Source organism: Harpia harpyja, chromosome Z (assembly GCF_026419915.1).
Source record: "Harpia harpyja isolate bHarHar1 chromosome Z, bHarHar1 primary haplotype, whole genome shotgun sequence".
Classification (NCBI taxonomy): domain Eukaryota; kingdom Metazoa; phylum Chordata; class Aves; order Accipitriformes; family Accipitridae; genus Harpia; species Harpia harpyja.
Window position 1 is genome coordinate 55055511 of NC_068969.1, and position 144179 is coordinate 55199689.

At 40.4% G+C, this 144179-nt stretch overlaps 2 protein-coding genes across 5 annotated transcripts; both read left to right on the forward strand.

Moving 5' to 3' along the window:
- The first annotated feature begins 42901 nt into the window (after positions 1–42901).
- NUDT12 (nudix hydrolase 12) lies at positions 42902–55057 on the forward strand. Of its 4 annotated transcripts, none has more exons than XM_052776809.1 (7): positions 42902–43238; positions 44175–44388; positions 47035–47630; positions 48531–48698; positions 50482–50595; positions 52107–52306; positions 53612–55057. In XM_052776809.1, exons 2-7 carry the CDS (start codon positions 44183–44185, stop codon positions 53720–53722), a joined length of 1395 nt encoding a protein of 464 aa, XP_052632769.1. In that variant the 5' UTR covers positions 42902–43238; positions 44175–44182; the 3' UTR covers positions 53723–55057. The 4 variants fall into 4 exon arrangements, with proteins under 4 accessions (XP_052632769.1, XP_052632770.1, XP_052632773.1 ...); XM_052776810.1 differs by lacking the exon at positions 42902–43238 and adding an exon at positions 43281–43523; XM_052776813.1 differs by lacking the exon at positions 42902–43238 and adding an exon at positions 43490–43516.
- A 2228-nt stretch (positions 55058–57285) lies between these two features.
- LOC128136656 (uncharacterized) lies at positions 57286–102312 on the forward strand. The gene is made up of 14 exons (XM_052776577.1): positions 57286–57577; positions 58545–58627; positions 65931–66022; positions 67043–69502; positions 72032–72214; positions 76281–76448; positions 78193–78294; positions 81962–82072; positions 83728–83906; positions 94782–94939; positions 96202–96244; positions 99028–99214; positions 101156–101291; positions 102032–102312. Exons 3-14 carry the CDS (start codon positions 65965–65967, stop codon positions 102129–102131), a joined length of 3885 nt encoding a protein of 1294 aa, XP_052632537.1. The 5' UTR covers positions 57286–57577; positions 58545–58627; positions 65931–65964; the 3' UTR covers positions 102132–102312.
- Positions 102313–144179: the final 41867 nt, after the last annotated feature.

Below are 144179 nucleotides of genomic sequence, written 5' to 3' on the forward strand. Positions count from 1 at the left end.
AGGCTATGAAGACTCTATGCCTGAAAAAGGCAGGCTCCTTCCAAAAAGCATGATAGAGTAGGCATGAGGAAAAATTGGCTCTATTCCAGGTTCTATTTCTAACACAGAACTCATTTAACTCATTTATAATAGTATAACATTAAATTGTCCTGTAACAAGGTTGCAGCGGGTATTTTAATGCAAAAGCAGATTTAGTGAAGGGAAGTATAAGTCAAAAATACTCATCTGCCTCTCCTCATTAATCATAACGCAGTTTAGATACTCTGACCATATGCATTCTTAATAAAAACAATATTAGCAATAACAGGAATGATCCGGTTTCAATAAATTTTGTACTATTTACTTTTTCAAATAAAATGGATAACAGGTGTGTTCAGCAAAAAGGGATGCTTTTTTTTCCTATGTAAACTTTTAAACTGTGTTGTCATGTCAAGGACCTACAATACCCCATCTTGATACCAATCATCACAATCTTAAGTTATTAATTATTAAATATTAAATTAATTATTAAAGAAAAATATTTTTTAATTCCTTTACATTAATCATGATTTTATGGAATTGCTACATAATGATTCACCATAATCTTTTATTCATTTACTATGACCAAAATTTCTTACAAGCACAAAGTAATTATTTTACTTCTACATCACCTTACCTAAAGACCTCAAAAAGTTAGAAATTGACAGCTAATTCATTCTAACAATATTCCCATAATTTGGCAAAGGTTATATAAGTATCACTTCAGCCACCAGCAAAATGCCTTACCCTCTGATGTGAAATGCAATAGCTGACTGAAAGGTCTCAGAAGAATATTTTGGGTCTTTCTGTACCACATGCTCAGCAGTCTCTATTATCTAGTTGTAGATTGCTTGGGATCTTACAAAGTCAGACATTAAATGACTTCAGAGAACACATACGTTTATTTAGAAGGGGTCAAGAAACACATGTGGTTCTCTACAGAAGGCATAGACTTAAAAAAGCAAAAATTTGGAATTAATATAGACTATGCATGTTTGGCCAGATATCCTTTTCATGTTAGCAAAATGACTTAGCCATAGTGTTTGTTACTTTTACATTCTGGGACCCCTTAGTGCAATTATCGCACTAGTAATGTAATTGTTACACCACCAACTTGCAAATGCTAGCTTAAATTACTAGCACATGGCAATATCTATAGGTTTATAAAAGACAAGATAAGTCACATGCTTCTGGCAAGCACTTCAAAAAAACAGGTTCACTAAGCATACATTTGGCGCAGCTAATTATAGTATCAACTACACAAAACACAGGAGCGCAACAGATGACATTCTTGAACCATTCTGATTTTCACTGGGTAAAAACCCCAACATATCTCAAGAAATATGGTCAAAAAGCCATCCTGTTTCTGTAAAAAAAAAAAAAATTAAAGCACTAGGGAAAGAACTGTCTGCAAAACTATTCCCAATGTATCAAAAATATGAGGTTTCTTATAAATCTAGAAGCACAGGTTATAATTCTCAGTGATCCTGCAGACACTTTGCAGCACCACTGTAGTCACAAAGCAGTCACTAGCCATTTTAAATGATAGGCTGTCCTGCAGGCTTCAGGTCTAGTTTACAACTACCTTCAATTTTGTTCCATGCCTAGACTTGGCACGAAACTCCTGAAACATCCAATCTTTTCTTACAAAGAAAAAAAAAGCACAAATTTTTCATTTGGGATAAGCTGAATCCTTTGTGCTAAACTATGTGCTATGCTTTCTGAAGGGCATAGTATGCTTTCTGACAGGCAAAGCACACAGAAAAAAGTTTATGATGCCTTTGCTCAAGCTGCATTTCGAATTGCTCTAATATAAAACAGTTTCTCAATGGTGTTGACAGACCGCACAACATTGCAAAGCCACACAGACCTCTACTTTCATTCTGTCTTCAGTCTTCTTTTTCTTGACTATCTGATTTGGAAGTGTATGGAGAAACCGCATAGAATATTTGTATGGCCTACTATTTTTAATTTAGCTATAGTAGTTACTATGGCTTTTCAGATTTTGAGATTTGTATGCCATTTAGACCTCATACTATTTAGGAATGCCAGACCACGGCCCCCTTAGAAAGATAGTCGAGAGGTTACTAAAGCTTAATCAGTTCCATAATCACAGCGCCGTTCATTCCCTGAAAGAACTCTCCCCTGTACCCTTTCAGCTCAAACAGCCACACAACACAAAGATGAGAACAATGAACTCTCTAGTTCACAGGTCTGACTCCGCTCCTGGGCCAGTGTTCTAAAGCGCTGTCAGTGTGTGAGCCACTTACTAAGATCCTCAAAAACAGTGTACAGGGTGATCATGAATCATCATGGCAGAACTAAGCAAAAGACAGTGTGAAGCAGGTGCGAGCAGAAGAAAGATAGAAGGAAAAAAAAAGAAAAAGAGTACAAGTATATAGGTGAAAAGGGTATTGCTGCATTTGTTTCCCCCTCTCCTTTTTCCTAAATTATTATTTTTGGCAGCTATTTTCTGTTTTTCTGCTACTTTTGCCTCCTAAAACACTTTAATGCAAATCTTGACATTAAGAAAAATATAGAAAATCTGCAAAAGGACAACCTCTGCCTCTTTTCAGAAAGGACCAGGAAATATTTTTTCCCTCCACCCTCAAAACCGGGAGAGAAGCATAGCAGTAAAGAATTTTCTTGAATCTTCTTCAATCATTTTTCTAACATGCTGAAAATGTGCCTCCAGCTTTCATCTTCCCTGTCTCTACTCCTTCCCAATGTTAGCTTTGTTCTCATGATAAAATGGTGCATATCATTAACAGTCTTTAATGGACTTACTATTGTTTTGATTTTTTTTTTTCTTTCAGCACTGTAGTTTGTACCTGCAGCTGCTTACGAAGTATTTCAAACAACCTAAAACAAATGGCCTGGATGATTCAAGATTATTGGTAAGGGCACACAGAGACTTTCAACTCCATAAGACAAATTAAAATACATCATAAGATAGGAGTGATGAAAGCCATACGCAATTATGTCCTGAAGTTTTATATGAAACCAATGTGGTGTGCTCAGTGATCTATTCCACATCGAGAAACCCACTACATGTGGCACTGGTTAATAGGAGTTGGCAGTCTCCAAAGAATGGTTGCAGAACCACTGCTTTATGAAATGAATTGCTCTTTTAGCCCTGGAAGAGGTGCTTTAGCTCAGAATTTACACACTGCATAAAGATGTATTAGGTATGGCAAGACTTTATGCAGCGTGGTAAGGATGTGGACCAATTCCATGACTGCTTAACTCTTTGCCTCTCAGAGATCTCTGTGAAGTTTAACAGTAGGAATATTAATAGTACCAGGTGGTCTGGAATTTAACTACACAGAGGATGGAGTGGCAGGGAAGGGAATAACCTTTACCTTCACTGAAATAATCAAACTATATAATACAGTTTAGTTAGAGAATTCTTTTTTTTTTTTTTCTAATTTTGCTTCCTTCTTTTTACAAAAGGCACTGCCAGAAGGCAGCCCTGATAGCTGGCTCCAGGAAAACAAAGGTGCCAAGACACAGGGAGAAAGGGGACCTGTTCTTGGACTGAGCCAGCAGAGGGGAAGATACAAATACAACTTGTGTGTGCTCAACCCATCTGCCCATCTGGCCACAGGTCCCTCACAATTATCCTTCCTGACAATGTTGTAAAAGAGAATGCACAGAGATTATCTCAGTCCCTGGCTGGTTATTGCTACCAGCCCTCATACTAGTGTTCTGATATATGAGATCCTTTACAGCTGATATCCCCAGACCAAGGATATTGGCCTCTGAAGAATACCTTATGAAATGAGCACTCCATGTAGCCATACGTTTCACATATCCTCCAACTGTTTCTGGGCATATGCCTTGCTTCCACCAGAGACCCTTTCATTAGTTGAAAGACAGAAAATTAAGTATTAAAGGGTGCCCCGAATGCCTCACATCAACAAGTGTAAAGCCCCCCAAAATCTGTTAAAATTTTAGACAACTCCACTCCTAATTTCTTATTTCATGTGTTTCTGGAACCCAAAATTAAATTCAGAAAAGCAACACTATTCAGAGGACACCACCACATAACATGTACTTGGACACAAAGCAGAAATGAGGATCAAACCCCATAGATAAGAATAATCACACTTAATAATTCAAATTACTCAGTAATTTTAAAAAGGTAGAGTATTTTATGGTCCATAATCCTATGCAACACCTGCTATTACACTTCCATTTTTCATTCTACCAAATGTTGCCTGCAGATATGCACCACCTGCACTCCAATACCTAGTAAAAGTGAGATTCTTATATAAGCTTTATTGGTAAACTCTAATCATTCAGTCATTAGTCATATTTCATGCAAAGTGCCTACAAAGTTCAGAGCACAAAAGGGAATAATGCCTAAAACTATCATAGTAAATTAAATTCTTCTTTGCTTCCAGTACTCTTAAAGAGCTTTAAGCATATTTTAGGTTTGCAAGAATAAACAGTGACAATTTGTTTTTCAGAGGATTTGGGTGAAGACAGCTATCGTTAAGTCCACCCTGATTACAGTCAGCGGCAGTCTCAGACACTTAGAGAAATGCTCTAGGAACCTTTGAATCCTCCTTGAAATGTTAAACATACAAGGTTCCTCAGACATGTTTTCCCAGGCTCTTGCGGAGCATGCAAGTAGCAAAGGATTTTGTTCCCATTTTTGCTATTCCTGTGCATCGTCCACCCTCTAGTGGCAAAACCCCATATGTTTAAGTATTCAAACCCTTTCTTGGCTTTACTGTCAATGCAAGAAAGACCTTTTATTAAATGTATTTTTACCTATTTTCTCAGGTATTTCAGCTCTCTCTTACTTCGTGCCACACAACAGCTGAACACATTTATATGAATTTTTAATTAAGGTATTAACACCTTAAGTAGATTGTCACAGTGCTATCATCATGCAGGGAATATGTAGTTTCATGAGAATTCTGTTGCAATCAAGGTCACTCATGCCATCTCTACATTAACATGATACTTACTTACCCATAATCAATAAACGACTCTCTTAGGCACTTGAAATCTCAAATCCCAGTCCATCTGCTGCGGACATACTGCAATATCCCTTAGCTTAGCACAATTTTAAAGTAGTTTGCACAATACTGAATATGATTTTTCCTGCATTTTCTAATGTAATTAGAACACAAAGTAATAATAACCACGAAGTCCAAAAGTTACAGAAAAGAAGCAAAACAGAATCTAAACTCACCAGGCAAGAACTCATCCTAACCATACAAGGCAAAAAAACCCATGAGTATACTTTAAAAAGTAGTTATAAGCGAATTCAAGATTCTGGATGAGATAGAAGCAATGAAAGCACAATTCAAATTACTGCTCCCAATTAGATGGAGGTCTTCAGAGCAAATACATCCTTACCCTAAGCCAGAGGGAATGTTAGATGTCTTACAGAGGATTAAGGGATGCCTACATTGGATATGCACAGAAAAGCTTGCAGCTGGTCTGCAGTGTGCCTGTGTCAGACAGATGTACTCTGAGATGCTAGAATTCTTGTAATTTCTACAAACTATCACACCAAAACAAACAGAAGATTATATCCGATTAACTTGTACTAAAGATTGTAACTAGTCATGTGTTTTGCTGTTAATTTATACTAACAGGACATAAAGGCCTAGTTTTAGAGATTTATGTACTCAGAATGAGTTGACAGATACACACACACTTGGCACCTCCCCAGGGAAAAAAGAATTTGCTGGCTTTGACAAAACAAGGGTGTCTTTTTTATGCTATTACCAGTTTTTCAGACAAACAGTACCATGAATTGCATGCATTGTTTTCATAAATGTATTTCATTCAGCAGCATGCAGCATTTGAATTGTTTCCAAAAATAGAATTAACTCCGTTTATTTGTTTTGAATAAATCTGTGTCTCCATAACAATTGATTACAACATTGTCTTTATAATAGATTGTATTGGGTCTGGCTGAGATGGAGTTAATACTCCCCATAGCAGCCCTCATAGCACTGTGCTCTGCATCAGTAGCTAGAAAGGTGTTGATAACACACCAGTGTTTTGGCTACTGCTGAGCAGTGCTGGCACAGCATCAAGGCTGTCTCTCCAACATTTTTGCCCCCCCCTCAATGGCAGGCTGGGGCAGGGCGAGATCTTGGGAGGGGACATAACCAGGACAGCTGACCTAAACTAACCAAACAGATATTCCATACCATATGACGTCAGCTCAGATATAAAAGCTAAGTAAAGGGAGACGGAAGGGGGGCATTTTTTGTCTTCAGGAGCAACCACTACGCGTACTGAAGCCCTGCTTCCCAGGAAGTGGCTAGACATCGCCTGCTGATGGGAAGTAGAGAATAATATCATTTGTTTTTCTTTGCTTTCGCGCGCGACCTTGGCTTTCAGTTTATTAAACTGTCCTCATCTTGACCCACGAGCCTTTGGTTATATTTTCTTCCCCCTGTCCAGTTAAGAAGGGGGAGTGATAGAGCGGCTTTGGTGGGCACCTGGCATCCAGCCAGGGTCAACCCACTACAGTCCTTTTTGGCGCCCAACGTGGGGCTCGACAACGGCAGTTTTGCATTAAACGTGCCATAGCTAGTTATTAAGAAGTGGCAAGCTCCTGTGCAGGTCACGGAGCTTGTTGCCTGCTTGCTTATCTCTACCTTGCTGAGTTTGGGAACATGGTAACGCAAATAATGGCTGTGTGCTTTGCCCTGGCACTGATGGCTTTGTTGTGCTGTGGGAGCTATCTTGTGGAGGAGATGAGGGAACACATCTCCCTCTCCCTACCGGGCATTGATGTGAATGGTTTTATTATGCAGGCTCCTGAGGTCCTTGTTCACCCTTATGTGAGTTGTTCAGTACTAATAATTAATACTGGTAGTATATTATGGGTATTGTGGAATCTGGTCTCGTCCTGGTATAAGAGACGACAAGTTTTGGGTGAGGCAATACTGAAATGTGCCCTCAAGCGACCGGTCCCTGGGTGGCAGGGTATATGGAAGGATTTGGGCAGATTCCTAGGACGGTTATCACCTCCCATAATCTGGGACTTTACACCTGAACAGGCAAGTAACCCTGGCAAACTGACGCGCCACCTGATAGAAGGGTGCCTTGCCTATCCCAATGAAAACCAGCAGCTTCTCGCACTGTACTGGGGCCTGGCCTATGCCTACCGAGCCATAGTTCAACACTCTCAGAGGACCACGGTTGAGGCAGGGACCCAGACTGCATCTGAGGACACCATGCTCGAGGCAGGGACCCAAACAACAACAACAACTACAGTAATTGCCCCAATAGTGAAAAAGAAACAGTGGACGAGGAGATCAACAGGTCCATACCATCGATTAGTGAGGGAAGAAGAAGAAGAAGAGGAAAGGCTTAATCTAGAAGCTGGTCCTTCGATAAAGAAATTGGAGGAAGGAGTGAGGGAACTTAGACAGGAAGCGGAAACTACCTGGTCCCTGACGTCCTCAGAACTTCGGGACTTGCGGAAAGACTACAGCCGCCAGCCAGGTGAGCGGATTGCTGCCTGGCTGCTCCGATGCTGGGATAACGGGGCCGACAGTCAGCAACTGGAAGGCAAGGAAGCCCAACAGCTGGGATCCCTCGCTAGAAACCGGGGAATTGAAAGAGGAATTGGAAAAGAGGCAGCAATTTGCAGTCTCTGGAGCCGGCTCCTCTCAAGTGTGAGGGCAAGATATCCATTCAAGGAAGATCTTGTGAATTCCTCAGAAAAGTGGACTACCGCAGATGAAGGCATCCAGTACCTGAGAGAGTTAGCAGTGGTGGAAGTCATCTACAGTGATCTAGATGATGAGGAAGTCTCAAAAGATCCAGAGGATGTCCTGTGCACACGGGCCATGTGGAGAAAGGTGATTCAAGGTGCCCCAGCGTCATATTCTAACAGCTTGGCAGCAATGTATTGCCCAGATATGGAAACACCAACTGTGGAGAAAGTGTCGTCTTGGCTCCAAAACTTTGAAGAAAATCTCTGTGTCTCCTCATCCCTACAGGACAGTGCCTTGGCTCTTAGGGACGCTCCAAGAAATCAGTCCTCTCCTGCCCCGGTCAGAGGGAAAGGGAGCCCAAGGCGTATGCCACGTGGTACACTCTGGTTCTTCCTGCGTGACCAAGGGGAGGACATGAGGAAGTGGGACGGTGAACCCACCTTTAAGCTGGAAGCCCGCGTACGTGAACTGAGAGATAAGACAGCTGTTAAGAAGGGGTCACCCAAGAAGGCGGCTGTCAGTGTCGTTGCTGTAGAGGCCCAAGAAAACAATCAGCGATCCTCCAGGCATAGAAGAACTGAAACGACCTCCCTTGACTCTGGTGAGGGGACTTCTGGTCTGGCACCGCAAGGGTCAGACAGTGAATACTCTGATGAGGAACAGCAATAGAGGGTCCCTGCCTTCGGCCAGGAGGAGGAAAGGGATGACCGGATATACTGGACTGTGTGGATTCGATGGCCTGGCACATCAGACCCACAGAAGTATAAGGCTTTGGTAGACACTGGTGCACAGTGTACGCTGGTACCATCAGTGTATAGGGGCACAGAACCCATCTGGATCTCTGGAGTGACAGGGGGATGCCAGGAATTGACTGTATTGGAGGCTGAAGTGAGCTTGACAGGGGACAAGTGGGAAAAGCACCCCATTGTGACTGGCCCAGAGGCTCCTTGTATCCTTGGCATAGACTACCTCAAGAGAGGGTACTTCAAGGACCCAAAGGGGTACCGATGGGCTTTTGGTGTAGCCACTGTAAACGCAGAGAAGATCAAACAGCTATCTACCCTGCCTGGCCTCTCGGAAGATCCCTTCATTGTGGGACTGTTGCAAGTTGAAGAACAGCAGGTGCCAATCGCTACCAGGACGGTGCACCGCCGGCAATATCGGACAAACAGAGACTCCCTGGCTCCCATCCATGAGCTGATCCATCAACTAGAGAGCCAAGGAGTCATCAGCAAGACTCATTCACCTTTTAATAGTCCTATATGGCCAGTGCGAAAGTCTGATGGAGGGTGGAGGTTAACAGTAGATTATCGCGGCCTGAATGAAGTGACACCGCCACTGAGTGCTGCTGTACCAGACATGTTAGAGCTCCAGTATGAACTGGCATCAAAGGCAGCCACGTGGTATGCTACAATTGATATCGCCAATGCGTTTTTCTCCATTCCTTTGGCAGCAGAGTGCAGGCCACAGTTTGCTTTCACATGGAGAGGTGTCCAATACACCTGGAATCGACTGCCCCAGGGGTGGAAGCACAGCCCTACCATTTGTCACGGACTAATCCAAACAGCACTGGAACAAGGCGATGCCCCTGAACATTTACAATACATAGATGACATCATCGTGTGGGGCAACGAGGCAGAAGAAGTGTTTGAGAAGGGAAAAAGAATAATTCAGATTCTTCTGAAAGCTGGTTTTGCCATAAAGAAAAGCAAGGTCAAGGGACCTGCACAGGAGATTCAGTTCTTGGGAATAAAATGGCAGGATGGACGCCGTCATGTCCCTATGGATGTGGTTAACAAGATAGCAACTATGTCTCCACCAGCTAACAAGAAAGAAACACAAGCTTTCCTAGGCCTTGTGGGGTTCTGGAGAATGCATATTCCAGGTTATAGTCAGCTTCTGAGCCCTCTCTATCGAGTAACGCGGAAAAAGAACTACTTTGAATGGGGCCCTGAACAACAACAAGCCTTTGAGCATATCAGACAGGAAATAGCTCGTGCGGTAGCTCTTGGGCCTGTCCGGACAGGACCAGATGTACAAAATGTGCTCTACACTGCAGCTGGGGAGCATGGTCTCACCTGGAGCCTCTGGCAGAAAACACCAGGAGAAACCCGAGGTCGACCATTAGGGTTTTGGAGCCGGGCGTACCGAGGATCAGAAGCCCACTACACCCCGACTGAAAAAGAGATACTAGCAGCATATGAGGGGGTTCGAGCCGCTTCAGAAGTTGTTGGTACAGAAGCATATCTTCTCTTGGCACCACGATTGCCCGTGCTACACTGGATGTTCAAAGGAAACATCCCCTCTACACATCATGCAACCAGTGCTACATGGAGTAAGTGGATAGCATTGATCACGCAACGGGCTCGACTGGGGAAATCTAACCACCCAGGAATTCTGGAAGAGATCATGGACTGGCCAGAAGGCAGAGATTTTGGAGCATCGCCTGAGGAGGTGGCTCGTGCCCAAGAGGCACCACCATATAATGAGTTATCAGAAGATGAAAGGTGTTATGCTTTGTTTACTGATGGATCCTGTGTGGTAGGGAACCATCGGAAGTGGAAAGCTGCTGTGTGGAATCCCACACGACAAGTCGTTGAGGCCACTGAAGGAGAAGGTGAGTCAAGTCAGTTTGCAGAAGTGAAAGCCATCCAACTAGCCCTAGACATTGCTGAACAAGAAAAGTGGCCAGTACTCTACCTCTATACTGACTCCTGGATGGTGGCTAATGCCCTGTGGGGGTGGCTACAGCAGTGGAAGAAGACCAATTGGCAACGCAGGGGTAAACCCATCTGGGCAGCAGCACTGTGGCAGGACATTGCTGCCCGTGTAGAACACATGACTTTAAAGGTACGTCATGTAGACGCTCACATGCCCAAAAGCCGTGCCACTGAAGAACATCGAAATAATGAACAGGTAGACAAGGCTGCCAAAATAGAAGTAGCTCAGGTGGACCTGGACTGGGAGCGTAAGGGTGAGCTATTTGTAGCTCGCTGGGCCCATGAGACATCGGGACATCTAGGGAGAGATGCAACATATAGGTGGGCTCGTGATCGAGGGGTGGACCTGACCATGGAGGCCATCACACAGGTCACTCATGAATGTGAAACATGTGCTGCAATCAAACGAGCCACCAGAGTAAAGTCTCCCTGGAACAGAGGGCGGTGGCTGGGCTTTCGATATGGCGAGGCCTGGCAAATTGACTACATTGGACCACTGCCACGAACACGCCAAGGCAAGCGCTACATACTCACGATGGTGGAAGCAACTACTGGTTGGCTAGAAACATATCCTGTAAACCATGCCACTGCCCGAAACACCATCTTAGGCCTCGAAAGGCAAATTTTATGGCGACATGGTACCCCGGAAAGAATTGAATCAGACAATGGGACTCATTTCCGAAATAACCTCATAAGCTCCTGGGCAAAGAAACACGGCATCAAGTGGGTGTACCACATACCCTATCACCCACAAGCATCTGGAAAAATTGAGAGATATAATGGACTGTTGAAGACTATGTTGAGAGTGCTAGGCAATGGGACATGGAAGCATTGGGATACAAATTTAGCAGAAGCCACTTGGCTAGTTAACACCAGAGGGTCTGCTAACCGTCCTGGTCCTGCCCAAACAAAACCCCTACATACTGTGGGAGGAGATAAGGTCCCCGTAGTGCACATGGGGAAGTGGCTGGGGAAGGCAGTGTGGATTTCTCCTCCCATGGGAAAAGGCAAACCCATTCGTGGGATTGTCTTTGCTCAGGGACCTGGGTGTACTTGGTGGGTAATGCGGAAGGATGGGGAGACCCAGTGTGCGCCTCAAGGACATTTAACCTTGAGGGAAAAATAATCTGTGATGTGAGTTGTATGTTGTAGGAAGTAATGTAGCAGGAATGACCTGAACTGCAGAGGAGTGAACTTCATAAGGAACCAGACAAGTGCATCGGTGACCCAAACCAAGCCGGTGTTGGTGCCCAACGATCGAACATACTGCTTCTCCTGTCCTGACCACTCATCTTGATGGATGGGGCCCAAGTCATAACCTGTGTGTGAACATCTGGAGGAGTGGAAGAAGCCCATGGAATATCTATCTGTTAAAGGACAGGGGATAGTAATTAATAAGAATGTATAAATCTGTATGTTGGGTATAAAAGTGGTTTAAGTATGTAGTTTCAGTTGTAAGTGTTGGTAAGAAGGGATTTCAGTAATGAGAATTAAATACAATGGCATGGTTAGAAGATATCTGTATTAAATTATGTGGGACCTGAGCATGATGCAAATGGTATGGAATAAGGGGTGGAGATTGTATTGGGTCTGGCTGAGATGGAGTTAATACTCCCCATAGCAGCCCTCATAGCACTGTGCTCTGCATCAGTAGCTAGAAAGGTGTTGATAACACACCAGTGTTTTGGCTACTGCTGAGCAGTGCTGGCACAGCATCAAGGCTGTCTCTCCAACATTTTTGCCCCCCCCTCAACGGCAGGCTGGAGCAGGGCGAGATCTTGGGAGGGGACATAACCAGGACAGCTGACCTAAACTAACCAAACAGATATTCCATACCATATGACGTCAGCTCAGATATAAAAGCTAAGTAAAGGGAGACGGAAGGGGGGCATTTTTTGTCTTCAGGAGCAACCACTACGCGTACTGAAGCCCTGCTTCCCAGGAAGTGGCTAGACATCGCCTGCTGATGGGAAGTAGAGAATAATATCATTTGTTTTTCTTTGCTTTCGCGCGCGACCTTGGCTTTCAGTTTATTAAACTGTCCTTATCTTGACCCACGAGCCTTTGGTTATATTTTCTTCCCCCTGTCCAGTTAAGAAGGGGGAGTGATAGAGCGGCTTTGGTGGGCACCTGGCATCCAGCCAGGGTCAACCCACTACATAGATGAAATGGATTACCATTAAAAACAATGCACACCAACTCACACATTTATATAGAATTTACAGAAAGGGGCCTGATCTAGGCTTCCATAAGTAACATTTTTCCCTGCAAGTCCATACTAATTTACAGATAGGTCACTGTTAAACAGACATGCTACACTGAATAGTGTTCAATAAAAATAAGCAAGATTTTGGTAACAAGGATAGAATTAACTGGCTTTGTAGCATATGGTTGAAAAATGTTTTAGCAAATACCATATGTATTAATACTGTTCAAGCTACTGTTTCGGTATTACAGCATAATGACTTTATGTACCTGAAAATTATGAGTTTTACTTGTACATATTATGATCCTAAAAATAAGCTACAATCTCTCCCCTCTTACGTGTAACATTTCTAAACTTGTACATATAAGGAAAATTTAGCATATAAGCTCTTAGGCTCATGGGCAAAATTCTTGTACTTTCATACCTAGTTTTCTAGTTCCAATGTCTATCAACTATTTGAAGTGACTTCTTTGCTGTAAAATAAACATTTTTATAACCTTTAGTAATTATTGCTTATGTCTTTTTTTTTTTTTTTTTTTTTAACCAAACACCTCACCTTCTTTGGAACTTCTTCCACAGTCTTCTTGTAATCAACGCAAATACCTAACTTAAATTTCTTAATGCCTTTTAAGCATAACTGGAAGGTATGTAAATATTCACAGGGTATATAAACTTGTTTTCATCCTGACACTTTTCCTCTCCATCTTTTGCAAATGGCTCTCGATAGTAATGAGAATGAAAAGCTTTCCCTGGCAAGTACTGTTTTGTGTCAGATTTCAATTAAATGAACCATCTGAACTGACATTTCAAAAACAAACCATAATTCAGTATTTGCAAAGAAAGAGTAAATCACACTCAAGATCAGGTACTATAAAGATTCTGTACATGTTTAACATAGTGACTTTAAAACTACAGATGACAAATTTAGAACTAATACATGTACCCAGACCAAATGCGTATCATACATATGTGTATATAGAGAGATAAAAGCACACACACATTACTTTTCTGCCTTTCAGCCTATTTTGTTTGCTTTGTAGGATGAGAAAAGCATCAGTTCCTCTGTATTGTGCACACACAAGTGTTCTTGTTGTCACTACGTTACACATACACAAAACCAGATAAATACACTACACTCTCTAGCTTCTGTATTGCAAATCATGTTTTTTGTTATAAAATTGAACTAGCACACTCAATGTCAAAAACTGATTTGTTTACACATGAAATCCTTTTATCTGGGATGGTATTTTTGTTTGCTTTAAGCTCTTCAGAAATTGGACTGAGCCACTGGTTTGTACTATGTCAAGTCTCATGAGCACCCTCTATTAACTGAGGTTCTCAGACCATGCTGCTAATTTGCAATGGTGAACAATTATTCATGTTTATAACATCTCCCCTAATTTGTCTGCACTCACAGAAAACTGCATGATTAACCATTAACTTTTTCCACTGATTCATATACACTATTTGTTGCTCTGATTCCTTTGACATAAATAGGTGCTAATATCCAAAACTTTTTGCATCCCAAACACCGTTTCAATACATATTGCAACATGCAGAGCATAGTACTACAACACATGCTCTATCATTAGGTTACGCTACCAGCTCCACATGAGCTAGTTCAGGTACTAGGAATCTATCTGGAGCCATGCTCATAATCAGCCAGTTTAATCTAGCTCTGGGTTTTGCTGCTGCAATTAACAGTTTACTAGACCAAGACAGGTATTTTAAAAGCTCAGGAATACCTAGAAGGCAGTAGAGGTACACACTTTGCCTGGTCAAAACCACCACTAAAGAAATGGGTAAAAACAAAGAGGTGCTGACTGAAAGCAACTTAGTATTTCTGTGAAAACCTTAACGTTCCTTAAATACAACATCATTTTTTTTTTTTCGGAAATTTAGTTAAAACAACTGAAATAGCTTAAATCAAAACACAGCATACTTTCTCACTTGCTGTATTTCATGCAAGAAAAGAGTATCTCAGTATCTTCCTTTTAAAAAGTAATACATTTGTGTATTTTTGCTTTAACTTACATTTCTGCCTTTTAAACTCAGTTTCAACTCAGTGAAGAAGATGACAAATACAGATTTAATTATACAGAAAAGATGCTTTATACTGCAGTGCAAACTCAATACCAAAAATCCAAAGAAAGCAGCCCTGCTTGAAATGTGTACAAATCAATTCATTATATTGATTTGAAAAGAGTTGTGCTTTAATTTAATATATAGATTACCAAAGGCCAGAGTTGATAAAGTCCTATATTTCAGTGGGTAACTTTTACTGAAAAACTGATCATCTGTTAGACACTTACTTGACATCTCTTTTTTTCTTCTCTAAATGATGCAACCATTAGGAGCCTCTTAAACTCTTATTGCTAACCATACTAATCTGTCATCTACTGAAAACTTGTAAGACAATTTGAATTCAAAGCAGAATATTAAGGATCAGCTGACACCTTATGAAAACCTTCAAAGTCTGCAATTTAGACACAATGTTTTTATATTACATCTTTTCTCTGGGTTTCTTCAACCTTCTTCCTCTTACTAGCATAGGTGGAATCAAGACAGACTTAGTGGTCCATACAGTTGACAACATTGGGAAGTCATATGATTAGACAGACCAGAAAAAAACATGACCTAATTCACTTCTTACAGTGAAACTACACACAAAAAAGTTCATTTACAGAGACTTTGCACCTGTGCCATAAGAGGGTCTGTCACTTCTGAGCAAAACATTCTAAACTCTGTTTGTTTTACCTTTGAATTTTTTACCAATTTCACTAATTTTCTCTTTTAAGAAGCACAGTGAGAACACTTCACAAACATCGAGCAGGCCTCTACAGAAACCTCAGAACAATGTTTGAGTAGTGTGCCTGTGGACAGTCATCAGCTCTAACTGGTCTTGTGCTCTCTGCACCTAGGATCCTGCCATTTTCTACTGCTGGAATGATTTTTAGGCTAACCCACGGGAGAAACACAAGCACTCTGAACCTTAGAAATGTCATCTCTAGCTGTGCAGCTCCTTGTGAGATGCTAACCATTGGCAGAATTTAAAGCTGCCATAAATAGCTGTAAATTGCACCAAGGGTCAATTAAGTAAAAAATTAATAAACAAGCTTAGCAATTTGTTCTGTAATTAAATGTATGAGTGTGATTTAGCACAACAATATGAGACAAAGCCAAAATATGGTCTTTAAGATAAGCTGTTTTAGTAATATTTTTTAAAATGCTTTTTAAAACATCAATGGATTCATGAGCTTCGAAAAAGAGCAATGCGTTAGCAAAGATATGACAAATCTGTAATAATAGCATCAGAATTACCATGAACTGTGATGTTGGCATGTCTGAAATTTTATAACCATATTTATTTTATCAGTTTTTACTTTCACACATTTTCTCTATTTATTCTCATATAAACTGCCTACAACCATTCACAATTCCATCTAGAAGCAAGCACAGGATAAGCTTGCTGTCTTATACAACAAAATACAATTGTGCCTATGAAAATAAGTTCACAAAACCTTCTACTTCACATTTTCAGCAGCACAAACCTCCTGAAACAAGACATCGCTGATTTTGTGGCATTTAACTTACTTTTTGCTGAAGAGATGACACTACACAAACAGTGGCCGATTACACACATCAGAAACACAGATCTTGCTAGCACTGCCACCTGCTGTTGATGTTAATTTTGTTTCCTGCTCAACAGTTTTAAAACACCGATTTTATACAGCTAATTTCACCTAGTCTGTAAGAAACACATATAATCAACATTGATTTTTTTTTAACTATTTTAAACACCACTCATTGGTACAGTTTCTGTTGGCAGCAGACACATAATTATCTTCTCATGCTTTTTTAAGCACACAGAATAATCACAATAAAGAAGCAAGACCTTCTGTCTTCTTTGGAGGTGTTTGCCTAGGATCCTGTATGTGTTTCCTAATAGGTTTTAACAGAATAAAAGAGTAAATCAACTAATTACAAATTTATTAAAATCATAATTTATTTATTTTTTTAAACCAAACAAACCTAGCACAGAATTTCAAGACATGTTAAAGAAATAGTTTCTACCATTCTTTATAAAGTAGACCTGCTAAATGTATTGTGGGATTTTACTATTTCTTAAGGTGGGCCTTAGCTTTACAGTATCAACAGAATGCTGGGAATTTAATCTGAGGGGAGCATTATCCAATGAAACAGACTATTACGTGTTTCCTTTGCAACTGTCTTTAGAACTATCCTAAATTTCTGTATAGAAAAAAATGCAGACAAATTAAAGAATAATTTTGTTTCTGAAATTCAAACCTGGCATATGTACATTCTTTAGTTTTATATATGTGTGGTTGTGTGTGATTTTATAATTTTTTTTTACTTGTATATATATTTATTTAAACATGTAATATGGTCCTAAAGCTACTACTAAATTTCAGGGGTAGTAGCTTAGCCATGCTATTCCGATGGCTGGCTTATACTGCTTCTCAAATTATCGAGTTGGAAGGGAAATCTTCCTTTTCCACTGCCTGGTCTTGAAGGCTGAATTCCAGGAAAAAGTTCGTCATTAAAATTGTTGAAATGAAAAAAGATGGACTGTGGGATAAAAAGCAACTGACAATCTTTTGGGGCAGATTTGAGGAATCAAACTGAGGATTTGTTTCTACTCCTTATGGCAGTTCTTTCCTCTAGTCACTTTGCTGACTATAAAGAATCCTTTAGGTACATTACTTCCTCTATACAGACCAAGAATTGTAGACTGGGCTGACAGAACCAGGACATTGGCAATGCTAAGACACTATAGGAATATAAATGGCATTTAGAATCATAGAATCATAGAATCATTTAGGTTGGAAAAGACCTTCAAGATCATCGAGTCCAACCATCATCCATGCCCACTAAACCATGTCCTGAAGTGCCTTGTCTACACGCTTTTTGAATACCTCCAGGGATGGTGACTCCACCACTTCCCTGGGCAGCCTGTACCAATGCCTGACAATCCTTTCAGTAAAGAAATTTTTCCTAATATCTAACCTAAACCTCCCCTGCCACAACTTGAGGCTGTTTCCTCTCGTCCTGTCTCCAGCCACCTGACAGAAGAGACCAACACCCACCTCACTACAACCTCCTTTCAGGTGGTTGTAGAGAGCGATAAGGTCTCCCCTCAGCCTCCTTTTCTCCAGACTAAACAACCACCGTTCCCTCAGCCACTCCTCACAGGACTTGTGCTCCAGGCCCCTCACCAACTTGGTTGCCCTTCTCTGGACACACTCCAGCAACTCAATGTCTTTCCTTTAGTGAGGGGCCCAAAACTGAACACAGTACTCAAGGTGTGGCCTCACCAGTGCCGAGTACAGGGGAACAATCACCTCTCTGCTCCTGCTGGCCACACTATTTCTGATGCAGGCAGGATGCCGTTGGCCTTCTTGGCCACCTGGGCACACTGCTGGCTCATATTCAGCCGGCTGTTGACCAGCACCCCCAGGTCTTTTTCTGCTGGGCAGCTTTCCAGCCACTCTTCCCCTAGCCTGTAGCGCTGCATGGGGTTGTTGTGACCCAAGTGCAGGACCCAGCACTCGGCCTTGTTGAACCTCATACAGTTGACCTCGGCCCATCGATCCAGCCTGTCCAGATCCCTCTGTAAAGCCTTCCAACCCTCAAGCAGATCGACCCTCCCTCCCAGCTTGGTGTCACCTACAAACTTACTGAGCGTACACTCAATCCCCCCATCCAGATCATTGATAAAGATATTAAAGAGAACTGGCCCCAATACTGAGCCCTGGGGAACACCACTTGTGACTCACCACCAACTGGATTTAACTCCATTCACCACAACCCTCTGGGCTTGTCCATCCAGCCAGTTTTTTACCCAGCAAAGAGTACACTTGCCTAAGCCATGAGCCGCCAGCTTCTCAAGGAGTATGCTGTGAGAGTGTCAAAGGCCTTACTGAAGTCCAGGTAGACAGCATCCACAGCCTTTCCCTCATCCACTAGACAGGTCACCTGGTCATAGAAGGAGATCAGGTTGGTCAAGCAGGACCTGCCTTTCATGAACTCATGTTGGCTGGGCCTGATCCCCTGGTTGTCCTGTACATGCCATATGAGCCCACTCAAGACAAACTGTTCCATAATCTTCCCCAGTACTGAGGTCAAGCTGACAGGCCTGTAGTTCCCTGGATCCTCCCTCTGACCCTTCTTGTAAATGGGCATCACATTGGCAAGCCTCCAGTCATCTGGGACCTCCCCTGTTGACCAGGATTGCTGACAAATGATGGAGAGTGGCTTGGCAAGAACCTCTGCCAGCTCCCTCAGTACTCTTGGATGGATCTCATCCAGTCCCACAGATTTGTGAGTGTCCAGACGGTGTAGTAGGTTACTAACTATTTCCTCCTGGATTATGGGGGGTATATTCTGCTCTTTGTCCTTGCCTTCCAGCTCAGGGGGCAGAGTACCCTAAGAATAACTGGTCTCACTATTAAAGACTGAGGCAAAGAAGGCATTAAGTACCTCAGCCTGTTAAGAAAAGAGTAGAATAAGCAGTCAATATGGTGATGACAACACTTAGGTTCAACTATTTCTTATGGAGAAGAGACAGAGCAGAATATGACAGAGTCGTACCATGAGTGACATGAAATAGGTAAATGGGAAACAACTGTTCATTCCCTTCCAATTCAGTAAGAATCAAAAGAGAGTACTAGGTGGCAGGTCCAAAGCAAAAACAACAACACAAAAAAAAGAAAGTTTTTTTGAAACAACTTGCAGTTAAGCTGTGGAGCTCCTTGCTAGAGAATGCTGCAAATGCTATAAGTTAATAATTTAGAAAACAACAGAAAAATTTGAAACCTTTCCATCAGAAAAATTCATTGACTGTTAATAACTACCACTGCCACCACTAAGGTGTTCTGCAAATTATTGAAAGCAGCTCTGAGGAAGAAAACCCAAAAACCAAAATATACCAAGACACACACCTGCCAAAGCAAACATGGAGACAACAACAAGAAACAAACCTTGCTAGCTGTTGTGGTTTAAGCCCAGCTAGCAACAAAGCACCATGAAGCCACTCACTTACTCCTCCCCACCCGGCGCCAGCAGGATGAGGAGGAGAAAATATAAAGAAACGCTAGTGGGTTGAGACAAGGGCAGGGAGGGATCACTTATCAATTATGGTCACAGGCAAAAAACCAAACACAACTTGGGGAAAAAACAAAATCAATTTGATTTACTACCAATCAAATAAAAAACAAGGATAATGAGAAATAAAACTAAAACACCTTCCCCCCACCCCTCCCTTCTTCCTGGGCTTAACTTTACTCCCAATTTTCTCTACCTCCTCCCCCACAGTGGCACAGGGAGATGGGGAAGGGGGGTTGGGGTCAGTTCATCACACACTGTCTCTGCCACTCCTTCCTCCTCAGGGGCAGGACTCCTCACTCGTCCCCTGCTCCAGCGTGGGGTCCCTCCCACAGGAGACAGTCCTCCATAAACTTTCCAGCGTGGGTCCTTCCCATAGGCTGCAGTTCTTCACAGACTGCTCCAGCATGGGTCCCTTCCACAGGCTGCAGTCCTTCAGTCACAGACTGCTCCAGCGGGGGCTTTCCCATGGAGTCACAGCCATCTTCGGTGGCATCCCCCTGCTCCGGTGTGGGGTCCTCCCCAGGCTGCAGGTGGGCATCTGCTCCCCCGCTCCCCTCCATGGGCTGGGGGGGGACAGCCTGCCATCTCACCACGGGCTGCAGGGGCATCACCTCCTCTGGCACACCTCTTCCCCCTCCTTCTTCACTGACCTCAGTGTCTGCACAGGTGTTCCTCTCACATTCCAATTTCCTCCCCTGCTGCAGGTTTCCCCTTCTTAAATCTGTTCTCCCAGAGGCAATACCACCATCACTGATGGGTTCGGCCTTGGCCAGAGATGAGTCCAACTTGGAGCCGGGGAAGCTTCTAGCAGCTTCTCACAGGAGCTGCCCCTGCAGCCCCTCCCCTGCTACCAAAACCCTGCCACACAAACCCAATACACTAGTCACACTAGCTGGTGGGCTATTGAGAAACTACAGCTACCACTTTGAGGGAGATCCACCTGGACTTTACTGCTGATAAGTCTTCGAACCCGGGGGGCCTGGACTGTGAGGGGTGTGGGAATCGATAGAGCTGTACAGTCCCATGGAGGGACACGCAGGGGAAGGCGGAGCAGGAAGAAACAAAGAGGGGGCAGACAGAAAGGGGTATAAAGGGGTCCAGTTGCATATAAACCGTGGCTGGTCAGCATGCCTGTCTGGCTGAGCCCTGCACCTGATTGTGCAGTCTGTCCTCACTCCCCATTAAATCTTTTCTTCACTACCTCTCCGTGTAATCTCACTCTCTGTCCCGCACACACGTGTGCCGCAAGGACTCAGTGCCAGATGCCGGGGGGACCTGTGTGTGTGCAAGTGGAATTTGGTGCCAGCCACTGGAGTCAGACTGGGGGGGTGGGCGCCCCTGGCCTGTGGTGTCAGAGGCTGGAGTGAGTGGGGGGATCCCAGCGTGAGCTACTGCAGCAAGTGGGGGTCTTTAGCCTCCAGCCATGGGGCGGGAACGGCACGTGCTCCCAAAACCAGCTACTGGGGGTCACCGGCGTCAGTGAGGCGAGTGAGGGGCTCGGTGCCGACGGCTGGAGCAGGACCGCAGCCCACGAGCCTGGTGCCAGCTGCTGGAGGGGGGGCGAGCGTCTGTATCCTCCCCAACCCTGGGGTGCGCGTGTGTAGTCGCCAGCAAACCTCAAGCTGGACCAGCCGGCAAGTAGGAGACCCCGGGTCAGGGCAGGGGTCTCCGGCGGGCAGAGGGTCTGTGCTGGCGCGCCCAGGGGGACCCACGAGCGCAGGGTGCTGTGAGGCGAGGGAGTGTGTCAGTGCTGCGTGTTTGCAGCGAGCACCGAGCGGGACCAGCCGGCGAGTCGGCGACCCGTGGGGCAGGCGAGGGGGCCCGGGGTCGGGGCAGGGGTGCCGGGCGGGCAGAGGGGCCGTGCCGGTACTCGGGGGATCCGCGAACGGCCGTGTGCTCGTGAAGCGGGAGAGCGTGCCCTGTGTGCTGCACTAGCGACCTTCCATCTCTGGCAGGCCAGGAGGATGAGGGGGCTGGGCTGTCCGCCCTTGTGTTTGTGGGAGTCCGCTATGGGGGTGCTGCCGGAGAGCCTCCTCCGTGGCAGCGCGTGTGACCAGCAACATCAGTGCCCTCTGCATAGTCTGTCCGTGTGTCTGTGTGTCACAGGGACGTGTGCTCAGCTTCACTGCTGGTTGAGCCTGCAAATGGGAAAACATCACCCTCATCCCTCAGCCTGGGCTGAGACCCTGGGTCCACAGCCTGGGCTCCAGTAGCTGGGCAGAAGAGGGCCTGGGCTGGAGGAGGCAGCCGCACTCCCTACATCACTTAACAGCTGTATCCGACAGCTCTCCCAAAATTGAGTTAAAGTATTTCCCTGTTTACAGGAGTACTCAGTGACAAAACCATGTTTCTTTTCTTCCTGATGCCAGTCCATTCAATAATCACCTCCACCTACATCATTAGTTGAGTCAGCAAAAATCTTTCTGGTGGATCTTAAGGCACGAACTACTGCTGAAAACACAAACATTTCTTTTCTACTCCTCTAAGAAAAGAGTAAGCTGAACTTCTGTCCTGGTTTCAGCTGGGATAGAGTTAATTGTCTTCCTAGTAGCTGGTACAGTGCTATGTTTTGAGTTCAGTATGCAAAGAATGTTGATAACACTGATGTCTTCAGTTGTTGCTCAGTAGTGTTTAGACTAATGTCAAGGATTTTTCAGCTTCTCATGCCCAGCCAGCGAGAAAGCTGGAGGGGCACAAGAAGTTGGCACAGGACACAGCCAGGGCACCTGACCCAAACTGGCCAACGGTGTATTCCATACCATGTTACGTCCCATCTAGTATAGGAATGGGGAAGTGGGGGCAGGGATTCGCCGCTCGGGGGACTGGCTGGGTGTCGGTCGGCGGGTGGTGAGCAATTGCACTGCGCATCATTTGTACATTCCAATCCTTTCATTATTGCTGTTGTCATTTTATTAGTGTTATCATTATCATTATTAGCTTCTTCTTTTCTGTACTATGAAACCGTTCTTATCTCAACCCACGGGTTTTGCTTCTTTTCCCGATTTTCTCCCCCATCCCACTGGGTGGGGGGGGGGGGAGTGAGTGAGCGTCTGCGTGGTGTTTAGTTGCTGGCTGGGGTTAAACCACGACAACTTCATGAGTTTCACATGTCAATACAAAAACCCAAATGAAAAGAAACAAAAACCTTGTCATAAGATTTTTGAATAGTGCAAAGTAAAACACTAAAATTAGAAAGTCTCATAATTAATGCCACTTTAATTCATCATATAGATGGTAAAAGGCCTCCCACGACATGACCACATACTGTTTTTTCATGGTAGCATCTTTGTAACAGTGCATGTACATTCTCTGTGTTCTAGGAACAAAAAGAGTTTTTGTTTTGAAAAGAGAAAATAATTTGCATGTTTCCTGCCTTATTTATTTTGGAAATAGACGGTGAATATGATCAAGGCAAAGAAACAAAGCAGAGAAGCAAAAGATTTACGAAAGCTGCTTTAGAAAGCCCAATCTTTATCCCTGTATTGGCTCCACCATTTCCCGTGGATACCTAGAAAGTCTATTTTTTCCCAAAACAAGTAAAACTAGTTTCCTAGTTTTAAACTCCCCTTTAATTTAAGGGGAGTCATCCTTTGAATTCAAAGCAAGCTGCACAAAGGTCATTATCATGAAAAAAAAAAATGTTTGCAGGTTTCAGTTAATTTCAGTTAAAAAAACTCAAAACACTAATAGATGGTTTTAGTACTAAATCTGGGTCTCAGCTAGCAGTCTACAGAATGGGGAGAGTAACAATTCTTTCAACTCAAAATTGCTGCAGATATGATTTCACTAATCATGAGGAAGTATTTGTAAGCCAGACACTGACAGATTATTAAAACCACTCTAATTAATTGACCTTTATTAACAAATTCAAACACCGACTTAGCCACCACCTCAGAAACTTGAGAAACTAAATTACCCTGGGTAGTACTCAGGGAGACATGCTGCCACATTCATAAGCAATCAGTTAAATACAAGTGCTTAACAAACAGAATGAAATTAGAATAGGGAGAAAACTGAAAACACAAGAATAGTTTGGAGAAAACTAAAAAAATCATCAAATGTCAGCCACAAAGCACACATCTTACCCATACACCGTCCCCACTCTTGAGATATTACTTCTTTTCTCTGTAGCCTTACCACAGTTTATCAGGTTCTGAGAAGTCCAGCAGATTACTATACTGTAAACATTCTTGTTGCCTCTTTGGGTTAGATCTTTGAACAGTTATATTTTTATTGCCTTCATCTTTCTCCAAAGAATCAAGATTAAGCAAGTTAAGTAAGGTGAAGGAGAGAAAAATGGGGTAATGGTCAGGCATTCAATCTCACAGATGAGGCAGCTGGGACCTTTCAGAGCAGCAATCTCTTCTGAAAAGCCACTTGCTGAAGAGCTAACACCTCCCCAGCTGACAGTCCTGATGATCATGCTTCTGCCTTCCAGTTCTCCACATCATGCATACTATCCCTGCAAACTTAACTCATGCACATTTATTAAGTTTCTGCACTCATCATCCCTCCTCCCATTACATTAGTTGTCTGGGGAAAATTTGCTTCACTAACCATTATATCACTAACCATCCACTTTTCAGGAACACATTCTGAGCAGATTGGTGCTGCTGCACTCCTTTTTTCTTGTCAGGCACAGCATATATTGCAGTACATTCCACAGCTTAAAGAATCTTCCTGTTAAGACAGTTTAGCTGACTGAAAGCATTTTGAGTTGAAAGAACTCTTACTGTCCCCATTCTGTAGACTGACAGCTGAGGACCAGAGTTAGTATTAAAATGACCTAATAGTATTTGGGGGTTTTCTGACTGAAATTAACTCATACCTGTAAATGGGGTTTTTTTCAGAATAATTACCATCACACAGGTTTGCTATAGCTCTTTCCTACAAGAAAGTGTAAACTCCCACCAAACTGGTTCCATCTCCTCAGCACCAAGAAACTCATATCTATACCAATGGACCCTAGATTAGGCCCTTTAGCATTTGTCCAATTGGTTCTCAGGGAGGACTACCTGGAAATGAACCAGGAAGATGCCTGGGAAAAAAAACTAGTTAGACTGTGCCAAAGTCCTGGTTGGAAACACCAAAGAAGACCATTAGGGAATGCTCCGGTGCCAATTCAAGAAAATTTGTCAGATTATACTGATTTCTGCTTGCCTCATAAAAGCCTTGAATCCCAAGATAAGCTACATATGCATTAACATTTTATTTTGAAGCCAAGAAGTGCTAAAAGCTTAATCTATTTTAATGTATTGTACATGAACTGTTTGGCAACACATTCCTTTCACACATCCACTGTCTTACTTTGTTTCACTTCCACTAAACAAATGAAAACCCGAGCTGTCTTTTAAACTTCACCTAGCACAGTGACTCCTGGAAAAACAGACCCTTCATGAAACATGTTGAAATTAAGACATAAGAATGAAGAACTAGCAAACCTATGATATTGCTACTGTTAGTTACTGAGTCTGAAAAACATTAAAATAAATTATTCTTGTGTGTAATCTAGCCCCAACACCAAAATGGGATCAATCCAGATTCTTGATCTAAAGAGTCTAAATAATATAAACATAATGAGATTTTACAAATATATTAACCTAAGTAACTAAGCTAGTAATTTTCCCTAGCCCAGAAAGAACTGATAGTTACTGGAGTCTTTTCCGGACATCTCCCTCAGCACAGGTTATTAATTTAAATAAAAAGACTTCAAAGGTAACTCAGACCAGGGCTGTATCACCTGGTAACACAGGCTTGAAAAAATAGATACCTCATTTCTACACCCTTTCCTTTATCCTTGTCAGTCCCAGAAAAAAACAAACAAACAAACAAAAACTTTTTTTTCCTCCCTAGAATTGCATTATTGGCCCCTTTCTTTACAGATGTTAGCTGCCCAGGCAGAGCTGATACCTGAATAAGGCTTGTTACATGGTCAGCCAGCCTAAGACTCATTAGGCTTAAAAAGGCAGACCAATCTATTGATGTCAAAACATAGGATTAAGTAACACTTACTTTCTCTTCACTCTCCTGTGCATTCTGGGATCCTGAGGGTTGAGCCCATTGCTCTCTACAGCTTCCCGAGGAGGGGAAGTGGAGAGGGAGGTGCTGATCTCTTCTCCCTGGGATCCAGTGACAGGATGCCTGAGAATGGGTCAAAGCCAGTCTGGACACAATTACCTGCGGTGAGGGAGAGGACAAGAGACACAACCTTTGGTGGTTCTTCACATCCCTTGGACTGTCCTTAGGTGGAAGACTGTCTGGCAGTTTTTCAACGTGCTATGGGAGGAACTAGGGGAGCCCAGAGGGCTGGTCAGCAATGCTGGCACATGGGGAGAGCCTGTGGAACTTTGTCCTGCAGCCTCCGAGGGAGGCACAAGATGTTATCATAAGAACCCGCTTACCATATGTGCCTGGAGATGTATACCATGGCCACAGAAACCTGATGGGGCCTGTGATGGGTTAACCCTGGCTGGACGCCAGGTGCCCACCAGAGCCGTTCTATCACTCCCCCTCCTTCTCAACTGGACAGGGGAGAGAAAATATAACAAAGAGCTTGTGGGTCGAGATAAGGATAGGAGAGATCACTCACCAATTACCGTCATGGGCAAAACAGACTCAGTTTGGGGAAAATTAACTCGATTTATTACAAATCAACTGGAGTAGGGTAATGAGAAATAAAACCAAATCTCAGAACACCTTCCCTCCAACCCTCCCTTCTTCCCGGGCACAACTTCACTCCCAGATTCTCTACCAACCCCTCAGTGGCACAGGGGGACGGGGATGGGGTTTACGGTCAGTTCATCACATGTTATTTTCTGCCGCTTCATCCTCCTCAGGGGCAGGACTCATCACACTCTTCCCCTGCTGCAGCGTGGGGTCCCACCCACGGGAGACAGTCCTCCACGAACTTCTCCAACGTGGATCCTTCCCACGGGCTGCAGTTCCTCACGAACTGCTCCAGCATGGGTCCTTTCCACGGTGTGCAGTCTTTCAGGCACAGACTGCTCCAGTGTGGGCCCCCCATGGGGTCACAAGTCCTGCCAGAAAACCTACTCTGTGGGCTCCTCTCTCCACAGATCCGCAGGTCCTGCCAGGAGCCTGCTCCAGCGCAGGGTTCCCACGGGGTCACAGCCTCCTTCGGGAACCCACCTGCTCCAGCGTGGGGTCCTCCATGGGCTGCAGGTGCATATCTGCTCCACCGTGGACCTCCATGGGCTGCAGGGGGACAGCCTGCCTCACCATGGTCTTCACCATGGGCTGCAGGGGAATCTCTGCTCCAGCGCCTGGAGCATCTCCTCCCCCTCCTTCTTCACTGACCTTGGTGTCCGCAGGGTTGTTTCTCTTACATGTTCTCGCTCCTCTCTCTGGCTGCCGAATACTGTCTGTCCCAACTTTTTTTCCTTCTTAAAAATGTTATCACAGAGGCGTTACCACTACCACTGATTGGCTCGGCCTTGGCCGGCGGCGGGTCCATCTTAGAGCCGGCTGGTGTGGGCTCTCTCGAACACAGGGGAAGCTTCCAGCAGCTTCTTACAGAAGCCACCCCTGTAACCCCCCCCCGCTACCAAAACCTTGCCACACAAAGCCAATACAGGGCCCTGGGAAGACACAGACAAGACCTCAGTGACTGGCATGAAACACTGGTGCTGGGCACAGGACAAGAGATGGGAGATGGAGTGGGCAGTGGCATTGTGGTAACCCTCAGACGCATGTGCTGGGGCCGCAGCGCTGCTGGGGCAAGTGCCATGGGCAAGGATGGCCCATCGTGACATCCCCAAGGAACAGACTGTGACAGCCCCGAGTGATGGGTTCTGATGTCACCAAGGGATAGACTGTGACCACGCATCCCTCGCCACCTATATCTGGGTGGCGAGCATCACCCAGTGGCTCGTGCCTTCACTCCAGCTGAGCGAGTACGTGAGGTTTGGAGTGCTGAGCAAGGCTTTTGGTTGGTGCTGGTGTCGTGCCCGGAGAGTTGCTGACTGCAGCTCCTAGTGCCCGTCCCCAGAGCCATCACAGGTTTTCCCCCGCCCTGCCAGGTTCAGGCAGCCGGGGCACCCAAGAGGTGTTCTCACAGCAGCAGAGGTGAGCTGTACAAGAAAACTTCACCCTGGGGAGCCTGGAGGGTTTTCTTCTTGAGGGACCTGGACATTTCCTCCACCCCTGCCCAGGCCAGCCAATGACCCTGGCCTCTCTTCCTTTCCTAGTGCAACACCCGCTGCTGCAGCGCCAGTGAGAGGCAGCAGCTCGTCATCGCCAGCTTCCCCCAGCCCACTGCAGCACATGGAAAGCATGGCCATGGATCTGGACAACCGCTGTCCCATATGCCTGAACAGCTGGGAGGAGGCCAGCTATGTGATGCCATGCTGACACTGTTTCTGTTTCACCTGCATCTGGCGGTGGGCTGACAGCAAGCCCGAGTGCCCCCTCTGCAACAGGAGGGTGAGCTCCATCGTGCACTTGGTGAGGGTGTATGATGACTTTGAAGAGTATGTTGTCAGACCACCTATGGTATCATCAGTCGTTGTCCATCAGGCCGCCCACAGCCCTGCAGCATCCCCACCACGGGTTGCTGGACAGGTGCCCAGGGCTCCAGGGGGCGGCCTCCAGGCTGACACCTGGGCAACCCTTTTCTGGGACCACCCAGCTCTCCTTGAGCCCCTGCTGCCCTGGCTGCACCAGGTGCTGGGGCTGATGTTTGAGGACGACCATCTGCAGGCCGCCATCGTGGAGGACATCATCATGTCCAGCCTCGTCCTCTGTGGACTGGACGAAGATGTCCTCATCCAGCTGCTGGGGCTTTTCCTTCATAACCGCGCGGCAACATTTGCAAACAATCTCATTGATGCTGTCGTGCAACTGTGCAGCAGGGAGGCCCACCATCTGCTGGGCCTGGAGGATGCCCATGCTGCCAGGGGCATGGAGGGCACCCTGTGCCTGCCCTCAGCCCCACTGCCTCCCGAGGAGGGTCTTCCAAACCCAGCCCAGCCCCCTCCGGCAGCCCTGCCAGATACAATGTGGATGAGCTCCCCAGCACCTCCAGAGCTGCCCTTGGGGATCCTGGCAGCCCCACCTCTGCCCCTGTTCCCATCCCAGGGGAGCAAGAAGAGCCCCAGGAAGAGCCAGACGAGGCTGCGCCAGGTCCCTCCACTTCCAGCCAGGGCAGGGAATGCTCCCCTGGGGGGCCACAGCGACCCCTGAAGAGGAAGGCTGGCAGCCCTGAGGCCTCTTCACCACCCAACAAGAGGCCAACCCGCCAGCAGCACTAGAAGAACATCCCAGGAGCTGCTGAAACCAGGTCTGGGCCATCAGCTGGGGCATGCGCCAGACCCCAAGAAGATCAGAAGGCTCTCCTTGGTAGTCTAGATCTAACAATCAGGCAAAGAAAATAAAGGCATGAAAGCTACAGAAAAAATCTCAGTGTTACTAACAAGGCAGGTAGCATTGCTATCCTCACCTGTGCTGCTTTCTCCCCCTTTTCCTGGTGCTATACCCACTGTTTCCTCTCTTTGTTCTTAGAAGAGCACCATGGGGCTTCTCCCTCTGGCCTGGCACAACTTCTTTGCCCTGCTTTGACTGTCAAGGGGCCTGGACCTGTGCTCTCTGACCGCATCTCTCCCCAGAGCACGGCACCATGGGTCTCAGCCCTGTGCTCTTGCAGTGGCCCTTTCTCCTGCTTCAAGCACCATGGGGGCTGGCCCTATGGACCTGAAGGGCCTCTTTGTGCTGATCTGAGTGCCACTGAGTCAGATTGTCTGGTCTTGCTGGGCTCTCTTTGCCCTCATTGGAGTGCACGACACTTAGTCCTCTGCTCTTGCAGGACCTCTTTCCCTTGAGGGGGAAAGGCGCCATGACACCTGGGCCTGTGCTCTTGCATGGTCCTTCCCCTCATTCAAGCACCACGGGCCCTGGCACTACAGGTTTGACAGACCTCTTTTCTCTGACTGGAGCACTGTGGTGCCTGGCCCTGTGCTCTTGCAGGGCTTCTGAGCCCTGATTCATGTCCCATAGGGTCTGGCCCCCTGGTCTTTGAGGGCTTCCTTCCCTTCACTGCAGTGCCATGGGGCCTGGCCCTCTGCCATTGCAGGGCCCCTTGGCCCTGATTGAAGCAGCATGTGTGGCCTTGCAGGGCCCCTGACTACCGATTTAGGTGCCCGGGGGCCTTGGAGCACCACGGGGCCTGGCCCACTGCTTGCTCCTGCAAAGCCTCTCTGCCCTGCTTTAGGCACGATGGCCTGGCAGGGCCCCTCTCCCGTGGGCAGGCTGCCATGGGGCCTGGCCCTGGGCTCCTGCAGGCCCCCTTTGCCCTGATGCGATCGCCATGGGGCCGGGCCCTCTGCTCAGACAGGGCCTCTTTGCCCTGCCCTGGCTGCCATGGGGCCTGGCTCCTGCACTGGCAAGGCACTCGAAGCGGGACAAAGAGGGCCTGCACGACGCAGGCCAGGCCCCATGGTGCTCAGCTCTGGGGAAAGAGGCACCGAGAGAGCAGAGGGACAGTCCTCACAGTGCTCAGCTCAGGGCAAAGAGGCCCTGCAGGAGCCAAAAAAGATGAACGTGCTGCTGCCCTCAAGCACAGGCTTTCTTCCCACTCTTCCAGCTCCAGCCTTGGTGCTGGCATTTCTTCTGCCCCACTTGGAAAGCACCCCTCTTCAGCAGATGGGCACCGCTGGCCCCCCAGCACCCCTAACCACCACCACCACCCCCTCGCCATTGCATGCCCTCTGCAGGACTTCCCCCAGCACACGTCCTCACTGCTGCCAGTGAACCCTGCAGAAATCACAGCACATCTTCTCCATGCTCCCCGGGGCTCCTCAGCCTCCTCACACACCGCTCCGTGACCCCCTTCTGCAGCCAAGCCAGCCATGTAAGATGAGGGGAGGGACAGAAGGCAGCCACTGGCTTTGGCACCAAGAGCTGCTGCCGGGCCCCAAATCAAGACCAAAGTCCCCATGCCAGGCCCACAGGTGATCCTGCATGCCTCATGCACACAGCAGGAACATCGGGAGAAGCGGAGCGGGGTGAGGCTCTGCGGGCAGGCAGGCAGGCAGGCAGGCAGCAGCGAGAGCAGGCCAGGCCCCTCTGCTCTGGGGCTGCACAGAGGGCCAGAGGTCTGCCCTGGGAGGAGAACCCAGCTGCAAGACATGGACTCTCTCTGGAGACCACACGATGCATGAGAGCAGCTGCCTTCGGGAGGGGTCTCATGGGGATTTACCGCACTCCTCAGGCTCAGGAAGAATTCATATTTGCTCTCACGCAATCTGCTACAGCAGTCTGACACAAATCAATGACTTTTTTTGGAGGGGTTTTTCTCCCCTTCTATTTCACTCTGGCAAAACAGAATTTGCCCAGTTTCCTTCTGTTTTGTGGGAAAGATCAAGTTAACACCAGCCAGCTATCAAATGATGGCAGAATTCAACCTGAATGGCTTTTTGTGGCTTTTACCACTTTTCCTCTATCAGATCAAAGCAGTCCCCCAAACGTGGATTTTTTGGCTGTAGAAACCTCTTTTGAAAGCAAAACAGAACAAGCAAACAGTCGGCTCCCTCCTCCCCTCACCCCCTCACCCCCATTTTAAAAGTCTCTTGAAAGGCTTTTTAAAATATCTTAATAGCAAGAGGAGGTCTAAGGAAAATATTGGACCCATACTTGATGAAGATGCTCCCCCAACAAACAGGGATGAACAAAAAGCAGAGGCATTCAATGCTGTGGCTTCTACAGATGCAGTATCTTCATAACACCATCTGCTTACAGGGAGGCGATTAGTCTCTCAGATTGACAGGTCTCCAAGATCTTATTTAATAAAGGATGTTTAAGGACAACACATTGCAAGTCTCGGAGCCATCTCTCCCTGGGTGCATAATCCTGAAAGCATTACAGTGCCAGGCACCTAAATTCTCAGGGTTAACATCAAAACATCTGCATCTTATAGCAAGGTCTGATTACACTGACCCACCACAGAAAAATACCTACTGCTTGCACTTGAGGTGTTACAGTATGAATGAATCCCAAAAAAACATATTCCAAATTCAGTAGTCCATATTGCCATCTATTTTTGCCGTCATCTTCTAACTACTAACTTGGGAGAGACACACAGGCTTTGAGAGTCTGAAAACAGTACGATCCCAGAAATACTGCTTCTAAGAATGTTCAGTGAGGGAATTTTTCCTTACATATACCGTATCCTGTACAAACAGAAGAAATTCAGAGTATTCTCTTCAAGTTTCTTCCTTTTAAGATTTTTTTTTTTTTTTCAACCCTTCAGGCATTTGGAATCCCTGAACAGCAAATGCTGTGGTAGAAACTAAGCTTACCAGTAGTTTCTGGCTCAGTGCTCTCCTGCAACTTCTCCATAGTAATACTAAGTGCCTGTTTCCACAATAACTGTACACTGCTCAGCTTTTGCAGGTAAGGTTATGAAACAACTGGGGATCAACACTTCTCTTCAGACTGCTTCTCTCCCATTTGTACTATCATTTTGCCATCTTTTAGGCTAACAGGAGCAGTGTTGTCTCACTTCTTGCAGGCAGTCCAACTCTATTTTGCTTGCACACTGCAGTGCTCCCCATGGCGCTTTGGTACACTTTACAGCACACGCAATTTTTTCTACAGGCTGCAGCACAAAATGAATAGGGCATCAGGGCATTCAGATACTACTCCCTGTTTGCTGTCTGCAGTAATCAGCAAGCATTTTGAAAAGACTGTCATTAGTCACTACCAATACAGAGCCACCAGTCTTTTGCAGGATTGGAGTAAGTTAGTGGTGCAGCATCCATTTCCATTCTCACACTGACAACCTCACTCAAACTCCAGAAGCCTTACAAATACACCTTTACAACAATGCTCCCCACTACTAAAGAGCTAACAGACTCGGTAAAGTCAAAGCCTATACTGTCCAGTATTTATTTATTACAAAATTCAAGAATCACGGCACACCCAAGTCCAGCACCACTTTGACCTTCCCAGTGAGCTTTACTTAGATGTTGAATACATCAAAGGAAAAAACAGATTTTAAAGCAAGTTACCATTGCATGTTTTAATTCTAAAGAACCATTAAATTGCTCTTAGAAAATTCAGCTCAGTGATTAAATAAAGTTCTACATATTCACAAGAATTTTTAACATTTTATCCAGCACAATAACTAAATCTGTTAGCATAATTAAAACATTTTCAAACTCAGGAGTTGGTATGTTATGATCATTTAAAATTCCCATTCAGTTTTTTATTATAGTTACTGATATTTAAAACAAGGGGCACTACATTATTTTTGCAATGATGCACTGGGAGACGGCACAAATTCCAGTTAAGGTACTGAGAATCATGCAATTGGGGACTGTTGACATGATGTCAAGACACGGAGAATGTACCCTCCCCTCAGCAATAAAAAAGATGCTTCCTTTAATTATTTATTTCTGAACATACATTCCCAGCCTTCTGCAATACTCCTTATGATTCAAAAATTACACTGCCCTTGAGTAATAGGTTAGTACATGTAAGCAGCACAGGAACACCATACCACAATCCCTGGTATTTTAAATATTGTCATTTGTGTGGTACACAAATTTGGAAAAGGCACATGGTGGGGAAGGGGACACACAAAAAATTTGAAATCTCAACCACTATGCCAAAAAAATAAGTGTCCTGCAGAGCCTATGCTCTGGAAAGTCACCGGCTATACTCTGACCATACTAGCAGTTCACACAGAACACAATTAATGCTGATCTGGTGAGGAACCACCTGTCTGGTGTGGACTTTCGGGTGAATATATGTTGAAATTACAAGCAAAACAAATTTAAATGGACAAAACCCCCATTTTTTGACGAAATACTCTTCACTAGGAAATACACTGCACAGTAACAAAAATAAGCACACAGAGAATGGGGCAGGACACAGTTTGGTTCTGAAGTTATTTAACAGTAGGATTTATAGCTCAAAGGCATCAAAATCTCAAACTATTTCCATATTTCCACATAATTTTAATCACATGCTTAGAAAAGATGACCCTTCTACCTACAGCTCTAACAAAGATTAAAACCAATACATGTATACATGTATCTCCAGCTAAAGCTCTGTTTCTAAAACAAAAACTTGATGAGTGGCCACATTAAACCTTCTGAGATCCACATTTAAAAACAAGCTAACAAGCAATCATTTTATTTGGTATTTGAAAACATAGTGAACAATTTAAATAAGACATTAAAACAGACATAAGATTTTACTGTAGCAGTATCACTATTGTATTTTGACCTCTCAAATACTACCTTCTCTTTTTTTTTTTTTTAACATATGAGAAAGCATGTGGGGAAGAATGGAAAAAAAACCCCAAACTATACAACTTTTAGTATAACAATTAATATGAACTCATTACATAAATTACGTTTTCTAAAGAATGCAAACTTTGCTCTATTTCAAGGTGATTTTTCTTCCAAAATGGAATACAAAAGAAGCATTAAAAAAAAAATACTTAGTCACCTTGTACTGTACTCCTGTTACTGTGCAACTGACAAGGGCTCGCTGGCCTTGTCCCTTATCAGTACAGAGCCTTTTATGTTGAGTTGTTCATATCTTGTGCAACTCTCGGCTTGCAAGGTCTAGCACATCCTTCCTTATCAGTTGAAACTCACTAGGAGTCCTTTTAAGAGAGATTGAGTCACCCCCGTCATCTCCCCCTTCTTGTTGCACAATAAGGACCTTCTTCACCGAGTTGGCTATTAGGTTCTGCTGCACTCCAGGTCACAGGCCAAGATACTTTTTGCTTGTTCGGTCACTATCTGCGCCCAATCGTTGCAGCAATAAAAATAGCGGTCACTATCTAGTGACTCGTGTAGTCAAAAGCCTGGCAATGCTAACTTCCTTTTCTAAGCAAAACTCACACCAGCGTCCAGCAAGTGTAGCCCGACGCCACCATTTTTTTCGCACAAGTATAACATTCACACAGAACCCAAGGGTCACAATTTTTGCATAAACCACAGGTAATTTCTGCAATGGACAGTTCTCGATACTTATTCATGTAATTTCTCCTTCGATTGTGGCATTTGGTTCCTTCAGCGTTGTTTTTTCTCCGGGTAATTCTTCTGTCTGCTGTCCAGAAGTCTGGTTGGAGCACTCCGGTCCCTCTCCAGCTGATTGTGGCAGGGATTCACGAAAAGGTCGCACACTCTTCGCAGGAATCCATCTAGGCCCTTTCTCTGTGGAGACACAAGCATAACCTCTGCCCCATGTAATAAGGGGATAAGGTCCCATGACTTTACCTGTTTCTGGATCTCGGATCAATACTGGTGGTTTGATTCGCAGTTCAAGCGAAGCGTTCGTATTAAAATGGCGGACTATGGGAGGATTACTGTCTATCAAAGAACAATTCAGAAAATTAAAAACATATAAAGCTTTCTGTAGGCGTTCCTCGGGAGTAACAGTCCCTATTCCCCCTTTTTGTTGTTGTAACAATCGCTTTAGAGATTGATGAGAGCGTTCAATTAAGGACTGACCTGTAGGGGAATGAGGGATACCAGTAATGTGACTGATCCCCCAAGAATTCAAAAACCTTTTAATTGCAGTTGAAAGATACGCAGGGCCATTGTCTGTTTTAATTTGAGAAGGTATGCCTAAAGTGGCAAAAGCACGCAGCAGATGTCGTTGAACATCGCGTGCTTTTTCTCCAGTATGACAAGAGGCGAATAACGCCCCAGAAAAGGTGTCAATAGAGGAGTGAATATATTTTAAGTGGCCAAATTCCGAGAAATGAGTGACATCAGTCTGCCAGAGTTGCAAACTCTGCAATCCTCTGGGATTAACTCCCCCTGCTACTGTCGGGAATGAGTGTCTTTGACAATCGGGACACACAGCAACGATATTGGTTGCCTGTTGGGTAGTAAGGCCAAATTGTCGCTTAAGTCCACCAGCATTTTGGTGAAAGAAAGCGTGGCTGAGTTTGGCTTGTGCTATGTGGTCTGGCAGCACCTGTACTGGTAATGTAAGCATGTCGGCTTGCCGGTTTCCTTCTGCGATGAAGCCGGGTAGAGAAGTGTGAGATCTAACGTGCATAATAAAGTAAGAGTGAAGGCGTGAATCCAAAAGGAAAATAAGCTCCTGTAATAAAGCAAACAATGCAAAATGTGAAACATCTCGTAACACGGACGTCTCAGCTCGTTCAACAATTCCTACAACATAAGCTGAATCGGTAATAATATTGAGAGGTGTAGACCATTTTCGAAAAGCTCGGACGACGGCAGTCAGTTCGACAATTTGGGGGGAGCCCAGCACTGTCTCTATATCTGATTCCCATTGCTTGCGTCTGTCGTCCCACCAAAGGATAACGGATTTATGAGATTTTCCAGACCCATCTGTAAAGACAGTAAGAGCTTGCAAAGGCTGGTCACTTCTTTTTGGTCTGGGCACGAGCCGGAAATTAGCATTAAACAATTTATGAGAAGGTGGATGAGAAGTGAGTTGACCTGTATAACCAGTTATCGCTATGCTGAAGGCTTCCGATTGTTGGTGAAGCCACTGTAAATAATCACTGACCACAGGCAAGTAAATACAAGTGAAGTCCATCCCAGACAACATTAACAAGCGCCGTCTGGCACGGACGATCAAGGATGCAAACATTTCATGCTGTGTTAAGATGGTTTTCGTGGGTTGATTCGGTAAGAATACCCATTCAATGATAAGCAACGGATCAGACTCCTGTAAGTCCCATTGAAATATCAGAGCGTAAGGCTGTCGAGCAGGATTCAAAATGATCAAAAAGAAAGGCAACTCGGGGGCACATTGGTGTGCCTGTCTTAGGGTAATAGCTGTAGCAACCTTTTGTAGAGAATCAACAGCTGCAGAATTAAGAGCGCGGGGAGAACATAAATCCGTGCTCCCCTTAAGCAGGTCAAATAAGGGACTTAAATCTGTATTGGAAATTCCTAATAGAGGTCGGACCCAGTTAATTGTTCCCAACAGCTTTTGTACATCATGCAAATTCTTTATGTCCGCTTGAATTTGTAAAGGCTGTGGAACTATAGTTTGAGCTCGTATGCGCCAGCCTAGATATTTCCATGGTGGTATTTTCTGAACCTTTTCCGGCGCAATACAAAGACCTGCTGAGTTAACAGCAGTTATGACAAGGGCCACAGCTTCCTCCATGACCTCGTGACGTTGCGCTGCCACCAAAATATCATCCATATAGTGATACAGCAAAACGCAGGGCATTTTTGTTCTAACAGGGCTAAGGACCTTGGCTACATACCATTGGCATATTGTGGGGCTATTTTTCATTCCTTGTGGCAGCACAACCCACTGGTATCTTTGCAACGGGGCTTGCATGTTGACGCTTGGAACTGAAAAGGCAAATTTAGGAGCATCGTCTGGATGCAAGGGAATATTAAAAAAGCAATCCTTGAGGTCAATGACTGTCAGAGACCATTCCCGGGGGATCATTGTAGGAGAAGGGAGTCCTGGTTGTAGGGCCCCCATATCTTCCATAGCGTCATTAATTTTTCTGAGGTCATGGAGCAAGCGCCACTTGCCAGTTTGTTTTTTAATCACAAAAATAGGTGAATTCCAGGGGCTTACAGAGGGCACAACATGTCCCTTGGATAACTGCTCATTAACTAATTCTTCCAGGGCGCGAAGCTTTTCCAGTGGCAGGGGCCATTGATCCACCCAAACAGGGGTATTAGTTTTCCAGGTTAATTTCAGGGTGTCGCGCACCTCAATGGCCCCTCCTAAAAATGTGTTTGAATAGACATTCCCCATTGCGACAGCACATCACGTCCCCATAAGATCATAGGCACAGGTAGTACAAAGGGCTTAACAGAGGCCACATGTCCCTCCGGGCCCCGTATCTGAATGAGCTCTAGGCTCTGGTGACTACTTCCCGCACCTCCAATTCCTGCTAAGGTTTGAGAAACATTGGCCAAAGGCCATTGTGGAGGCCATTTAGCCTGGGAGATCACCGTGACATCGGCCCCTGTGTCAATGATCCCATTTAGTATCACTTGCTGTCCCCTGCGGGTAAGGGTACATTGACACATGGGTCGCTTCTGGGAGATAGACTGCACCCATAAAATCTGCGGGTCCCCTGTCGACCCGAAGCTCCCTTGTCTTTGTTGAGATTGGGTAAAAATGGGGGAGCCCCTTCCTTTAGGTATCAAAATTAACTGGGCTATACGGCTACCTTTAGGTATAGTACAGGGAGGGAACGGGGTCCATGCCATAATTTTAATTTCATTGGTACTATCAGAATCAATAACCCCTGGTAACACAAAGAGTCCCGACAGGGTCGTAGACGACCTTCCCAGTAATAACGCTTGCGTATTTAGGGGTAGAGGCCCCGAAACATTTGTTGACAATAGATGAACCGAGGAATCAAGTACCGTTACTGTGTGGCTGGTTGCCAAGTCCAACCCGGCGCTCCCGGCTGTGGCTGGGCGAAGATTTGAGACACTGCCGTATCCCTCTGCGGCATCGGGGGGTTTAGCTGCGGAACTTGTGTCTGCGCGCGCCGCTGTCCCACGCTCCGTGACCGGTTTCCCTGTATCGGTTGTCCTAGGGAGTCATACTTAGAGCGACATTGGTTAGCATAGTGGCGCCCTTTTCGGCACCTAGGGCAAATCCCCGGCGCTTGGGGCTTGGTTCCGATGTTAGTAGCCACGCAGTTCTTTTTTAAATGGCCAGGTTTGCCACAACCATAACAGATCCCGGGGCCCGCAGGGCCATGCATGGCAGCAAAGGCAGCGGCCATTGCTTCAAATTTATGATCTACAGTGCCAATTCTATTACAAGCTTCCACCATTTCCACAAGAGAGGGATTGGGGTTCGGAAGAGATTTCAATAATTTCTTACAATCCACATTGGCATTTTCCACAGCTAACTTCAATAACAGGATCTCCCGCGCCTCCGCATTATCTATCTGGCGCTCTAAGGCCTGCTTTAATCTGTCAATAAACTGCATGTAAGACTCTCGAGGTTCCTGAGTAATAGTAGTAAAAGCCTTTTGCGGCTTTTGTGAGTCAGGGACCTTAAACAGAGCCTTTTTCGCTTCCTCCCGTATCGCATCAAGCGCTTCCCGTGGGATATCCCTCGCCTGAGCCACCGGGTCCGTGTGTTGGCCAGTACCCGTGAGATGCTCAATAGTTAGCGCGGCGATAACGGGATTATTGTGGCCCACATAGGTTAATAGAAGCGCCTGGAGTCCCCCTCTCCATTGCGATTCCCACAGCGAATACTGTGTGGGGGTTAACAACAACTGTGCAAGAGATTTGAGATCGTGCGGAGTCATTACATAAGTATCTAAGACAGAGGACAACAAACTCGCAAAATATGGGGAAGAGAGGCCATGCTCGGTGACAGTGCGGCGCAGTTCCTTCACCACAGGGAAGGATAGTGCCTCCCATTGAGCCCCCCTCCCTTGATAAATAACAGGAGCAACTATTTTCTTTGCAATTTGTAAGTCTCCCTCTTTTAGAGCTTGTCGTCTAATATTTGCCCACACATCATGAGGATCGGGAGGATAAAGCTGCGGCTCCTCCTCTGGGTCCACTGGTCCTGGATCAAAAGGATCATCCTCTGGGGGGTACCCCGCGGCACACACCTCTAGCGGCGCAATGGATTTTTGACCCTCCGATGATAACGGAGGTATCGCAGAAGAGTCTTCCTCTCTTTCTGCTTTGTCTTTGTGACTTTTTTCCTGGGCTTTTAAAGTCTCAAAAATACCTCTCCACCATGGAAGCATGCGCTGTGCCTCGGCATTCCCCGTAGTCGCCGCATCCCATAGTTTCACCCCCACATCATCCCAAAGCTCCCGCGTGAAAATAGTAGATGCAGTTAGTGGGCATTTTTACTTGTACCCATTTAAGCATTGTCTTAAGATCATGCCCGGAAATATTCTTTCCATGCTTTTGAAGAAGAGCTTTCATAAGCTCATATACGTCTCTCTCGGGGGAAGACGCTTGATTCCCCATGTTTCCCACAGCTCACCTCTCTACTCTGGAGGGATTTCAGGCCGGCCGGCTCCTGCTTCCTTTCAGCAGCTCATTCAACGTTCTGTGGGACTCGCAGCATGCCACGCAGATAGGTGGTTCTTAATCCCAAATCACACCGGGGTCACCAATTTGCCGCGATTGAGAGACGGAGACCCGGCTTGATGCAAGTCAGGATCTGTTTTATTGATTACAACAGTCATTTTTATATCTTTAGACGAACAATGAGCAGTATGCGTCTTAAGTTGATTGGTACAACAGCTAATCACCTAATACATATTACAAAAGCTGAGCTCATGATTGGTTAGCAGTTAAGCAACAAGATTTATTACTACTTCCCCCTTTCTCTCAGCCCCTTCCGCGTATCCCTTGGCCACTGCATCCTGTTACTGTGCAACTGACAAGGGCTCGCTGGCCTTGTCCCTTATCAGTACAGAGCCTTTTATGTTGAGTTGTTCATATCTTGTGCAACTCTCGGCTTGCAAGGTCTAGCACATCCTTCCTTATCAGTTGAAACTCACTAGGAGTCCTTTTAAGAGAGATTGAGTCACCCCCGTCACTGTACTTCTGGAACAGGTACAGAACTCTGGGAAAATTAAGAACAAGAACTCTTCTGTCCAAATATCTTATCATTCAAGAAGGAAATCATGTTTCATATCCTGCAGATTGAGAAAGCCTTCAGTAATACTAAATGTGATACAATCCCTTTACATTTGGAAAACAGGGAGGGGGAAAAAAAAAAGAAATTTTGAAGAAAGTTCACCAAAGCAATTCCTTCAAAGTGACTCTTCCTTCAAGGAGGCAGAGACAGAAGTTTCTGTAGGATCCAACATATACATAATTCATATGGTCAAAACTCACTGAAGGCAAATTAGGGGAGAACGAAAAAGGGGAGGCAGGAGCATTCTGATAGCAATAATACCCTAATTGCACAAACAAGATTTCACATGCCTTACAGATACAAGACAAAGTCTACATATGTTTTGTTCAGGAGTTTAAAGGAAACAATCTTCCATGTATCTAGCTGATACTGAAGTCAGCGTCATGCTAAAAGAGATAACTTGACACCCATATACACATAGAAAAATTCTAAGGCAGAAAAATGAAAGTTCTAGCAATACTGAAAAGTACCACTGATTTTTTTAGCCTATATATTACAAGAAAAAAGCCTAATGAAGTAATTAAATGCTGGAGTATGAAACAGTTTAGTTAGATGCTTATCTGAAACTCCATTTCACCTTGTACATGCCCATGCCATAGATGATAAAGGTACTGTCAGAAGCACCACCAAAGATAATAAAAGCCTCCTCAAACCATACCTAATCTTTTAGTCTATAGCATTTGTTTCACCATGTAGCAGGATCTAGTAACTTACTGACCAGTGCTACAGTACCAGATTTTTTGTATATACTATACATAAGCAACTTACATACGTCTCATTATCTTGAATGTGAATGTTAGAGATGGCACATACTTTTCTCATAGAAGCTTCAAGTGATACACTTCATTCCAAATCCCAAAACACATCTTTCAGCTTAGTCTCCCTCTTAGTATGCTGTCTAGGATTTAGAATGCTTTCTTTTTTCTTGAGTTTTACACACAAGGAAAACAAGTTTCAAAGCTGTTAAGAGGGTACCATGAGTTAGTCAAGTAAAGAACACAAAGACTGTGTTAGCCCACCTAAGAAATCTAGGAATTCAGTACACAGATCAGGATGTAAGGCTGAGTTGTCATAACTTCATAAAAGGCAGATTTAAGACATTACTAAGAAGATAAGAAGTAGAATTGCGCCTTTGTCTCTTAAAAGCATAAAGCTTCTTCTTGAGCTACTAATCATCACAGGAAGAAAAAAATTACTTTGGGCATTAGCTATTGAAGGGCTGGCGGCACCCCTTCACCAGGTGGAAACAATTGCTTAAAGGGACATGACCCAAATCATAGAGCACATGGCTAGTTTCCAGATGAGTGAATAAAATTAAAATCACATCCCTTACCTTTTTCATTTTTTCCTATCTGGAAGAATACTATTACCAATTCTTCATGCACATTCACTGGTTTGCATCTGCATTGATTCTAAGGGGAGTTTTCTCTCACATGGCTGACCCTCTGCTCAGGAAGCTTTAATAAGAGTACAGAAATTAAGAACACCAACCATGGACTTTAAAGCTTGCTTATCGAGGAGTTATAAAGACCACACAATACATGCATAAACTTTGTACCGCCTATTATGTTCAACAAACCACTTACTATGATGTATGAAGGCCCTATTTTAAAAGTGACTATCTAAAAAAAATTTAGAACTGCACATGCTGCAAAAAATAACAACTTACATCAACTTCATAACTTAGAAAAATAATAACTTACAACTTACAAGTTTTAAAAATTAAGGCTAGGTTAAGTTTTCCTATCCATGAGTACATGAGATACAGCAATTACATGTGCCATTACTGGGACTGACAGGACCCAGTCACAATTTCTCTCATCCTCTTCACTCAATACCAGAAATATATGGCACTATAGTAATGTATGGATTTGTGAATATATTATGCTTTCTTAAAGTACCACGAAAAAAAGCTGTCCAGGTCTTCCAGTTTTGAAGATATGTGGTGTTGAAGAAATCTGAAGATGTGAAACTTCCTAACTCAGAAATTCCAAAGACAAGTAAAAAGAAACTCCAATATTTTATGTTTTCAAGTAACAGGATTTTAAAACTTTAGTGTTTCTTATTCTCTGAAACTTCAAGGCCGACATCACGACTTTAGACTACCTGGTGCTGCACTAAGGTTTGCCACTTGGGTAACAATTTTTGTAAAGCAAGCACAAAGCTTCTTAAGTACTCTCCAGAGGCAAACGCACTGGAACAGTCCCATGCTCATTTTTCTAGGACTGGTATAGCCTCCATTTCCCCAAGCTTTTCTTAGGCTAACAGCACACACTTTTAATGAAACTATCATCTGGCCTGTATCATCATTCCAACTTCCCTGCTGACTCATCTCCCCTGCCACGACATCTCATTTGCTCCACTTTTCTCACAAGTACTTGCATATTCTATAGCTACCTGGCTTTGCCTTCTGCTAGCACAGTGAAGCAAAGCTAAAAAACAGTTTGTTTGCTTTCTAGAACCACAAAGGTTCCCGCGTGAAAGACAAAATGGCTGCTTGTTCTTTAACCCGCCCAAGACGTTGGCCCAGCTGCCAGCAGCACTCAGGTAATGGCCGGCGACTCCTACCAGCGGTCGCTCGCCGCTCCTCCCTCGCCGCGGCCCTGCCCGCTGCCCCCGGGAAGACGGCGGCAGTGAAGGCCGACGGCGGCTACAAGGACCGGGGGCTGCAGTACCGCCCACAGCCAGGCACCGGGGCGGACCTTCCGGCCGGCCGCCGCTCACCGCACTCCCCCGAACACCACGCGCGACCCGCTCCCCTGCGCGGCTCCACGGCGGTGGAGGAGCGTACGGAGCCCGGTTCCCCGCGGAGGCTGCGCTGCGCCGCCCCGGCCACTCACGGTAACGGAGCCCCCTGCGGGTGCCGGGAGCGGCGCCACCGGCCAAGCCCCCGGCTCATGCGCGGCCCCGGCCCCTGCGCGAAGGCTCCCCCCGGGAGCGCTGCTCCCCGCAGGCCCGAGACAGCCCGCCCGCTCCCGCGCCTCGGCGGAAGCCGGCGGCTCATCGGCTCCGCCGGAACGGGGGCGGGGGGGGCGGTTTGCGCCTGCGCGGCAGCTGCCCTGGCGCAGCGCGTTCGGGGGCGGGGCCAGGCAGTCAGGCGGGTGGTGCGTCGCTGCAAGGTAGTGGGTGCGTCGCGTGCGGTGGAGAAAGTGGTGTGCGTGTGTCTGTGTTTTCGGGAAGTGACCGTGGGGCGGGAACGACCGAATATATAAGCTTTCGTTGCCGTGCGAGGGTGCCAGCAGCGGCCCCAGCGGACCTTGCCCGGGGCGGAGGGGTGGCTGCCCGCCCGCCTGCCGGAGGCGTAGGAGCAGTTGCTGGAGTGATCTGTCCTTGCTTGGCGGAGTCCCTCAGCCTGCAAAGGGACTTGCCCTCTTGAGATTATTTTTCATTGTTTCCAAAGCATCTGAGAGTCATTTCTGGGAGTGGGGTTCTGTACTGTTCTGTGGGGTGTGTGTGTGCGTTCAATCGGGAAACCAGAACGTGTTTTTCACATTCAAAGAAGCTTCATTTTCATAGCAAAATCTTTCTCTCCTTAAGCCTCTTTAAAACTGGTCTTCATTATTAGGTTGAAATTTCACTATATTTGGAGATGTGTGGGACTAGCATTTGGTTGGGAATAACAATGTCATACTAATTATAAGAATTTGACGGTTATGTCCATACTTTTGGTGATAATGTTTGTTATCTGTATAGCATTAAACTTAACTCTTTTACTTAAGTCCTTTTACTAATGGTGGATATGTTTTGAGGCTTTTTTGTTTTCTTTTTTTAACTTAGTTGGCACAATGACAGACTTTCAGAATAACCTCTGTCAGGACATGATTTCTCAGCTGCATAATTTTGCTGCTGTTGGAGATGCAGCCAAACTGAAAGCATTGCTCAGTCATTCTCCATCACTTGTCAATGCGGTTGCAGATAATGGCTGGACAGCCCTGATGTATGGTGCCAGAAATGGACACCTTGAGGTTGTGCAGATTCTTCTTGAAGAAGGGTAAGCTGTTTAGTAGATCCCATTGAAGAGCTCTAACCTCAATCCCTTTCTGCCCATTTCAGCTTGATCTCAGAGAAGTAAATTTACCTGACAGATAGTGGCAGAATTTTCAGGGTTAAAACTCAGAAAAATATAGTCTGTGTCTGTTTATAACTGGATTCTGCTATTGCATCATGCTTTCCATATGTGCTAAGAAACTCTTTAAAAGTTATGAGCATCTCTAAAATTTTTCCTTTGATCTTCAAGGATATATTGTCACTTGTCCCAGAGACCAACAGAGTAGGACAAAGATTGTATCCCATTCCAACCACTGTACTGAGTATGAATTTGGTATATTTAATTGTTTCACTTAGACTTTTCTGTCTAAACTTTATTTGTAATCCACCTGAATCTATATTACAGTGCAGAATGTTTGCTGACCTACTAACTCTTAAGGAGGACATGACAGACATATCTTTAACAAAGTTACTGATTGATGAATTTAATTTGTCTATTTTTTGGACAATTCACTTCCTCCTTGGGCTCTCACATTATTTTCTTCATTCAGTATGACACCAAGCATGTTCATTGCTTGTCAGAAACTCGCTGTCATATTTGTTGTCTATCTTCAAGTCAACCGTTGTAGTTCTAGTTTTTCAAGACACTCAGAAAAGCAAAGAATGCTTCAAAGTTCTCCTTGAGACCCCAGAGAAGATTATTCTGAGGCCTGAATAAAGTCAGGCTCCAAATATTTCAAATGGAAAGCATTTCAAACTGAAGGGTGAGAGTCGGGTGTTGCAGTTCAGCTGAGCTGTACATTAATCAAACACAGCCTGTTCATTTCTGCACCCCTAGTGACAGATCCAAGCAAGTTTAGTTCATTCTGTGGTTATGAGTAATCTCAGGCACAGCATTCCGCAGCCTGCAGTGATCATCCGACCCTTTTTTTTTTTAGTCCTACCCAGATGCTCTGCCCTCTGCTGGGACTCAGCATGCAGCATCAGATGAACAGTTCTTTTGTACTGTAATCAGTACATACCAATATGTAGAGGAGTACCTGAGTGCCAGATTTTGTGGTTTGAGATCATCTGTATATCGAGGAATCTTTTGAGATTTTGGGGAATTTACCAGTTTGGTAAATAGGATAACAGTTTTTTTAAGTTATGCACCCTGTAAAAAAAGATTGAATAGCCACTTGTAAATGTCCTTTTCAGGGCTGTTCCCTTAGGCAATTGAAAGTAGGTCCTGAGGTGATACTGAGGCCTCATTGGTCTCCTTTTAGTTAGTACTTAGTAACTATATTTATAAATATAGTAAACTGTATTTAACCAAATAATCATTTGGACAAATACAGTTGTGGATATATAAACATGAATGCCTATGAAGGTAATGTTACGTAAGAGACTTGTCTTGGAAAGCTAGTCAGGTTTTGTTTATATTCATCCATGTTTGAGAAAAGCTACAGGAAGTGTTTGTAGACTGGAAAAAAAGATCTTCGTGATCTAAAGAGTTCAGGCCACTGTTGTGGATGCTGAATAGCATCCTGATCACAGCCTGCATGTACCTGAGCAGATAGAAGGGGGAAGACAAAATCAGAACAAAATTCAGTGGCAGAGAGATAGGACATTAAGTCAGAAATTAGGCAAGATTTTGTCTAAAGAAGACTTAATCTTTAAAGATAAATGGGCAACAGTATTTTTTTAGCACCAAACACTTGTAAATTAAGTTTTGAATGCTTTTCTAAAATATACTCAAACTCCCTCAAAAACTACTGAGGTTAATATAAAATCTCAAGTAAAAACAGTTTTGCCTGTAGTACAGTTACCTGTGTATCAGCAACATGAATATACTGGCATCTTCTGGTTTCAAAAACTGATGAGTCTGGCCCCACATCTACTGCATAATTTGTAGTTACAGTGAAATTTCTGGTTTACTTACCCACTTGAGTTAAAATTGACAAAAAATGAAAGTGCATTATTTTTGACCTCCCAATCAACCCCAATCTATTTCAGATTTTTTTTTCTGTTAATATTTAAATATATATCATAAGGCAGTGTTTCCTCATCTGTGTAATTTTGCAGACATTTTGGTAACAAAGAGATCCCGACAGTGACTAGCTCCACAGTTGTAAGGGTGCTACTTCTCTCACTAAGCAAAGGCTGTATTCTTGATTCTTATTTAATGGTAAATATTTTATTGTAAATGTTTTGATGCTGCTTTCAGTAGCTTCTAGAAAGTAATTCTAGTTAAACTGCTTATTTTTTTATTACTGGTTATTCAGAAGAGACCTGTAGCCTGGCTTTCCAAGTCATATCTGAAAATGATCTTGAGCCTTTTTTTTTTTTTTTTTTGCATGATACAATGGGTGGTATTTTAATTAATTCATTGCTCTTGTAGTACTGTATGAACCTTGGTAAGTGATAATCTGGATTGGATCAACAAAAACGTGGAATCTGGACTTAGCAAAAGAAAATGAAGTATGATTATTTTCATTACTGTAATGCTAAGTATTTAGCCTAAAGAGGGCCCCAGTATAGACAGGGTGTCTAAAAGTTCTTGCACCTTAATAATGCCACATGTATATGCTGTAAGTAAGAGTAATACACAATCAGGACTCTTCCTAAATATATTTACCCTGGTAACCACTGTTCTTTTCTGTTTCTCTAGGTGTGACAGGTCCATCGTTAATAAATCAAGGCAGACAGCTCTGGACATTGCTAAATTTTGGGGGTACAAGCACATAGCTAATTTGTTGGCTAATGTGAAGGGTGGGCAGAGGCCTAATTTTCTGTCAAATGAAGTGAAAGAATATGAAAATTATTTTGGCTTGACACTCCTGGACAGAAGGAGTGATAAAAGAACAGATTCCAAGTGGCTAAGCAAAAAACAAAGCCATCCAACTACAGTATACATCCTCTTCTCAAATTTAAGTCCTTTGGTTACTTGGGGTGGGGGAATAGAGAGCTCCCAGCAGCCAGAAATAAAGCTTTGTAGGCTGTACTACAAGGATGTGGAGCAGTGCATGAACCAAACTGAAGAAAGCACCTTGATTTTTCTTGGAGTTGAACTTCAGTTCCACATGAACCTGCTGGCTGCTTGCAATGGAAGAGTTCTGCAAGAAGATGAAGAGGATGGGTTAGTTGCTTGGTTTGCTCTTAGCATAGATTCTGCTTCTGCTGAGACATTTAAACAGAAGCATGAGGACTGTTACTTTCTTCATCCACCAGTGCCAGCACTACTGCAGCTACCTGAAAAAGAAGCTGGTAAGATGCATAAAATACAGCAGTTATCAAATGTGTAATCAAAAAGATATGCTTTGGGCTTCACTGAGGTACAATGCAAGGACAGACCACTGCAAAAGAATCAGGTATTTTCAGTGGCTTTAGAAATACTTTAATTTTAAAAGCCTATCAGTGGTTTTGTGAAGAATTTTGTATGTAAGAACATGTGCGATTGCAAAGGGCTAACATCTACAATGGCAAGTATTAGACTGTAAAATCTATTGGTCATCATGGGTTTATAAATGGTATTATTTAAATATTAATGCATGCAAATTAATGTTCTAAAACAAAGAAAAAAATCTGTCATTACTGAGTTTTTATTACAAGAAATGAAACTAAGTCCATAATAAAAGTGTGTTGGGTACTCACCTGAGAAGGAAAGTCAGGATCCCAATGTGAATGAATGTCATTATGGACATGTTGTTAACAACTGCTGTTGTTAACAATTTTGCTTTTCCAGAAGGATAAAGGGCAAGCTTGACTTGCACCTGGAGTTTAAATGGAACAATGCATTATTATGTCAATACCTATGGTAGCCCTAGAATGGTTATCTGGAAAAGGTGTGATATATAGTTCTGGCCCTTTGCCCAAACAAAGTAACTTCTGTGAGAAACAGGATAAATTGTTCTGGATGAATTCGTTTCTGAATGCATAAATTGGTCTGTAGCTACATAGTACTGTGTTCTATTGCATGTGCTGTGCTACAAAGGAAAAGATCTGAATAACTCATATTGCTCAGCTTCTCATGTAGCAGATTACAATGCAAGCCATAGACTTACTTTAATTTTTGTGTTGAACTTTACTACTTCCTTTTTCTATACTGTTAGAAGTTTACATGAATTAGTATTTGATTTTTTGTATTTTCAATGTATTCTTTTAAAGGAGTAGTAGCCCAGGCTAGATCTGTTCTATCATGGCACAACTGCTACAGATTCTGCCCAACATGTGGGAGTGCAACCAAGATTGAAGAAGGGGGTTACAAGAAAACTTGCTTAAAAGAAGATTGTCCCAGTCTCCAAGGTGTTCACAACACATCATATCCAAGAGTTGGTGAGAATATTATGGGATAAACTTGGTCAAAAGTGGCTTTTTTGTACTGTTATATACATGTAAATCAGTTTCTTTTTAGTTACTTCAGCTGCTTGCTTCTGTTCCAGCTCTTACATACTTGTTTCTCCCCAGAGTATGTGTGTCAGCTCTATTTAGGATTAAGTAGTTCAGGCTTCTCTTTCTTGCAGTAATCTGTGACAAAGAATTGCTGTGACAATACCAATCTTTATTACAATGGAGTAATATCAACATAAATGAGATATTAACAATACAAAGGGTCACATTTTCCTTTTTTTTTTCCTGCATGTTGTTTTCTCACCTTCTGCAAGATATCTGAGCTTGAAATAGCTCTGCATCACATTTGGCCCTGTATCGAATTTCTGATATAGTGCTCATTTTCCCATGGTGCCACTTTGACTGTATTAGCCGTCTTCACTGGCTTTCACTATTCAATGTCAGTCGCAAACTGCCAGGCCTATTTCTACTCAGAATATAAGCTTGAACAGACAGTCTTCTATAGCTCCTTTTGTTCGTGTGTTACAAAGGAAGTGTACTATGTTATTGATGGGGAAACAAGGGAGGGAGAAAAACTTACCCTTTCCCTGGCTCATCTGGGGACTCTTTGATCCTTTCCATCCCCTACTCTGTCCTCCCTTCTGCAGTTGTAGTTCTGGATGTTTTATGTGTGTTGTAATTCTGAATTTCTTGTTCTCTTACGTGCTCTAGATACACCTTTGTAGTAATCAAAGCAATTCTGCCATATTATTCTGTCTTATGGACTATAGTGAAACTTGCTAAAATACTAGTGGCTGTTTCTTTACAGTCTCTAGTACAACATACTTACAGAAGGAATGGGATTATCTAGGATGGACTGATGAACCAGTGTTTTTTACTGATGCGTTTCTGTGAAGAAAGTTTACAGACAGCAACACTGCATGTTATATGCTGTGCCATGTGGCAGATGCCTTTGAGCAGGACAACAATCTTTGAAATTATTGTTTATAGAGATATACTAGTGTTTGAGACAAAAAAAAAACCAACATGAAAAACAAGAGCAACAGAAAAAATATATAAAGGCAGAGGTAGATAGAAAAAATTAAAAACAAACCATTGAGATAAATATTTAAGAGCTAGATAACAATAAAAAAGGGGAAAAGATCATAGATGAACAGTGTGCAGAAAGGCATGACCAAAAGAATGATACCAATAGGAGAAAATATTAAGCAAGAAAGAAAAAGATAGATAAAATGACCAGACATGAGAAAGTAAATCAAAGTGCGACAACAGGTGAGAGATTGATAGCAGTCAACAAAGTCAAAAGTGGAAAGTTTAGTCAGTAGTTACATTGTAACTAGAGTATCTGCCTCTTCCTAGGTATTTCAGTCAAAAGTACATTCTTCAGACCTCTGTGTGTAGAGGACGTGATAGTAAATCGTTTTTGCTGCAGAAATTACTGCTATCTCCAGGATGCATAGCTAGGTTAGTATTGCTGATACTCTTAACAGATTGTGTGCTTTGGTTGCAGGTAATTTATGTCCTGCATTTCAAGCCTTGGCTGCTAAAGCCATGTATGTTGCAAAACAAAATGAACGGCTATCTTGAAAGGGAAAAAAAAAGGTGAAATAAAATAACAGATTGCTCTGGGCATCTACACAATTCTGATTTCAGTCACTTAAAGGTATCTTATTTATATTTACATGCACTGGTATTGAACAGGCTGAAATTTATTGCTGCTTTTAAGTCCCTCAAATGTTGAAATATATTCCTTTCATGTCCCTTACAGATCCTGTTGTGATAATGCAAGTTATCCATCCAGATGGGAACCACTGTCTTTTAGGTAGGGAGAAGAGATTTCCCCCAGGAATGTTCACCTGTCTTGCTGGATTTATAGAACCTGGTGAGTAATTTCATTTTCCCTTACCAAATGATTTTTCTCACATATCAGTATTGTACATTGAAAATAATATAGAAATATGTTCAGTGTTATGTCAAATAAATGTTTTTACTTCTTGTTAGATGAGTTGTTACAATAAATACGCCTGTTCTATACTTTCCAGCATCTGATTTATTAAAAAGGCAAAAAGCAACTTGAATAAATATAATTTAAAATAGTTTTCTCATCATGCACTCTTAAATTACATATTTAAGTGAAAAAGCGTTTTGAAACACATATAAGGTCCTTTCTTTGGTGATACTTAGCAAGGGATTTTAGCATGGGAGAAGTAAGAGTTAAAGGATAACTTAAAGTTTACATAAAGTTAAGTATATGATTGCATGTTTAGGGCCTGATTGATTATGTGGAAGATAAGCAGAAATTATATAATTTCAAAGGAAAAGTAAAGAGATATTTTGCTAGCTATGTTCAGCAATAATAGTTGGAATTACTTATAATTATTAGTAGCTACAGAACAATTTGTAAAACATTCTTATATTGGGAATACATCTTAATCACCAGTGAAATTATATTGCATAACTATATTCAGTAACTGTGTGCAGGTGAAATACAGTGACAGCATGAATATTCAGGTATCATTTGAAAAAAGTCAGAATGTTTATTTCTTCACTCCTTTCTTCTGCTAGCCTTATTACTTTCTGATACTGAATTCAAGTATATAAACTGAAATTTAAGAGTAGCTGAACTTATCATCAGCTTCTAATCAGCTGAACATAGCTGAACTAAAACTTCTATCTCTGATGCATGGACTGTCTGCTTTAATGAACATGTAATCAGTGGTTACAACACAGTACATGTATGTATATGTAAGCCTATGACCATCAACACTCCACATATACATCTGGCAGTTTTTTATGAATATGGAAGTAAAGCTTTCCATTGCAGTTTAAGTTTGGAGAATTGTCTGTATGTGTTAAGACAATGAAGAATGAGTCAGGCAAAGTGAATAATACAATGCAGAAATGTGTGCAAATCTTTTTAAGTCTCTATTTTCTTACTATTGTAATTTTAAATATTGATTTTAAAGTTGTATTACATGCTGTTACAATCATAATGAAAATCTAAAAATTAACACAGTGCTTCTTATAAATGAACAGATCAGCATTTCAAAAGTAATTAAAGGAACAATGTATTTCCTACACAATTTTTTACATTTTAGCTGTGGTAATAGTAGTTTGCACGTATGATAAATAATCAACTGAGGAAATAAATATTATGATGGAGAAATTATCATACTTTATTTTCAGAGTTCCATTTTGCTTTGGTGGCTAGTTTTACCTTATTAGACTTGTGCATCTTGTGTTTAAGGTCTGTGCCCTGATCTGTGAACTAGATCTCTATAGATAATTGTCTTGGGCAGTTTCAAATCTTTTGAGTCAGTTTCAAGATTACAGGATGTAATCGTTGCTTGGAGTATTTACATCAGCTGCCTGTTCTTTTCCCTATTTGATTAGGTGAAACAATAGAAGATGCTGTTCGAAGAGAAGTAGAAGAGGAGGCTGGAGTCCAAGTTGGCCGTGTTCAGTATGTCTTTTGTCAGCCATGGCCAATGCCCTCCTCCCTAATGATTGGCTGCTTAGCTGTTGCAGTGTCTACAGAAATCAAAGTTGACAAGGATGAAATAGAGGATGCCCGCTGGTTCACTAGAGAACAGGTAAAGTTCAATTTAATTTCCTTCTTGTATTGATTAGTTTGTGACTGTATCGGTTCTGGCGTACATAGATACTTGCTTTTTTCAGCAAGTTGAATGAGCATGTATACTCTCCATTTTATCATACTAAAATTGCATTATACTGTAATTGTAGATTACACACAACCAGAGAAAAGCAGATAGTCAGTAATTTCTGAGTCACTTGCAAGCCTATTTTATGACATTTTTGCCAGTTAGCTCTTCACCTTTTCCTTTTGAGAGATATCCAAGTTATAGTTATTTTAACCCACTTACTTAGCAAGCCTGTGCTTTTCATTTTGGCAGAAGTAGTACTTAATAGCATTCATCATCTGAGTTTCTCCAAACAAGCATGCTACCAGATTTGCTGGGAGGGGGGAGGTTTAGGTGAAAACTCTGGGAATTCATTGGTTTGAACATCTTTTTCCATGCAGTACTATTTTAATACTCTGGTATTGAATGCAGTTTACTATGCATTAATAGGAAATTCTACACTTAGCTTTCCTGAGTATTTAAAATATAGTCAAATAAAAGAGAGGAAAAGAGGACTTTAACAGAAAGAGAGATTTAAGTTCATGAGTGGAAAAAGGAAAGATTGCTTACACAATATAGTCTTCACAGTTTTTTCCACATGCTACTTATGAGCTAAACTTTTAATAACACTGTACTTCTGTCTAGCAGTTGGAAGTGTTTTGACTCTGTAAGTCAACTTGAAGGCAAAGTTAGTCATCTACAATCTCAGTGTATTCACAACAACCCTGAAAGCATTTTAAATGAATACACTTAGTCACATGCAGGTTGGTCTAGAGTTGGAAATGTACTTCAGAAATGTACCAAACTAAAAGTGTGCTTCCATGTTGCTTGCAGTTGCTTCAGAAAACCAACAAAACACATTTCCTTCTGCACTACATGGGGGGGGGGGGAGAAAAAAAAAAAACCAACCACCACGAATTTATGGAACAGTGTAAAGCACCATCTGGTGGTCCTTACTGTAAAGAGGTTTCACAAAAACCTTAAATATTATATTAACAGTCAATCTCTGCAGTTGTATTAGAAAGAAGGTTTCCTTTGAGGCACATTTGAGCTAAAAAATGTCAGAATTCACACAGAATCCTGTGTGGTTTTTTCTCTGCATCTGTCTTGGAGAATCTGGTAGTGGCTTTTTCATAGCTATAGTAATGGTAGATTGATAGATCATCATAGTAAGATAATTCCTGCATTAGTACAATGTTAGATTCCATATAGTTTATAATATTACCTTCTAAAGAAGAAAATCTCTCTTTATTGCAGGTCGTGGAAGTTCTCATTAAAGGAAACCAGCGTTCTTTTTTTGTAGCACCAAGTCAAGCTATTGCGCACCAGTTGATAAAACATTGGATTGGAATGAATGCTAATCTTTAATTCAAATACTTGATTTCTTTAAGTTAAATTACTTCTTCTAGTGAATGTTAAATTAGGAATACATTAGAAAGAATTGTTTATCCAGTAAATGTCCAACCACATGAATTTTTAGGCCTTTCCTTTGATTCCTGAGCTAAACTATCCAACCTCTGTAGGTTTTTTCAGATAGGAGTTAGAACTGGACAGCAACCCAGTGAGTATCCCAAGCAAGCAACAAATAGGTAAAGTTGGTACCTTGTTGTGCACAGGCTGCTTTTTCATTTTAGAGTCAAAATATTATGCTTTTTACTATTATGCTCTTAATGTTTGATTTGGTCTTTCATGTTCCTCACTGGAAGGAGTCACAGCATTACAAAGAGGCCTGACCTTGCTTGCTGTTTAAACTTTGTATTTACATCCTCCTATTTTGTCTTAATTGTTTCTTTCTCATTTTTTCCTATCTCCATTCTTTAAATTCTGCCTGGCAGAAAAATCAACAGTCAGTGCTGAAAGTCTTACCAGCAATGGTTATTTTTAAGTTAATAGCATACTTAAATGGTGAATATGTAGTACTTTGTATCTTTTACGGTAATAGCCCTCTAAGCAGAGTATTTACTCCTCCAGTCTGATTTGGCCTGCACTTAGCCAATTGTACATCAGCCTGAATTTAAAGGTATAACACAATACTCTGTTTATGAAAAAGGTATTGGAGAAGCATCCCCAAAGCCTAAATATTAGATATTTTTATAAGATAATAATGTACTTACTGACCCTAGGCAGTGAGTTATTTCATTCTCTGGTAATTAAAAATGGAGCTGTAGAGTAATGGAGAAGAAAAGTAGATTAATTAAACAAGACATAATATGTCAAAATATGTACAAAGGTTTTTTTATGGAAATGGAGACACTGAGATTGTTACTGCTGTTAAGAACTTTACAGTTGAAAGAAATGTATTAACCCCAGCTGTAAGACTGGAAAAGCAATATATGAATTAAATATTTACTTACCTATATTTAATGCCACAGTTCAGATTTGTGCCTTGATTTATTGTTATTGAAAAGAATGTTAACTTAATATTATTTCAATATGGAAAGTTATAAAAGTATACTGGTATTATTATTAATGTAATTATCTAATGGTTCAGTAGTCTGTGATTATGCAGTCATTGCAGTGATATAAAAAGAAATGCAAATGACCTGAAGGAAATACAATGATAGTCGTAAATATTAACTTATTATCATATGGTGATTTGTGTATTCAGAGTAATTTGAATATTTTTTAATCTGTGAACGATGTCAGATTTGTTTCAAAGTTCTCTGCAAACTGGAATCAGTAAAAATGTTTTACAAATCGTAATAGTTGTTTTTTTTCCATCCAGTGTCATATTATGCTCAGCAGCTGTTTTGTTTTTTTTTTTAAGGCAATGCATATCAAACTTTAAAGCAAGAAGCATTTCTGACAGACTTTAAACAGCTGACAAATCATTACATTGCTTCATTCTCTCCCTTGTTTCAGCTATACCTACAAATGAAGAAAATCAGGTTATCTGTTCTCACCTGGAAATGAGAAGGAAGCATTACACTGCTTCCCTTAAAAATAGCTTTTACAGAGAAGGGAAAATATGAAAAGCAGTCATAGACTACAGCTACCAGCAGGACTGCATGTTATCAATGGAATTAATCTTTCAAAAAAATTGTGGGACAGAAGAAAGCCTAGTTGCAGGTTGTTCATACAAGTAAAGGAGAACATTGGACAGTATGCAAACAGTGGTGGAAGCTAAGCAATGGAAGGCATTTTTAACTATTACTATGATGATTACACATTAAGAAAGATGAACAAGGAAGGAATGAGGAGCAGATGGAAGAGGGAGGATAAAGCAAAGAGCAAATATAGGTAGCGTAAAGATAAATAATTTATCACATTGAGGTAACTAAAAATACATGTATAAGACCCTTCCTAATATTAGTTTTTCATGTAGGAAATTATTGTCGGTTGCTGTAGAGATGGGTTTGTAACTGTGAAACTCAGAAGAAAGTATCCATAACCAGTACTGATATTAAGAATCAGACAATTTTTTTAATTGAGAATCTGTATAAACAGTATATATCTGTAATTACAATGCTAATAAATAATTTGAAAGATTTAATTTTGCTGCATGAAAAAAGCAGGAAAAGGATAGTTTGAAAAAGAAAACTATTCAATAATCTCTCAGTTTGAGAGTAACGTTTTAATGATCTTTCGGTTCTAATAACTTCTGGTGTTGCAACTATTTTTAATATATGTACATTTTCAAAAGCTAAACTAACCATCTTTTTTAAGCTTTCTTTTCTTTTTTCCCTCCCCAACAGAAGAACCATTCACAGAGAAGATGACAAACACCCCTTTTTAAGAAAACTCATTTGATAATTTTAATCTCTTATTTAAAGTGAAACTTCCTCTGGCTTTTTATTGCTTAATTTGACCTGTTTGTAGGTCATAGGATTGAGTTTTAGTTTGAAAATACCTATGCATAGAAATTTTCTGAAGAATAGTTACTGTTTGCAATTATATATGAAATATCTAATTAAAGAGCCAAATGCTGTACATATTTAGCAAGTAGAGCAATGTAGAAAAGTGCCAAATTAAATTTAGCAAGAATTAAACAGAATGTAGTGGTTCTGACTGGAATATGGTCAGGGCAACACCTCCATAAGATTTGAGCTGTTTGCCTCATCCAAAAGACTGCAGCTTTGCAAGCAGGCTGTTTCTTGCCCCTAAGTTAATGCAGTACATTAAGAAAATGGTGTTCCTTAAACCACTAAAAATAGAGAGGTTTTGTTCGTGCTGTGTAATAATGATCTCGCTCTCTTCTCCTTTGCTTCTGCAATGCTACCAGAGCAAAAAGTGTACTCATTAGATGTAGATGTACAAAGCAGAAAATTCTGGAGACGCCTTTTCTCCCAATTTACCTGTACACTTACGAGAATTAACTCCTATTCAGTACAGAATTTGTAAATATTCTGTATTTTATCTGTTTTTTAAATTATAATAATTTACAAATAATACAAATAGTAATTTAATAAAGTAGGAAAAAATAGATCTGTTTAAACACAAAACAAAATTGATACTACTAGCCACGCAGTAAGCTCACGTGATGTAACGACATCTCGTGTAAGTACAACAGCAATTATGAGATTTTTACAAACTTTGCGTTGGTCCAATAAGCATACTTCTTTTATCTTATTTTTCGTATTGGATATGTGTAAACACGTGGAAAACAAAATCATTCCAGTATTGATACTACAGCATGAATGTTATATTTTGTGTAGGAATATTGCCAAGTTGGTAAATTATTATCTTGAATTCTACAACATGTGAAGGAAAAAGGGGTGGATGTCAACAGGCTGATTAAAGGTAGCCAGTCATGATGCTTCATGGAATTAAATATACTAATCAGATTCTGAGCTTAGAAGACAAAAATAGAAAAAGAAGTGGAGCAAGACTGTGAACAACATTGCTCCCTCTTTTTCTTTAATTTTAACTAGGTAATCTGATTGATTAAGACTTTTCAGACAAAGCTGACATTTTGCAAAGCCCTGGTAAGTTGAGTTGTTATTTTTCTTATCTGATTTAGCTGTTAAGAGTTAAATAACTAGTAGTTGTTTATTGCTTCAGTGATGGGAAGGATATGTGTATACAACATATCATTGCTGACTGGGCTTGACAATACAGAAGTGGTTAAGTCCAAAGGAAAAAAAAAATTGAACTTCTTATCCTATTAAGCCTTAGCAAGACAGCCAGCCCATCCATCATGAGCTTAGAAAAGCAAACTGTTCACAGAGAGTACATAATAGCAAGCAAGTATCTGAGGAAAATGAATATTGGCTTATAGTAACAGTAAGTACAAACTTCTTTTTTCTTTTTTTTTTTCTTTTTTTTTTTAAATGACACCTTGTCAGGTAGTATTCTGTAGATACTAATTGTTGTAACTCATCATAGCTTTTATAAAATACGGGATTTCTGCAGGTTTTTTACACAGTAGATACAGTTTAAAGAATTTCAATTATAGTTCAGTGTTTAGTTTTCTGAATAAATAATGATAGTTTCCTAAATAGAAGGGATTTTTCACATGGATTTTTGACTGTGAGTAAGTAAGAATGTTTTCCTAAATTATAAGGATTTCTGAGATGGATTTTTGATTCCTAAGACTACCTATCATCTTATTTTAGCATATAGGGACTTAAAGTTGTAGTAGTGTATAATTGTAGAAGTGAAAGCCTACCTGAATGAACTTCAGTTTGTTATTTGTATTGTCTTTCTGCAACTAATATTTCAGATATGGAATGTGAGGAATGCTACAATAAGATTACAGGATTATTAATCAAGAAGGAATATTACATATTGTTGAGTAGAGAACCTTACAAACTCAGTTTGCAGCACTTAAATAAGCCTGGATAGTAGGTTTTTTCTCCAACCATTTCATCATCCTGTATAATAAACCACCTTTGGTAAAATACTTTCTTATTTCTCTGTAAGGAAAGAGACATTCTAACACTGGAGCTTTCCCAGTTCAGTGAAGAAACATAGACATTTTCTCAAAACACCTGTTAAAACTAAAAAAGAGCCTATGAAATACTAAACATCCCAATTTTTGTCATTTGAAACCCAAATTACTCCTAATTTATGCATCTTCTGGAGGAAGTGACCCTGGAAACTGCATAGTCAGAAAATACAGTATCTAAGTTTCCCTATTTTAGATGCTGGAAATCAAATTATAGAAGCTAGGATACAGGGGTTTTGCCCTTATTGCATTCTATGAGAAATGAAGGATTTTTCTCACTTAATTGTAATTTATATTTTACAGTCACAGGCATTCTCAAAATAAAAGGCTACCTCATTTTCAAAGAAAATTAAAATAGTGTACAACTACTGTGCAAGTTTCTTCTGGTAAGCTGAGTTTCAAGTATAATCAAAGATTTTGGATTTACATTATTTCTATTACGATGGATGAACAAGTCTGAAGCTCAAAAAGTTTAATAATTTGGCTTGACAAAGAATTGTACTTCATTGACAGTAATATCTTTGATTATAGAAATTATATTTCATTATAGGAAATGGTCATGTGTTACAGTGAGGTTTCTACCAATTTCATGACCAATTGCCACGTCACATCTGAAGGGTATTTCACTTACCTGCTGTCATGTTTGATACTGACAAAGCATGAATTACGTGCCAAAACAGAAACAAATTAAAAGTGACTAAAATGCAAGATTGCACCCTAAATATCAGAATGACAAACTTACTGACAAGAAGAGGGCTAATCCAGCTAACATTCAAATTAGCAGTTTTTCCTTTGGTCTCTAAAACAGGAAGAGCAGAGGTCCAACAATGTAAACAGAAATGGCAATTCATGGGATCTTTTTTTAATATATTTTTGGAAGTTTTGCTGAAGACAAAATTATTTTATCCAGTGTAACACATATAATGCACAATAAAGTATGTTCTCTACGCCAGTTTTTTAAAATATGTTTTTACATACATGATAACTGCTAACACTGGAAAAATCTGATAAGATGTTGAAATATTTGTTATATAGTACTTGTGTTAAAATCATCACATGATCTCTGTATGGACCATTTAGAGCACAGAAGCTACCTACTGGTTCTCCATTTTGTTGCAGTGGAAAACAGTGCATACATTTAAATGAGGGTAGAAATGAAAAATGTTGATGCAGAAATGAAACACCTCCAGAATATGAAATCAATGCTTATCCTTATTAATACAGTATTTCTTTTTGTTGTGGCAAAAGCTCAAAATAATTAAACAGAAAGCAAGGTTAGCTGAGTAAGTACACAGAAGCTTTATAAGAAAATGAGTTTTATATATGGTTTTGCAGAATTTAAGAATTGAAAGCTGAACCTGTGACTTGACTTCTCCCTAAAAAGGCAGAAATGCTTGTGCATATACAGCCCATGATAGCTGAACTATTTTTTACAATGAAATTGCTGGCACTTGCATTCTCAGTTTTCAGTTAAAATAATCTTGAAAACATTTGACTGACTACTACTTTATTAGCCTTTTTTAAAACTAAAGTGAAGAGCAACCTCCCTGCAGGGACGTAACTTTAACGTAATGGCAAGAATAGCATACCCACTATTCCTTTAAAAATGATTGGTCAAAACCTATTTAACACTTTGTCTGGTGTCACTTGTTGCTTATGAAAGAGTGCAAAATAATGCAATATCTAATTACATGGGGTTTGGATTTCCTGAATATTCTCATTTATGGCATAAGTAATGTTCTTAGTTGCTTAGACAGTAACCTTCCTTGAGAATTGGAACTGCAGAAATGTTGACTGGTGTTAGCTATCTTTTCATGATCTGAAAAAGCAAGATCCTGATTTGGTGTGCTCGATAAAAGTCCCACAGCACATTTCATGAAACAAAATGGTTCATCACCGGGTCCTAGTACAATACCTGTTGCAGATTAATTTCACTTATCCATGTTTTCCTAAGTGTTTATTTGGGTGCACTATTCTCATAGCTAATTGGATACTGCTAGATAACTACCAAGTTACATTCGAATGGAAGCTGATTCTTTGCAGCCTTATAATTCATGTTTTAGTTAATTTGTAAAATGCTTTAGGGTCCTGTTACAGCCCCTGTAAATGGCTGCCTGCTTCGTTTGTTCCAGACATTTTGCAAAGAGGTTTTTAAAAACCAGTCTATTCTGGAAAATACATAGGCAAAACTATAAACAAATGAAAATAAGATACACACCAGCTGAGGCAGAGAGTAAGAAACACTACTAAGTCAGGCTTTTTTGATAACATCACTTTTCTGGCATGTCTTTGGCATAGAAGACATTCTTTGGCAACAGTACTGCAGAAATGGGTGTTCAGAAATTATTCAAATAAGTTAATAGTGGGAGCTTGATAAAGAGATTTGGGACATCTTTGTAAAAAAAGGCAAAAATGGAAGGTACTTGATTAAGACATACTTGAATGAGGAATATAAGAGGTAAATCAATGATGAGCCCCTTTTGCCTGCTTTCTGTATGGAACTACTAAGGCTTTTGTACACAACTCATTCTAGTGACATTGTCTCTGTTAAGAGTAAATTATCTGTGGGGCATCTGCCTCAATGCATAAAAGTTAATGCAGGTAATATGCCACAAAACAATCAGTAAGGAAAGTAAAAGGAAGAATTCACAAGGAAAAATCAAGCTTTAAGAATAATTTTATAGGAGGAAGAGAGGAACTAAGCCATGTGAGACTGGGACAAACATAGTTGGTAACTTCAGGAGCAAAGTCAAAGCAAAGATTAGTATGGAATAGAAGAATATTGCGAAATATGAGACACAATGGAAGTCAATGAGAACAAAATTCAGTGTAGTTAAGGTTATCTAGGGCAATGGAGACAAAAAGTAGGATTCTGTATCCAGAGGGAGGAAATTAATCAGAAGGGTGTGATGCAGTTGAAATGCAGAAGGAAAGAGCAGTAGAAGGCTCTTGTTTCAGAAAGGCTTGTTTGGGTATTTTGTGATACCATTCTTCTATAGTCTGTGAAAGGTATAGAATTCAGTGGGGAAGTATTCAGCTGCCACTGAATATATTTATAGCCATGCCTTCTACAACATAAGATACTGAAATTATAAGAAAGAGATTTACCATCTAAAGGGGCAATTAATACTGTCCTGAAAGAACATTAAATATTTTGCAAATATATTGTGTCACCACACCATTCCGATTCAACAATGTTAAATATTTTCTCCATATTTTCCTTTCCTTTTTTTAGTTTATCTTTTCTGCCAGTCTCATCATTACTGTATACATTCACTGAACATGCTTGTTCAGAAAACTTAACACACATGTTTTCACGTAAAATCTCCATTATATAAATATATAAAAGTAAAGTAACTCCTGTATTTTCAGTTTTACTTCCAACCAGCATTTTTTAAGGCAACTTTTCCTGCCTAACAAGATGATCTCAGAGGCATATGTCAGAAAAATATTTTGTTGCCTTTATTATCACAAAGCTTGTCATTACCTGCATTATCCTGAAAGAAATACTATTATGGATGTTGTTCACAGTGAAAATGAACACGTTCTAGACAGAGCTTTAACTGTATTTCTGGTGAAGATTGTTCTTTCACTCAAAACGAGGAAGTTATTATTCTAAGCTAACCCAAGCACTGCTGTCTGTAGAGAGAGTAACCTGTCACATAGAGCACTATGTCAGTGGATGTTGGCTTCCACCCAGTGAACTGCTGAGTGCCTCTATTCTCATCTAAGCTAATTGGGCTAGTGTTCATCTAGTGTCCAGCAGCGGACAGAATAGTCCCTAATGCAGGGCCTTACCCTGCAGTCCTGATGCATACAACTAATCCTTACTCAAGTCAATGGGTCTACTCATGTGACTAGGATTGAAGATGATGAGATTCCTAATTCTTTTAGCACATCTCAGCTGTAGGACCAGCAAAGCAAGAATAGACAAAGACAATGCAAGGAAAGCATGCACAGAAAAGATGATTGAAAAGCAAAGAACTGGTGCCTCTTCTGATGTGGTAAACATTAGAGGAGAAAGCATAAATTAACATACAGAAATGTAGTAGCAACAACATAACTATTTGCATCATAAAGGTTCTTTCCAATGTTTACTTGAAAATTACTTTAAGATATCAACAATTTAAAATACTGCATGTACGATTAAAATCAATAGTATATAAATATGAAAATTAACATCTGAGAGATAGTCGTCTTAATCACAAATGAACAGTGCAAACAATCATTCTAAATTATAGTTTTAACCTACTTACTACCAATTACAGAAATAACTGAAAAAAAATCAAAACAAAACAGCTTAATCATCCTGTTCACCTAGGTCTTACGTCTCATCTTTGACCACATAGCAAAATCTGTAATCCTACCACTATGAGCAACTTTGACCCATTGCTATCTCTACTGATAGTTTCACACTGCGCACTCAGATTGTTAAGTTTCAGAAGACAGTAGATCTTTTCCCACAATCCCAGCATGCAGAGAACCACCACTATCTGCCTTCAGTACTTTCAGATTTCCCCATGCCACTAAATGTTATTTGAATAGTAGTACAACTAGTGACCATCCCAGACCTAGAATTCATTCTGCAAAGTCATATGATACTTTGCCATGACAAAGCCTGGCAAAAACATACATTACAACTGTGAGGAGAATATGAAATGAATATGATTTTTAGTTGAATTGATCCACAATACTGTCTGTCTCAATATTTCAGCATCCTTCTTGCAGTGTTTCCTCTTTTTGGTATTGTCCAATGTTCTTTTCACTTTTTCTACTTCTCTATCCATCTTGAACCATGCTAACCTTATCACCAAAGCCATCAGAATTCAAATCAACTGCTGATTACAGTCATGCCTATTATTCTTCCCTAAAAAAAGGTCTTAAACACTACATACTAAATATATTCCTGGCCTGTAAGCATTCAGTAAAATTCAGATTTTCACCAGATAATACAGATTTTCTTCGTTAAAGAGTAATCTGTAGTGCATACAGCTGTACAATTAACTGTCAAATGTAAAGAGAGACTAGAGTAAAACAGGCAGCTGTTCTTGATCTGCAAATAATTTTTAAAAGCATTTTAGCAATGAAGCTTAGCAATCACATTTCCTATATTGAGATTAACCATTTTGTTACTGACCACAGGATAGGGAAAAAAACACGAAAGTGGAATTCCTGGGGAAGGACAAAAAATAGTTTAACAAAGGAAAGTATTTTGGAAAGACAACCATGAAGGTCAAGAAGGGGAAGGGGAAGGAGAAGGGGAAGAGGAAGGGCAAGGAGAAGGGGAAGGGGAAGGAACAGAGTGTGTAGCATCTTCCTTAGGTTGAACGGAGAGAACTCCTAGAAGTAAAAATATTTTCTCAATTACAATTTAATGAAATATAACTGAAAGCTCAAGGATCACAATCAGATTATGGAGCTCTGTTAGGCTGTTGTTCCTATTGTCATAAATATATGCACCAATCTGCAGATCTTACATAAGACACCTCTAAGTATGATTTTTATGCTCTTAACATACTTGCATATGTAACTCTGTACAAGAATATTGATGTTTATCTGAAACTGATAGGCACTGTCTCATATCCAAAACTACAGATAAATATCTGTGTCCTTTAAAGCCTTGTATTTGGCTTTAAGATCATTCTTCCCACTGAAAACAGAGCTCAGCTGGCAGGTTTGGCTGTCTGTCAAGCTCTGCCTAAAGACACCTGGAAAAAACAGAGGGGTATAGTTTCATCATGAAAATTGACAATGTAAACATTTCAAAGTGTCTGCTGTGAAATAAATACAAAACTTTCTCAGTCTCTCTAGAGTGTCTTCCAAAAAGGCAGGGAAAAATGTCCATGAAAGTGGAATTCCTGGGGAACAACAAAAAATAGTCATCTAGTGCATTTTTGCAGCCAACTAATGAATGTGTTAGTGCACTGGCATATTCAGTCATTTAGCCTCACACAAAATTTAAAAGTTTTCAGAAATAGAAGTCAATGGCTGTGTCTTGAAATCCCAGTTGTTTGGCTAGCTACATATCACTGCATACAATGACATGTAACATGAGTCTTACAATGTCAATACAATGATTTAAAAAGCTTTATCCTAATCCTCATTTTTATAGCAAAATCCATACATCCCCTTTACACCAGGTAAGTTTGCAGCGTGCAAAATTCACTCATGCTTTTTCCACAATGACTTATTTGATGTACTGATGAACTATCATCTAAAGATATTATGACTAATAACACTTGCAGTCAGTTGATTTTTCCCAACATAACTCTACTGATTTTCAAGACTATCCCAATGCTGTATTAGCAGTTCAAATACTTCTAATTTCAAACAATGTGAATTATCCATTCCAAGGTCATTTAGAATACAATAGAAAATCTTTGGATTAAATAACAGAAGCAAATCCTAAGACATTGACTTATTTTGGAAAGTTGACTATTTCCATTATATTTCAATACTGTAAAAAAAAAAATATAAAAATAAAAAAAGTTGTAAGTTTGGGTCTATTTTCCAAGCAAATATCAATCCCAGAAAATGCTACCAATTCTATTTGGTTTAATAGCCTCTACATAGTAACCCTGCTGCATAGGATACAGACCTCTTCCATTACTACCATGCCTTCAGTCAGCATTCAGCCCCATTGCACAACAGGAATGATAGATGACTTCCAGATTTTAGCTATTCTTCTCAGTTCAATATAAATTTAAGGTCTCACTTCAGTGATCAACTGCAAAAAAATGACTAACTAAACATGGATGCAAAGCTCAGCTCCTAGTTGAGGGTCTAGGGATTCTTCATTTGTCTCAAATTATTAAAGTACACAAATAGTAGCATCCATAATGTTTCCCTTAGGCTGAGCCTTCTTTGATACCATATTTCTTAAGGCCTGTTAAATTCAGACAGTGAAATTTCCCACAGGCCTGTGGAGAAACACAGATAAACATTTTAATTTTTATTTTCTTGATTTTGTGAAAAGAATAATATTTAAAAATTAATTATGAGAGGTATTCCACTGCCATTTAACTTTGAGTGGAGTAAGTCTTCAATACTAAGCCAGCATTAACACTTAATCTTACATTTAATAAGTTTCCCTATGAGGCAAAAAAATTGTATAAGACAATTTTCTTCTTCCCACAAACAAATGCAAGGGGCAACCCAAACTGTAAGATGCAGATAGGTCAGTTTGCTCTGTATGCAGCTCAGTTATGTACTTAGTCCTAGCTAAGGCCTTTTATTCTCTTATACTAGGTCTGAATTTTTCCTCAAGAGAAAAAACAATGATTATTAAGTATTTCATTATGTATATAAATAAGATTGAATTAAAAATTAATGCTTCAAACAAAATATTAATCTCTAAAAATCAGAATCAGATAAAATCATAGGCTGGAAAAGGTCAGCCACTGCCCAAATCTACCACAGACTTCAAAGAGTATTGGTTCAGGCCCCATAGCTGAGATCATCAGACCTTGTTTTTAAGCTAGTATTTGGAAACCTTCGAAAATTTGGTCCCAAATAACCAAGAGAAGAAAATAGATGCATTAGTACATGCTCTAGCTCTTTTCTATTTTTCGTTATCATCAGCCAGTTCTTACACAGGAGAAAAGCCGAGTTAGAGAGCCTGAGAGAGTTAGAGAGCAAAAGGATTCCAGAGAAACTTTCTCATTATCCAATGTTTTCCCTCCTGCACAGAAGACTGGAACCCAGATGCCCTCAGTTCTTAGAAATGAGTAGAAAAAGAAGAAAAAGCTGCAAGGGCAGAAAGAGCTTTGATTCCAGAGAATGTAAGTTTACAGAAATGTTTAATTTGAAGTAAAACCCTCAGAATCATAGGTGGTTATTCTCCATTTACTCATCAAGACAGAAATCCATCTTTGTGCTCAAAGCCATTTGTCAAATTGGAAATATTTATACTCAAGTGTGCGTATGTACAGGTAATGTCTTGATGAGGATAGTTGTTCTGTTTTAGTTGAGCTGCTACCCTAGCTATTTCTGGCAAAGTCTTTCCAAAGATGTTGATGTTTAATTATCTCAAATTTTCAGTATTCTTGCTGTAAATTTCCCAATGTTGTGTAAGTTTAACAACTTGTTCTAATCCTACTTAGGTAGATGTCACTGTAAACTGTTAGCCTCTAATGCACATAGCCTATTCTAAAAAAAGCCCAAGCAGGACAGCATGTAATTGTATGAATGCTGTGAAACCTTGCCTAGTACAGCTCCTGCCAGGGAAGAGTATTTTCTTCTGCTTCAAACAGGGAGCTGTGGCTCACACCTCCTGGCAACGTGCCACTGATCTGCTGTGTGATTGCAACAATATTCATTAATCCCTTTGTTTGCTCATCTGTAAAAGGATTATGAAGTCAAGTTCCATGTAATCTACCCCAAACTGCAAACATGCAATGAGATATTGATTGTCCCAGTGTGTTCACAGGAATGAAGTAAATACTGAGAGGAGTAATGGAAGTAAAAAGGGTAGACCTTTCTATAAGCAAATAGAATACCTTATCCCCTAACAATTGTAAAATTTTCTGAGAAAAAAGAAGTGTTAATATATTAATGTCCTCCATTCAGAGTGAGTTAACATGGCCTACCCTGTTTATCTGACTTCAAATTCCTTATCAGATAATTAAGACAAAAGAAGTTACTATTGAAATGAAAAAAATAATGTTTTGGAAAATATACTACACCTTAAAGATAGTATAGGCATTTTCTATGAAAAGTGATTCAAAGATAATCATACATTTGTGATACTGCTTACCAAATCATGGGAAAAATTATTTTTTCTTTTTTTTACCTTAACTTAGATGAACAATTGTCACCTATTTGTAAATGCCAGCAAAATGTAGGAAGCCTTGAAAATAAAGCAGATGAGGCTCTGGCTCACTTCACTGAGCCAGTGGATGTAAAGGGTACTGAAGAAGATGGAAAAAATCATGAAAACCAGAATCAGAGTAGCTTAGATCCATCTGAAGATAGAGACCTTGATAACATATCAGACAGCGAAAAAGAAGGAAAGAAGGAAAAGAACTTCCCTCCTCAGATGTTCTCTCCTCAGCAAGATGAAATCCTAGCAACAGTAACTTTTGGTGAATCAGAAGGCTCATCCACAGGAAAAATTACACTATGGGGCAAGCCAGACTCTGCAGAGTCCATTAGCTTGGCTACTGGAAAAATTACTGCAGAAGTAAAATACGGTTCTTTTAATGTGAAAGTAGAAATTAAGAACGTTTTGCTGTTTGATTCTGGAACAAACATTGTAGCTGAAAAAAGGAAAAGTTCAAAGAACAATAAACATTTTCATGAAAGACAATACCAGAAAAACCAGTGTTCAAAATGTTCAGAGTACCAGTGTCCTTCAACTGACCATTCAGCAGAACATAATGGGAAATATAAGGGATCCTCTAAAGGTAAAATTCAAACTGCCATCAACAAAAATGCCTCCCTGAAAATGAACATTGAAGCAAAGGATATTAAAGTGGAATATACCAGCAGAAAGAAAAATCTAAAGATTAACATCAAACCTGGTGAACAGGCACAGAGCAAAACCTGCAACAGGGAACATGAAGATACGTATTGGAGTGAAACAGGTTATTCTGTAACAGGGGCACCTTGCAATACAGATTGTGAGTCATCTTTTAGATTTCATGAAAAGGTAGACTATACATTCCCAGGTGGATGTACACTTCTCCCTCCACCTAAAGAATTTGCTGACTGTGACAAAATGAATTTGGATACAATTGCAGAGGGTGTATCTTTGTACCCTGTTAATGTCAGAAAGGAATCTGACAGCCTCTCTACAGCCTTGAGAATTTTCGGGGAAGAAAATTATTTCTGTAACCATAGCAAAATGGACAATGAAGACCACACCAATGAAAAGGAAGATTTTTCAAAAGATAAAATACTTTTCTCAAAAATAAATAGTACAAATTGTCTTGTAGCTAGTAATACCTTGAATAACCCAAATGCTGGGAAAGAGCTTATCAGTAAGAACAATGTATTAGGTCAAGAAAGAAATAACTGTGACAAATGCAGAGAAACAGGGCAAAAACCAGCAAGAAGAAAGTCTTTCCCAGATACTACCATTGTTGTACCATCACCAGTTCACCCTAGAAGGGATTCTGGCTTTTATTCATTGCCATCCTTAAAAGTATTGCCCAAGGAGACCAAAGCAGATGTCTATAACAGGAACTCACATGTTCATACGAGCTATACAGAACTTTGTAAGTGTTCTGACTTGACCTCCTCACTGAGAAGTTTGAGAGGTCTTAAGTCTTCATATCAGTATGCTTTCACATCATTCGATCATAATATTACCATTTATCCATCTGAGCCTGAAGAAAATCTAGATGACACTTGTTTACTGAATGACTATGCAGACTATGTGGGGCAAAGTGAAGAAACAGAAGAAACATTAATGGAGAGTCTTCGTTCCAATGGTACTATTAATGAGAAAAAAGAAAATGGGCATGAGGAGCCTCTGAGAAACATAGCCATATGGGAGGAAGACTCTGAGTCTACCAAAGGTGCTTTAGGTGAAAGGACACCAGAGTACAACCATCCAGAAAAGCATGTTGAATTACAGAACCCTACATGTCCTAGAAGCCCTTCAGGTGAACTTATTGATGACAAGGAAAGTACTAATTATGCATCTACAGAAAGCGCTCCAAAACAACTTTCACCTTTACAGCAAAATGTTCACCTAACCCCTGCAGAGCCTGAGGTAATAAAGAAAAGGAGAGGGTCAGTAATGACTGTGATAACTGGAGAACTAGAACGAAGACTCATCCAAGGTGACACTAAATTGATGCCTGATTCTTTCAGCTCTGGGGTAAGAAAAGAGCCTAAACTTCCCTGTAGTATACAAGAAAAATCCTTGCTGTCATCCTTGCTGTTAGATCCTGAGGATCATGACATAAATAATGAATCTGAAAGCTTTTCTGAGATACAAGACATAGCTGGGAATATCCTTGTTGAATCCGATTGCTGTAATGATTCAGCAGAGGCTGCCATATTATCTACCTCTTCACCATATACAGAAATGAGAGAGAATTTCACAGAACATTCAAATATCAAGGAAAGACCAGAGAACTTTTGCTGTAAACAGTCAACTGATGATAGCTTAAGGAGAGAGCCTGGAGAACATCAACTACCTCAGTTAGCCAAATCCAGCTCCGATGATCTTGAGAAAAGGATTGAAATAGAAGAAGATTTTCACCAGAATGCAGATATCCCCCCATCATCAGTAAAACAGATTTGTCAGAAAGGTAGGTATTATAAGACTTTTGGAGTTAACATCACTTACGCACCTTTTGCGTACATGGTTTAGTGCTTTGGTGACATCTTTTTGGGGAAAATGGAAGTATATTATAACTTTACAAAGAGATGATGTTGCTAAGCAGGGCCATCTGGTTATAATATGCAGTTATTGTGTTGAGGGTCCTAGGAGCCATCTTGTAGAGCCAGGTAACTTAAATTAAAAAAAAAAAAAAGAAGAAAATTTGAATGCAACTTTGTTCAAGAAGGGAGTTTCCTACATTAAACAGTCAACTCATCCTATACATCTAGTGAGAGAAGCAAACACCAAACCAGGAAGGGTTTGTTTGCAGTTGCCATGTGGCATGAACTCAGAGCTCTAGTTGGTGTTTAAAACCACATAAATCTGTTTTCGGAATCCATGTGAGCTAAGGAAATAATGAATTCTAAGTACATCTCAGTCTTAATTCTGGCTGAGCCTTTACATGTCATGGAATAACCACAGTAGATCATTCAACCTTCTTTTCTCCTCTCTTTATGTAGTTAAGAAAACTGCATATGAAAAAGAACTATTTTTTATAGCTAATCTTTTACAAAATTTCTTGTCTTCCCTTCTGTAATCCATCTACCCATATTCATAACTGGTCATTTAAAAGGACTGTTTTCAATCATAAAAATGTAAAGCCATACTGGGACACTGCACACTACAATGTAAGCTTTTTACATTGTGAGTATGTACACACACATATGTCTGTGTGTGTTTTTGAAATATCACTCCAAATACTTTAATTTTAATTTTAATTTTTTAATATTAATCAAATCATATGCAAATATAACTCTGATCATGCTCTTCAGAAAGAATGTTCCAGCAGGTTTGGAGGTTAGGAGTTTTATACTATTGAAAAATACATACTTTCTTATCATGGGAAAATATCTTCACGAATCTTAGTAAAAAGCATCAGAAAGTTTTTAATAATCTTTCTAGCTCACAATATCTGTAGAAAATACTGGTATGTCCTCCAAGGTTGTCTTGTTTGGCATGGGTAATGGAAATTTCAAAAATACCTGAAGTCTATATAGACTATATTGATACACTATATAGGTAGATATTGCTATATAGATCAATATCTAAAATACTAAAATAAATAGAGAATTAATTAAATGGAAATCTCTTTAGAACAAGGTATAGAAAGAAGACATGGAAGGAAGCCTGTGTGCTCAAAAACCTTGAGTTCTCATACATTAGACCTCAGTGGTTAAACACACAGCACAGAAGTAAGGTGCAGCTATTCCTTGCATTTTTGTTTTATTCTCTCTTCCCTTTTGCCCCTTGCTAATAATCGTCTATGTGTGTTCTTTCTCTTACCTGTCACTTCACCTGGTCTGTAACTTTGGTCGTCTTGGTCTATGGTTGTATTTTGATTTTCCATCTGTGTTATTCTCAGCAACTCTGTGGAGGTCCTACCTTAAATGAGTAAATGTGTACATCCAGAAAGAAGTATAAGCATTTAAAGTTTTAAGACTCATTAATATGAATCAAAGTCCACTTGTAATGTGGGAATACCAACCTACTTAGTCAAAACATTGGGCACAAGGGGCAATATGGGACTTCCTGTGCCTGGTAATTCAGTGATGCTGGAAAGGAAACATGGCATTTTTCAACAAAGAGTGAGACCATCTAGAATAGAGGAGAAAAACAGATGCAAATGTTGTAAACAAGATGGAGGAGAGGAGTCCATGCAAGCTAAAATTCTGCTGGTGTTGTGGGAACTTAATTATTATCAGAGGGACAAGGACTCATGCAAAGGGCACTACAAGGGAGCTACAAGAGATCAGTTTCCTGAGTCTCAGCCATAGTCAGCTGCCCTGGAAAAGGGGCTCAGTGACACAGGTGTGTGATGGAGATCTGACTGAAGTCAGAAAGAGGCTATCGAGCCAACAGAGCACTTGCACAATCTTCTAGGGAGCCTGTTGAGGCTGAGCTCACTTTCTCCCTATCTGCCGTTGCCAGTGGGTACAGTTGCATTTTCAGAATGGAATCGAATACCATCTGTTTTCCAATTGTTGTTTTAGCTGAAATAGTAATACAACGAATAAATCTATATTGCCTTACCTAGAAAGAAACCTAATGTAGAAAGGTATATCCTCCTTTTATCTGCATATGTGGCTTGCAAGATTTTTAATGTTTAAATAGCACTTTATGTATTTACATACTGACCACTTCAAAAATGTGTGAGCACTTGTAAATAAAATCCATGCGCAATTTATGTTTCTGCATAAAAATGGTGCTATACAAATAGCTATGTAGATATTTAACTACAGATACAACTACCGCAAGGTAACCACATGTACTCTTCTCTGCATGAAGACCTCGATTAATCTAAAAGATATACTTTATCAATATTTTCAGTATTATTTGGTATTTTCATTTCTGTGTTTGGTTACTTTATTCTTGTATTTAGAATGTGGAAATTTTAAACACTATAATTGCTTAAGTTGCCTTACACATTCCTCACAAATAATGTCTGGTTATAATTTAGACTTGAAATCAGAAATGAATAAAACCAGAAAGCTACCTTTGATGAAAGACACCAGAGCAAGCGATAGTTCCCAAGAAGAAACAATAGACCAGTGGGCCTGGAGACGGAAACAGTTCAAAGACAGCAAAAAATGCAGTTCAACTGGAGGGAGCTCCATAAACAGCACAATCACTGAGGGATCAAGTGAGTACTTTAGTCTTATGACTGTATTCTTTCTCCTTCATGTGAAAGACATTCTGACAGGGTTTTCAGCTAAGGAAATTGATCTTCAGTTCATAACCTGAGTCTCTGTCTCAGTCATTATCATGAGCAAGCATATTTTGTTCAAGTGAACTCTTCCTCACTATAGGATTTAGTATCCTCTCTCCTTCATATAACCAAGCGAACAATCTAACTGAAAAAAAGTTGATTGTACCATCCTTGTCCATACACAATTAATGTTAAGACAAACTCTAGGCACAAAAAAACCAGGTAGGTAATCACTTACAGCAGCAGCATTGCGGGTGTAACAAAAATCATAATCCTGAAGCTTACTTTGCCTATGTAAAAGCTATGGTGAGCTGGGAGTCCTTCTTGCCTCACTAAGATAACCACCCTCTCCACCTTTTATCTTCAGGTTCATTGCCTAGATTGTCCTTCACTGTCCCTCCAATTCCTGAAACAGTTAGTCCCGTAACTGTCTTGTTAAGAAATCTATCACCTCACCATATGCTTGGGCCTGTACCAAAGTTGAGCCTGTACCAGCTTAAATCACATGGGAAGGAATTTTAAAGATGAACTGCTTAATGAATTTACATTTCATGCAGATGGAGTCCCCAGGCAAGGATTGCGTAGTCTAGGAGAGAACATATGTGGTACTTCTTACTTCACACCGCCTTTGCCTCCTGTTTTGCTATTTTAGTAATGTAAGAAGTTCTTTGTACAGATGAAGAAATGTGGACTTCCCTGTGGAAATATTTTTTGCTTTAATGGTTACTTTTAGTGAAGGAAGTTTTATTTGTAGATGTATAACCTCCTCTTTGAAGAAGGTTAAATGCAAACCTACTGAAGCTATAAGACTTCAGTGCAAGTCCAATACAAGATAAACTGTAAATATGTCCTATCCCCGCACTGAAGAGGTAAGTCCTACACCAGCAGAGCCTCAATTCACTCCCTAAACATAGGTGTCAGTTGCCAGCTGGGACACCAATAGAGTTCTGAGGTATGTGACCTACAGGGAACTCATGCCTTTTTGAAGCAGTAACTGGACAGCAAGTGAGATACCCTAAGGCATCTAATATGGTACTAGCCACCTATGTTTAGATAACTGAGTCAATCCCTAAGTTTTTAACGGCTGTTAACAAAGCAGCAGGGATGACTGACATTTCATGTGGAAAGGAAAAAGCTGTTTATGGGTAGCAGTTTCCATTCTTTGCCCCTAAAACAAATTCAAGTCTGCGGCAAGGAGAATAGAAAGTTACTGTGTCAAACTACCAGAGCTCAAAAGACCTATATATGAACCAAGTTAAACTGTTCATTGATTTCAACAATAATGTCTCTTGAATATAAAGCTGGACCATAAATTTTACTAGAACAAGCACACACAGTTTTCATAGAGAAAATATGAAGAAACAAACATACAAACAAACAAACAAAACCCCCCACCAAACCAAACAAGCATACCAAAAAAACCCCCAAAAGTTGCAAGAGCTAGAATAGCTTTCCCTGAGACAAAGGTTTTGGTAGCACATGATGTGAACCTCAAGTGGTCTCCAGAACAGGTGAGTGAGTAGACAATTCTGTCACAAATCCTAGTATCTAATCATTTTGGATAGTATGCTACAGGCCTGAGACTTCTGTCCCTTTTGCTTTGGTAGCTACGCTGTTCCCTAGTGATTGCAGACTTGAGACATCTCTAATCAATATTTGGAAGCAGCAGCTCCTTACATGCTTACTTCCAGCAGCTGAGAAGAACCTAAGTGCAGCTTGTTCCTGACACTCATAAACTGCTTAGTTTGACATCAGTGCCAAAAGCTCGAGGAGGGAAGAGATGAAAAGACATTCAAGAAATGTATTGGCATAACTCCATAGCACCAGCGTGGCAGCATTTATTTTTCTGGTTTTGCCTATTTATTAGTCACATTTTAAACTCTACTACAATTATAACAATTCAGGACTAAACTGGCAAAATACTGTGCTGTACGGTATTGGTTGGTGCTAGTCTAGGTTTTCTTAATTTATAAATTCATGGTAGCAAGCTAATATGTGCTTTAAACATATCAGCCTAGTAGTATTTATTTATTTGTTTATTTCTGTTTATTTACTGGTAGCTTTTTATACAGTTAATAATGCCATCTTTTTATACAGTTAATCTTGCCATCTCATACTTTCTGCATAATAAGGGAGAAGCCAGTGGATGTGGAGTATTTGTCTACATATACACAGTTAGGCAAACTGTCAAAGTGAAAAAAGACTGCCATTTAGATGTATTCAGGAAGTAACTTGCTGAACAAAATTAAATAAAGGTTAATTTTTAACTTTTCTGTTTTGAAACTGGAAATCATTCTGCATAATTGCCGCATCAAACAGGATAAACAAAGTAAACAGATCCTTTCTCCAGCTGCATTAATCTAGCTGCATTATACCAGGCATTTTGTATTGAAAGAAACACGATTTCTTTTTTCTTCTCAGATAACTTATACTAAAGCATTTTTTCAGTCTGTCTGTTAGCACAGTCACTGGTGGTCTATACTTTTATATACCTTTCACTACCCAGTTTTAGCTTTGAAGTTCCAGCTCCCAGTCTGCTTGGGAAGTTGTCATACTATTGCATAGCCTGTTTCTCCACAGTCAAACTGCTGTTTATAGCCTGCTTGTCACACAGCCAGCTGCCTGTTCTCCTATCTCCTTGTGAGCCTGAACATTACTGCTTTTTCCTTTAGCAGAGAATTAGAGCTCTCCTCTATCTTCATAATAAACTGTGTGACTTGGTTTGACCCAGTGGACTCATTGCAAGACATTGTGAATGCAAATTAATATCAAATATGAATCTGAAAATCCTCATGATAACACATACAACATCATACAAATATTCAACAGCCTAGGACAAGCTAGCAGTTCTGTATTTAAAAAAACAAACCAAAACAAAACAAAAATGAGAAAACCCCAACTATTCTTTCCTTACCTCTTTTTTAATAAAACTGAATACACACATCCGGAAGAGCTAAGATTAAGCAAACAGCAAATATGGTCATCATTACCTGAGCCATGCCAGTTACCTTTCAGCTTCTCTTTTGTCTTCCCATATGCACTGAACTCATATTAAATTTTGTCATGGTTTAACCCCAGCCAGCAACTAAGCACCACGCAGCCGCTCACTCACTTCCCCCCCACCCAGTGGGATGGGGGAGAAAATCGGGAAAAGAAGTAAAACTCCTGGGTTGAGATAAGAACAGTTTAATAGAACAGAAAGGAAGAAACTAATAATGATAATGATAGCACTAATAAAATGACAACAGTAATAATAAAAGGATTGGAATATACAAATGATGCACAGTGCAACTGTTCACCACCTGCTGATCAACACCCAGTTAATCCCCGAGTGGTGAATCCCTGCCCCCACCCTCCCCAGTTCCTATACTAGATGTGACGTCACATGGTATGGAATACACCGTTGGCCAGTTTGGGTCAGCTGCCCTGGCTGTGTCCTGTGCCAACTTCTTGTGCCCCTCCAGCTTTCTCACTGGCTGGGCTTGAGGAGCTGGAAAATCCTTGACTTTAGACTAAACACTACTGAGCAACAACTGAAACCATCAGTGTGTTATCAACATTCTTCTCATACTGAACTCAAAACATAGCACCATACCAGCTACTAGGAAGACAATTAACTCTATCCCAGCTGAAACCAGGACAAATTTCTAGAAAACTTGTTTGGTTTCCTAATCAAGTGGGCCGCATAAGAAAGCTTAACAATTGGCTAAAGCCAGACTTCTCTTAAAGAGGTGCAGTTCCTGTTTTGACCATTTGCATTAAGACTTCACTTGGCATTCAAGTTCAATATGCAATAGCATCCAATATTGTGATCTTATATTTGGACATCTTTGCAGACTGCCTATTTAACAGCAGTAAAATTGCAGAACTAAGTACATACATTACAAACAGTTCATTAAGAAGCTTGTGGCACTTATTCCATGCTGACTGGATGAGGTCTGTTATTCTTCATGCATTTTCCCTACTGACATTACTTTTACTTGTTTTATCCTCATGACAGTAAATTCAGAGGATGCTCGGTCAGTAGATCTGGGACTACATTCTGAAAATGAGGACAGAGGTTTTTACACAGAAAACTTTCATTCTGCTTCCTGGGTTTTCAGAGGAGATGATGTCTCTCCGGATAATAGTCCTAGATGTCTCAGCAAAAGGCCTAGACCAGTGGCAAGTAAGTTTGCTAAAGCAACAGGTAATAAATGTCATAAAACTGTATAATTTGGGGCACTCAGGATTCCAGGGGACCAACGTTTTGGAGAAGATGCTGGACACTTATGCTAAAGACAGGAAAAGAGCAACCCAAGAAAATAAATGGCTATAAAAAAAAATGTAAATAAGTAGTTCTTATTTAGCTACTGTCTTGCAAAATGTTGTAATTACTTGACAAAATTGATACTGGCAAAAAGTCATAATTAAACCTCATCTCTTGCTGCATGATAAGAGTAGAAGCAATGTAACTTCATAACTTCTTCAAGCATGGCAAAATCATAGAGAGCTATTTGTGGACATAAAGTATTATAATGGTCATAAGATCTGTTCTCCATCAAACTTTCAAACATTGTAGAACCAGAAAGAAAAAGATCAAGTTTGCTATGGGTGTGGAGGGTTGTTCTATGTGTAGTTTAAACCTTGTCATGCAAACAGATATAGTGAATAACTTTTGCAGGGGGATGGGAGGTTTTCCTTCACTTTTCAGATGTTAAGTTACTGAAAAGTAACACTGTTCAAAGAACTAAGACAAACTGAAACACTCCTGAAGCTTTCTAGGAGTTCTCTTTGCTGGAGTTCATAAATCATTCACAATATGAGACAAAATGAATGTCCTCTGTAAATCTCCAGATATGAAAAATCTCCCTTAAAATATATGAGAATACTCTGGAAAGCCATTCTGATTGCGTCTTCTCCCAGGGGAAAGCTCAGAAGTTCAGCAAGATAGTTAAAGTAGATATTGAAGTATCTATGCTCTTTTGGAGAAGTAACATCAATTGGTCTGCTAGTAAAGTAACCTTTAAAGTAATTTCTATCTTCCAAACAGTATACAATTTGAAGACAAAACAGGTGTCATAAATTATTATTAAGTTGGCCTCCATTAAACAAACACAGTAAGACAGTCAAATGATCAAAAGCAGACATTCTGAGAATTCAAATTTACACTGAAGTCCTTCATAAGCATAAGATTTACTAATGGGCCAGACCATTTGAGACACGATAATAATACTAGACCCTGAGAAAAGGTTGGAAGTAGGCAATTAGACCCTGATCTTCCTTTTTACTGAGGGTGAGCCATTTACTTGTTAAATTCTGCTGACTTGAAAGACATTTCACATGGGTACAGCCACTGGTGCCAGGAGATGCCAGTGTGGTGGGGGGTTGGACTAGAGGACTGGGAGGCAGTGGGAGTGGGGACAGGGAAGGGTAGATGAAAGGAAAAGAAACAACTGGTATCCAAAAGAGAGAGACCTTCTAAAATAAAAAAAGAATGAAACTATAAGAAACAGATTTAAACTGATTTGAGAATTTAGAGTGTATTTGTATTTGCAGCTTAGAGGTCTGACACAGAAAGCATTGAGCTCTTTTCTCTACCAGAACACTGTCGGTAGAGTGGAATATCTGAACAATTCTCCACCTCTTCATTACAAAGTCCAGGCACTTAACTTAAACTGCTGATGAAAGTACACTTCATTGATGTTGTCTGTCTTTGCCCTAACATGAATGACATTCAAACAGTTGTGGCATGAGGTGGGTACACAGTGGCAGAGGAGCAGCACCAAACAGCTGGGAGTGATACTGAAAGCCATTTGTGGAATCAGTAACTGTCAGTGCCTATAGATAAAAAGTTTTAAAAACAGCCTACTGCTTGTTAAATTGAACTTGACTTGTAGAGAAAAAGGGATGTCTTTTTTCCTATTTTGCAGTTCGTGAAAGAACAGTGAAGATTGCTAAAGGAACGGGCAATTACCCTTGGGGTTTCAGGATCCAGTTCTCAAAGCCTATCCTTGTGACTGAAGTTGACACAAGTAAGTTGTGTTTGTACTAGTCAATTTCTCCTATGAACATATATAAAAATCAATTTATAATATTTAGTAATATAATATGATATAATATGATCTACATAATATAAAACATCCATTTTATACTAATATGTGATATAGATGTACATAAATAATTTCCATAATTAGTGGGTGTAAGGTATTTAATAACATGTCCTTGAACTGCTCATGACAAACTATCTTAAGGCCCCAGTATGCCTGTGGGTAAATGGGACTCTACTGTTCTGTGTCCTTCCATGCCGGTTGCTACCTCATGCAAGTGTCTGCATCCAGGCTCTTTCCAGATGTAAAGTCTAGAACTTTCAGGGACTGACATCCGTTAATGACAACAGGCCTTTAAGAATGAAACGGAGGATGCAGTGATCCTCATAACAACATTTCCAAAAGTCTTATTAGCTGGGGACACTTCTGCTTGGATGGGTTTCCATCAAGCCATCTTAACAGGTGTGCTGTTAAATCCTGCAGGGTAGTCCGATGTTTACGAGGAACTCCAGAAGAAACTCACAAAACTAAGTGAGTGAGCAAAAAGTGGCAGATGAGTTTCAACAAAGATGAAGTGTAACATAATGCCTCTAGGCAGACATTATCTGTACCATGCCTACATGATGGAGAACATGGTATTGGCAGTTATGCTTATGAATGAGATCTTGGGAGTCACCACTGAAAGGTCTCTGAAATCACCGGCTCTGTGTGCAATGGCAGCTTAGAAATCTGGCTAAAATCTGGCTCCGTCAGTAACAGCTGTGAGAATGAGACACAGGCAGTCAGAGTCATTTTGCTGCTACCTAAAACCTTGGTTCACTCAAATCTAGAGTATTGCTTGCTGTACTGCCCTCTGCATCTCAGGATGGACACAGCAGAATTAGAAAAGGAGCAGAAGTTATGGGAGACTCTGATAGATTTCTACTACCAAAGGCAGATACAATGAAAAATGTCATTCTAGACCAAGAATGCGAGTGCATGCCCTCTAGCAAGGCATCTAAGAATAGCTCTGTCACTTTACCAGCCTTATGTATTATATTGTCCAGCTTCCTGACAACACTGGGAAAGCCTGTGAATTCAGAGGCCTGTGAATCCATTAGCTGAGACCATTATTTTAAAAACTGCCTGCTGAGCTACTAAATAGGGTCATCATTAAACTCCACTTGGGAAGGTTAGAAAAGTCAGAAATCTGAGCAAGGGAGCAACATGGAGAGGAAAAAAAATCACATCTCTGAAAAGATCAACACTTTACTAACACTTAACAACTCTAAAATTTGTATTAGAAACCCATGCATCCCCTTAAGATAAGAACATAGTTAGATTTATACCTCAGTTATGCTTTTTGCATGTTAATGCTGTTCAGTTCTAAGTCATTCTAACTTGTTGCCTTAGAGCAAATGTTCTGCTTATTAAATACTAAAAAAAAAGCCTTCAGTCCAGAAGAGGGAATCAGGCAAAGGACATACCTATTCAAAAGAAATAAGGGGAAAAGTTGGAAGTGGTTGGTTTACTTTCTAGATGGCTATGCCTATTGTTTATCAAAAGATCTCATAATTTTTTACTGTGAACTACATGAAAATAAACATGATTTTGACACCAGATTCTAGCGATCATTCTGTATTTATACATATCTCAGTACAATCAGGAATTTCCATTATCAACTGAAGCTTTGCCAATAATGTAAATCTAAAAAACCTTTGCCTACAGAATACTATATAAAGGACTTAGTAAGATTAAATTGTGGCTGAAGTGGCTATGTAATGTTCTTCATCTTGAAACAGCTACCTAATTTCAGTCCAGAACTTTTTTTTTTTTTTTTTAGTCCTTGAGACTAGATAATGTTCACAGTATAACTTATGTGAAAAGTGATCTACTGTGAATCTGAGAAAGTAATTTTGAATGAAAAAAAACTTGTTCTGCTCATTTTACTAGAATGTTACTTTTGACTACAAGGTTAAAGAACAGTATCTCTCATTGCTGAGTATTTTAAGAAAACAAAATTACTGGACTCAGCCACCATTTGTCTAAATAGCACAATGGCAACAAGGTGTATGTGCTTGCACAACTAGCTGTTATCATATGGCTGGGAATTTCAGTACCTATCGATACAAAGTTCTCTCTGCTGCAAATAAATGTTTCTTCTCTCTAGCATTAAAGGTTTCAGATGATTTCCCAATTGTAAACATACAGATTCCCTTAGTTCTTGTATCAAAGGGCATAACCTCAGAAGAGGTCTTTCAAATTAGAATGTGGGAAAGTTTTCTACCTAACTATAAATAATTCATAGGCCATGCATACAACATTCACCCTCATAGCTACCAATTTAATCCTGTAACCTACTAATTAAGCAATCAATGTGAGTATAGCTACTCACATTGTATACCATTCCTCTTAATTTTATTTGTATGATTTTTGAAATGCAGTTGCTTTAAAACAGCAACAACAAAAAAGAGTATTCTTTTTTACAGGCAAGTAAAATTCTAGTAAATTTCTGTTTTCTCAAAATATGACTTATTTCATTAAAACAGACATTAAAATTGCATTTGTATCCCTTTTTGTTGGACACGGAGACATTATTTTAATAATAAAGAACACTTATAATCATAAAGTCTTCTATGTGATCCTCAAGGTGAGGACAAACCAAAATGTGTTGGCATTTGCAAATTTGCAAGTGATTTGTAATACATGTGAGGATGACCCATGGCTTTTTTGTGCCTGTTTATTATCAAGCTTTTACTAATCTCTTCCCTACAGCTTCTAAGCATCCTCAGAAATACACTGAATGATCACACTTACTGCATGATAGGGTACAAAATCTTTTTAAAAAATACATTAATTAGTATGGACATGGAACAATATTTTCCAGAAACAATGTTTTCACAGTGCATTAAGAATGCTTAATTATAAATGAGAAGGAAAAATTGTGTCCAAGAAATTTGTAACTGGGATTTAAGTAACTGTGTATTGGTGCCCATGAATGGATCATATTTATCACTTCCCTAATTTGCCCCCATTTCTGGCTGGCATGTGTCTGAGCCCTATTTTATTGGGAGTGCATATGCTTTGCAACAGTTACCAAATAAACAAAAGGTTGAAATATTAACAAATCTGATTCAGTCCCTCCTTCACTGACCCTTTGTTAACTTATGTTATTTCCTCTTAAACACAAAACCCACAAAATACTATAGCCAAATTCTGTTAACCAGCAAGAGAAACAGCAGCACAGAAAGTAGTCTTTTGGTCTTAAATCCAAAGCTCGCCAGAATAATAGATGTTTTTTCTACTGACTTTACTGAACATTGTACCAGGTCTTTGTTTGCACTTTAGGCCAAAACCCTCAGATACTGAAATGCCTATTTGCGTCTTAAAGCATTTAAGTTCCAATGGCATTTTTAATGAACTTTCTCCACTGCCAGTGATTATCTGGTGTTGAACCAGTACCTAAATCCTGAAGTTTCATTTACAGATGACTAACAGTTCACTCAGAAAAACTTGCTCCACCTCCATGTTGACGTCACAAAGGCCCCAAAGCATAATCCTTGACTGGTTGGACAGATACCCATTTTGCTAGAAAAACTTGATCACATAGATATGCTTGGTATCCTAATTCTAAATAAAATGGTTTGGGTTGGTTTTGTTTTTTTTTTTCCAGACAGTGCAGCTGAAGAAGCAGGGCTTCAGGTCGGGGATATTCTGATAGCAGTCAATGGAACTGATGTCACCAGCATGCCACATTCAGAAGCTGTCAATCTGGCAAGGAAAGGTAAGTTTGAGATTACAATAAATTACACAGATGGGTCAGGTTTGGTGTACAATGCTCCAAATACATACAGACAAGTTGGGTGATGGATGCAACAGAAATCTTAATTAACAGTTTAATGCATTAGTATTTAATACAGTAGTATTGCCTAAGTTACTTTTTTATCTAGACCTTGCTAGGAACACATAAGAAAATGGACATAGAAAATATTCCCCAAAGAGTACATGTGACAGTAATGATTTTGGTGCTCCTGCCTTAAAGAAAGTGACTGAGAAAGTCCTGAAAGTGACTGTGGAGGCACCAAAACCTTATTTATGCCTTATGCTTCCTCAGAGAGAGACTTCACAGTTTGGTTCAGGTCACCCAGTAGTTATTTCTGTGTCGACCAGGAACTGGAGTCTAGTCAGGAGAGCAGAGAGGTTATTTCATGAGGCATCCTTTTGCAGCACCACAGAAACAAGGAGTCAGCAATATTAATCATACATATTCTTCCTACAATCGTCATGACTAAAACCTAAAGATATCCATGTTTGCATGCTGAAAGTTAATCTACTGCTATTCTTTTATTTATCCCAGATAAGGTTTTGACAAGGGCTCATGGGAAATTCAGTAAATTAAAATGCTTTTACAAGACAGTGACAAATTTAACTTGACACACACCAAGTTCTTTAATTATTGAGATGCCATTCACACTGTTATATTTAAGAGTATGTTGAGTCTTTTAGTAGATAAATCTCTGATTACTGGGTATTTTTAACACCCCAGAGAACACCCCCTGGCCTAAATCTTGGCACACAGACAGCATTCCTGAAGTCAAATGTCCCCAAAAGAGAAATCCAGCAAATGTTTTGCAAATGAAAATGTGTAATAGACACGTTTCTCAATCCTCTTTAAGGCATTGCCACCTGCTCTGAAGCAGTATCTGATATAATCAGAATTTCAGGCCTTTAGGGTCAAAGCCATAGATGTATTGATAGCATCAGTGAATATTATGAAATTGTACCTCATTGTTGATAACAATAACACATTTTTAGACAGTCTTGCAACCTAACATCTCCTTTGAGCACTTACATTTTGCAAATGATAACTAGATACTTTAACACAGGTTAGCCTCCAGCAGCAAGCCCCCCTCAGTGAGGGGCACAGATAGCAGGAAATGTTAGTAGACTCCAAGACATGGAAAAGAAAGAATTCTCAAGAACGTGTGTAAGATAGCAGAGGGTGAAGGTGCCCGTAAGAACAATCTCAACAATTTTTGTATAAACCCCAATTTATGCACACCCATTTGAGCAATGAAATCCAACTACTTCTCTAAAATGATAAAATATGCAAACACCTAAGATGCTGCTTGCAAAGGTAGGTCACAAAAACTGTTTTAAGAGGTCTCTTCAGATAGCTGGCTCCATTACTAGTCCTCAACACAAAATCAGTTTCATTCCTGAATTTCTGTTAAAAGAAGGCCAAATATTGCTTGATTTAATTCATTGTTTCCTAGGCTGCTTTGCTCCTTGCTGCTTCTAGAAGCTACCTTGGGAGGAGAAGACCATGGGATAGAATACTGCCTTCCTGCTCCACACCCTGTAGGGGTATTCAAAAATATTAACAGACTGGATTATAGTTTTGACCTATGTTTTCACATTCTTCATGTAATATTCTAGGTCCTGATATCCTGACTATGGTGGTGGGATCAGATATCAGCCGTTACCCTAACACCCCCAGACCTACCTGCCGAGGATATTTGCATAAACGAACACAATCAGCAATATTGAAGGGCTGGAGGAAGAGATGGTTTGTGCTGAAACATAATGGCTACCTACACTATTACAAACACAAGAAGGTAAGGAGAGAGGCTGGTGAGGAAGCAAGCTGTGTCCTGAGCTACAAAGTGCAGCAGTATTGTACTCAAATTTACAGATCGTTATCTTTACTTGTAGTATTTACAGAATAACACGAGCACTAAAGACATTTTTGTATGTGGTATATAGAGGAGGCTTGCTGAGTAGTTCTGCCTTCCTATATCCTAGTCACAGACATAGACACTGTCAGGATTTTATGGATCCACATTTAATCTCTTAGTTCTGATCATCAAGAAATTTATGAATTGAATAGGCTCTAGGAGGCTTTGGATGGGATGAAGTAGTTTCAGATGTGCAGGAGTTCTGTATTCCACCTACCATTATATTTATTTTCTTAAACAGGCATGACCATGGGATTTCTTTGTGTGTGCAAATAAGCTATAGGCATGTATGGAGAGCTACTGGGAAGGCTCAGTTTCTTCAGAGTAGCATTGCTCAGCACTTCGTTCTCTGTCATGTGAGCAGGGATCTGTATACTACTTAGTATTTCTAAGTAGTATATAAGACTTTAACTTCATCTAATAGGAGACATGCAAAAAAAGGAGTAAAACAGGTCCTTCATGAAGAGGAAAATTTTACTTGGCTTTATCCTGAGGGTCCATTTCAATATGGCATTATTTACAGCCCTCTAGTTGTATAGTGAGTCTTAATGGCCCTAAATCAGTGGATTCATGGTTATCTCAGCTACAAACATGTGAGTATTCTACACAGCTATTCGCCACTCAATAAATGAATAAATAAAGACATCACGCTTAAAAAGAGAAAAAAAAGAAAACAGAGTTTTCCCTTGAAGCGGTTAGCTGTGAGGGTTGGGGATGCAGGCAGTGGGCAGCAGGCAGCGGGCACGGCTCATGGCCCTGACCACAGCGGAGCCAGTGAACCCACCTGCCCTACAGTAGCATTTTACTGTAGTCAGTGAGCAGTTCAGTGGGTGCTGCATGTAATTACAAGTTACTAATCCCTTCCCATGTGTAGCTTCCCAATGAGTTTTTTCATTGAGAAAGTTACATCTATAAAATCAAACAGATTGATTTCAAAGACTGTGGTCTGTTCAGGGCTTTTTGTGGTAAAACATTTTACAGCTTGTAAAAAAGATTCAAGGACACCCTCTTAGGATTCATTTTAACCTGATTTCAAGAAAACTTAGTGAAGCTGAGAAAATTTGCCTTGGTGAGGGATTTATCGGTAAATTAAGCCCATGTAGCTTCTAGGGAATCTCCTAGCTAACCTAGGAAGGTCATCAGCAGAAGTATCAGCTGGTTAGAAACAGGTAGAAACGGGTTTGTCTCCAACACACAATTTGAACACATACCAGTGAAATACACCCATATCCACCCTTAATCAACAACTATGTGAGAACCTGAGCATCACACCAAGACCTTGACCTGTAAATAGTTTTTATCTTAGCTAACATGGTCGCACACCTTTTGGTCAACTCAGCATGTGAAGGATGTAGACGTACATGTACACACATACATATGTAGACATACCAGCACAATTTTGCAATAAACATGAATATAATCTAGACAACAAGATGGTGTTAAGGAAGTTCAAGCAACAGAAGGCAATAGGAAAGCTAATACGACAGGCTTCACTCCTGATCATGAATCTACCTTTATATTGTTTTTTTCCTACTGTGTTGTCTCTCTCTATTTGATACATCAATCTCCCATCTATATATTTCATTTTTTGCTCATATATATTAGCCTGTTTGGTCATGTTTACATGAATAGTAGAGCCACTCCAGTAAAATCCTCACCTGAATTTTTTTCCTTTCTAGTAAAAATTAGAAACCAAATTATTTTTACTTGAAAGATGCTTATGCAATGCTTCCCAAGGATTGTACTTGGATAACTGCATGGGCTAGTCTTTCTCTACAGTTCAAGATCTCTGGTAGACCCCACAATGCATTCTGGTCCCTCCTCCTGGTGATCCTAAGCATAGGTTTTTCTCGGACAATTCTGATGAAGAAAAGAATTCACATGAGGCACTGCTGTTTCATATCCAAACTGAAATTAATCCAGCTTTCAAGACTCAAGTTCCTTGATCAAAACCAAACCCTCTGTGGGAAAAAGACATATTGTGAAAAGTAATTAAAAATTATAGAAGGAGCTTGCTCTTCTACAATACTCTATCAACCTGACATTTCCAGCAGAAAACCTAGTAGGCTTATTTCTCTGCATATGCCATGATACACACACTAGCCATCTAATCAGGGTTATGCTGCAGAACCACTGGGTATACAACAAAGCAGTCTGGCTTTCCATCGTCATTATTTCAACACTACCTATTCTGGTCTCAAAACAAAAAACAAATAAACAAATAAATCACACACTCAAAGGATACAAACATATAAGAACATTTGTTTGGAGAGAAGTTTTTATTTTATCCTAGTCAGGTCCTTCATCAAACTCCTGAAATGTAAAAAAAATCTAGTTATGCCTTTTAAACACTCTCCACTTTCTAATCAATTAAGTACCTCTGAAGACAAAGAGTGTTAAATAAATTGGATTGAGGATTAGAAGGTACCCCATAATCTTACATTCATTAATACTTAATTAAATCTTATTTTACTTCTTTCAACTAGCAGGTTTCTTTTTAAGCCTATCTTTTCTTCCCCAGCTAGCTTTGTCTTATTTGCTCCACTGAAAAAAGTAACTATTATTTCAATCATACCAATGTTATGTTTTGATAGCAGGCTTTTTAGCCACTGAAAGCATGCATTTGCTTTTGCTTAAAAAGAATAAATAAATTCAAAGCACTGCATCAACATTTTACAGTAACTACTGCTTATTTTCTTGCATTATCCAAGACTAGTGACATTTAACCACTTTTAAAATTATTTCATACCATTTTTTTGCCAGGTGCTCACTTTCTGTCTCTGGACTCCAAAGAACACACTGAAATATTGTAGTACTATTTTAGCAACTGAAAGTACAAGGACCTTCTTCACTGCCTCGTGTGCTTACAAAGTACTCTGAAGAGTCATTTAGTAAGACAGAAAGAAAGATACTTAAATAAAAATATATTTCTTCACTACTGAAAGATCCAATGCCCAAATGAAGTAAGAGGGAGCTCAGCTGGACTCATTGGCACGTCTTTCTTTTGGTTTGATTTCTATCAGGGCACAAGAAGAACAACAACGCATACAGATGGTGCTCATCCCGCTTTCTTTTCTAAAGGAATTACAAATAACGTTCTGAGTTTAACACAGCATTTATGTAACATGTCAGCTGTACGATTAAGTTGGAAACATTATGTTCCAGACCTTGCCTTACTCAGGAGGAAAAATTTTTCCACTTAGGGGATATAAGGTGTTCTTTGAAACAGTTAATTGAAAGCAAGAATAATTCAGCGAGGCAAAAATAGTTCAGGATAATCTGCATGTCAGTATCCAACAAACTAACCAGAGTCATCAATTTTCAGGTCTTGATTTTGATGTTAAGAACAGCAACTTACATTGGTGTAATTCCAGTGACTCCAGCAAGGTCGTGCCTGATTTCCACCTATGTAAGACAACCAGACCTTTTACTTATGCCTGAAGGGGTGCATATAACATTTTGTCATGGAGAAAGGAAAAGGTGTTTCATCTTCTGCTTTAGTCCATATCAACAAACACAGAGAGCTGTATTTCCTCATCATTGTGATTTACAGGCAGAAATTATCCATCCTGAGCTTTCATTTTCCCACCTACATTAAGAAAGAGATTGATAGTTCTAGAGCTTTTCGCATATTGACTCACCCGTGTAATTGCTGCTGTTTCAGACTCATCTGTATCCAATCCCATATTGATGAAATGATAGCTGTTGCAACAGATTCAGTCACTTTACATAGAAGGTCATTTTGTTTTCCCTCAAACAGATGCTGCCACTCACCTTGATTCTACAATCTATATAAGTAACTAAACCACATTTTTCACTTCAGTAGACATAGCTATGTTTGCCAACTGATAGCAGAAATATTGGGCACATTGGGTTAGAACCTTGTTTTGTGTAAATTACTGAGATCAGTGAAGATATGAGGATTTATAATATTTTTGCCTACACGTAGCAACAGTGGAGTTCGCCTATACACTCTACAGTTCTGATCCCCCATTGTCCAGACCACTGCATCTTCTCAAATGTATTATTTCCTTCTTTGCCAATAAGCCTAGTTTTTCTCCTAAAGGAAAGATATCTGGACATTGTGAGGAGATAGACAGTGATGTACACTTAAGTCCTACCCTGAGGCAAGTAAAAGGAATCAAGTTACTTGTGCTTGAACTTACACATTTTTTTCAAGGAAAGCTGCAAGCACATCAGCACAATCAAGCATTGATCCTTTCTCTACAGATAGCAGAGTATGCTCCTCTAAAACTAGCATTTGCTGCTCAGCACAGTAAAGTGACTGCAAAGTCACCACAAAATGTCTACAGTGAAGACTTCAGTGTAGGACACAGAAACCTTAATCAGCTTTACATGAGACCAGTAAGATAACAAAAGCAATCTAGCCACAGCAGTAGAGGATCATCTCAACAGGTTAAATAAGTTCACACAGATCTCTGAGCTGCCATCACCAAGTCGCTTTTAGAACCTGACAGCTAACTTGAAAACTTTACAATACACTGCAGCCTTCAGGGTAAAAAAATACTGGTCTTGCAAAGCCATTAAAATGAAGGAATATAATTCCTGGGATCCAGGAACAAATGGGCCAATAAGGGGTTTAAAGGCTGTGGAGCATGCATTCCTCTATCATGAGGACATACCTGCTAGAGAGCTAAGAGTGTTCTAGGCTCAACAGGAAAGCACAAGGATAAAGAAAGCATTATAGCCAAAAACGTGTTTCCCAAAATTCCACATTATAGATATCCATCATGTAAGGACCTCAGCTAATTAAATGCTGGGATTTACAAATCCACTAAAAATGCCAGCGAAAGCCAGAATTTCCTAGTTTCAATTCATTGTTGCTTTCCTGCTATGTAAGACTCATTAAAAAAACAGGTATAACCAGTGTTTTTTGTGGGTTAAAAAAAGAGGAAAAGAAAAAGTAGGGTTGATAAAATTAAAATAATTAACAAAAGATCATGTTTGTAACAATGCCTTAACTCTTCTCTGTTTTGTATCTTGCTATGTTCCTAGGAATTATTTCCTGTCTCTTTGCCATAAATAGACGCTGGGAAAGAGGATAGTGAGACAGATAAACAATCTAGTAGCTGAAAAGGAAAATATGAAGTAAATATCATTGAGGTTGTGGCCTAGAAGAAGCTATAAAGCTGACTGGCTCTGAACAGAAAAGTCTTATCAATGTATGTCCTTTGCAGACTTCCTTTCCAGAAATTAGAGACTGGTCTATTCTAGTCAAATCAGCTCTTTGTCAGGTCTTTATGTTACATTTGTCATTTATTCCATTTTTCTCTCCAGTTCCCTCAGCTAAGAATGATGTAGAAGGATAGTAATTAAGAATAAATGTCTGAAGAGTATGAGTTTACTGCCAGCATTTTGTATGGACTCAAAGTAGGAAAGTCATGATAAGGAACAGTAATAGGAAGTAATTAGTAACAGTTAAGTTAGAAGGGGAACTTAAGTTGGAAATCGCTGTCCTGACAGTAGAAAAGAGCAAGCTTTAGAGATTCAACAAGAGACTGAACTCTGAATAAAGAGCAAATTCACCTTCACTTGTAGCCCAAGCCGCAGAGAAATGGCCTTTATGATAGTTCATGGTTGTAATGCTCTGAAACATGCTGTAAGAAAACTGCAACACATACTCTTGAGAAACTCTCACTGAACACAGTGGCAGCAGTGAAGGGGAGGGATGTGCTTTTTGTCAGTCTTCATTGCGATTATATATAATAATGTCAGTTTAAAAAAGAATTATGATTTGCATTCTTAGGCTTACAAGTTTAATGCCTCCAGGAAGCCCTCAGGCATAGTGTGAGTGACTAAGGCAAAGTTTCTCAAAGCTAAGATGAGGGCAGTGGGAACAAAGATGTGCATTTCTTAACAAGCAAAATCAATTAGGCCCCAGCCCGGTAAACAGCTATTACATAACCTCAATGATCAGATGTTAGGTCATATTCCTGTTTCCATTACGAAGCCAGTCCACTTCAATAGTTCAACAGAATCTTGTCTTCTCTGTTTATTGCACTTTAAGACACCACACTGGCAATTAAGTATTGCTCAGATAACTATACAGTGCTATTTACATTCAAAGGGGTCCATAACCTTCACTTTTTCTCAACAGCAGAATGCTTTCCTCATTGAATATTCTTTAATCAGTCATGTCTCTGTGAAGGAAATTGCTGTTCCTTAGTTGTCTCTATTAGGTTATGTTTGTGTTTGTAAATCATTCCGGTCTTACCCTCTGCCTTATTCAGAAGACCTGGAAACTGTATTACAGTTTGCTATTTCTTTTTATTCCAAATAAGGTTAAACAGCAACATTTACACACCTTGTATAACCAGCTGGATACCAGTCTTCCCTTTATTCACATCAAGACACATGACTTTTTGCACCCAGGCCTTACACAACAAGTGATAGCCCTCCCTACATGCAGAGAGGAAATTTAAATGCAGACTTAAATGTTCCCTTTTTTTTTCTACAGTTGTCTTCTCTGTCTCTTCACTTTACAGGAAGTGTATTTACAAAAATGTTGTAATTCAAACACTACAGTAAATGCTTCTGGTTGCTTGTGTGCACCCTTAAGACTGTTCCCAATAGAATAGAATAGAAAGAAAAAAAAATGTTTTTAAATTATTTTAATTTCTATGGTATATACAGAGTCCAATTATTATACCAAGAAATAAATCCCCTGCCTACCATGTGTGGACCCATCACATCATTTCAATCTATGAGAAACATTCAGTCCTTTCTTCTCTTGAGCAAGCCTGTGTGTTTATCACTAAGCCTAAGCACTTTATATAAAAGGCTTAGCTATAAATAGATTTAGGTCTGAGCCGTTTCTTATAAAAATACCACTTCTGTTTGTTCTTCATTCTTGCTTGGAGCTTTATCATCACAGTATGGAAGCTGGCACATTATTTGGAGTTGGTATACAATCTGATTTCTTCTCTACATTTTCCATGACTCCCATGGCTCCAGGATATATTTTTCAATTTACATTTAAGGAGCTGCTGAATCCAAGGTTTCTAATACTTCCACTGTATTATTGCTATTAATAAATGAGAAGTAACCCTGGCTGATACGATACGCAAGTTAATTTTGGCCTTCTAACAGATTGCATACCCTGACCCAGAGAATGAGTCATAATCAGATACATTATTTGACCTGATTCAAGTTGTTAAAAATTTTAACACAATCAATAGTTCTTCCTGTGAGGCTTGGCCCTGCAAACTGTTCATTACCTTTTGTGCAGTTAATTGCAGTGAATTACTCAACATCAACAAAAGAACCAACTGGAATGTGAAGATTAACGATATCACAAGACCACCTGATTGTACTTCATCTGACAGCCAATACAGTTAGATGTAGGATAACTAGGTTCTTCAAATCAGAGGAGCTTTTACATCTTTTTCCCCTGCTGTCTTGCTCTTCAGTATGTTTCCACTCTCTCTAGTTTAGATGTAAATTGTTTAAAGCAAAACAAAATGAAAAACTAAGTAAAATCAGCTCTACTGGTGAAAAATGCCATGCAAACAGTTGTGGATTCTAAAGCTCTCTGTTCACTGACATATGCAAGTCTTTTCCTCAAGTGGAAAAGAAAAAGATGTAGGAGAAAAAGACGTGAAAGCCTTAGTCTCTCCTCTGCACCAATGCACCCAGATCAAAGAAGAAATGCAAACAAACTCTAGTTATAATTTCCTAAATATCCAAACAATGAGCCTACCACAAAGCACAGTGATAAAAGAAAGAGATAGGGAGAGGAAGATTTTATATACTACTAAGCAAGCAGTACCAGACCTCAGGGAGAAGCTGGTCAGAGAAAACCAGAAAATAACAGATGATGAAAATGCTGCAAGCCTGAGTTCCAGCGACGGTTGTGGCCACATCAGCTGAGAAAGTTAGGCAAATGAGAAATAAGAGGCAAAAAGAAAAAAGAGTTCATTTTCCTATCTCATTTAAGAGATGTCTAGTTTAAGAACACAGGGGCACATCCAGGAAGACATTTTTGAAAGACAGTCAAAAATTTGGTCATACCACTACTAACCTGAAAACAATATGAACCAGTGACCTAGGGGTGACTGCCTTATACTTTCACCGCCAGTCTCCTGAGCTAGCCAGTCTTTTGATTCTGCCTTCTAGCCCAGCTCAGTTTTCACATTGTGTTTTAGATTTTTTCTATTATTTCTTCTAGGATTTGATCTTGTTTTCTGTAAAGTTACTTTCATTCCATTTTCCTAGTACTTGCAGTCTCTTGTGTAACTTAATTTAATCTCTTTTCATAGTTATTCCTGTTGTTAATTTGATTTCTTTCACTGCAAAGAGCATGAAATGTTCACGTATCTTTTCAGCTCCTCCTTTCTAATAGACAAAGAAGCTTAACTAGAATAGCAAACATAACTCTGCTCAAATAAAATTCTTTAAACACAGTGAATCATTCAGGAAATGCTATGAATGACATTTATTTTCTGGGATTATTTACACCAAATTAAACAGGGCTGATTTGTGAAACCCCCAGGCTACACACACTACCTTAATGACCATTTCATACAATAGAGGAAGGAGACACCTACTTTTCTATTCTTATTTCTCCCTTATAGCAGTCTCTCATAGTTATAATTTTTTTTTTAATATTTTCTTTTTTTTTGCAGAAACATTTCCCCTAAAACTCAGGCCATCTTAAGAAAACTAGCAGCAAGGGAACGGTTACTTCAGATGTTTCTATTATTCTTGGAATAGCATTTACTAACACAGCATATGCTTTCTGCCTTCTACCCAGAGAGTCCATCCATGTCAGATACTGCAGACTGTCAAGCATCTATAATATAGCTGATAGTGACCCTGAGAGAACAAAAAATCTTTTTTACTTTAGTGCAGAATGGAACAGTAGTAGCTAAAATCTGAGTTAGTTCATTTAAAATCTGTATGATATATACTATCAAATCAAGCAGCATCACTTAGTTATATTAGGTTCCATAGTGGCAGTATCATCAGTGGGTTACTCTCCAGTCACAGGCATAAGAAATTACTTTTATAATTATTTTTTCAGCAATATACCTTTGGCACTTTTTATAACAAAGGGATATTTGCCAAAGGACTGCTCTCAAGATATTATGCATAAAAGCCACATGAGTGAAAATGCCCCTCACATCTGGCTTATCAGAATTAGGGAAGCATGGCTGCCTATTAGTCAATGAAGGACATTTGGTCTCACTTTGAATGCCTCAATTCCATCTTATTCATCTTATTCCTTTCCTAGATGTATTCATTTGAAACGGAGTGGGCATAAATCATTCTTGATGCCACAGAGTTCTATCTGCATTCATTCCAGACAGCACAGAGAGTGTTTAGAAAAGGAGTTTATAGGGATGTGCAACAACAGTAGTCACACAGCCATTTCAGTATCTGCAGTTTCTGTTGCCTTCAGGCTAGGACAGTCAGTAGAATCCAGACCGTGGACAGGATCCTGCTGAATAACACTTCATCAACCTACCACTTATTATTCTTTTCACTAGGAATGAGATTTGGAGCCTGAATACATATTTTGGTTATGCTGTCTTTGCAATGTAGTTTTGTGTCTGAAGGCATTGTAAGTAAAGTAGGTCACACAGCACTGGTGACTTTCAGGATTGCCTTCATCTTCTGTACTGACTTGAGTTTTGCGTTAAAAAAAAAAAGAAAAAAAAAGAAAGCAAAAGAGTCTAGGAAATTCATTCATGAATGTTTGTTTACACTGTTTTTCAGTATTAGGTGTTATTTTGTTCCTACAGAAAGTTCATGTATAACAAAAGTATAATTACATGTGCCAATGAGCATACAAGCAAGTATTTAACTATCTAATACCCACAGGTGCCTACTTTGTGGAAGGAGAAGTATGTTTATTTTTAGGCTAACAAAAAGATTACATGTGGCATTTACAATTCAGCTCCTACTGACGTTTAATTAACTCCCATTAATCAACTGATTTTATTCTATGAGACTCCACCATCTGTGTATTTTGCAAATAGCACTAATGCTCTTCATACGTCTCAGCATTAACTCATGTTTTCCATTTTATTGCTGCCAAACTTGATGCAATTGTTAGAGCTCCAGTCTTGGCTCTTCAAAGCAAGGAGGCAAGAATATTGTTTAAAACATAGCTAGAGTTCACAATCCATATGTATGCACCTTCATTTTGAGTTAAGACATGTACTTGAGGGGAGCTGGGCTGCCAAAGTGGGGGAAGGAACTGCTTCACCTATCTACTTCCATTAAGGAGCTTAATGGCTTCTTATAACTAACCACAGAGAAAGACACTGATAATGCCCTTCAGTCTCAAAGAGCTTTAACTCAATCAGGAACCATACAGTACAAACAGTTTTGAAGTGCTTTCCACTAAAAGTTGTGTGAAATGAATGGGAAGGGTTATGAACATAATGATATTTAGGGCAACTTTGCAAAGGAACTGAAATCCAGCCTTTTAAATTATGCTTACTATTTTCTGAATGTAAGCCTTTGTTCCCTCTATCTGCACATATAAGGTGAGGTTCTCAGCATAAACCTGGAAAAACAGAAATGCAAATTTAGAGGGTGACTAGTTTATCTTTTTTGACTGCACTGCATTTTCTGGGGCTGCTGATCCCTAAACCATATGATGGTTCAAAAACGTTAGAGCTTATTAACAAATTCTACACCTTTGAATATTCCCTGAGTTTATCCCCATCTCACAGGGATCGGTTTCATGTTAGTTCTGAACTTGGCGCTCTTTCTCTCTAATTGCAGGATGAAGGGAAGTGCAGACCCCTGGAAGTAACAAAGCTGGAAGGAGCCGAAGTTGGTGTTGACACCAGTCTGGGTAAACCATTTGTTTTTAAATGCATACCTCAAAGTGGAAACAGGATTTTCTACTTCTGTGCAACTTCCAACCAAGAAATGAAGAGGTAAGTGGTCTTTCATTTTACGGGGTCAGGTTTTTTATTCTTGTCTGGGGACAGGGAGTCTGAATTTTTGGAGGATGTTCACAATACCTGTCTTGGTCAGTAGGAAAAAAAAAAAACAATATGTCAGCTACTTATGGGAAGATGGTGTTTCTAATTTTAATTTGCAGAAGTTTCAAAAATTATTTTTCAGCTTCATAGTTTTTTTGATGAGATTTTTTTTTCATTAAGTCTTTAATATCTGTGCTTTGCATAGGATCCCCCTGAATTTTTGATTTATCTCCAGAAAAAAATCTTCACCCATATTCTTATGCCTTCTCCCCTACTGTTATATCAAATGGAAGTGTAAATCTTCCTGTGGATGTAAACTTGCTTATTCGTCATTTCACATGAAAGATCTCTCTTCTGCCCAACAAGGACAGTGCTAATAATAAATACAATCCCATCTTCCATTTCCTTTTCTGTCATTCTGTCATATTATCATCATTTGAGTATTTTAAAATGGAAGTATGCCACAAAAGCATGTTTGTTCTGATAAGAGGCAATGAGTTTAGGTTTGACTCAGTTAGAATTAAAAAATATTCTTTTTGTATTTCCCAAAGGCTATAGCTGACAAAGCTAAAATCAACCAAAACACAACTAAGAATTTTTTGGGCTTTAATTTCAAAGTGTGCTAAAATCTAATCTTCTTTTCCTCTTTGTTTTATTGTGAATTATCAAAATATAAAGCTATGAAGTAGGAAGACACTTGGTATTCATCCACCCATCTTTTCAGAACATCTTACTACTTAACATAGCACCCACCATTGTAATATCAGAGTGTTTTCCACTTCCAATTTCTATACCATCCATAGTGCAAAAATAATAACTTTGCCAACAAATAGCTTGCTTTATCCTGTAGTCTCCCATTTCAGGATTCTTTATGTTTCCCACAAATTCCTTATCTATATTATAAAAAAGACACAAGAAGAGTGATCATTTAGCCTGACATGTTGAACTATATTCAAAATATATAGATTCCCTTGTCTGCAATATTGCTTTAATTTATTACAATGTGTTACACAGCAAGCTTTGAGACATTTTTCTGAGAGTTAGTAATGTTTAGTTAGATTTAATCCACTACTTTTCTGTCTTGAAGCCTTGAATTTTTCCTGAAAATCACACATCCCTTCAGATGCTATGTCAGCACAAGTTAAAATAGGCAGTGAAGCACATTTATTCTGCTCTACCAAACTAAGGTGTTCTCATTTTTTGTCATATTATAGGTGGCTGGAGGCTATGGATAAAGCAGTGCATCCTGTCCACCAGGTAAAGCTTTATTTATATGAGAAGCATGTGTATATCAGACTGTGCAGAAGACTGAGAGACAGTAGATTTATTTGTACATGGTCAGGTGCAGACAGCAACATGGTAGCTGCATACTTCCGTTCTGGGCTGCTGGGAAGTGAATCAGCTCCAATCTAAAAGCCATATACAGACATTATTGTGACTCAGCAAATACACTTTGCTGCCATATGGTGGAATGAATCATACCAGCAGCCTTAATATGGTTCAGAAACACAACCTAAAATGAGTGTAGTGGGAAGGGAGGAAGGGGAGAGACGACTCTGACAACCACATGTTCTGCCCTAGGTAATACTATTTGGAGTAAAGGGAGAGAAGGGCTGTATCTTCTTAAGTATTCCACGCAAGTCTGCCTTTGTTGCAAGCTACCTGCTTTTTCTGACAGAATATTAGAAGCGGGGGGGTGGCGTGGGGTGGGAAGGGGTGTGCTGAGTTCTTCTTTTCTGTATTTTCGGAGATGAAGAAAGGTAAGTTAGCTGATAAACTTTGACTTATCTCTATATCTTTTTATATAGCTATACTCTCTGCTGGCCCCTACGGCTGGGAGAAACATAGTCATAATTGATCTTGAGCTGCTACAGAGAGACATTGCTCAGCCCAGCATAATTTAGTTGCTCAGCCCAACATAATTTAGTATGAATAGTCCCTGGCTGAGCCCTGAAATGGGAACTGCAAAGCTAATTTTAGTACTTCCAGGGTTGGAAGCATAGTGGTCAAAGCCACTTTAGCCTGTCCTTTCCTGGCCCCATGATTCTTATTCTTTCCTCCTATAGGCAGACCACATTTATAAAAATATGTTCAAATGCAGAATAAGTATCAAAGTCTACCTTTTTTGCAGATGAAATAAAATCATCAATTAAAAAATAAGAAAACTACAAGGTACAAATTATTACCTGCATTAATGCAATGAAAAAAAAAAATTTACTTTCTTCCTCTCAACTTGGGGCACATAAGTGACTCCTTCAGCAGTGTGCTTTAGTGATGGGTTTCCGAACAGTGAAAGGAGGTGTTTATTGTTACTTTAATTCCTTTTATGCTGAAATAAAATTAATCAAACATATATTTCTTTTGGCTTCACCTTTCAGATAAGATTGTAAGGGCAAAACCAAATTTGTTTCCAAGTATATTCTACCTGGCAGTGTTTCTTAAAAGAATATAAAGGAATCCACAGACTTGAAAACAGCAAAAATCAATCAAACAATTTAAAGTGTGTACCCTAGCCAAAAGAAACAAAAAATAGCCTGAGCCAAAAAGGAGGATAAAGGCACATATACACAAAAAAAAAACCACATCAAAAGAGTCATTCTTTAGTGTAACATGCAAAAATAACTTGTTAGGTAGAAAGTTCCAACATTATATATGCAGAAAGATCTCTCATGCATTCACCCATTAACAACACAGTAAGTTGGCCTCTTTCTGTGCTACTGCATCTTATTTTTGATTGCTTTATCTTTTTTAGTTTGGGCTTTGAGCAAACAATATCCTTTTCTGAAAGAAAAGTTTGATTTAATATGTTGCTTTCATTGCCTAACCTCTGTTCTTAATGAACACTACACCTGTTCCTTCCTTCTAACGGGACTTTCCATTCAGTTGAATAGAAAAAGCTTATATTTTCCTTCTTTTTTGTTTGCTATACTGTTTGTTACTGACTTTTTGCAGTAGCTAATGTATTACAGTAGGTCTCACAACACAATGATTTAACTGACCAATATACTGACACTATGTCATTTTAATGAATCTACTAGGGTAACTATTTTATGAATATACCTAGTATTACTGAAGTCCTCTTCTGCACTTTGCTGCAATAAGTCTCAGCAGGTTTCCCATTCATAACAAACAATACCGCTAGCTATATTGTGCCAGGTCTTTTTCCATCATTGCCTTGTCAAGGTTACCGAAGAAATATCATAAATAAATGCAAAAGAAAACCCCTGCAGAAACAAACAGGATGCTATTGATATTGCACACATTCTCCCCATGGATTTCAAATGACAATGACAGTGGCTGATGTAGAATTCGAAATATGTATTGCAGATACACTCACTAGGAGAGTTCAGATTTAAAGGAGAAGAAATGCTTTAGTCTCACATTAAATAACTTGGCCTTATTAAACAAAGTTTATTTTTTCCTGATTTTCTTTTTGGATTCTCTTATCATACAAATAGCTTATACAATGATATTGTTTCATGGGTTGAGCTTTTTCTTCACCTGTAAGTGACAATAGGATAATTTTAGTAATGAAAAAGACTCTGCTTTCCAGAAAGACATGGGAAGGCATCTGTAAACATTTAGTATGTGGTAGTGCTTCCATCCAAGTCTGAGTGCTGTATTCTGGCCTCAGACACCACCACGTTTTCTGTGGAACCCAGAGGGTAGATGGTAAAGCTTGTCTTGCCAGATTACACACAGTAAAGACTGCTGAAGTCAGGCAATCGGCAAGGCAATTTTTAAAAAAAAGCTTCTTCATACAGCTTTGAAATAATTCTGTTTCTACCAGCAAAACTTGTACTGAAAAACAAAATAAATGCAGAAAAGACAAGTTTATTATTGTAAGAAGAAAGTAGAAGTTGGTCACTATTTGCCATCAAGTATAGGTTTCTCTAATTGCATTTTCAGCATTGACTTTTCAAATTATTTTCACAACAAAAGCTAATTTCCTAGCAGGGGACTAGAGCTTGTGTCTTTTCATACTGGCAGGTGCTCCTTAATTTCCCACCAGAACTTTTCACTACATGCTTACTTTGCAGAACCATGTGTGGGTAGATGTCACACTGCATAACACTACACTTCCACCCTTGGCTATCAAAAACCCAGAGTGCCTGGGGCTTCTCCACCAGCTGGACAGAAGCAAAGATGTCTGGATTCAGCACTACTGCATTCTGAAGGATGGCTGTTTGTACTTTTATGCCACTCTCCGGTCTACACCTGCCCAAGGTAGGGATGGCTGCTGGATTTTAATTGATTGTTAGAGCAGAAATGTTTCACTGTAGTTTCCAAATAGAACTTTTACTATTAATGAGAGTTTCTTATCAACAAACTCACTCTGTTCTGTGAAGGTGAGTGAAGGAAGAACAGACTCATTCTCTTTTCATAAAATAGTCACCTCTGTCTTCTTTTCTTTTCCTCCCACGGTCTGAATTTTTCTTTCTGGAATGGAGCTAGTCAGGATCTGTGCACATCACTTCAGAAGCAAGCATCAGCAACAAGATCCACCCTTCCAAAACACTTTACAGTGGCTTGAGCCAGTCCCACTCATGGCTGTCTGCTGAAAACTGTTGAGTCCTGCATGTTAGGTAGCATCCTCAGAGGGAGGGACATCATAAACTCAGACTGGTTTCTCTGCTACTCCCAGGTTTTCACATGGTCTTGGCAAACCTAGTCCACCCATCGACAGGCAGAACTTCCCTACTCCAGCTGAGGTTGGTGCTCCAGGGTGTGGCCATGGCCATCTGCAGCTAAAGCTGCCATGTAGCAGCTCTACCCATACCAGAAGAGAGTGTCTGGCCACCCTCTGAAAGCAGCAACGTGAGGCTACCAATGTCAATTGCAAGTAGAGGAGGTGAGTTTCAGGCACTGAGGAAAGCCTGCAAGCACAACTCTATAAAAGTCAGTATTTAGAAAAAGAAGAGGTGCCCCAGGGAGGTGGGATGGGTCAGGAACTGCAAATGCGCTCTCCCTGTGCTGAGGAAGCTGACAGTCAGAAGAATCAGAAAGAAAATACTGTTGTACTTTTGCTTACTAGCCAGCTTTCAGATCAAAAGGGAAACCTGTTTTCTTAGGATTTATGCTATTTGCCACATGATCAGGCAAAAGGTGTTCCACTTTTTACCATTTACATAGCACTTTTCATCTGCCAAAGGCCATACATATGAAATGACCAGTGATTTCCTCTTTACATGAAACTGAAGGTAAGACTTGCCCCGAGCTAAGCCATGAATTAGCAGAAAGGCAAAAGTTAAGTATTATGTGTTTATGACACCCAAGCCTATGCTCCTACTGCTAAATATGCCACTTTGGTGTTTAAATATCCTACTACATATAAATTCTTGCATACAGTAATGTTTTCTCTCTTGTTATTGCAACTATTGTTTTTTTCCAATTTTACTATAGATTCCCACTCCCCTATATCATTCTCAATGCTATAACATTAATTTGATGCTCTTGTCACTAATTGTGAGACCCCCAAAAAATACAGACCCTGAAGACAGTAACAGGAACAGTCAGCTGTAGTTAATCAGCTCCACAGGTCTTTTTGGCTATTCACAATGTATGTATAAAGTGAACATATACATTGTTGCAGTGAAGTGAGGTCTGGGGGAAAAATACCCAAACAAACAAAAAATGCCAACAAAACCCAACAAAACAAACAAAAAACCCAAAACAGCTAAAATGAAAATGTCCCGAGGACCAAATTCTGTCTAGTGCCTTTCCTTCACAGCTGGCTAGCGTGGCCTGCAATGATGTTCCAGTTATTAATGGCAGCAAGGGGAACAAATGCTGATTCCAGGATTTTTTTAAATGTTGAAATTCATGTCCCTTCAGTTTTTAAAAGAAAGAAAAAGAACATCAAAAGCTAGAAAAAATATTTTGCCACTTCTTATTTAATGAAAAGCTAAATAAAATTATATTGCTGATCATCTGCTGGACAGGAAGCATGTTTTAAGCTATTTTCAAATCAATTTTCAGGGGAAAAAACCCCAAACTTTCACATTTTAAAATATTTTACCTGTAAATTCTGTACAACCCTGTAAAAACACCCAACACAAGGCATCTGAAAATCTAGCTTGCAAGAATTGTTGGTGTGCTTGTAATTGGCAGTAATTTCATAAATGGTATCTGCAATATACATGATGCATGCTATTTTATTCTGTCTAGGTGGCCTTTACCTACAGGGTTATATTGTGAGTGAACAGTCTCTGGGCTCCAAGAGATCTGTGATTGAACTCAAACCTCCATCTGAAGAATTTAAAACTTTCTACTTATGTGCAGAGAATGTAAATGAAAACAAAAGGTAAACCAAATTTTCTTTTTTTTCGATTTTATTCGCTAGACTTTAGGAAAGCAGGAACACTGTAGCTTGTGAAGATTTAGTGACAACTTTTCATTCTGTTTTCACTTGTTCTCCCAGATTTCCCTTTAATTGTAGCTTTAGTCAAACTGCAGCACAACATGCTGGCACATGTGGGTCATCAGTTCTGCTATTGTCAATGCTGGAACTACAGCAAGGCTGGCTTGCAGAGGTTCAGAAAGAAACCTGGATAAGGTGCCTTTCACAGTGATATGTGGGTGGTCACACTAAACAGAAAAGCTATGGTACCTTTCATCAGAGATAATGGAAAGTATATCCTCCTCATTTCGAAGAATTATTTCCTTCCAGCAATGACCATTAGAATTAAGAAAGAAAACTGGCCTATGAAATCATGTTCTGAAGGTGAATTCCCTCATCATAATCCAGCCAAATTCCACGGCTGTCCATGGGAGTTCTTCTTGTCTAAAGCCTACTAATTACATGATTTGGATTTTAATTTAATAAACAAAAGACAAAGTTTTTCAGTATGTTGGAAACTGTTGCTAAGATATGTTGTTGTTTTAGTCAACTTTATCTCCTGCTCGTCTTCAATCCACTTACTATCAGCATACACAGTAACACAGCTGTACAAACACCATTTATAAAAGGTGTGTTTCAAAGAATATAAAAATGCATGCATAACACTTGATCAGGGACAGTTGTTGGTCTTTCATTTCTTCTAGGTGGATTACAGCTTTGACAGCTTCAATTAATAAATGGTTACCCCTACACCAGGCAATCCAAGATTTCATGAACAGGCCACTGGAGGAGACAAGGATGTGAGAAGAAAGCTCACTTTTTTCCTTCAATTTCTGTTTTCCGTTAAAAGTTCCATGTTATGTCTTATGATTCATCTCAAAAGATGCTCTAGCAGCAGCTAATCTTTAGCATTGCTATACATTCACAACTTTTATAATCATTAGTAAATAAACGTAAAGCAATGTTACCTTCTTTGTGGCTGTCTTTATTCCGTGTTTCTACTTCAACTCAGACCATGCATAAGTCTGCTTTACAGCAGTGAACTCACATCAACATTTATCTGATGCAGACAAAAGAGAAAGCACTGTATTTTAACATATATTTTGTATTCTCTGATGTTTTATATCTGCACCTTTTTTTTTTTTTTTTGCAAATGCACCCTTTACAAAGACTTCTACTTTTCTATCCAGAAGTTTCATACATGGGTTTGCCTTTAAGTTTCTAGATGGTGAGGGGCTTAAGGTTGGGACAGACTGAGCTGACTGAAAGGTTAGCAGCTACATACTATGACAGCATGCCTGGGGGGAATGGAATAAATTTGTATGATTTGGATGAATACTTTTGTTCTTGTACGTTCTATCTTAACATAAATTTTAATTTTACAGTGGTCTTGATTTGGCCATCTGCCATCACAGCACAGCACATCTGTGGAGAGAAATAAATTTAAGAATCAAAGACACTGTTTGCTCCAAAGTTAGCAGTAAGAGACAACACCATAAAACTACATCAGGGATATCACGGTTAGACATCTGTGGTGATTACAGCCGGTCATATACATAGTGTTTGACATTATTCTCTAACAATAAAATAATTCCTCCCATGAATAAATCCAGGTATTCATTTTCCAAGCTTCCCAAAATACTAATTCAAATAAAATAACAAAGGTTAGTTCCATTAATTTATTGAAGCCATGTGCTAACTAAATACCTCATCGTAAGAAATTTACAATTTAATGCTACAGCAAAGTACAGAAAGGAAAAGAATATGCACCCAATACAGACAAAAAAAATTGCCAGTTTGTGAGATTTTATTACAAAGCCTGTGCTACTTGGTCTTCTTATCACAATCCTTAGACCCTGAGATTGTTTGAGCATGCCAGAACCTCAACTACTTGCTTGCTCTTATTATTAGCCTGGAAAATATCGATTGCAATGCCATAAAAAGCTAAAAAGCAAGTGGAACTCCCCCAACCACCACAAATGTATTTTTTTAGGATACTGGTTCATTAGCTTTAGATGCTTGAAGCAGTAGTACTTCAAAGAAAGCTTTAAACATTTCAAACAGTTTGCTACAGTGATTTGAGTGATTAATTAAAAAATAAGAATGGCTAGTTAAACAGTGTAAGCAATTTTCTGAAAACAAACACCCAACCCCAAATATGTTAACATGCTTGCTTTGTACAAATCTGAGCTCTGAGGTAAAATGTATAACCATATTTGAAAACAAGCAGTCATCACAGTCTTATTCTACATTTGCTGCTAGGATTCTGAAATTTTTGTGTTCAGAAATGAAATTCACATTTCCACTACAACTCTGAAAACAAGTAATGAAGTAGGTATAAATCACTTCTTTTTCTTATTCTTTTCCACATTGGAGTAAATAACACATATGGGTCAAGTGCAAATGCTGTTGACTTGAGGCTAATAACATTTCTTAAGGAACAGTTATCCAATTCAGAGTGACAGTTCAGAGCTAGGAAGCAGAAAAACAAGCAATAGGTAAAATAAATGCAAACAAAATGAAACACAACAAATGTGCTTATCTGCTTCCCATTTAAAAAAAAAATTAAAAACTGAAATGAGCGGTGTGGGGTCCATGAGGGGACTGGTCACCCCATGGGACCCAGTTGTTCCTTCAATTGTTACTAGCTTACTCATCACATTTCTCCCTTTAACAAGTGCCACTTGCAGCCATCCTCAGACAGAGTCACATGATCACCAAATACTTTGTTTTTACAAAGTGTATTGGGTTTGTGTGGTGGGGTTTTGGTAGTGCATCAGGGGCTACCGGGGTGGCTCCCATGAGAAGCTGCCAGAAGCTTCCCCAGCTCCAAGTCAGACTCACCTCTGGCCAAGAACAACCCAATCAGCAACAGTAGTAGCGCCTCTGGGAGAACAGATTTAAGAAGGGGAAACCTGCAGCGGGGGAGGAGATTGGAATGTGAGAGGAACCCCTCTGCAGACACCGAGGTCAGTGAAGAAGGAGGGGGAGGAGGTGTGCTGGAGGAGGTGATGCCCCTGCAGCCCGTGGTGAGACAGCAGGCTGTCCCCCTGCAGCCCATGGAGGTGAACGGTGGAGCAGATGCCCACCTGCAGCCCGGGGAGGACCCCACACTGGAGCAGGGGGATGCCCCCAAAGATGGCCATGACTCCATGGGAAAGCCCATGCTGGAGCAGTCTGTGACTGAAGATCGGCCCACAGAAAGGACTCATGTTGGAGAAGTTTGTAAAGGACCGTCTCCCATGGGAGGGACCCCACACTGGAACAGGGGAAGAGTGAGGAGTCCTCCCCCTGAGGAGGAAGGAGCAGCAGAGACAATGTGTGATGAACTGACCGCAACCTCCATTCCCTGTCCCCCTGCACCACTGTGGGGGAGGAGGTAGAGAAAATCGGGAGTGGAGTTGAGCCTGGGAAGGAGGGAGAAGTGGAGTAAGGTGTTTTAAGGTTTGGTTTTACTTCTCAGTATCCTTGTTTTGATTTGATTTGTAGTAAATTAAATTGATTTTGTTTTTTCCCTGAATTGAGTCTGGTTTTTGCCCGTGACCATAAGTGGTGAGTGATCCCTCCCTGTCCTTGTCTTGATCCACGAGCTTTCCTTTATATTTTCTCCTCCTCATCCCACTAGGGGGGAGGAGTGAGCAAGCAGCCTCTTGGTACTTTATTGCCGGCTGGGCTTAAACCACAACATAAACCTTTGAAGACACATATGATAATATATGTGGCACAAAGAACTGACAGCAATGAAAGACTCAGTAACCTCAACAGCAAGGTGCAAAAAGAAATGAGCTGTTCAATGTGAGTAAAGGTTACAGGATAGAATCTTTTCTCTTACTGTCTCACGAAATTTTCATCATTATAAAGTGCTTTATAAATTAGAGTGATTTTCCCCCATAACTGCAATAATTTCCAAAGTATATTAGTGTTACAGTAGCAATTTGTGCTTTATTCAGTGTTGTAAGCAACAAATATGAAAACTTAAAAATGTATGTACTTCCTCCCATTTGATGCAACTCAAAAATGTATCAAAAATGCCTCAAGTGTACACCTGTAAAAAATAGAATAAAATATTGCTTCTGTTGTAAACCTGTGTATTTATACAGCAGACTTCTTGGGGCTCTTTACTTAACTTGGTAGTACATTGGCAGATTTTATTGAAATATTTCTGTTTGATGGACTTGATGGTTTCTCTTTCTTTTCTATGATTTTATACTTCCAAAATCAAATAAAATACTAAGGTGTAGTAAACTTACCATTTCTCAAGTGACCAAAACCTTTGAAAAATTACAAAAAGTATAAATTCTTAAAAAAAAACAATCAGGCTTTGGAATTACCTAGTTTTTAACCCAGGAAAATTGAGGAAGAGCCAAAGGCAAGCTTGCTACATTTCTCTGAGCCAAGGCTGGTTCCTTTCTATATATCTGAGAAGAGATCAGAGTAGCCTATGGGCTGTTCTCATTTTCCTGTGAAGTAGCTATGGATCCCAAGGAGGTAGGTAGCCATGCAGTCACTTTTGTAACACACTTCGTCTCTTCATGTTACTATCAGGACCAAAAGCACTTTGAAAAATATACTAAGGTTTTTCCTCTGTATGTATCAATAGCATGAAAATTGTCAGCAGAGGATTTAGCAAGATCTCAATCTTAGTTACCGTAGCTGATTTTACTGTTATTCTTAGTAGGTATTCACACCACTTCTTGGACAATACTTCTAATATGAGATATAGTTCACTTAGCTTGGCATACGTATGACTACAGGACAAATGTTAGTCATGGTCAAAGTCAGCCATGTCTTTTAAAAAAAAAAAATTGAAGTGGGATTGTTAACTCTACATCCTTTCCATAACACAGCCAGATGGTATTTGTTATAATGAAACACTAACGTGTCTCTTATCTCTAGTGAATCGCCATTTCTTTAGTCATGAAGATTGTCTCCTGAAGGTAGGAGAGAGAGTGACAAAAGGATACCCAGATTGCTCACTTCACCCTTCAGTATCCTGAACAGCTAATCCAAATACCTTTTTACTAGAAGAAATGTTATTACCATGCACCAAGTGCAGAGAGAAATATTGAAGATGTTTTGGGTAAGGCTTTTGTGGAGGAAAGTAAAAAAACCTGGATCTCTTGGGCAGGGAAAAGGTAAGGCAATGGATAAGGTGATTTGATGGAGAAACTGCAGCTGTTCAACAGAAAAAAAAAAACCCTTTCACTTGTCACAAGGCAAACCTGGCACCTATAACATGCTAAAGTTACTAGACGGCAGGTGTGGTTAAATGTGGAAGTAATTTCTGATTCTTTTAATGGGTAGGAATTTTATTACACGAGTAATCTTACAACATGCACTATTTCAGTACTATGCAATTTATGTTTACTTATATGTGATCTTTAACCAGGAATGTTTTAAGGCCAAATAGATAAACAAAATGCCTTTCTTGACAAGGGAGGGTAAAGCCACAAGCAGAATTGCCACATCCTTGCTCTTCCTGGGTGTGGTGGTGTTATCTAAGCAAGTAGAGGGTTAAAAATTCATGAAGTTAGTGAAGTTAGGTGTTGCACATACTAAGAAAACCAAATACATACACAATGTCTATGATGAGGATGACCATCCCTGAAGTTATCAGAAGCGGTGAGTCAGAGAACTTCTAATCAGTAGCTGGCTATCCTTGAAGGAGAAACATCCTGGAAGCTATGTCAGCTATATGTATTCTAATTAACATGTTTATACTTGACTATGATAGTTAGCTAAACTTGATCCTTGTCGTGGTTTAACCCCAGCCAGCAACTAAACACCACGCAGCCGCTCACTCATTTCCCCCCCCACCCAGTGGGATGGGGGAGAAAATCGGGAAAAGAAGCAAAACCCGTGGGTTGAGATAAGAACGGTTTAATAGAACAGAAAAGAAGAAACTAATAATGATAACGATAACACTAATAAAATGACAACAGCAATAATGAAAGGATTGGAATGTACAAATGATGCGCAGTGCAATTGCTCACCACCCGCCGACCGACACCCAGCCAGTCCCCCGAGCGGTGATTCCCTGCCCCCACTTCCCCATTCCTATACTAGATGGGACGTCACATGGTATGGAATACACCGTTGGCCAGTTTGGGTCAGGTGCCCTGGCTGTGTCCTGTGCCAACTTCTTGTGCCCCTCCAGCTTTCTCACTGGCTGGGCATGAAAAGCTGAAAAATCCTTGACTTTAGTCTAAACACTACTGAGCAACAACTGAAAACATCAGTGTGATCAACATTCTTCTCATACTGAACTCAAAACATAGCACTGTACCAGCTACTAGGAAGACAGTTAACTCTAACCCAGCTGAAACCAGGACGGTATCCACCCCTTATTCTATACCATTGACGTCATGCACAGTTCCCATACCTTTAGTTACATCCTGATCAATCATCATCAACTTTCCATGCCTTTAAGACATATGAACAATTATATATATATATATAGCTATACACACACAGAGATATCATTCCTTTAGTTCATGGGTCATGTTCATAAAATGTTCATTGAGTTCATTTAGTTTCTGACTCTGGGCTCCATCTGTCATACCAGTCTTTCTGGGCAGGAGGGATGGTGCAAAGTCCTCTCAGTCGGTAGAGCAGAATTGGGCTTCAGTGCAGTGTGACAAGCAGGTGACATTTGGCACAGCAGGAGGATGGTGTGCACCGTTGGACTGTTGCATGCTGGAGTCAGTTCTGGTTCCATCACTACTGCGCTTTGCTCAGTTTTATCACAGTTCTTTTCTTGTTTGATCTAAGTGATTCTTACTATAGTACTATGGATACAGCATATAACAATTATAGTAAGGATAACATACAGTAGCAGGGTTATATAGCAACTAATATACAGCTTAATTCTGGCTATTCTCACCTAAAATTAAATCCCCTTGAGGCACACATCGGCCTTCCCCATCTTTTCGCATCACCCACCAAGTGCACCCAGGCCCTTGAGCAAAAGCAATCCCACGAATGGGTTTACCTTTGCCTGAGGCAGGAGTAACCCAGACTGTCTTCCCTAACATATTTTTTATGTGCACTACAGGGACTTTATCCCCTTCTACAGTATGTAAAAATTCTGACTGGGCAGGGCCACCCCGATTGGCAGATCCTCTGGTGTTGACTAACCAGGTGGCTTTTGCTAAATGTGTATCCCAATGTTTGAAAGTTCCACCCCCCATTGCTCTCAATGTAGTCTTTAACAGTCCATTGTATCGCTCAATTTTCCCAGAGGCTGGTGCATGATAGGGGATATGATACACCCACTCAATGCCATGTTCTTTGGCCCAGGTGTCTATGAGGTTGTTTCGGAAATGAGTCCCGTTGTCTGACTCAATTTGTTCTGGGGTGCCGTGTCGCCACAAGACCTGCTTTTCTAGGCCCAGGATAGTGTTCCGGGCGGTGGCATGGGGTACAGAATATGTTTCCAGCCATCCGGTGGTTGCTTCCACCATCATGAGCACATAGCACTTGCCTTGGCGACTTTGTGGGAGTGTGATATAGTCAATCTGCCAGGCTTCCCCATATTTATATTTCAGCCATTGCCCTCCATACACAGGGGCTTTAACCACTTGGCTTGCTTAATTGCAGCACATGTTTCACATTCATGGATAACCTGTGCAATAGCATCCATGGTCAAGTCCACACCTCGATCACGAGCCCATCTATATGTTGCATCTCTCCCCTGATGGCATGAAGCATCATGGGCCCACTGAGCCATAAATAGTTCACCCTTATGTTGCCAGTCCAGGTCCACCTGAGACACTTCAATCTTGGCAGCCTGATCCACCTGTTGGTTGTTTTGATGTTCTTCAGTGGCCCGACTCTTGGGTACATGAGCATCTACGTGACGTACTTTTACAACCAGATTCTCTAGCCGGGATGCAATATCTTGCCACAGTGCGGCCGCCCAGATGGGTTTACCTCTGCGCTGCCAGTTGCTCTTCTTCCATTGCTGTAGCCACCCCCACAGGGCATTCGCCACCATCCATGAGTCAGTATAGAGATAGAGCACTGGCCACTTCTCTCTTTCAGCAATGTCTAACGCTAGCTGGATGGCTTTCACTTCTGCAAACTGACTCGATTCACCTTCTCCTTCAGCAGTTTCTGCGACTAGTTATGTAGGACTCCATACGGCAGCTTTCCACCTCCGATGCTTTCCCACGATGCGACAGGATCCGTCAGTGAACAGGGCATATTGCCTCTCATTTTCTGGCAGTTTATTATACAGCGGGGCCTCTTCACCACGTGCCACCTCCTCCTCTGGCGACATTCCAAAATCTTTGCCTTCTGGCCAGTCCGTGATCAGTTCCAAAATTCCTGGGCGACTGGGGTTTCCTATGCGAGCTCATTGTGTGATCGGTGCGGCCCACTTACTCCACGTGGCATCAGTTGCATGATGTGTAGAGGAGACTTTCCCTTTGAACATCCAGCCCAGCACTGGCAGTCGGGGTGCTAAAAGCAGCTGTGTTTCAGTACCAACCACTTCTGAGGCAGCTTGAACTCCTTCATATGCTGCCAATATCTCTTTTTCAGTTGGAGTATAGCGAGCCTCGGATCCTCTGTATCCCCGACTCCAAAACCCCAGGGGTCGGCCTCAGGTGTCCCCAGGTGCTTTCTGCCAGAGGCTCCAGGTAGGGCCATTCTCCCCAGCTGCGGTGTAGAGCACATTTTTAACATCTTGTCCTGCCCAGACTGGCCCAAGAGCTACTGCATGAACAATCTCCCGCTTAATTTGTTCAAAGGGTTGTCGTTGCTCAGGCCCCCATTTAAAATCGTTCTTCTTCCAGGTAACTTGGTAGAGAGGACTTACAATTTGACTGTAATTTGGAATATGCATTCTCCAAAACCCCACGACACCTAAGAAGGCCTGTGTTTCCTTTTTATTAGTTGGTGGAGACATAGCTGCTATTTTGTTGATCACATCCATAGGGATCTGACGAGGCCTGTCTTGCCATTTTACTCCTAAGAACTGGATCTCCTGTGCAGGTCCCTTGACCTTACTTTCTTTTATGGCAAAACCAGCCTTCAAAAGGATTTGGATTATTTTCTTCCCTTTCTCAAAAACTTCTTCTGCCGTGTTGCCCCATATGATGATGTCATCAATGTATTGCAGGTGCTCTGGAACTTCACCTTTTTCCAGTGCAGTCTGGATTAGTCCATGGCAAATAGTGGGGCTGTGTTTCCACCCCTGGGGCAGTCGATTCCAGGTGTACTGGACACCCCTCCAAGTGAAAGCAAACTGTGGCCTGCACTCCGCTGCCAAAGGAATGGAGAAAAATGCATTAGCAATGTCAATTGTGGCATACCACTTAGCTGCCTTTGATTCCAGTTCATATTGAAGCTCTAACATATCTGGCACAGCAGCGCTCAGTGGTGGCGTGACTTCATTCAGCCCACGATAATCTACTGTTAGTCTCCATTCCCCATTAGATTTCCGCACAGGCCATATGGGACTATTAAAGGGTGAGTGAGTCTTGCTGATCACTCCTTGGCTCTCCAATTGGCAAATCAGCTTATGGATGGGAATCAGAGAGTCTTGGTTGGTGCGATATTGGTGCCGGTGCACCGTCGTGGTAGCAATTGGCACCTGTTGTTCTTCAACCCTCAGCAACCCCACAACCAAAGGGTCTTGAGAGAGACCAGGCAGGGTAGACAGCTGTTCAATCTCCTCCGCCTCCAATGCAGCTATACCAAAGGCCCAACGGTACCCTTTTGGGTCCTTGAAATACCCCCTCCTGAGATAATCTGTACCAAGGATGCACAAGGCCTCTGGGCCAGTTGCAATGGGGTGCTTATGCCACTCATTCCCGGTTAGACTCATTTCAGCTTCCAATACAGTTAGCTCTTGGGATCCCCCTGTCACACCAGAGATACAGATGGGTTCTGCCCCTTTATAACTTGATGGCATTAGGGTGCATTGTGCACCAGCGTCTACCAGAGCCTTATATTCCTGTGGGTCGGACGTGCCAGGCCATCGAATCCACACTGTCCAGTAGACTCGGTTGTCCCTCTCCTCCACCTGGCTGGAGGCAGGGCCCCTCTAATCCTGGTTAGAATATCCGTTACTCACTTTTTGCACACGTGAATCAGAAGTCCCTTCAAGAGGATCAGAAATGGCATCAGCCCATCTACTGCGTCTGGGGGACTGCTCACGGGAAGCTGGAGCAGCAGCTTTCCAAGAAGAATCCTCTTTTCTGGTTGCTTTTTCTCGCAACTCCTGTACCTGTGCATCCAGGACTGAGGTAGGTTTTCCATCCCACTTCCTCATGTCCTCTCCATGGTCATGCAGGTAAAACCACAGGTTAGCCCGTCATGTGTACTTTCTCTCTCCTCTCTCTTGGGCAGAGGAGTGCTTACTCCCAATAACTGCAATGCGGGCCTGTACAGGTGGGCAGGAGTACATATCCACTTTGAATTGCTGGAACTCTCGGGACAATTCCTCTACAGCCGAGACACAGGCCCGTAGGGAGGAAGAGAGACTTCCTTCGTATTGCCGGAGTTGGACAGCCAATTCATCCACCGTTTGTCCATAGCCTTCTTTCCAGGACATTACTGCCAATGAGTTGGCATAGGTTGGTGGTGCACTTCGTAGAAACTTCCGCCACATCGGTTATGTGCATGGGACTTCATCTGGATCTGTGGGTGACTGCGCATTTTCTGGATCATTATAAATCACCTCCAGCACGGCTAATTCCCTCAGGTACTGGATACCTCTCTCCATGGTGGTCCACTTGCCTTGGTGACATGTAACTTCATCCTTGAAGGGGTATCTTTCCTTTACACCTAACAGAAGTCGCCTCCAGAGGCTGAGGACTTGTGTTTTTCTCCCAATCGCCTTGTCGATGCCTGCCGCACTTTCTCCGCTGCGACAATCTAGGGAAAACGACGCATTGCCAGGGACTCACCCTGGGGAGAAAACGGACCAACACAGATACTGTGGATCAAACAGTTTCTCTGTTTATTAACTGCACAACACTCAGTTATATATGTTTCTAATATCTACTCACACATAAGCCATTTGTTGATTGGTTAAGATGTGCCGTTCACGCGCTTAAACAATAGTCTAATTGGATAAAGTCTTCTGATCAAGCGAATAGTTCCTCCACCTGCATGCTGTCTTGCACCCTGTCTTCGGTCACGTTGCCCTCCTGTTATCAGTCACGTAGGCCCGACCTTGTTCTACTTTTGTGCTTACTTCAACAAACTTATAACAAAGAACAGTAGTGTCTTGTGCTAGCAAACAGAGAATAACAGTTGTGCCTTACGCAGTGTCCCTCATTCTCCCACAAGTTCTTCCACAAATTCTCCCACAGATGCCCCCTTCCCTAGACAGAGATCCCAACTGCTTGGCTTCCTTACCCTCTTATTCCACACTACTAGCCCCATTATCCCAGCATCGGAGCAGCCAGGTAACAATGTGCTCACCTGGGTGGCGACTAAAATCTTTTCGCATGTCAAGCAACTCAGGGATAGAGATCGGGTAATTATTTCAGGTTCTGCCTCTTCCTCCTGTTCTCGCGATGACCCTGGTTCATCTTCATCTCTCACTAAGCAAACTGATTTCTTTGTGTGTTTCTTTTTCTGTACAGGGGTGACTGATACTGGCACAGGTTGGTTCTCTGGCTTAGCTGCAGTATCTGTCACCAGGGTTGGGGTAGCCACACTGCCTGTTGTCCAGGTTGGGGTAGCCACGGTGTCTGTTGTTGGGGTTGGGGTAGCCACTGTGCCTGTTGTGCTGTTTTCCATCTTTTCCCCCTTTTCCCCCTGAGGGTGCTGCCTAATATCAAGCAGTGTTTGGTAGATACTGGCCAGGGCCCAGCACAGTGCAGTGACTTGTACGTCTTTGGAATAGCCACAGCATTTTTCTTTCAAATATTCTACCACTTCATGAGGGTTCTGTAGTTGTTCGGGAGTGAACTTCCAAGCCACTGGAGGTGAGAAGTTCTCTAGATACCTGCCCATATCCTCCTACATGCCATGCCACCCATGAATATCCAGCTTTGGGGCAGATCTCTGGGTGGTACTCCTAAAGAGCCTTTTTGTAACCCTAAACAAGACCTGAAATATATTCAGGAGGCATAGCACTAACAGCACACTGGCTTGCGCATCCCAAGGATATTCAAAATTCTCAAAAGCTGTTGTAATTAGTCGGAAGGAGAGAAGGGAGGCGAACGGACAGGGGGAAGTATCCCCCCCAACTTCCCCACGGATTGAGTGCAATTACCAATAAAATCCGATAGAAGGTGCCCGAAGTATGGAAATGATATCACTGCCTCATACAGATACCAGCTTAACCTCATGACCAGTGATGTAATCATTTCACAAGTAGACATTGCCCAGTACAGCAAAACGATAATCCCAATCACTCTCCCAGAGGTGAGAAACGTAACTACAGGCAATACATAGAGTATATAAGAACTTACAAAACGCCACCATGTAAACAAATGAATCAACATTGTGACTAACATATATTTATCTAATATAAGAAATGCGTATGACAAATTTGTTTCAACACGCTCTGGCCAGATCTGGTCGTTATCTCAACCCTTCCTGCCCCACGTTGGGCGCCAAAAAGGACTGTCGTGGTTTCAGCCCAGCCGGTAACGAAGGACCACGCAGCCGCTCGCTCACTCCTCCCGCCCCCCTCTGGTGGGATAGGGAGGAGATGGAGGAGAGAAAAGAAAAAAAACCTGGAACCTCGAGGGCTGATATAAGGGCAGTTTACTGGGACAACACAAGAAAAGGGTTACAACGACAACAACGGTACTAAAGAAAGAATATACAAAAAGAGTGATGCACAGTGCAACTGCTCACCACCCGGAACCTGACGCTCCGCCACCGAAAGTCCAGAGCCCTCCCCCCGGCCCGCTCCCTGTTTATATACTGAGCATGATGTCACATGGTATGGAATAGCTCCTTGGCTAGTTCAGGTCAGCTGCCCCGGCTATGCCCCCCCCACCTCCCAGGCTCCTGTAAAAATTAACTCTATCCCAGCTGAACCCAGGACAGTAACGAATCCACTTTTTGGACAACAGTGGTGCATTTCTTCCCACTCTCTGGGCTGATCTACAAACTTGGGGAGTCTCACTAGGCCTTAGCATAAGTGTAATGAGTTGGACAACAATTAGTGAAATTCCTAATACATACAGAAGTGCAAATTTCAATTTTAACACAACAAGATGCTGGGTGTACAACCCAGACAGCAAACAGTTAAAATCACTGGAGTAAACAGAACAAGTATTCTGTGGCAAACTGCAAAAGTAAATTTATGGCTCCTGGGCAGGAAGCATATGTCGTCTACTTGCTTTGCTATCAAGAATCACAATGAAAATATTTGGGATTTTGATGTTTTGAACGGCTGAACCTGGTGCTTACTGGATGGTGGTGTGTGGTTATTCGGTTCAAACCCTAATCCTGACAAAAAATAGGAGGCTGCAGCACGTGTACTCTATGCAACCCCTGCACTTCCTGATTCAAAGATGACTAATGTGCCATAATACTCAATTTCTGCTGTGGCACAAAACGGAATTTCAGGGGTAATAACGGATTTGGAGAAAAGACAAGTTATCTCCAGAACTCATTCCCTATATAATTCACTCTGTCTGGCCAGTCCATAAACAGGATGGCAGGTGGCACTTAGAAATTGATTATTGGCACTTGAAGGCCAATACAGCCCCACTAACAGCTGCCGTACCACACATTGCAAACTTAACAGCTACTTTGCAAGCAGCTGCACATCCATGGATGGCGATGTTAGATGTGAAAGATATGTTCTTCATGGTCCCCTTACAAGAAAAAGATAAAGAGAAATTTGGTTTCAGCTGGGAAGGTGTACAATACACCTCTAACAGACTCCCACAGGGACATAAACATTCTCCCACAATTGCCTATGCTGCATTTGCAGAACTTTTACAAACAGTCTCACTCCCCCAGCATGTGAAACTATACCACTATAGAGATGATATTCTGACCGGGGGCACTTCCCCTGAGATGGTGGGAGAAGCAGGAGCAGCTGTGCAACAAGCACTACACAGAGCAGAAGCTGAGATCCTACCTGAGAAATGTCAAGAACCAGAAGTAAAATTTTTGGGTACTTGGTGGATTGCAGGTAGTGCAGCAATTCCACTGGACACCCTAAGTGAAATAGAACAGTTACAAATGCCCCAATCTAGGAAAGAATTACAACAGGTCATGGGTACTTTAGGGTACTGTGGAAAACAAGTATCTGGATTTTCTATCATTGCTCACACACTGTACTCACTTTTATGACAGGGAAAAACCATGGAAATGGGACTCAGAACATGAAGAGGTAGTTAGAACCTTAATACAGGAGTTAAAAACATACCAATCACTGGGGCCAATTCACCCCCACGACTCTATTATAGCAGAAAGGGCTTTGGCAAAACATGGTACTTAATCTGTTTTAAACTGGCCGAAAAGGACCAAAGAGACCTTTACCTTTTGGCTCAACTGCATTCAAAGAAACAGAGCAGAGATACTCCAGGTGGGAAAAGGGACTTCTGTCTCTAATCCAAGCAGTTAAACAAATTGAGAAAATACACCAGGGACAACCTGTTCAGACTAGAGGGCCATTTCATCTGCTAGATGTGGTCCTAAAAGGAACTGCTCCCCTGGAAAGACTCGCACAAAAAGCTACCATTAGGAAATGGTATGCATACCTGGTGGGAGTAGCACATGAAATGCAATCGACTGAAGACATATGAAAATTTCCAAACTGCAAATGTCTATAAACACTGACCCACTAGCACTAAAACAGCCATTTAAACCTTCACCAATTCTAGATGCACATCCCCTCACTGAGGAAACACCAGCTGAGGGCATTTGGTTTACCAATGCCCCAGCAAAGAGAATAAATGGTAAATGGCACTATAAGACTGCTGCATTAGAAATTAACACTGGCAAACAAGTGATAAAAGAAGGTGAAGTTAGAGCACAGGTAGAGAAACTAAGGACAGCTGTTCTAGCAGCACAAAATAGAGCAGAAGTTATCTATGTCAAGTCCTATGCCTTATGGGCAGGAGCCACACAATGGCTTTGTCAGTGGGAAGCCCTGGATTGGGACATAAATAATTACCCAGTCTGGAGAACAGAGTCTTGGCAACTATTTTTCGAATACCTGTATTTGTAATTTTACCAAAATTGGGGAATATGATTTTAACTATTCAGCTCCTGTCAAAACTTACCAATTGCTACAATCAAACTACACATCATACCATGACTTACTACCTACCCCCATTGGAATGAATCTTACATTGGCGAGAGGACTGTTGCAACATGATGACCTGAATCAATTGCTAAAATGAATTTGGAACAACGGAGAAAAAACCCTTATTACTGTCCATCATGATGCAGAAAATATACACCATATCCTAGAAAGAGTGAAGAAAGATGGAGAACATCACTGGAGGGATACCTTATTTGGATGGTCACTGACAGCAACAGGATCTTTAAATTGAATTTTACATCCCATAATAAATATGCTAATTTCTGTTATATTATGCTTGTTGTTAAATATTGTTCTATATATTAGAATGTGGAGGATAGCGAGACAAATATCACTGTTACAAAAACCTCCTCGCATATATAATACTGCTTAATTATATCTATCAAACATTAAGAATTAAGCAAACCTACAAAAAATTTCCCTCAAATTACAATTGGAATATGGCATCGATCAGTTTATAGGCACAGAGGCAAGGGGCAACCACACCGCCACTCTGAGAGAGAGACGGAATAATTTTAGTCATGGAGTGGATTGTGGTGGTGCATTTCTTCCCCCACTCTGGGCTGATCTATGAACTTGGGAAGTCTCGCTAGGCCTTAGCATAAGTGTAATGAGTTGGGCGGTTAAGCGTCCCTTCCCTGTACCAGGAACTCTTGCATGGCTAAGACAGGGAGCTGCACTGACCGTACCAAGGACTCCTGTTGCTTGGTGGAGGCTGGGGACAGGAGCAGGGGTAATTAGTCGTTTCCTGACAACCTTGGGACATATCTATCTCGGTCCTCTCCTGACAGTCTTGGAGCATCCCATATCTGAACCTGAAGTCATTCTCTGACAGCCTTGGAGCCTTCCTTATCTGAATTGTAACTCATGTGGAACAGTACCAGTGCTACCGGCATCCCAGTAATTTGCTGATGACTAAAGCCAATCATCTCATGAACGTATAAACAGCGGTACTAAGTGAAACCCTTTGGGCTCTCCTGGACTGCAGCAGGCTGCAACCAGCATTTCCCTCTGAGTGGGACGCCTCTCAGAGCTCACAAACTGTTCACTTTGCGAAGATCAGAGGTCTGTCACCAAAAGCCGACAAGACCTGGGCTGATACTCTTCACTCCTTGAGGCTCAACCTCTTGCCCATTGAGAAAGATACCAAACCATTTGATATGAATATTTTCACTGAACTTGAGGGAAATTTTTAACAGGTATATGTCTTTTACTTGCTTATATGTATATCTCTTAGTGTCTTTGTGCATGTGTGTGTGTACTAACCTGAATATTCTACAGCAAGTATACTACAAATACCGCTTTTCAAATCAATACCTAAGTTACTGTCGTGAACTTTATTCAACTGTGAATGAATCTCAGGCTGCCATTATACTCATAATCCCTTTAGATATGAACCGTTGCCCAAGTCTGGGACTAGGAATTGATCCAGCCACACCTAAGCTCTGACAGGAGTTTAGAAAGCAAGGGGATCTTCTCTGAATCTCGTGACTCAACGGAGGGTTTCCCCTACCTTTTACATTCCCAATCTCTGGACCAATCACAATAAATCAATTCTAACCTTGTGACAGTCTGACATATTATAGTCAATGCCTCAAACATTTGTTAAAGAACTTTGGTAGAGAAGACAGCCTCTGTAAAAACGCTGGAGTTTTGTGAACAGGACAATGTGGCCGGAGGAGAGAGCCCCACGGAGGGTGGGACCGTGCATCTCCAAAGCCACAATTCCTTATCTTAAGTGACCAGGAGAAGGAGCGCAGCATATGCTCTTGGAGGAGGAAGCCCCATGGAGGATGGGACTGTGCTTCTATCTATCTTAACTGGTCATGCCAGCAGGGAGAGAGAGGCAACTCCGCAATGAACTCCCCCAAATCTCACTGACTGATTCCAGAGAACCCCGGGAACGTGAACTGTGCATGTTGAGACCACCAACTAACACACTATAAAAGAAGGGAGAACAAGTTCTCGATGCGCGCCCTCCGGAACTCAACCTCTATGCTGGTTGGACCAACGCTGGACACAGGACTGGTGAAACCCTTTTCTTCTCTCTTTCTTTCTTTCTTTCTCTCTCTCTTCCTCTTTTTCTTCTCTCTTTTCCACAGTCCCTATACCTCATCCTTTTAAACATAAGCCGTTGACCAAGTCTGGGACTAGGAGTGGATCTAGCCGCACCTGGGCTCCTCTTTGAGAAGGAGTCCAGAAAGCAAGGGGGTCCACTCTGAACCTCATGACTCAACAGGAGGGCTCTTCTTCTGACACAGTTCCATGTTCCTTTTTCCGCACTTCACTTCTCTTTTCAAACAGCGGCTTAATGACATGATGCAAGGTTCATATTGTAAGTTCACTTGTGCTTGGGCAAGGTTAGCTAGGTTGATAAATGTTGATTGTTGTTTGAACTCCCCTGGTGTCGTTTCACCTTAATTCTGACAAAGGAAATCCACGAACCTGAGTTGCTCCAACTTTGGGATGTGACAAACATGATTTTCATTTGTATTGTTTCTCTCTTAACCTTTTGTGTCGTTGGTCTCTGTATATATAATTTTAGTTTAATTCTAACTGGATTTTTCTTTGTACATTTCATTTGTGTATTAAGTAATAGAGTGAACCTTGCCATTGAATTATGTGAAGTTGTGCTTTAATAAACTCCTATTAAATAATTTTTTATTAATACACTTGAAGGTGATTCTTCAAGTGATCCAAAGCACTCCATTTCACGACAAGAGGTATCTTGTTTTCTCCCCTAAATTTTACAACATAGGTATGGCAAGTCATTTGAAATTTCTGTGGTGGAAAATTCAGAGACAGTCTCTGAAGAGTCCTTATTGTTTATATGTCTGGAGACTTATAGGTTAAATTTCATCTTTTAAAAAAGTATATGATTAGGAGATGTTTAATTCTCTATTAAAGTTATAAACAATGGTATCAGAAGAAAACTGATCTCTTTGATGGTTTTGAAGAAATGAAGTGATTAATTCTTTCTATTTGGATAAGTTCCCATTTTCATAGTTTTGAAGATGTGTCCAAGAGCCTCCAAATGTATGATGACAAGAAATTGTATTTAACCTTCAGTAAGGTGCTACCTATGGTGGTCTTTAATGGGAGTTGTCCCTTCTTCCTCACAATGTTTTTTCTGCAACAGCAGTTCTCTTCTAAAAATTGTGCCTCTTGGAGTCCTTTAAATCTGCTCTAAATATTAGCTTAAGATGTCAACAAGTCTCTTCTTACAAAAAGTAAGAAGGGTTAAATTCTGAATTTACAGACCTGAATTGTAGTTATATTTTAAGAAAAAAAAAAAAATCCTAAATTGCTCAGTTGATTCAGCTAGCCTGCAGAGCTCTCAGTTTAGCTCTCAACAGTCCAAGGAGTTCTTTTCTTAAAGAAGTCTTCTTTTCTTTTCTTCTTGTTACATGTCTATCCACCTTCTCCACCCTCTTGATATTTTTTTTTTTTTTTTTAATTAAGTGGAATGAGGATTCTGGATTAAACTAGCATTCTTCCCTATTGAACACTTAAAATTAAAATGCAAATGGAGGAGAGATGTCTCTTCCTTGGGAGTTGATTTCTTCTCTCTCTCTGGATGCTTTCCTTTTCTATGTTCCTTGGCATTTTAGAGTTCTTTATTTGCCTGTTACTCTTGCTGTTAGTGTGGGGTGACTTGCCATTAAATAATAAATTATTGTCCATTTAGCTCTAACAGTTTTATACATTGTTCCACTGTAGAATTTACCCTAAATCTAGTTGTAACAAACATAGAGTTAATTATTGACATTTGTAAAGATTTTTTCATTTCTGTAGCTGAGAACTTATTTGCAGATATAGCTTCTCCTAGAGAATTGAGTACAGCAGTTGTGGGTTTTGTCTTAAAATATTCTCCATAATACTTAAAAATGTATTACCCAACACAGAGTGTTTACTAAAATACTCATAGTATTCTCCCTCTATTTGGGAACATAGCATGAGATGCTTGGTTGCCAGTTTTAATGGGAAAGCCATAAATCATCAGAGAAAGATATAAGACACAAGAATTGGGACATGGAAAATATTTTGTGTTCTGAAAAGTGTGTTTCTGAAAGATGGATATTAAAATTACAAAAGATTTTGCTTAATTTGTCTATAACAGAAAATGTTCAGACCAGTGAGATAAAGGACTTAGAAGAAAAACACTGTTCATCAGGAAAAAGTCACATTCTCTGGGTGAAACTCTTACACTGGTACGCAGTCTTTGTGTTAGTATGTGTCCTGGTTTCAGCTGGGATAGAGTTAACTGTCTTCCTAGTAGCTGGTACAGTGCTATGTTTTGAGTTCAGTATGCGAAGAATGTTGATAACACTGATGTTTTCAGTTGTTGCTCAGTAGTGTTTAGACTAATGTCAAGGATTTTTCAGCTTCTCATGCCCAGCCAGTGAGAAAGCTGGAGGGGCACAAGAAGTTGGCACAGGACACAGCCAGGGCACCTGACCCAAACTGGCCAACGGTGTATTCCATACCATGTGACGTCCCATCCAGTACAGAAACGGGGAAGTGGGGGGCAGGGATTCGCCGCTCGGGGGACTGGCTGGGTGTCGGTCGGCGGGTGGTGAGCAATTGCACTGCGTATCATTTGTACATTCCAATCCTTTCATTATTGCTGTTGTCATTTTATTAGTGTTATCATTATCATTATTAGTTTCTTCTTTTCTGTTCTATTAAACCGTTCTTATCTCAACCCACGGGTTTTGCTTCTTTTCCCAATTTTCTCCCCCATCCCACTGGGTGGGGGGGGAGTGAGTGAGCGGCTGCGTGGTGTTTAGTTGCTGGCTGGGGTTAAACCACGACAGTATGCTCTAGCACTCTGTGTTGCCAAAGTAAAGGGGTAGAGGAATTGTCTTTGTTTCTCTTTGTGGATTGCCAGGCATACCATGATCTTTGCAGTCAGTGCTTTGGCAACATAAAGACTCTGGGCCCCATTCCTCACTTGCTGACCAGTACAGCTGAGCAGAAACTAGTTTAGTTTGTTACTAGAATAGGCCAGCAATATGCTATGATAATCTCTTTCTTCACCCACCTTCAAGAAAGGTGATGCTGCATTTCAGAACACCTTATCCTGAAGAGGCTAGTTCTTTGGGGTCAGGATTGTTCAGCCTTTTTCACACATCATTCCATAAGCACCATCAAGAGCAGCCATGAAGGAGAAGAACAACATTTGTGAAAAACTGTTTTAACTTCAGTTTGATCTCAGAAGAGCTAGCAATAGTGAAGGATTTGGCAAAGGTCACTGTCTATCTGGGTCTAATACACAACAGTAGCCTGCATAGAAAAGACACTTACAACCTGTCCAGTCTCCTGAGTTGCATGTTTTCATGAAGTACTTGAGAATTAAATGTGAACACATGGTGAGTGGTTTATTTTAAATGCATTCTGCAAATAATAGCTACAAAGCCTGAAGATATATCTACAAGAAACATGGATTTCCTCAGAACATAATCCCTTCACCCCCCCGATTTAATTCCTATCTGTTCCGCTAGTGCTCATCAGCTCTGCCTACAGCTATTCAAGCAATTAATTTGATAGATTTCACATGAACATATGCTCTTGCACTTACCAGGGTTTTTCTTCCTTCAATCATAACAATATCTGGAAAAAGAAGAGCAAACAGAAGTTCTACAGACAGGATTGGAAGGCTTTATCTGACCTACCATACATAAGTCTGCTCTCAAAGTACCTGACAGGTAGGTAAGTGTCAGCTGCTACTAGGTGCAGAATTGTGGTCTTCATAACTGAAGTCTTTTCTCTGTTGATCAAAAATGGAAGGAAGATTTACCATTGCATTTAATACCTTGTTCCACCTTCAGACTCTTGACTTCAATTCTGCTGCTTATTGTCTGCTCAGGCAGCTGACACCCATCTAGTGCACCAAGGCTTGGCAATGTTTGTGAGAAACTCACATTGCATTTTAATATCTCTGATCCCTCAGTCATGAGTGAGGCAGCATTTGAATGAATATGTTCATTACTTTTTTGCTGATATCTCTCCATAGAGAGTAACATTTCACAGTTGCAAATGCTCTGACTAACAGGCTATACTGACTAACAGTAGCATATCTCAGTCACTATTCAGAATTCGTACCTACAAGGACAAGCTCTATATTCTGAAAACAGATGGTTTAGCTTTGGTCAGGGTCTATGTTTAGCTCCTTACCAGTTTCATATATTCCCTGAGAATAAATAAAGCTTTAGGTATATAATAATTAAGCTTTTCATGAGGCATATTTATACTCCAGCAAGGGTTGCTAACATTTATGGTTCTTTTTCATGATCTTGTGTATATATTCAATAGATACATAAACATACTACATTCATATATGTTCTCTATGTTAACTGGAGTAAATTCAGCTTTTTGGAAAACAGATATGTTATGCCAAGACTGAAAATAACACATAATAATAAAAGGTCACTGACAATGCAGGTAGAAATTGTGACCTACTTTAGCTTGTTATAATAGCACAGTGAGAAAATCTACTGAAATTTATAGCTCTGCTTTTTAGAGAGGCCAAATGCTAGCAGGTCTCGTTGATTCCTGGTGGGGTGGATATTCAGCACTCCTGAAAACCTGGCTCTAAGTGTCTGCCACAGTATCTTTAAAACAGCCATTTCTTGTTTGGCAAGAACACGAACATGAGGAAAGCATTGGCCATCAGCAGTAGATCCCACAAAAAACCAATCTGTTATGTATTGTCCTCCTATGACTCTGCAGAAACTGTTAATGAACAAACACTACTCCTTCTAGACCTCTGCTGTTATCACTGATGATGCTGTCGCACAAATATACCTTGATGTGATAAGGAGCTGTGTAACTTGAAGATCTTTTTTTAAACAAGAGGTGTTTGTTTTCTCCCAATCTCAGTTTTGTTTCCTTCCATGCTGCTTGCCTAGCACATTAAAAAAAAAAATCAAGATGAAAATAATTGAGATAAAATTATTTAAATGATGTGTGCATTAGAAGGAAGGAAAGTTGGAAAGGAAATACTGTCTGAAACTTTTAATCAGAATGTATTAAAACAATGTCAATGTAGGTATATATTTTGTCTGATTTGAAGACCATTAAGAACTATCACATATTTCTGAGTCATGTATACAAGGTATAGCGCCTTGACCTAGATTATGTTATCCCTTGTTTCAGTGGAAAGGAAATTTTGGATTTCCTATTAGAAGAATATTGACAGGGGAAAACCTTTAGTCTCTCATATCTCTACTAATGGCTATAAATCCAAATCTAAGGTGAGACACTTCTGCTAAGCTAGTTATAACTGATTAAATTTGCAGGGAAGGAGGGTGACCTTTGAAAAGGGCATGGAAAACAGGAATGATTTCAACACACTGTGGAAGAGGCTTATTGCCTTGCATGTTTGAGCTGTAATTACAGAGATGTTTTTTCCAGTATTTCCCATCATTCTCTTCCGTGGCTGCCAGACTGGTAAGTGAAATCTGCACTCAAGTTTTCCACTGGAAAGCATACAGAGACAGCATAGCCCTGTAGTACGAAATTAGCTGCATGGATCATGAAGCTCAAGAAACTTTCAGTAGCTAGGGAATGCTGTCTGCATTTTTAATTGTACATGAATGACATGTGGTTTTGGCCTAGTTTTACTTTCACCTTCTCCTGCCTCTGACATTACCCCTGCAGGACACCATCAAAGTCTCTGTGCTTTGACAAGTGGGATATTAGTGCTGATTTCTTTTGAAGAAGGTTGTCTAAGGAGTGTTTCCTGGTTGCAGCCTGGTTTTTCTGGTTACAAGATGAAAAGTGAAATGTTGCATATTGCTAGAGTGCATAGCATGGCTTTCTTGTTGAATTTCACTAGCTTGCTTTTGGCTCCAAGGTGAACCTCAGGTCTACTGTTTTCTGCAGCCTTTAAGAATAGGTATCTGCATCGGTAGATACCTATATAGGTATAGGAATAGGTACAGCAACTGACTCTTTGGTGAAATGCATTTAGTATAAAATTCTACAGGGAGCAAGAAAGGCTTTCTGGTGACATGACAGATGTAGAAACCCTTTAATATTTCACACCCCTTTCTGTTTACTTGTTTAAAAGGGATTAATCTTTTGTTTCACCCTCAAGGAGAGCAGACACACAACACAAGCCCACAACACAAACCCTTTGTTTTGAGAGAGACCTCAAGGGAATGAGGTAGCACCAGAGATAACCTGTAGATCTGAGGTATCACAGTTAAGCGTTTCCTGATGATCACTACTGGCAATAAAGGCAAAGGAAGAGTGTACACAGACATGATTTAAAGATATGAATGACTGGCAATAATGCTGCTCTGTAGAGCAGGTCATATGTTTTTATCAGGCTTGTTGACAATGGCCTGCTGCAGCAAAAGGTTCATTCTGCAGCATGTAGCCTGCCGTCATCTTTATGCATTCACACTGACACTCCAAGGTCATCTAGAAGCTGAAATGAGAATTTGAACTTTTATTCTGTGAGACACTATTTAAGTGAGGTAACCTAGCTAAGTTAAAAAGGTTACAGTTTTAATGGCTATCTTTCCAGAGTTGCTGTACAGAGGAAGGTTTGAAGAGACTTCCTAGGTTACCAGTTTCTTCAGGTTGTAGTGGTATCTAGTGTTACACAAAGATGACAGTGTGTCTCAAGCAAGGAGAATCTGTCAAAACAGAATGTTCCCCTCCCCCATCACTGCCTGAAACTTTTAAAGATGTCTTTGCTGTGCATGCAATAATTATAGTGTGTTATTTGCTTACTTTGCATTCCTGTCAGCCTTGCTCCCTCAATCCACATGAAGTAGCAGCTTTGCTAAAGGACTTACATTCTGCAGCTTGGCCTACCCCACCACCTTCTTGAATGTCTTTACTAACATTGTACTTCGCTTGTACCGTCTTTCCCTGTACTCCACAAATTCTCCATTTACTTTTGTTTTGCTTCTCTTTCCTGCTGTTTCTGCTCCTGACGGTCCTTCCATTTTTCTGCCCATCTTTGCCTCCCTATAGTCTCTGGCTGGTACTTTCTCTTATGCAGTCCTTTTGCCCTGGACAGGTACCTTTATCTGCCACATGTCCTAATCATCACCAAAACCCTGAAAATTAATTTCCTCCAAGGAGCGTTCTGGTTTATTTGCCTCACCTGTAGTCTCACTTCCTTGGTTTGTTTGGATGTCTGGCCTCTCCCTTTTCTTTTTCATCTTTGTTGTATGCTGAGGCAATGTGTGGCACAGAAAACACATAATCTGGGTCTGTGAATCATATGCATGTTACTGAAGGCTGTGGCAGTGTCATGGTGCCTTTTCTGTCCTTGATCCACCAAGGATACAAAACTGTTATAGCTCCAGTGATGCTTTTAATTCTAACAGTTCAGTCAGTTGGCCATTGCAGCAGCTGCCACACACATATTTACAGCACTCCTTTCATAGTCACCAGTGGCTATTTGATTAAAAAGAGATCAGGGAGGAATGTATTGGCCTAAGCCCGGCTCTGATGAAGTTGTTACATAAAGTCCACTAACGATTCATTCCTCCTCACATTTTCTTGCTTGGTCTATCAGCACATGGGGCCAGAGCAGTTTGTTGTTCCCATACTGGAACACCAACGACAGAGGTGGTGGAGGAGCTGCTAGGGCCAGAAGGCTGAAAACTTGAAGGTGACTTGTTGAAAAACTTCTTACTGCTTCTGTAAGATACCTTTGCTTCTTTGCATACCCCCTAGCAAATCCTTTGTACTCTTTGAAGCTGACATACTATTGTTTGCTTAATGGTGAGAAAACTTACCTTTAGATTTCACTCTCAAAGCTGTGTGTGAGGTTCTATGAACACAGTATGTGTTCAGACAGTACATAATCCCTTTGAAACTGGCACTCTAGAACCGTTCAATTTGTGGAAACCATCATGCTTTTTGTTTTTAGTGTGTAGCTGCATTTAGCTGCTTTTTCCTGTATGAAGTTATTTGTTCCTGTCCTACAGTCCGAGTGCATTTACGTTAGTAACACATAAGCATTTTCATTAATTGATTGCTCTCTGACATTCCTTGTACATGCCCCACATTTAACTTGAAGGCTTTTTCACCTCTGAGGTGAATCCTTTACCTACATGTGTAAGAGAAAAATGCTAAACTGCTGCTGGATAGAATGTCTGGAAAAAAAAATCCCGTGAAGATGCTCATGAGTGCTTTTATTTGTATAGGAATAAATGATTTTAAGGTGTGATTTAGTGCTTAATGCTTTCTAATTTTCCCTTGCAGGAGAAAGAGTAAGTAATAGGAAGAAAATTCACGTGGAGGGGAAAGAACCAGCAAAAGTAGTAGGTTTCTTTGCACAGTTAAAAAAACCCAAAAAACTGTCCCGATGCTAGTGCAGACAAAAAGTGTGATTTTGATGAATATCATGGGATCAGATACTGTATGACCACTATTGTGAATAGCAACCCTGAGAAAAAGACCCCCGGAGGCATGGGCTTTTAGTAAGATCGTTTCACAGCTGATAAGTAAAATTACACTGTGTTCTCCCACTCTAAATTTGCTTAGCACGACAGATTTTTGAAAGCCTTCAAATCTTAAATAAATACTTAAATTATTGTGAATTCTGTTGGTCATGAATAGCAACAATAAATCAGTTTAGGAAAGAAATTACTCCTCTCATCAGCCTGTAAGTACAGTTTGAGAGCCCCTTTAGTGTTTTAGGACATCTTTTATGATTTGGCAAGGTGAGCACTAGCATGTATAAAAAGCTGCAGCATCTCCATCTTCCTGATGTGAAACACTTTAAAGCTTCTTTTCCTCTGATCTTCAGTAATACACTACTTCACTTGTCATTGCTGAATAGTCCTTCAGTGACCAACCACAATACCCTCCTTATTTTACATTGCAATCTTACCTCCTACAATGTGAGAGCTTTATTTTTCATTGCCGTGCCATTTACATGAGGTTAAGGGCAAGCAGCTGCACACTGTGAATATGTATGAATATTTCTGCTGAGTCTTTGTTCTTCCACTGATACAGCAATTAGACTGAAGCTGCAAAGGGGCAGGAGAACAAAAGGTCTCCCTGTGCAGTTCCCTCTATCAAGCTGCCCATCTCTGAACTGAAATTTCTGGGTTCACTGCTTTTGTAAGAATGCCAGTTTGGCACTCTAAGCAAACAAATGAGCAAATAAACTGAAACCAAACAAATTCACACTTTCAATTAGGAGAGGTTTGGTGTTCTATTGTCATACATTTTTATCCTGCCAGCAGCTAGTACAGAGATCTTCAAACTGTTCCCTTGGGGGTTTCTTGGTAAAGAGTTTCCATTCTGTCGAAAGGCTCTTTCTGGGCAGCTATCTCCAGAGAAAATCATGCCCAAGCTACTAGACAGTAAACAACAGCGCAGTCCCACAGGGTCTAGGGTGACCTGAATAAGGTTAAAACTAAAGGTAGTGACAGCAGTACAATCATTCCAGAGTGTCTGTGCACATGTGCATGTACAACGTTGACTATGAACATTTTAAATAGCCTTGGTCAAACCTCAAGGAAAGAACTTAGAAGACACTGTGAAATAAACGATGCTTTTAATAGCAGTTTACTTTTATCTGCACATATAAATAAATTTGGTTACAAATGTGTCAAGGTATGTCTTTATCAGTCATTCCAAGATTTTATACCATTCACCTATTCTCTCCTTGTATGTAGATGCTCCATAATACTGTCATGATGAATGTGATGAGATAGCTATATATATCCGGGATTAAATTCAACATTTACTTACACTTCCTTCCTGTTATTCTTCATCTGTCCTTCCTCCTGTGAGCCGAATAATGGGAGTGTTTTGCCCATAGTGCATTAACATCTACAGCTCAAGTAACTCTTCCTCTTGGTTTTTCCCACTGGCCTTATGCTAATGTACCTCCATTGCTGAACAATTTGTTTTTACTAACAAGTTTTCTGTTTACAGTCAGTTGTCACTGCAACACTCCATAACAGGTTTACTAACTGTGTCCAATTTTTCTTATGAAAGAATCTAATTTTTTTTAGATTTCTAGATGTAGCATCTCAAACCTGTTTTAAAGGACACCACCTTTCTGTTAACAGGAAACACGTTTTGCATCTGTTTATAGTGGGTTATAATCTACTACACAGGGCAAATATGTTTTGCAAAATTTCATTTTATATCAACAGGGGCTTGGAGGTCCCAGACCTTTAAGCCTCATCTCAGCCTTGCACCAGCAGACTTGGTGCAAAGCCTGCATGCGCAACACACCGCTTTTGAGATATACCTGAGTGAGCTTGTCACCTAGTAGCCCAACCTCACCATTGCACTAACCCAGCTATGCTGCTCTGGGTATCTGAGCTAGCTTGTCTGGAGCAGCCTTGGGGGTCAGCATCGCAGCATGTTGTACAGTGTAGACCCATAGGCCCTTTTGCATATTTGGATGGATTTTACCACTTGAGCTAAGAAATCACTGGTTCTTCAAAGCTGTTACGTGGCTATTCTTCATGGATCACAGTCAGTTTGCCTCTGTGGACGCAACTCTGAGTAGCAATTACAGGCTATTATACTGCTGGAAAACAATTAGCATATCGTGGTTACTATTTTGATACATGTAAGTGATACCGAAAAGCTGGTTGAAGAAACTCTCTAAGACTCATTTTGGAGTTTTAGAAAGCAGGCATTCTTTATCGCAACGCTGGATGCACGGGGGATAGTTCCACCTAGCGTGCATACCACAGCTTTAGCACAAACGGGTTATATAGAATAACTAATTGCATATTGTCATGGTTTAACCCCAGCCAGCAACTAAACACCACGCAGCCGCTCACTCACTCCCCCCCACCCAGTGGTATGGGGGAGAAAATCGGGAGAAGAAGCAAAACCCGTGGGTTGAGATAAGAACGGTTTAATAGAACAGAAAAGAAGAAACTAATAATGATAATGATAACACTAATAAAATGACAACAGTAGTAATGAAAGGATTGGAATGTACAAATGATGCACAGTGCAATTGCTCACCACCCGCCAACCGACACCCAGCTAGTCCCCGAGCGGCGATTCCCTGCCCCCACCCTCCCCAGTTCCTATACTAGATGGGACGTCACATGGTATGGAATACACCGTTGGCCAGTTTGGGTCAGGTGCCCTGGCTGTGTCCTGTGCCAACTTCTTGTGCCCCTCCAGCTTTCTCGCTGGCTGGGCATGAGAAGCTGAAAAATCCTTGACATTAGTCTAAACACTACTGAGCAACAGCTGAAGACATCAGTGTTATCAACATTCTTCGCATACTGAACTCAAAACATAGCACTGTACCAGCTACTAGGAAGACAGTTAACTCTACCCTAGCTCAAACCAGGACACATATTAATCAGATTAGTATACATATGCATAAAAATGATTATAACTGATTATCATAGTATTGCCTATATCCGATCATGCACAATGAAGGATCCATTTGAGTCGAAGGGCTGCTTTTATGACCACCGACCCATTTGAAGTTCTTGTTGGCTGTCCTTGAAGTCTTTGTTCTTGTCCTTGTTCTTTGACCTTGAAGCTTAACGCAGTTTCAATCACATGTGGTCAGTTTCAACATTGTCCTCATCTAGCGTACAGGAACATCTAGTCATAAGAGCAAAGAACTGCAAAACTTATGAGTAACTACCTCTACTAGTTAATTGCTTGGCTATACTTTTGTCTGTTGTTTCAATCATAGTGTTAGTATAAGATTTCTAATAATTATTTACCAAATCTCACTTTTACAGTCACCTAGCAGCAAACCAGTTTCCACAGCTGGTACAAAATATTAAAACCATCAAAATATTTAGACATACCATACAGAATGTATGGAAATATGCTATCAAAATGAAAAGAGATAAAGGTTAAAAAAATGGAAACATGACTTATTTAATTCTATTTTTTTATACTTTACCTCTGACCTGAAGTCTCTGAAACTGGAGCTGGGCTCTGGACAGATCTCAGTAGCTGATAACAAGTGCTGAAATTTCATGTCCGAACTTAATGTCAAAGTAAGTTTTCTATGAAAGCTGCACAGTACCCTGCAACAAAGGATATACAGCTGCTAATCAGCTGTACAGCGCTGTTATCTGAATGTGAGAATATGTTTTTTAAATGCCTTCAAGAGCAGACCTTTCTTCTCTTTGTTTCTAGCAACCATTTATCACCTCAGCCAATCAGCACTTGGAGATTTTCCAATTTTTTATCTTAAAGTGCAGGACATTTAGATTGTCAAATGTGTGAAATCTCTTTTTCCTGTAGTTATCTTCTGGAGCAACTAGCATTTACTACTCCTCATCTTCCAGGTCATTGGCAATAGGCCTTTTTGATCCTTGGACAGCATTGATAGGAAGGTATTTTAGTTAACTTGTAGGTCAATTTTAGTTTAATCTCAGAATTTTTTTTTGCTAGGCAATGTGAGGAGATACTGTGATATAAACATATACTAATTTTCATTTTCTCGTTGTCTTATGGTGTTACCACAATACAAATATATATTCCATAATAGATTCTCTGTGTGTGAATAGGTAGATTCTGTGCACCAAATAGCATAAAATACAAATGGATTAGACAGACAAAAGGCAGTATTATGTCTGCTTGAAAGATAGCAAAGTGAGAACACCTTTACTATTGACTATCCCTGAAATTTGGGTTGGATTGAATGAAATACTCTGTCCTCTCTTATTGGAGTTTTTCTAATACCCATCTCCATTCATTCCTTACACTCTACAGATAAGTACTCTCAGCTGGTCTTTCAGATTTGGTTAGTAGATATATTCCCTTGTGTTGAAAATATTTTGATAAAGAAATTAAAATCCAATTATATAAGAGTTTGGTTTGATTAAGAAGTAGAAAATTGTGAAGCATAATGTATAGCAGTGTTAAGTTTGAAATGTAGTCATAGAAACTTTAGGAACTGTGTTATGTGTGACTATAGGAACCTTAGTATTGTTAAGTTTGAAATAAGCAAACCATAGAAACCTCACCAGGAAGATACTGGTCTTTCTATGTTTTGTTTCAAAAACTAAGGAAACCGTCATGGACACCAGTTTGCTGCTTGGAAACCCCCTTACCCTTCCCATCTCGTAGAGTTAAGTGAAATTGACCAATGATTGTTTTAACATAGGAATATTAATAAGGTGGTATGATTAAAAGACCAATCATTGAAAAGGAATTAACATTTTGCTTGGAAATCTAGTGAATATGTATAACAGGTGTGTATTTAACTGTATTGTTAGACAAGACAGGTGCACACGATAGGTGGAGCAATCCCCCGTGTGCCCAGTGCTGCAATAAAGGAGTGCCTGCTTCTTAACTTCTCATTGTTGTTAAGGAGTTTTATTCCGGATTTCGGCAACAGTTTTGGCGACCCAGGTGGGACCTTGCGAGTGAGACTGGCCGAGATCGAGTGGTGATCGAACTCCAGCCGGCACCGAGGGATTCTCGGGGGGGAACCATCGCTCTCGACTCACAAAGCTCCTCACAACGTTCCCTGGAGAAAGGGTAAGGCACTTCTTCTTTGGAATTTGTTTGGATAGCCTGCCCGTAAGGCGCGGCGAAAGCTTCGCAGGGTTGGGGCTCAGAGGGTACCCATTTGTGTAGAAGCCTAGGCGTCTGCCCGTAAGTCATAAGCGAAAGCTATTGCTGGGTTGGACATTTGTGTATTTGGGACAATTGTCATTTGCATTTGTTTGGTATTTGGTATTTGATACTCAATATTTGATATTTGGCATTTGATATTTGGTTATTAATATTTGGAACTTTGATATTTGATATTTGGTGCATTTGGTATTTGATATACAAGTATAATGGCATTAGCCAAATTATTTAAGTGTAAGAGTATGGGAAATATAACCACTGATGAAAAGATACCGAAAACATCACCATTGGGATGTTTATTGGCACATTGGAGTGAATTACATGATGATTTACGTAAAAGTCAAATGATTGAATATTATAATCATTGGTGGCCTTTGTATGTTTTGGAAGATCAGGAAAAATGGCCGACAAATGGAACTTTAAGTTATAATACTATATTACAGTTAATGTTATTTTGTAGGAGAGAGGGTAAATGGAGTGAAGTGCCATATGTGGATCTGTTCTTTTATTTGAGGCAGAGAATGGATTGGCAAAAAGAACGCAAGTTAATTAGTCGAGACAATTTGGTGATGACATTAACTTCAGAAACTAAGAAAGCTGAGTTGTTGTTCGGCTTGTGATATTGGAAGGAGGTGCATTAGATGTACAGTACCAAAAGAAGATGAAATGGAACTAGAATTAGAAATAGCCGCACCAAGGGAGGAGCAGGATCTCTCTCCCTCACATTCACGGGAAGGAGTACTGAGTCAGGGAGAATAATTTATTGGATAGTACTGAAAAACAGATGGTATTAAAAACTGGAAAAGCACAAGCAGAGGCAGAACTTATGAATGAAATGCTCTCTGGAACTTTGGAACAGAGTTTTCCTTCAGGAGATCCCCAGTGGGATCCAAATGACCCTGTACACAGGAGAAGGTTAACTCGATATCAAAAATGGGTATTGTATGGAGTAAAGCATGCAATGCCAAAAGCTTTGAATTGGTCTAAATTATATAAGATAAAGCAAGATAAAAATGAATCTCCCTCTGTGTTTTTGGAAAAATTGAAGGAAACTGCTAAAAAATATACTGATTTGAAATTGGAAACAGAGGCAGAACAACACCAATTGACTTTGATTTTTATGGGGCAGTCAGCAAAAATGATGACTTTAAATGAAAGAAGGGGACCGGAGGGGAACCCAGCTGAACCTCTGGTTACAATTAAGCTGGGAAATGATAAAGTTGAATTTTTAGTTGATACAGGAGCAGTATATTCTGTTTTGAATACTTATAAAGGGAAATTGGGAAATAAAACAGCGAATATAATTGGAGCGACTGGGAAACAAGAAAATAGACCATTCTTTCAACCCCTTGATTTAAAATTTGGAAATAAGGCAATTACACATGAATTTTTGTATGTGCCAGAATGTCCGATACCCTTGTTGGGTCGAGATTTGTTATCCAAATTAAATGCACAGATAGCTTTTGAGGGAGGAGAAATTTTTTTTTTAAAAATACCAGAATCAAAGACAGGAGAAATATTGATGATACAGGAGAAGGTTAAGATTCAGAAGATGCCACAAGAAGTTGATGATGCTGTGATCCCTACAGTTTGGAACACAGTGATACCTGGAAAATCTAAGATGGCACAACCTGTAAAAGTAGAACTGAAAGAAAATGTGAAGCCAGTGAGATTAAAGCAGTATCCAGTTAAACCTGAGGCTAGATTGGGAATCAAGAAATTAACTGATAAATTTTTGGAATATGGAATCTTAGAGGAGTGTGAATCTGAATATAATACTCCAATTTTACCAGTGAAAAAGCCATCAGGAGAATATAGATTAGTATAGGATTTGAGGGCGATAAATCAGATAGTGAAAGACATACATCCTGTAGTGGCCAATCCATATACACTTTTAACAGCTCTAGGGGAGAATCACCAGTGGTTTACAGTGCTTGATTTAAAGGATGCTTTCTTTTGTATACCCCTGGAAGAAGGAAGTCGAAAATTATTTGCTTTTGAGTGGGAAAATCCAAAAACAGGACGAAAGACACAATTGACATGGACAAGATTGCCGCAAGGATTCAAGAACAGTCCAACAATTTTTGGAAGCCAATTAGCAAAAGAACTTGAGATGTGGAAACAAGATGGTCCCAAACCTGGACATTTGCTCCTACAGTATGTAGACGACATATTGATAGCGACAGAAGTGAGACCAGCGTGTATAAAGGTAACAATTGATCTTTTAAACTTTTGGGGGCTAAGCGGATACAAAGTCTCTAGAACTAAGACCCAGACAGCAAAACAGACTGTGATATATCTGGGTTTTGAAATCTCACAAGGGGAAAGACAGTTGGGAACAAACTGCAAAGAAGCAATTTGCAGTATCCCGGAGCCGAGAAATATCCACAAATTGAGAACCTTTTTGGGAATGACTGGGTGGTGTCGGCTATGGATAATGAACTATGGTCTGTTGGCTAAACCATTATATGAAGCTCTTAAAGGTCCACCATTTGAATGGGGTCCAGATCAGCAGAGAGCTTTCAAGAATCTAAAACAGGCCCTGATGACAGCACCAGCCCTGGGACTTCCGGATCTGACTAAAGACTTCCAGTTATTTGTACATGAGAAACAACACATTGCACTGGGAGTGCTGACTCAGAAGATGGGAAGTTGGAAGCGACCAGTTGGATATTTTTCCAAACAATTGGACTTTGTAAGTAAGGGCTGGCCTGCTTGTTTGAGAGCAGTAGCAGCCACTGTGATGATAATACAGGAGGCCCGAAAATTGACTTTGGGAAGGATGATGGTGGTATATGTACCACATATGGTGATATCAGTGTTAGAGCAAAAGGGGGGCCATTGACTCTCCCCAAGCAGAATGATGAAATATCAGGTAATTTTGATGGAGCAAGATTATGTAATTTTGAAAACCACTAATTTAACTAATCCTGCAGTCTTTTTGAGTTCTATACAGGAAGAAGGACAACTGGAACATGATTGCCTGACTACCATTGAATATGTATATTCCAGTCGAGAGGATCTGAAGGATGTACCTATGGACAATCCGGACTGGGAATTGTACACAGACGGTAGCAGTTTCATTGAAAATGGAATCCGCTATGCAGGATATGCGGTAACCACTGAAAAATCAGTTATAGAAGCCAATGCTTTGCCAAGCACAACTTCAGCTCAGAAGGCGGAATTAGTGGCTTTGACAAGGGCTTTAGAATTGAGTGAAGAAAAGAAAGTGAATATCTGGACTGATTCGAAATATGCATTTGGTGTGGTCCATGTCCATGGGATTTTATGGAAGGAGAGAGGATTATTATCCTCACAGGGGTCTAACATTAAATATAAAGAGGAGATTTTGCATTTATTACAAGCAGTTCAGAAACCAACTGCAGTAGCAATCATGCACTGTAAAACACATTAATCAGGGAATACAAAAGAGATTGTAGGGAACAGATTAGCAGATAAATCAGCTAGGGAAGCAGCCAAAAGGAATGCTCTACAAATGGCATTAATTCCTACAAAAACTATTGCATTACCAAAGGAAAAACCTAAATATTCAGAGGAGGATGAGAAATTGGGGAGATTATTAAATGCAAGGAAAAATTTGGAAGGATGGTGGGAGACATCAAAAGGACAAGTAGTAATTCCACCATTTGTAATCAGGGAAATAGTACAGACAAAACATAAGGAATGTCATTGGGGAGCAGAAGCATTAGTAAGTCTTTTGAAAAGGCAAGTAGTATCAGTAAAAATGCTAGAAATAGCTAAAATGACAACTGCGAAATGTGAGATATGTTTAAGAAATAATCCAGTTGTAAAGAAGAAGGTTCAAATGGGAATATTGAAATCAGGAATGGAACCAGGGGATTATTGGCAAATAGATTTTTCGGAGTTACCTCGACAGAATGGGTATCGATACATTCTGGTGGGGGTTGATACATTTACAGGATGGCCAGAAGCCTTTTCCTGTCGGACCAATCAAGCAAAGGAGGTCATTAAATGGTTATTACAAGAAATTATCCCGAGATTTGGAGTACCAATTGGAATCTCTTCTGATAGAGGTTCCCATTTTGTTGCAGAAGTGGTCCAGGGTGTTAGTAGAATTTTGGGAATTACATGGGACTTACTTACACACACCTTGGAGACCACAATCTAGTGGGAAGGTGGAAAGAATGAATCAAACATTGAAAAGACAAATTAGTAAAATATGTCAGGAAACTAATTTGAAATGGCCTCAAGCACTCCCACTGACCCTTTTACGAATTCGGGTTCAGCCAAAGAGTGGGACATTAATCAGTCCCTATGAGCTATTATATGGTAAACCTTATGAATCTCCTGAACCAAATCTGAACATGCATTTAAAAGGAAAACAAGATGTATATAACTATCTGCTTTCTTTAGGAAAAACTTTAACTGCACTTCGGAGTGCGGTTGTTTGGAACAGACCTCTGTCTTTGGAAAATCCAGTACATGATTTCCAACCAGGTGATTATGTCTATGTGAAGACATGGACTTCTGAACCTCTTCAGGAACGCTGGAAAGGACCCTTTCAAGTATTGTTGACTACTTTCACCGCTGTCAAGATTGCTGAATCAGATGCATGGATCCACTATACTCGGGTGAAGAAAGCTCCATCATCTTGGAAAGTTATATATAGAGACCCTAGAACCTTAAAACTGACTTTGAAGCATGCCTAATCTTCCATATAATTTTGGAATCTGGGGGAAATGCATTTTGATTTGGAAAATAATATTGGTGGGGGTCTGGTCTGAGTTTGTGGCTGAACAACAAGTAACAGTGAACTATGGAGGTACTCTGGGATTGGGATGTAATTTTACTCAGATTCCAGAATTTGATCCTGACAAATTAGAAATTAGTTGGATGAGAGATAAAGGAAAAGGCGAGTATCTACCAGGACAAATTGAACTGAAGAAAAAGACAAGAAATAAGAGACAAGCTGAACAATTAATTTACCTCCCAAAGAAAACTCAGGAAGAAAATTTGATAGTAGGATTGATTAAGGGATTTGCTAATTTCCAAAATGTGACATAAATTACTGCCTGTTTACCAATACCAAGGGCAGTTGGTGAATCTGTTCCATGGGGAATTTTGACAATGAATTTGACTAATTTAGAACATAGAAATGTGACTACCCACTGTGAACAAAGGCCAGTAGTTGGATGGCAAGAACAAGTGACAATTATTAAGAAGCAATGGAAGTCTCCAAGGAGCAGGGCAGATTGTGAAAAATTATTAAATTCTGTTTTTATTAAAGTTGGGAGATTTCATAATGTAGGATATTGTACTTATGATGAACAAGTTAAGAAAAATACAACTCGAATGATCATGGAATAGAAATGTAACAAGGCTAATCAGACAATATTAGAAAAGACGATTAGTTGGGATTCAGTGTGGTCTATGACTATACTGTCTCAATTCCAATATATGGCTAAAGCTCCTTGGTGTTTTACTTGGGATGGAACCTTTTTTTTTTACAACTTGACCATCAGTAAATGACAAAGGGAGTACATTATGAGGAAAGGAAAATTCAGTACCTTGGTGGAAATGTGAGAAAATATACAATTGCAGTACTAAAGACATGGCAATTCAAAGAATTCCACCTTTAGCAACAGCCGTGAAGTATGGCTGCTTGTGTAGAGGACTTAAAAATGATCTTCAATTGACTGAAACCTTTAAACCTAAAAGAGGAACAATATTTAGTTGCAGAAAAACTACTATTCAGAGTCCAGGACACTTAGTTTGGGCAATGAGTGATGGAACCTGGACAACCCACCTGCCTCTTGATGGGAAGGTAAAACAAATCACTTTGAGAATGCCAACATCATAGCCAATTTGGAAAAAGTCTCCTTTTAGAGGATCATTAGAAAATTTGAAATTGGAATGGGCAAAAAGGTCAGAAATAGATGATGAATGGAATGAACCCTCCACTGGAGTTAGAATTAGTTAGACCCTAGAATCTCTACTAACCCCTTTGGCAATATATAGGAATCGAGACTGGCTGTACCAACTAACAGGACAAGTAGAGAAACTAGCCAATGTGACCAGAAAAGGATTTAGAGATCTAAATATACAATTACAGGCCACTTCCAAAATGACTCTACAAAATAGAATGACTTTAGATATGCTTTTACTCAAAGCACACGGAGTGTGTGGATATTTAAAAGACAGAATAGACCATTGTTGTATACACATTCCGAATGTAACTCAGGATGTAGAACATGATTTGGAATTATTGGGAAAAATTGAGAAAGACACTCAAGAGTTGCAACAAGATATACAAGAGAGTTGGATAGACAAGATCTTTAAGGGATTAAGTTGGAATCTGAGTTCTTGGATCAAATCATTGATTAGTACAATATTAACCTTGTTGACAATTTTTGTAATGATCATTTTGATTTATTACTTTTTGAAAAGGCAAATTACTCGTAAAACTTCTTTTAATCGCATGATCATCCAAGCTGTTGCAGGACAGCAAGATGGACAAACAATCTCAGAGTTTCCTCCACCATATAGTGAGTGATTAGTAAAATGATAGTGAAAGTATTGAAATGATTTTCAAAACTTTCAAAGGGGGGAATGTTGAAAATATTTTGATAAAGAAATTAAAATCCAATTATATAAGAGTTTGGTTTGATTAAGTAGTAGAAAATTGTGAAGCATAATGTATAGCAGTGTTAAGTTTGAAATGTAGTCATAGAAACTTTAGGAACTGTGTTATGTGTGACTATAGGAACCTTAGTATTGTTAAGTTTGAAATAAGCAAACCATAGAAACCTCACCAGGAAGATACTGGTCTTTCTATGTTTTGTTTCAAAAACTAAGGAAACCGTCATGGACACCAGTTTGCTGCTTGGAAACCCCCTTACCCTTCCCATCTCGTAGAGTTAAGTGAAATTGACCAATGATTGTTTTAACATAGGAATATTAATAAGGTGGTATGATTAAAAGACCAATCATTGAAAAGGAATTAACATTTTGCTTGGAAATCTAGTGAATATGTATAACAGGTGTGTATTTAACTGTATTGTTAGACAAGACAGGTGCACACGATAGGTGGAGCAATCCCCCGTGTGCCCAGTGCTGCAATAAAGGAGTGCCTGCTTCTTAACTTCTCATTGTTGTTAAGGAGTTTTATTCCGGATTTCGGCAACACTTGCTTGCTGTGAGCAGGATTCAGTATCCTGGTGGGAAGCACACACATCTTGAGATGTCTGCTCTTAGTGTACCAGGAGAATGTCTTGTTCTCCTTCACACAAAATATTGCCTTTACTAGAGTTCTTCATCTTTTGGTACTATGCAATAAATTTTAAGGATTTTTTTTTTCATTGTCATGTGGCCAGCTGTGGATTATTTGCTGCCTTGGCACCCTGGCTTGTTGGGTAGTTTGTTGGCTTGTCTGGAAGCTTCCATAGGAATGGCAAGGTTTTCTAATCTACAGTTATGAAAGCCTTAATCCCAGTTTGTACAATGGAGAATAAATGAGATCTATGCGCTTGCTGCCATCAGTGAATTTTCTCCCTAGTGCTGTACATGCTGATATATAATATTCTGTGACTTTTTCAAGATGCTTTTTAATGGCTTCCTGTGCAGTTCTTATTCAAGGATGAGCTAGTGATGTCCTTCAGTCCTAAGAACACATCCAGTAGTTTTCTCTTGGCCTGAGCCTTTCCCTGCCAAAGGTTGTGTGCTGCTGGCCATGTCCTGCTTCTTGGATTTACCAGAACTGTGTCTCTAACAGCAGGTCTAACTGCTGTTCAGGTTTGTAAACACTTCAGGACAGCATCAACTTTCTTAATTTTTTCAAGTGCTTGCTGAAGGCCTCCTTGTATCTTTGGAAGATCAACTCTGTCAAGGTTTTCTGTAGGAATGCAGTCTAGAAAGATACTTGGCTATCCCTGTAAATTATTGAGCTCTTTTTATAACCTGGGGTTTGACTATTTGCTTAACAGCTTTCAGGATCTCACTGGGGTTCTTCAGGAGCCAATGTGTATTAAATAAAAGTAAGTAAGTCAGCTCTCCTCAGCTTTGCATAAATTCTGCTCAACAGTTGTCAAGGTTTGGTTTTATGGGCTGATGTTTGTTGCTTGCTACATAAGACTTTTCCCAATGGCAGATTACATCAGAGAGCCTTGAGGGGCTGAGCTGAGGCTCCAGCACCACTGGTGGTTCCCAGCAGTCTTGCCAGCACCAGTTTATCTAGCTTGATAGAACTGAACCTTTCTTAATAGCAGAAACAACGAGTCACTTTCCCTCTGATAAAAATAGGTGTGTATCCTCAGTCATTTGCAGTGGATAATGGCTCCACTGCTCCTCAGCATGCGTCAGCATGCGTCAGCGTGCAGCTGTGCCTCACCAGATTCTCACCATGAGCAGGATGTTCATCCACCCCAGCCAGAGATAGTGACACTTCGTCCTTGTGTGACACTCCATCCTTGTAAAGCTCTCTGTAAGGGTTCTTCATGTAATGACTCTTCTGGTGCTGCTGCATATTTGTTTGTGCTTCTGTGAGGAGGAGAGAAAAGTCTCTTGCTGACTCCACTTGTCCACTTGGTGAGGATCCTTGATTCAAATCAAGGATCTGAATTATTTTTCTGCTTGACAGAGAGGTGACTGTTCTCTGCTTTCATATTGAATGTATTCTATGGGATTACCTTGCTAGCACTGTCCTGTTGTGGGTGGAACTCCTACACACCCACCCATTGCCATCAGCTCAAAGCAAGTGTTTCCTTTCATTTTCCTGTTGAGTTTACAGACTACATTTCTTCCCACAGATGGCCCCTAGAATGATTTCTAAAAACATCTGGCTATATTTCTCCACTCTGTTATTACTACTTATTGATAGTGTTAGGATTATGCTGTACTTGGCTTGCAATCCAGATAAAATTGGCAATGACCTGATGATCTAGCAGAGTAACTGCAAATAAGCAGCCTTTGCAGCAGTGAACGTACTCAATGCATGGGAAAGAGTGACTGTTACATAAATATGTAAACTTTTGTTTTGCTAGTATCAAGTATTTACAAACATGAAGGCGTAGCAGGCTGGAATTCAGTTTTGCAGGGATTATGGGTATTTGTTCTGATTTCCAACCTGTGCAGAGATAGGTGCCAGCTTGGCTTGTGTCTGGTAATATCTAAAGTCAAACTAGAGCAGCTTTTCCTACCCCTGCTATAACCACTCTGTAAGAATCCTCCTTTCTCATTGGATGTCTGTGTATTCACAGTCTCTGGGTGTACTGCTGCTCTTTACTATAGTTAGTGGTGATTATCTAATTTAATTTTTTTCTTCTTCTATCTTTGCACTGTAGTTTTTAGCCAGGTTATATTTCATTCCAGTTTTCATGCTGTCTCCTTGACAGTGGATTATAACTGATGTAGTTTTGGCTGGGGATTCTTCTTGGGTTCTTACAGACTGAGATTGAAAAATTGTTGTTTTCTGGTGCCTATTACTGCTTTGAGCCTTTCCCTCATCAGATTGCTCTGCTATTTCCCTGGAGTGAGGTCTGTTTCACTGGCAAAATCTAGGCTGTTTTTCAAACTCATCTGTGAACCACAACTTGTGGTATTTCTACCCTACAGAGAAACATGAAGTACAAACTGCTGACTCTGTCATATGGTGCTGTAGAGGCACACTGGACCTTGCTTCCAGCAGTCATACAGCCTCGCACTGGCTGTGCTGCTACTTCCAGTAGTGAGCTATTACTAGCTCTGACGCCTGCTCCCTTGTGTGCTATAGATATGCACTTAGAGACATACCCTTCCACATCCATGCTTTTTACTTCATGAACATACTACCTCATCTCCAATTAGTGGTTCCATTTGTGTTTCTTTGCAGCAGTAACAGCAATTGCTTATTTGGAGAAGCAATTTCAGGACATTTATTTAATTAAGGTTTACCTGTTTTATAAGCATTTTTTCAGTGCTCAGTTCACTGGGCCACCAGCAAGTGGTCTTTTACTCTGTGCAATTTGACCAACATATGCATGATGTCAAATTTCCTTATAGGAAAGCTGTGCTTGCTGATCGCTGGCTAATAATAACACTTCCAATGTAAAATGCAGTTGTATAGAAAGCATCAAAGACCTGGCCTCTGGCTTGGCATGGGTCTTAGACTGAAATGCCCAGACCCTCAGTGGTTATAATTTGTTCCCACTGGAAACAATTAATTTGTTTCATGTCAGTGAAGAGTACAGAACAGGCCGAGCATTCTGTTTTCCCTGTATGGCATATTGACTCATCTGGACTTCTAGTCTGGTGAAGACTCTGAGGAGCAGACTGCCAGAGCAGTGGATCCACTGGTCTTTCTGCAAAAGGACGCCAAGTGTGCAGAAAGGAGAATCATGCTTCATTGACCGGGAGATGAAACCTGCAGAAAGTAGTTGCCTGTGGAGTCTTTAATGGCTGTCCTGGGAACTTGTCCTTCTTACCAACAGCTGATTTTCTTATTTCTCCCTGTGTGGAGGAAAACATCTTAATTGTAACAATAATCCCATGGCAGCTGACAAATAGTAAAATAACTGATTATTATTGGGTCTGAGTACAATAATCTGTCACCATATTATTTTAGAATACCCATTGCTGTGGCAACTGGAGAGCAGTGAACAGTTGTTCTTGTCCTATGTCAGGAAAACTTACTTTTTATTTGTGAAAATGAAGATCAAAGTAGTGAACTGAATTTGCTGGATATGCAGAGTACACCTGCTGAAGTCCTCAGGGCAGCTACAAGTTCAGCAGTTATTCTGTACCTGTGGAATTATAATGGTTTATCAAGTTTTGCGTTTTATCATTTGAGGTTAGCTTTTAAAGAAAGAATATTTAGCTAAAGATTTCATAGTGTTGCTAAAAATGTTGCACGTCTTCCTATTTCAGAATTTGGAGCAATGACACTATTTAGAGAAAATTCCCAGCCTAAATCCAACAAAAGATTAAAAAAAAAAAAAAAGGCAGTAATCAATTGTATATCCCTTAGTATTTACTCAAAATTCATAAATTTACCTCTTAATAATCACATTTCAAATTTTGTTTTTCATTCCTAGATGGGACAAGGGCAAATACGTTCAAAACCTCTTGCAGAATATCCTTCTTCCAAATGTTTGTTTTAGATAATTTTCATTTAGAAATGTAGAAAATAATTTATACTTGAGATATTTTATTATTTTTTAAGTGTAAAAAGGGTTACCATTTATTTTTTATTGAAATATATCTTCTTCTAAATCAGGTTTTCAAACATTTTTTTCTAAATCACAGTGGCTGCAGTTTGTTGTAATGAAAATAAGACATTTCAGCTGGTGCTAGAGAACAGCTGTTCTCAGCAATGTAAATTTAAGTAAATACTAAGTTATAAATTATAAAAATAGGTATGATATACTTTGCTACAACTGAGATAATATAATAAATATAATATAGTGTAATACAATATACAAATGAAAACCCACCAAATATAATTTTCAAAACCTCTAACTGTCCTAGAGTATTAAGAAATCACTTTGGGTCTTTTTTCCTACGTATTTTCATTAACAAGAGACCTTCTCCTAAATAATGAAAGCTTTAGGTGAAAGCAACATTTTTTTCCCAGAAAAATGAAAGTATTTCCTGGCTCTGTCAGCATGAGATTTTTTTGTTATGAAGTATCTTGGCTGGCATAAATTTCCCTTGAGAAGATCATCTTGAATAAGAGATATCAAATCTTACATACTTCTGAAATCCTTCCCCTTGCTCAGATAAAATTAGCATGTCATCTTGTGAATGAGCACAATGCCAATGGAGGGAATGGGCACGTTTTCATGTGTCAGCAAAGTCTTGGCATTAGGCAGTCAGACTTCTGTCCTACAGTGCTGCAATGTTTTGGCTTTGGGTAATGTGTATCTCATCATTGCTGTATTTGAAAGGTGGATTAACTCTGGAAAATTAAAAAATGTTTTCCACTAAAATGACTTTCAGCATCCGGTAAATAAGAATCCAGGGGTTGGGAGAAAGAAGGTGAAAACACCTTTGTCCTTCAGAAACATGCTACA

Excerpts from the sequence above, each read along its gene's own strand:
- NUDT12 (XM_052776810.1), top strand. The coding sequence starts at position 43,295 with ATGCGCGGCCCCGGCCCCTGCGCGAAGGCTCCCCCCGGGAGCGCTGCT. Across the intron at positions 43,524-44,174 it reads GCGTCGCTGCAAGGTAGTGG|TTGGCACAATGACAGACTTT; the intron begins GTGCGTCGCGTG and ends TTTTTAACTTAG. Across the intron at positions 50,596-52,106 it reads TGCTGGATTTATAGAACCTG|GTGAAACAATAGAAGATGCT; the intron begins GTGAGTAATTTC and ends CTATTTGATTAG.
- LOC128136656 (XM_052776577.1), top strand. The coding sequence starts at position 65,965 with ATGAGTAGAAAAAGAAGAAAAAGCTGCAAGGGCAGAAAGAGCTTTGAT. Across the intron at positions 76,449-78,192 it reads AAGGCCTAGACCAGTGGCAA|TTCGTGAAAGAACAGTGAAG; the intron begins GTAAGTTTGCTA and ends CCTATTTTGCAG. Across the intron at positions 101,292-102,031 it reads AATGTAAATGAAAACAAAAG|GTGGATTACAGCTTTGACAG; the intron begins GTAAACCAAATT and ends CATTTCTTCTAG.